This window comes from Ceratotherium simum, chromosome 20, assembly GCF_057802395.1.
Source record: "Ceratotherium simum simum isolate JZ-2026a chromosome 20, ASM5780239v1, whole genome shotgun sequence".
Taxonomy (NCBI): Eukaryota; Metazoa; Chordata; class Mammalia; order Perissodactyla; family Rhinocerotidae; genus Ceratotherium; species Ceratotherium simum.
The window spans coordinates 40,494,482-40,600,667 of NC_141919.1; the positions used below are offsets into that span (position 1 = coordinate 40,494,482).

At 40.1% G+C, this 106,186-nt stretch overlaps 4 protein-coding genes and 4 pseudogenes across 4 annotated transcripts; 1 reads left to right on the forward strand and 7 right to left on the reverse strand.

The window, feature by feature from the left end:
• Positions 1–14,115: 14,115 nt before the first annotated feature.
• LOC101401611 (interferon omega-2-like) lies at positions 14,116–14,865 on the reverse strand (annotated as a pseudogene).
• A 2,053-nt stretch (positions 14,866–16,918) lies between these two features.
• Positions 16,919–26,737, reverse strand: LOC147914417 (interferon omega-2-like; annotated as a pseudogene).
• A 1,041-nt stretch (positions 26,738–27,778) lies between these two features.
• LOC101397191 (interferon alpha-4-like) lies at positions 27,779–29,079 on the reverse strand. Its single transcript, XM_087444216.1, has 2 exons — positions 28,834–29,079; positions 27,779–28,187 (listed from the first exon to the last, which is right to left on the reverse strand). The coding sequence occupies exons 1-2, from the start codon at positions 28,980–28,982 to the stop codon at positions 27,779–27,781; spliced, it is 558 nt and encodes a 185-aa protein (XP_087300342.1). The 5' UTR covers positions 28,983–29,079.
• Positions 29,080–33,386: 4,307 nt separating this feature from the next.
• Positions 33,387–33,998, reverse strand: LOC101396657 (interferon alpha-2-like). The gene has a single exon (XM_014792380.2). The coding sequence runs from the start codon at positions 33,888–33,890 to the stop codon at positions 33,387–33,389; it is 504 nt and encodes a 167-aa protein (XP_014647866.1). The 5' UTR covers positions 33,891–33,998.
• A 10,641-nt stretch (positions 33,999–44,639) lies between these two features.
• Positions 44,640–45,191, forward strand: LOC101396391 (interferon omega-1-like). The gene has a single exon (XM_004436827.2). It carries the CDS (start codon positions 44,640–44,642, stop codon positions 45,189–45,191), a length of 552 nt encoding a protein of 183 aa, XP_004436884.2.
• A 14,670-nt stretch (positions 45,192–59,861) lies between these two features.
• LOC101401342 (interferon omega-2-like) lies at positions 59,862–60,423 on the reverse strand (annotated as a pseudogene).
• A 12,330-nt stretch (positions 60,424–72,753) lies between these two features.
• LOC101396128 (interferon alpha-4-like) lies at positions 72,754–75,777 on the reverse strand (annotated as a pseudogene).
• Positions 75,778–76,869: 1,092 nt separating this feature from the next.
• On the reverse strand, positions 76,870–77,463 carry LOC147914418 (interferon beta-like). Its single transcript, XM_087444217.1, has one exon. It carries the CDS (start codon positions 77,422–77,424, stop codon positions 76,870–76,872), a length of 555 nt encoding a protein of 184 aa, XP_087300343.1. The 5' UTR covers positions 77,425–77,463.
• Between the last annotated feature and the right edge of the window lie 28,723 nt (positions 77,464–106,186).

Consider the following 106,186-nt stretch of genomic DNA (forward strand, 5'->3'; position numbering starts at 1 on the left):
TATCTGTCTTCTTTAATTGTTATGTCTGTAACCAATTTACTCTTCAATGAAAACTATATAATTCCCACTTAAAAACATATCTTTGTCAACACTTGTTTTGTAATTTATGCTTGTTGTTTTTGATTTTCATTTCCTCAATAAATAATGATGTCGAAAACATTTTTCATGTGCTTATTAACCCTTTTGTGAAGAGTCTGTTGAAGTCTTTCTCCATTTTTCTATTTATATATCTGCCGTTTTAACTGATTTTTAGAAATTCTTAAAATATTGAGGATATGAGTCTTTCGACAATTTATTTTCCAGATTTCTTCTTGCACTCTGCCTTTTCACTCCATTAATGGTGTCTTTTGATAAACAGAAGCTCTTAATCTTAATATAGATCAATGTATCAATCTTTTCTACAATGGATGTGCTTTTGTGTGTCCTGTATGAGAATTCTTTGCTTACCTTAAGGTCAAAAAGATATATTTATATGTATTCTTCTAGAGTATTTATAGTCTTAGCTTTTACACTTAGGTCTGTGATTTATCTCAAATTAATTTTTATGTAAAGTTTGAGGTATGAGTCAAAGTTCTTTTTTGTTTCATATAGATAGCCAATTTTCCAAACTTCGTTTATTGAAAAGCCTATTTCTTCTTCCACTTATATTAACTGATACAACAATTGTGAATCAGTGGATAATATTTGGATGGCTCTGTTCTGCACTCTCTATTCTCCACCACTGTTCTCTTTGTCATTCTCACATCAGTCCCACCACACTAGAGCTTTAAAATAATTCTTGCTATTTGGAAATATAAGTTTTCTATTTTTATTCTTCTTTAAAATTGCCTTGGTTATTCTAAGTCCTTGGCGTTTCCATATGCAATTTAGTCTCAGCTTGTCAATTTCCACACAAAAATCTGCTGCAATTTTATTTGGATTGCATAAATTCTGTAAATCAATTTGATAAAGCAACATTTTAACACCATTCAGTAGTCCAATCTATGAACATGGTATATCCATCCATTTATATATGTGTTTTTAATTTGTGATGCATTTCTTGTTAATCTTAGAGAAGTTGTTGTGGGGGGTGGTGAATTGGATAGGGCATGGGGAGTCTGGCTATGTGCCAGTACCTTCTATCCTATTGCCTTCTTTGTGTGGGTAGCCACATTTTTGGTCTATTTCCTTATATTCAGTTCTCCCTGTTAAAATAGTGGTATGGTTTTTGTTTTCCTGACTAGAAAATGACTAAAACAACTAATTCGAGAAAGACAAATTAAAAATTAAAAAGATAATTTATACCCAGAGTTCGTGTAATGTTGTGGAAATATACATGTACAATATTTTGAATATAAATTAGGGTAGCCTTTGTACCGGACGTTTGGCAGTAAGTATGAGCGTTCAAAATGCATATGAAATTAGACCAAGCTGTTTTACTTCTAAGTACCTGATTTAGTGCCATATTCTCTCATGGGTATAAAGGTACACTTGCATGTTTATTGCAGTAATCTTTGTACTTAATATCAACAAGAAGATAACTATCAAATAGTAGTTAAATGAAATGGTACCTCCATTCATTGTATGAAATTAGGTCAGGCTGTGTGTAGTGATGTGGAAATATTTTCTGAACAAATATTAGGTTTAAAAAAAAGTGTTGAATGATGCTGCTGGTATAATGCCATGTATATAAAAACATACACACACACATACACACACATAAATTCTGATGGATTATCCACCAAACTCTTAACAATGGTTACCACTTGGAAGGGGGCTGGAATTGGGAAGTGATGCCCTGGTGGTCACGGGCTTTTATTTATTGCAGTTGATTGAATCTAGAAATAAACACACACACATATCAAAGTAAATATTTTCATGTCATTCTTGTGTAATTATAAAATTTAAGCAAATACTCTTTAGCTATTTAGGTTAAAACCAGCTAAAAATACAACAGTAGCTTGCAGATAAGGAAGGGCAACAAGCAAGGGAAAGAGTGATTGGGGAGTAGGGAGTGGTTAAAAAAATATCTAGATATATCAAACATATGAATTTAAAGAAACTTCTTATAATCCCAAATATAGGATTCTGCATTGAACCCCATTTCTGCCAGGACGTGTGTGTGATCTAGGGTAACTCAACCTCCTTGAGTCTTGATATTCTCAAATGTGAAATGTGTTAGAAGCACTCATAGAGCTGTTGTACTAAACACGTGCATGCATTTTAAAGCACTTAGTGCTGTCTACAGAATAAGAACTGAATAAATGGTAGCTCTTTTTCCTTTCTCTACTTAGATCCATATCAGGGTATTATTTGTTTCCTTCTCTAAGATGCTTTGAAAATGTCCCACCCTTTTCTCAGTATCTGACTGACGGTCCAAAGAGCGCCACCACAAAGGCAGAATACCTGCTGGCATCTTCAGGAAGACCAAAAGACTCGGCACCTGACGTATTTCCTCCTTCCCACCCGGCTTTCCTTGATCCCTTCCGTTACTCCCACACCACAGTCGTTTCCTTCCACGCCAGTGTAGAGATCCCCACAGCGCCCACTTCATTCACTCGCTTCACCCTCCCTGCCCATTCTTTTTGCTCCTTCCCATTCTCTTTTGCTTTCTGGCTGTAAGAGTTTTCCAAAGAGTGGAAATCTATGGATGGGAAGCAAAAGTTGGATCAAGGTTTTGCAGAGATTTCTATAAAAGACTCTCTCTTTTTTTTTAGTGAGGAGGATTCTCCCTGAGCTAACATCTGTGCCAATCTTCCTCTACTTTGTATGTGAGTCATTGCCACAGCTTGGCTGACGAATGGTGTAGGTCCATGCCCTGGATGCAAACCTGCAAACCTGGGCTGCTGAAGCGGAGCATGCTGCATTTAAGCACTATGCCACAGGGCTGACCCCTCCCTCTTTTTTATTGAATATTTTTGGAACATGAGGGAAGCTCATTGTTATAATGATGTCACAGTTGCTAGAGCTGAAGGCAGACGGAGAGCAGGATCCAGTTCACTGTGGGACACAATAAAACTCCCCCAGAGAGGAGAGCCCCCAGCTGTTCCCGTGTGATGAACAGAACCAAGTCTGTGGAGCACAGGCTTGTGACACAGGAAGAGTATCTGTCCCTTCCCAAGGATTTCCTCCAGAGCTGATAATAAGTCGTTTACTGGCAAGAATCAACTCTAGTATTTCATTATTTTTCTGTTATAAAGGGAATAAATGTTCAACTACAGGAAGGGCATGGGCAGTCCTTAGCTATGTGGAGAGAGAAAGGGTCAAAATGTGGTTCCTGCCGGCAGTGGGCTGTGCAGGCCAGAGCCTCCTGATTCATGTCTAGTAAAAGGACTGTGACACTTTGCCATCAATGTGGGGGAGTGGGGGGAAGAATGCAACAGTTGTTAGAAAACGGTCTCAGGCTTGATGGGGCATTAAATGTCTCTTCTAGTAGTAAATTCCCAGTTTCACCAATATATTTCTAATATCAGATCACCTTGTTTGACTTTATAATGAATAAAACAATTGTCATCCCTACTTTGAATAGTGATCTTTGCATTCCTTCACCTCTGACCAAGTAGTGAGAAAGTAGAGCTCAGACATCTATTAATGAATGTCAGAGTATATTCGTTTGAAGATGTCAATACTTGGTTGAATTTAAGAGAGAGTACCATACTGTACACAGTAATGTAATTAGATAGTTAAAGAGGGCGTGTGTGTGAATTGCAGGGTAAGGTGGGGAAGCGAGGCCTCACATGGGGGAGTCTCTTCCCTGTGTACCTACAAAATTCTTTCCTTTCCTTCTTTCCAAATTGGAGTTGGGCAGGGTATGCACTTTATTTTAAAATATCTTTTCTCTCGTTATTTCCTCTTTTAGTGCTCCTGGGTGAATTAGTTGTCTACCCAGGCATGGACATTACTGTTCTTTAGTTTCCCTGGATTTTTTCATGTTTCAAATATTATGAATCCTCCTTTTGTTAGTTTCTGCAGAGTTTTTAAGTAGATATTACTTTCTGTTTATTTTTAAGGAATTTGTGTAAGAAAGTTGTATTATCAGGAGTGATTCAATATTAGATAAAGTGTGGATCAGAATTTAATAAGGAAAGTAAGATGTTTTGCATAAATGGGTGTGGTAGAGGGCTTCAGGATAGTTTCAAGCAGCTGATTCAGGGTCCCTGTACTGGCTTATTAAGACACCGGAGGAGAACAGGTCCTCAGCCATTGTTCATCAGCCACCTTCCCATCTCAGGTATCTCTGGGCCAGGTCTCTCTATTGTTTCAGTGCCAACATGGAGAGCAATGCTGAGCCTCTGAAAGTCTCTGATCAGATACCACCCCATATGTCCTCAGGGAGTGGAATCCTATCAGCTAGAGCATACACATCCTGAAGATCTGAGATTCTGTGCCTTTCTTCCTCAGAGGAGTAATGCATGAAATATTTTTAAAGGACCATGTGCAGTAAACCATTCTTCGAGTTTTTCAGAGAAGGACCAGTAGAAAATATTTTGATCCATTTTAAAAATGACTAACTTAGAAAGAATACAGATCTCAAATCAGTGTAGAAACTCACATTATTCACCAATAATGAATGTCTGCTTCTTTCTTAGAAAGAGGAGAGTCAAATTGTCTTCCCATGTCGTTTGTTCTTGTCTTTCAGCATCAACAGAAAGGCAGGAAAAAAAGCTGGCGCCTAAAAAGGGTAATGTTCTGCTGCTGAACGCTGGGCTCTTCCTGGATTAACCTGAGTATCTCTCCTCAATGAGGGCTCAGGTCCACAACACTGAGATCCGTTCCTAGAACCAGTCCTTCTCAGAAAATGATGACCTCAGAGGGGAGCCTCTTAGGGAGCATATCAGGCCTGGGACACTTCTCCTAACCCCTGTGCTCCCCATCCGTTGGAATTGAACAGTGATGGAGTTGGGCCATGGGTCTTGCTTGCTAGGGGGTGGAGTGAGATGTAGTGGAAGGATTATTTCTTTCGGAGGCAAAATTTCTGGGTCCTGCTGTTGGACAGGTTCTAAGTTGTTACCTTCCCTAAGCTTCAGACTCCTCTTTTGTGAGTACTGGCCTGCAAATCTCATGGTTGTGATGATCGCTTAGAACAATGTGTGTGAAAGAGCTTTGAAATGACATAGCCCTGTGCATATGTGAACCTTACTATTATTGTCATTGAACTTTTGACCTTGAATCCTAAGTCCTGGGCATTCGGAATCTAACCTTGAAAGAGTTTATTCCCAATGGAACATTCTACTCAGCTTCCTACAAGATCTGACCTTCTCCTGAGGTGAGCCAGGCTCCTATTTTCTCTGTTCGGAGAGCTCCCAGCAAAGGCGCTCACGTGGCACCAGACCTACATTCTCTTCAGAAAAGGTGATTCATCTCTCCTGTTATTTCAGGCCCCCATCTTCCTAGGTTGTCTGTGGAATTCTGGGCCTCAGTGCAGCCTGGAGTTGACATGAGAGAAAGAATCATAGATAAAGTGTTGTGAAATCAAGGCTTGGAGTAGAGATAAAGAGAATATCATGAAGTCAGACAAACGGGAGAATGTGACTCCTGCCAGGCCTGCCTGTCCCCATTTGGCATTTTTTTTTGAGGAAGATTGGCCCTGCGCTAACATCTGTTCCAGTCTTCCTTTTTTTTTTTTTTTTCTCCCCAAAGCCCCAGTACATAGTTGGGTATCATAACTGTAGAGTCGTAGCTCTTCTGTGTGGGATGCCGCCACAGCATGACTTGATGAGCAGTGAGTAGGTCAACGCACAGGATCTGAACCAGCGAAAACCCAGGTCTCCGAAGTGGAACGTGCAAACTTGACCACTACACCACCAGTCTGGCCCACCCCCACTTCGACTTTTAAATGTGCTTTGTACCCCCTGTTTCTTGCAGGCACCTGCACAAGCCTCCTTTGGTGGGTAACTTTCTGGACCAGTTATAGCAGGATCCTTCCTCTGAGGGGTGGCTTAGAGTAGCCAAGGAAGCAGATATCGTGTTGTTCATGGAGGTAGGAAGATGCTTTGCAGTGTCACCTTTGAGATCCACTAAGTCATAGCTCACTCTGACCTCCGAGCTTCTGGCCTCCACCCTCTGACTGGACTATACCACCCGCTTACTTTCCTTCTTTTCACCATGTAACCATTGGATGCCTTTCTTTGACCAGAGCCCCGTTTGTGACTGGATCCCACATGGTCAGGACCATCCTTCACCCCCACCACTTACCTCTTCCCTTCTACACCAAGAGCACACTCAGATACAGGACCGTATTCCCAATCCAAATCCCACTTTGTCTTTGGACCACACCTCATTCTCTGACCCCACCTCATCCCCGCGTCCAACTCTCTCTCAGGATTTCACAACTCCTGTAAGATGACACACCCCAGGGATTCCAGTGGTTCAGTTCACTGTTTCCCAATTTTTACAAGGTTCCATGTGAGAGATCCAAAATAGTTTCAACTATGTGAAGACCTGGACAGTGGCCTCCTGCGTGACTGCAGGAGTGTCCCCATACACAGCCATGGATCCATCAGGCTGTCCGTGACCCTGTCCCACTCTCTGCCTCTGGGACTCTGTTCCCTTAGGTCAGCCAGAAAGTCCTCCTGCATCCCCTACTCTCTGAAAAACTCCTCTCAAAGAAATGTTTCCAGAAAATCAGAGGATATTAAATGGGTCTCAATTATCACATTCTCTGAAGTAGTTTGTCTCTATTTAAGCAGAGATGTATATTTCCAAAACATATTTGTTTTTTTCTGAAAGGACACTTGTGTCTTCTGCCTCAGCCACATTTGGGGAAGTGTCGGGTTAGCCGGGAACTCAGACTTAGAGTAACAGAGGGTCAGCCTCAGCTCATATCGAGAGAATTTCTGAAGGTGATCAGGGTCAGGGAGGGATGTTGACGGTGGCACTGCACACCCACCATCCTCTCAGGTTGCTTAATTTGTATTTTTGAATACATCTCAATTCTAAAATCTTGTTAATATAATACTAACACAGGAATACAACAACAAAAAATGCAAATGCTCAGTGGCTTTGAAAGTGAGAAAATCAAAGACCATGTCCCGGGACCTAGACTCAATTGTCCTTCCCTCTGCTCCCTCATTATCTAGAACATTATATGGTCAAGGGGTGGAATAGTTGGGGTTGCACAGGCATCATAGTACAAAAATGACCCACTCAGCCTCTAGGAACAGTAAGAGACAAGAGACTTGACATATCCCAAAAATAGAACTGGACTCCTAGGGCCCTAAGTTCAGATGGGTAAGGAGACGTCCCCATGACCTTGACTCTTTTGGTGGGGAATAGCTTCCACCTGCCCCCAGATCTCCCCTCTATTCTTGATGCAGGCTGGGGAGGTGGGCACTGCTCCCCAACAATTATTATCTTAACCCTAATGAAAATGTACAGCCAACCACCAACTCCCATTTCCTCTCCCCATGTGACAGGCTTGAGAACAGAAAAACAGAATTCCTGGCTCTGTGTGTGGTTAGAGGGCTGAGGGAATGAGAGGAGACCCAAGGGAAGGCAGAGCAGATATAAGGGCTTAGGAAACCTGAGCGTAGAAGAACATATTATCAGACTTGAGAAAGAAATCTCCACATATCTTCAAGTGGCCCTCGGGTCACACCTGGCCACTGGAAGAGAACTGGGTTCAAAGCTAGTCACATGAAAATTGGGTCACCTTGCCCCACCTCCCAACCTCCACAGACAACCCTTCTCTGAAAGGGTTCAGAGGTCAGAACGTTTTCCTGAAAACAGCGGCTTTTGAATGTTAGAAAAACTATCCACAGTGGATGTAGAACTAATTGAGCTTTAGAGGAGGTGGGTGTTTAGGGGATCTTGGGGTTAGTGTGGCAAGTCCAAGAAACAAGGTAAGTGCTGCTTAAGGATCTGCCATGTCTGTGGGGTTTATCTATCTAGAAAAAAGCTTTGGACACAACAATGAATTCTCTCCATTGCGTGGGTACCTGGGAAAGGGAAGCCCTTCCCATGGAGACTACGTGACGCCTGATGGTGTCACTGCAGGGCAAGGGACGACACAGCGATCAGGAAGGGAATGTTCACAGTGCAGCCATAGTGACTGCAGATAAATGAACAAGTTTAACTGCAAGTGAAGAAGGAAGAATGACCCAGCAAGCGGGAAGGAATGGGAATGTCACCTTCTCACCATCATGACACCTGCCCCATTCCCTCACTGAAGCGGGAGGGGGCATAGTTGCTGAGCTATGTAACTTTGAAAATGAGTGGCATTTGTAAGACTAAAGACCAAAGACACTGCTCATAAGCACTCGAGTTGATAACGTTTCCCTCCGGGATATGGCTTAACAATTCTAATTCTGCTGTACATGTATGCTAGAAGTGAAATATTAAGAATATTAAGTAAATTGAAGTCAAGTGATGTGATTCAGGTTTCTCACTGATGGAGTGAAAGGTTACAGGTAAGCAAGAGAGTGGAGCTAGAATGGTCCATGTGGAGATAGCAGCATGCACTCATGTGTGGTATAGATACACATCTTTGCATATGGAAATATTTATAGGTACGTATATATACACAGGTTGGTTTTAACACATCTGTTCCGTTGCTCTGTCACCTGAGAAGGGCTAAGAGCGATGAAGCTTGAGTAAGAACAAGCACATCTTGTGCTCAGATCTAGGCCACTGATATCATTTCCAATAAAGGAACCAGGGTTCCTTGGAGAAATGACTGATTCTAGGACTACAGCAGGGAATATACAATATGAACTGAGACCATTGTGTAGTGCCAGAATTGAAATTCTAAAACACACACACGCGCACGCACACACACACACACACAGTGATGGGATATGTCAGAGGGACACAGGAGCTCACTGAAAGAGCTCACAATTACCAATTCTGGAGAAATCTGAGCGACAGAATAAGATTGTACAGATTATATTTCAAAGTACAAAATAAATATGCATTAGTGCATAGTGCTATAAGTAAATTATTGAATAAATAATTAAATATGAGAGAAGAGACAAATCTCCTGTTCAGAAGAATTCCAAATAATTTATACAGCTATTGTGCCCTCGAGGAGGTGGAGCATCACTCCCTGCTCTTTAAGTCTGGGCGCATACACAGACTTCCTTCCAAAGAGGACAGTGTGGAAAGGGGGGACATACAGTAACTTCACAGGAGAGAAACCTCATAACACTGCCCCCACCAGGTGATGGAGCTCAACAATAGCAGTGATGTCATGTTGACAATATGTACCCTTGATAGGGAGTGAATAAACGGCACTTTGCAAATGGTCTTCTCAAAAACCTGTAACCCAGCATAATTATTAGAAAAACATCAGACAAGTCCCAACTGAGGGACAGTCGATAAAATACCTGACCAGCATTCCTCACAACTGTCAAGGTCATCAAAAACCCCGGAATTCTGAGAAACTGTCGCAGCACAGAGGAGACTAAGGAGTTATGACACTAAATGTAATGGGGTATTCTGGAAGAGATCATAGAACAGAAAAAGAACAGTAGGTAAAAGTAAGAGAACCTGAATAAAGTATAGACTCCGTGTAGTAATAACATGTAAGGATTGATTCATTATTATGGTAAATGTCCCTTACTAAATAAGGATGTTAATAATAGGGGAAAATGAGGGTGGGTTATATGAAAACTCTCTGTACTGTCTTCATAATTTTTCTATAAGTCTAAAACTACTCTAAAATAAAAACCTTATTAAATAATTTAAAATTTCTAATTAAGAAAATATACCATTTAAAAAATGAAAAGGCAACTTGCAATTTGGGAGAAAATATTTCCAATACATATATCTAGCAAAGGATTTCTAACCAGAATATATAAAGGCCCCCTACAAATCAAGTTAAAAAGACAACTTACGAATGGCTAACAAATGAATGAAAATGTACTGAACACCATTGGTCACTAGGGAAATGCCAATGGAAACCGCAATGAGATACCAATTTACACTAACCAGAATGCCTAAATTAAAAAGAGTGACAATATTAAGTGTTAGCAAGGATGTGGAGAAAGTAGCACTCGCATTCTCTTTTTTTTTTTTTTTTTTAAAGATTTTATTTATTTATTTTTTCCCCCCAAAGCCCCAGTAGATAGCTGTATGTCATAGCTGCACATCCTTCTAGTTGCTGTATGTGGGACGCGGCCTCAGCATGGCCGGAGAAGCAGCGCGTCGGTGGGAGCCCGGGATCCGAACCCGGGTCGCCAGCAGTGGAGCGCGCTCACTTAACCACCAAGCCACGGGGCCGGCCCAAGCACTCGCATTCTTGTGGGAATGTAAAAAGTTATAACCTCATTTACCTATGAGAATGAAAACATATGTCTACAAAGAGATCTTTTACAAGAATGTCCATGACAGCTACATTCATATAGATGAAAACTACAAACAGTCCAAAAGTTCATCAACATGAAATGCATAAATATATTGTGGATCATTCATTCAATGGAACTAGTACTGAGCAATAACAAATGAAGTACTGCTAATACACGCAAAAACGTGGATGAATCCCAAAGGCGTGTTAAGCAAAAGAAGCCAAGCACAAAAAGAGACATTCCAATTATATGAGGTAGAAGAAATAAAGCGAATCCTTAGTGACGGAAATCAGATCATTGTTTGCTCTGGGCATTGGGGGTTGAGGGATGATGATGAATTTTATATCTTGATTACAGTGTTGATTAATAGTTCAATCTATGTATTAAATACATAAAATTATATACTTCATAACCATTCATTAATTTGCATGTAAATTTTGTGTACATGATATAGGGTACAAGAAAGCAAGAATTATCTTTGCTTCCTCACCTCTATTTCCTGAGGGTAAGCACACAAACAGGCATATTGATGCTCGCTTTTTGATCTTAATATGAATGAATGAAGGATTTGTCCATCTAATCTTCATCTTCTCATAAAAATCTGGATTGGTTGGGTTTTCATTACAAATGTACAAAAGAAAATTTTTCTTGTAGTAAAATTTAATAGCTGACAAGAGAATCAAAATATTAAGATGAGTATGTTGTTCTATTTCACACAATAGAAAAGCAAACATGTTATTCTATAAAAATCTTTAAAATCGAAGGCAATATATTTCATACCAAAAGCAGTCTTTGAAGGCAATCAACATTTTTTTTAAAATTATTTTTTGTTTTTTATTTTTTTGTGAGGAAGATCAGCCCTGAGCTAACATCCGTGCCTATCCTCCTCTTTTTGCTTAGGAAGACTGGCCCTGAGCTAACATCCGTGCCCATCTTCCTCCATTTTATGTGGGACGCTACCACAGCGTGGCCTGACAAGCGGTGTGACGGTGCGGATCCGAAGCAGCCGCCAGCAGTGGAGCACGTGCACTTAACCACTACGCCACAGGGCCGGCCCCCCATTTTTTTTTTTTTTAAATGAAAGCCCTGGACTCACTCCTTATGTGCATTTTTAAAAAAAATCAACCACAGCCATAGTTTACATAAGGGTGTTGTACATTTCATGGGTTTTGACAAATGCATAGTGACATGTATCCACCATTTTATCATACAGAATAGTTTCCCTGCCCTGAGACTCCTCTGTGCTCTACCTGTTCTTCCCTTTGCCCCACCCCCCTACCCGACCAAACCCTTGGCAACCACTGATTTTTTACTGTCTTCATATTTTTGCCCTTTTCCAGAATGTCATATAGTTGGAATCATACAGTATGTAGCCTTTTCAGATTGGCATCTTTCTCTTAGTAATATTCATTTAAGGTTCCTTCATGTCTTTTTCATGGCTTGATAGGTCATTTCTTTTTAGCGCTGAATAATATTTCATTGTCTGGGTGTACCACAGTTTATTTATCCATTCACCTATTGAAGGACATCTTGGTTGTTTCCAGGTTTTGGCAATTATGAAAGAAGCTGCTATAAACATCCGTGTGCAGGGTTTTGTGTGGATGTAAGTTTTCAGCTCATTTGGGTACCAATGAGCACAACTGCTAGATTGTATGGTAAGAGTATGTTGAGTTTTGTCAGAAACTGCCAATGTGTCTTCCAAAGTGGCTGTACCATTTTGCATTCCCACCAACAATGAGTGAGAGTTCCTGTTGCTCCACATCCTCACCAGCATTTGCTGTTGTCAGTGTTCTGGATTTTAGCCACTCTACTAGATGTGTAGTGGTATGTCATTTTCATTTTAATTTGCATTTCCCTGATGATGAATGATGTTGAGCAACTGTTCATATGCTTCTTTGCCATCTCTACGTCATCTTTGGTGAGGTGTCTGTTGAGATCTTTTGCCCATTTTGAATTGGGTTTGTTTTCTTATTGTTGAGTTCTAAGAGTTGTCTGTATATTTTAGATAACAATCATTTATGAGATCTGTCTTTTGCAAATATTTTCTCCTAGTCTGTGGCTTTTGTTCTCATTCTCTTGACAGTGTCTTCCACAGAGCAACAGAAGTTTTTAATTTTAATGCAGTCCAACATCACTTTTTTCTTTCATGGATCATGTCTTTTGTGCATCTAAAAAGTCATTGCCAAATCCAAGGTCAACTAGATTTTTGCTATCTGTTTTTAAACAAGATTTATCGTGAAGACAACTGGCTCTTGATTTCCACTCTGGCAACCTCTTACATACATTCACTGTGTTGCTTCTCTTTAAAATAAAGACTATTTCCTTGAAATAGCCCTTCACAGCCAAGAGGAAGTACTGGCCTCAGGAATTTCTTTCACTTTTTTCTCTTGACTAACAGATCTCCAGGTGTCCAAGCTACTGACCAAGACCAGTGAGGAATTTCTCCAGGAGGGTCTCCTCTACAAACAAGCTTCCCAGAATAGTGTTTTTATATACAGTGCCCCTAATTCTCATTCTTGTGTTTCTTTTTCAACCTACTGCCATCTGGTTTCTGTCCCATTATTTCTACTAACCCAGATTCTGCTAAGGTCACAAGCAGCATCTGTTTTCAGGTCCACTGGGACAGTTCAGTCCACACCTGCCCTGCAAGCACCACTTGGTCTTTATTTATTTATTTTTTTTGTGAGAAAGATTGTCCCTGAGCTACCATCTGTGCCAACCTGACTCTATTTTTCGTATGTGGGACGCTGCCACAGCATGGCTTGAAGAGTGGTGTGTAGGTCCAATCCCAGGATCCAGGCCCGGGAACCCTGGGCCTCCGGAGCGGAGCCTGTAAACTAACCACTCTGCCACTGGTCTGGCCCACCACTTTTGTCTGTTAATCACACTTCTTCCCTTCAGTAGTCTCCCCACTATTTGTCCCCATATGTTCTTCTAACTGGACTGGCCTCTCCGCCTCAGTGCCCATTACAGACTATCCTCTGCCCTACCTTTAAATGTTGAGGGTCTGCAGAACGAGGTTTAGGTCCTCTCCTCATCACCCACTGTATAAGTGACCACATCCATCCCCATGCCCTCATGCCGAAATATGCAGTGAGGTATCCCCAATTAATACCTGTGCTGATGGCGTTGGTTGTTCATTCTAGACCCATATGTCCAGCAGCCAGCAAGACTTCTGCAATTACATATCTCCCAGGCACCCTAGAAAGGATATCTTTTTTCCCCCCAAAATTATTTGCATCTAATTCTGATGTGAGAACATTTTCCTTTACTTCTTTTTGTATTTTTAATATAATTGAGATTTCAAAAATCCTCATAATCTTTTTATATCTCTTTCCCTGTAAGACTGAAAGTTTCAACACAGAAAGTATTGTGTTAGATGTATTCACCTGTGTTTCTTTAAGGCAATTCCACAATCTCCCACTTTGAAACACAATTCATACGTATGACATGAACTGAATGAATGAATGAGTAGGTAAATATCACTGTCCATTCTTTGATTTGATTTAGAAAACCGGGGTGTGGATTTAGGCTTTAAGGATAAACAGACTCAAGAAGTTTTCTTTGATAAGAATTTAATAAATAAAACAAAATGCAAATTTAATAAAATGGAAAAGTCAACATGTTTTCTAATTTTTAATACAATGTAAAGGCAAATATCTTTTATGTGAAACTATAAATATAAATACGATAAGAAATAAGAATAAATAAATAAATATAAATTAATACACAATAAATAAAAACATCAGGGCAGTCATCTCTTAGGCACTGATGCCCCAGGACATGAATATTTTTAACATATTCTTGCTGAATACAACTGACAAAATATTAGCTGACTTAAATTTAATAAAGTTTGTGACTCTAGCAGAAATAAGAGCATTTTGAAATGACCAAAGGCATGTGCAAGGGTGACATGGCACATTAGTCAAGAAGAATCATTTCAAGGTGACCCCAGGTCTCTCTCCTTCATTCTTAACCTTTCTTGCCAGTTTGTCAACGAAGAGAAGGATCTCATGATTTCCACTCTGAACATCTCCCAGGCACAGTCACTGTATTTCTTCTCTTTCAGGTACAGATGGAGTCCCCGGAAGTACCTCTTCACGGCCAGTGTAAGGCCCACAGTTCCCAGGGCAGATTCTTCCTCTCCCGTCTCCTGCTCCAAACAGGTGTCCAGGTTTTCCAGCTGCCGATGGAGTCCAGTGCAGAGGTTGTCCAGGAGGGTCGTGTTCCAGGCAGCAGAGGAGCGCTCTGTGTGGAAGAGGGTGAAGATCTGCTGGAGTATCTCGTGGAGGACAGAGATGGCCTGGGCCTTCTGGAACTGGCTGCATCCACCATCTCCTGGGGAAACCTGAAGTCTTTTCTGTGCTTCAGACAGAGGAAAGGGGAGATTCTCCTCATTTGGCCCAGAATGACAAAGTTCTTCCTGCTAACCAGGACATGCTTCTGAGGCAGGTCACAGCCCAGAGATCCACGAGGGCCCTAGCTGAACACCACCAAGGCCTACAGCAGAGAGAGCAGGAGGGCCATGGGGAAAACGAGGGTGCTGTTGCCCTGGCTGAGCTGGGTGGCTATGAGCCTTGGACCCAAGGTTCTCTGATGACATTCTTTCTAAGCATGGCCATTAAATAGGGAACACAATAATTTTCATTTTTGAAACAGTTCTCTACACTTTTACTTCCTTTTTTGTTTTATTTATGTATTCTCCATATGGTCTAACAAGGTGTCATCAATCCGATCTCTTAATTTTGCAATGGAAGTTTAATTTTTCCAGGAAACTTCAGATGTGCCAATCTGAATGGATACTTATCAATCAAATGAGAAAAGACTTTGTGCTAAAGTCAGAAGTGATATAGGTATGTCAGTACTCACACACACATGCACACACTCTGTTTTTCACACATAAATATTGTCTTCTCTGTCTAGGACATATTTTTAGTTCTGATCTTAGGCTCCATTTTACCCTCTTTACATAGGAGGGCAGGTTCCCTCAGCCCTAGTGGGCTCTGTATTGTTTGAGGGATTTACCAGACCACCTTCGGCAACTAAACTCTTTAGAATCAAGGACTTGGGTTTATTTGCTGTTTGAGTCACAGCAGAGGCTGGTGATTATGAGTGAAATCAGCTTCTCTGATGTTTCTTTTCCTCATTCATGCAGGTACATGTGGTTATGCTTTTTGTGGCTCACGATTCTTCACTTAAAAATTTTGTACCTTCTTTTCACTTAGTGGCTCAGTGGGCAAGATTTGTCTTGCTTCTCCTGCATGACATTCTAATTCATGATGAGGTGAGAACAATAAAGGAAGTAAAAGAAAGGCAAAGAGGCTGCAATCTCAATCATTATGAAGACTTCAGATGTTTTGTTTCTCATTTCTACTTTCCTAGAAAGCAAAATCTGACAGTTGTTTTGTGGGCAAAAAGAAAACAAATGTAAGTTTGAATGTCATGAAAGTGAAACAACAGAAGTGATTTTCAGCTGACAAAATGACATATTCTAAGTTAGCAAAATTCAGCACAGCTAAATTGGGGACCAGGGTATGACAGAGGGGAAGAATTAAGGCCAATTTTGAAAAACACAAAGGTAGGACAATGGCTGCTTCAGCCAGACACTCAAAGACCAACTCCTGGGTCAATGGCCTGCCTTTAGGTTTGCAAGACCAGCCATCTGATTTTCTTTCATTTAATCCACATGTGATCAGCTCTGAGGAGAAAGGGAAGAAGTCACACCAACCAGCTCACAGAGACTTTCAACCAGAACCCTAGTTGCTAGAACACTCACCCTGTCTGTCAGGATAGTGGGTATCAGCCCTTGCCTGAGCGCTCTACCACTTGGTAAATCCTCTCAGGCAATGAAAAGATTGCCTTGAAAAACTACAAGAAAGGGAATTGGTATTAAATTAAATTAATTAGAATTAAAAGAAAGGAATTAGATGATTCCAAAAGATTCTGATCTTAATTTAGACAATAGTAAACATGATATTAAAAAATAACTGAATTTTTTTGCATGCTTATTATGGACCAACCGCTCTTCAAAGTTCTTTAAAATAGTAACTCAATCCTCTCAATAAAATATGATTGGATTACACTCACTGATACAGCTGGCTAGAAATATAAATGTGGAGTTGAACTCTTCCAAATGTACCAAAGATCCAAGGGCAAACCTTAGGGAGGGTCAATATAATGGCTTGTCTGGAAGAGTCCATTAAAGGAAGTGATGGATAGAAATGGATGTGGGCTTTATGAACCAATGAGAGGCCACGGCATGAAATCATAGAGACAAGACAGTAAGACGACAAAGGATCCTGAGTTCCATTTTGAATACCAAAGCATTCTTGTCTGTTGTTTTGTAGGCAACACGGGGTGTGGTATAAGTCCAGTGAACTGACTTTAAGTTTATGAAAACACAGACAAAATCTCTGTTAATAGTTAGAAGGGAGTAAATTTTTCTGCCAACTGAATAAAAATTCTAAGATTTTATGAGTGATTTCTTCAATGAAATGTAGTATAATAATTTTACTAATCCCTTAACTGCAGACCCTTGGAAGCCTGTTTATTTCTAAGTCTTGAGTTTTCTCATGACTTTAAGAATAAACAAAAAGCACCTGACGATTTCTTTGACTTGCCTCCTTCAGGACCTCACTGATTCCACGGAGCCCTCTTCACGCAGCCTGCTCTTCTCGCTCCCAAGGACAACTCCGTTTCTCATCTCCAGGCCAGACTGCACTTCTTGCTGTCTGCTGATAGAGTCCAGCGAAGAGTCTCTTCTCCTCTCTGTCCTTGCAACCAATGGTTGCGATGTGAGTGCTGAAGAGGCTCATGTATGACCAAGATGGACGATTATTACGGACCTCCCAGACAGAAGCAGGGAATGCTTTCAAAGGCTACTTACCAAGGAGAGTCTTGCTTGAGCTCCAGACTCAGCCACACTGCTTAGTGTCGTTGTCTTTATTTTTCTAGCCTCATCCTATTAAAAATTCATAAAATAAAACTGTAGGATTGAAGTAAACATATTATTAAAATCAGTATTAATTGATAAAGTGATATTTTTAAGAATGTTCTTTGCTTATTTTTTTGACCCTAACCTCAAGAAGGTTTCCAAACTCTAAGTGTACCTTCTCAGTGCAGTGTGCACCAGCTGGAAAGAAAAGAATGACGATTGATCCATCAATGTCCTCTTTCCAACTGCCTAAATTAAATAAATGAATTTTCACAAAGGTCTTTGTTACCTTTAGAAATTGTGATCTTCCAACATGCACATTACTAATACATGTCCTGCTGGGGAGGCTCTACCAGCTTGTGGCTACAAGCATTCAAATCCCTGCGTGTGTCCCTCCTATTCAAGCACTGTTTTATTTTGTCTGTTTTTAAAGGAGGCTGCACCATGACCCTAAGTTAGGAAATTCCTTGGATTGCATTGGCCCCAGGAACAATTTTCCCTCCACTGTGATGACTTGCTGAATCTGAGGGAGGGAAGAGAAGTTTGCAGCTGGCACCAGAGTAACCCTCATCCCTTCCAGTACTCTGCAGGCTGCTGTGCTGTCAGTGTCACCCATGCTGGGGACATTGTTATTGGTCATGTCTTCGTGAGAGAACTCTGTGCTCTAAGCATCCACCTCAAACTTCTGACCCTCTGAAGCAGATGTTCTAGAGAAACACTTGACTCAGTGCTACCAATTGTATCATTCCATCTCCTGAGGACCTGCCGCTGTTCCAGTGAAGGCTTTCATCTCTGCTCTCCTTCCAAGTTCTCAGGCTGTTGCTGACTGTCAGCTCCAAGTTTCCTGCCCTTTGGGTTTTTGAGTAAATGGGAGTCCTGAGTATGGTTTTGCCTCCTCCTAGTGCAATCAGAACGTGGAGGCCCCTAAATAGAGACACAGATGAGCTCCTGGAGTCTTTACCAGCTCATCTGGTGTAGACATGCGGGCAGGGCTCCCTCTAGTCTTTACTGTGTTCCCGTGGGAGGCTGGACAGTCTTGACCTGCAGCGCGCAGCTGGGGGCCGACAGAGAGCGGGGGAGGCAGGGCCCATTCACACTCACTCCCTGTGCTTACAGGACCCGGCGGTCCCCAGCTGGCACTGCACTGACCTGCTGTCACCGTTCCAAGGGAACCACAGCTGGGACCATGGATGCCTGTGCCCCTTCTCCAATCGCGCTGCCCAGGGACCTACCTGTGCTGGGCGGGCGGGTGATTATAGCCCCTCCATGACAGCTCCGCGAACCCCACCCCTACATCCCTCCTTCCCCTCGTTCTCCAGTATTTTGGAATATGTAACAAATTAATAACTTCTGGATATGATCCGAATATGACTACAGAGATTTTTCAAGGTAAGGTGGGAATATGGGGCCAAATCATACCATTTTTGCCCACAGAATATAAAAGACATGAAGGACACAAATGCATATTACTGAGTGAGAGAAGCCAATCTGAAAAGGCTGCCTGCTGTGTGATCCCGACTATATGACGTTCTGGAAATGGCAGATCTGTGGCGGCAGTAAAATATCAGTGCTTACCAGGGGGTGGGGGATGAATAGGTGGAACACAGAGGATTTTAGGGTAGAGATACTATAATGGTGGATATATCATTATGCATTCGTCCAAACTAATGTTGTAGAGGATACAATACCAAGGGTGACCCTAAATATAAACTGTGGCCTCTGGGTGATAATGATGTGTGAATGTTTGTTCATCATTTGTAACAAATGTTGCATCTTATGGGAGATGCTGATAATGGGGAGACTAGGCATATGGAGGAGCAGGGAGTGTGTGGGGAATCTCTACACCTTCTGCTTTCACTTTTGCTGTGAACCTAAAACTCCTCTAAAAAACAAAGGCTATTTTTTAAAAATATACAAAAGCTCAGGAAATGAGCTTCTTCCAGTATTAGGTTTGATTCTTTCCAAGAAAGAGCCTTTTTAAACTCTGGAGATAATGCTGAACAGGAGAGATTCTGCATACAGCAGAAGCCCCGTCTCAGGACTTGGTCTCTGTCTTTGTCCATCTTGCCCAGCAGCGGGCGCTCTTCCTTTATAAATATTTTAATATTCCACAGAGCAAAATGGATCCAGCTTTCTGTTTCCATTTTTGCAACAGCAACTGTTACATCATTGTAACAGGGACTTCCCCTCATTTCCAAACATATACACGAGGAGAAAAGGAGAAAAAAAAAAGGCCTCTCCTATCAGCGTTTCAGAAAAACCTAGAACTTTCACTCAACTTTTCTTCAATTTGTGGCTTTGTACTTTTAAGGGGAAAGTGACAGCCAGAAACCATAATGGAAAAGAGAGCAGCTATGTGAATGGGCAGAACAGCTTAATGAGGAGAGCACGCTGGAGGTTTCTGCATTGGAAGGAAGGAAACGATGGTGATACGAGAGTGAAAGAATGGGATCCAGGAAAGCAGAGAGGAAGGGGGAAGTGTGCCAGATACCAGGATCAGCAAATGAGTACTATATAAACGTATGTAATACTGTATTTCTTTATAGATATATAGTATATATAGTATATTTTATGGCATGTGTATTTTGTAGTGTATATGTACATATTTATATATGTATATATTATTATTGTGTATATAATTATGTACAATTAATGAGCCACTTTTTCCCAGTTCTGTTTTTTAGACCATCATCTTTTTGCAGTCAGTTACAGAGAGAGATGTAGGATAGCTCACTATACTCCTACAGATCTATATGAAAAAATAAGAAAATAGCCACCATCTGTTAAGACCTCACTCAATGGAAGATACTCTGTTAAGTGTTTTGAAATGTTCTAGTTTGTTTAATACTCACAATAACTCTAGGAATATTTCCACCTTACTTTATATTTGAGAAAACTGAAGGTTGGGGAAGTTGAGTAATTCCCCAGGATCACACATATGTCCTGGCAGAATCTAGGTTCAATGCGGAATCCCATATCACATGTCATAAATAACTACTTAAGTTTCATCCTGTGAAACCTCAAACTCTGTTTTCTTCTTCAGTGCTTTCTGGAGATCCTTCCTCCTGGTTTTCCCCTAACTGCACTGACTACTCTGTCTCTGTCCACTTTGCAGGCTCTCCTCTTTCTCAGCCTTAAAAGTTGAAAGTTTTTACAAGCTTTAGATCATCTCATTCTACACTCCAGTCATCAGTAACGACATCCATTACCATGCCCTGATTTCCAATTATGAAACAAACAATTACAAATTCATACCTCCAGGATGTACATTGTTGGAGATTCCACATTCACATATGCATCTACCAATGGGACAGCTGTCCTTAGATGTTTCTTGAGGACTCTATAGAGAACATCTGCCTTTTCCCCCTTCCTGACATCCCTCATTAAAGCTCCTGGTGACAGAATCCCTTGGCCTTTGTCTGCTTTATGTCCCTTTCTCTTCTAAATTGCAAGCTGCAAGACAATAGGTTTTGTGATTGCTTTATTCACCTCTGTATCCCCAGAATAACCACCTAATCTGGCATGGAAATATGCAGATTTAAAATATAACTGACTGGAAAAAATGAAGGAGTAATTTGAATTCATCCTCCATTCTTCAATATGGGTTGCAAATTAGGCTATTTCTTTTTTTAAGAATAAACAAATCCAAGATGTCTTCTGGGGAAAAATTTCATGAATTAAAGAATAGAATTTGACAAAAAAAGGTAAACAACTTTGGTTGTATTTCCACATATTATAAAGGTAAACATGATATTATATGAATAAAACTATTTTAAATACCATGAATTTGTGACATAGATAAAGTAGATGAATGAATAAATGAATGAATATACGAATGCACTGGAGCCCTCAGCATGTTAATCATAGTTATTTTAAATTCCTGGTCTGATAATTCCAAAATCTTTACCAAAACTGAGTCTAGTTCTGATGCATGCTCTGTCTCTTCAAACTGTTTTTCACCTTTTAGTATGCCTTGTAAGTTTTTTTTGAAACTTGGACATGATGTACTGGGAAAAAGGAACTTTTAGGCAAGGTGTTACATTTATCCAGCTCTGTTTACTGTTTGCTGTAGCTGTAAGTGTTTATTGTTTGGCTCTGTTTACTGTTTGCAGTAGCTGAAAGTCTCAGAGGCTAAAATTTCCTGTTGTGGCCTTGCTTTTTCCTCCCATGTTGTCTTTGGGTTTCCCTAGAGACTTCTTCAATGAAGTCTGACACTTGCAGTTCATTCATTGTAATCTCTGGTTATTGTACTGGAACCCTATTGATGTAAAGGTTGGTATCGGGGAGGGGCAGTGTTCTAGAATCCGGTGATTATGTCTCGGTCATTTAGTGAGCCTGTGCCCCTTGGCTGTGTCCTTCACAAGTGCTTCTCATCTTTTTTACCATCCTATGAGGTGAGACAGGAACATTAGAGGGGTTTGGAGTTAGGTATTTCCCTTCTCCCATGTGGAAGGCTAGAGGAGGCTGGAGTTGAGTATTTGCCTTCCTCCAGGTGGATTAGGCTCTGGTAAAATACTTTCCCTTGAGGGCAGGTCTTTGTTATGAGTATTTCAAAGTGATTTCTTTTTCCCTTCCTCTGCTGGAAGCATCAGGAGATTTTTCTCTGATTTGCACAGTGAGAACCTGGTGGGGCTCCTGAAGGTAAGAGTCACAAGCATGTGAGCCCCTCCAAAGACTGGACATCTTGGAGTTATTTTTTGTTTTTAATTTTTTGTTTATTGAAGTAACATTGGTTTATAACATTGTATAAATTTCAGGTGTACATCGTTATACTTCTATTTCTGCGTAGATTACATCATGTTCACCACCCAAATACTAATTACAGCCCATCACCACACACATGTGCCGAATTATCCTTTTGACCCTCCTCCCTCCCCCCTTCCCCTCTGGTAACCACCAATCCAATCTCTGTCTCTATGTGTTTGTTTGTTGTTGTTATTATTTACTACTTACTGACTGAGATCATATGGTATTTGACCTTCTCCCTCTGACTTATTTCACTTTGCATAATACCCTCAATGTCCATCCGTGTTGTCACAAATGGCTGGATTTCATCATTTCTTATGGCTGAGTAGTATTCCATTGTGTATATATATCACATCTTCTTTATCCATTCATCCCTTCATGGGCACTTAGGTTGCTTCCAAGTCTTGGCTGTTGTGAATAACGCTGCAATGAACACAGGGGTGCATGTATCTTTACGCATTGGTGTTTTCAAGTTGTTTGGATAAATACCAGCAGTGGAATAGCTGGATCATATGGTAGTTCTATCCTTAATTTTTTGAGGAATCTTCATACTGTCTTCCATAGTGGCTGCACCAGTTTGCACTCCCACCAGCAGTGTATGAGAGTTCCCTTCTCTCCACATCCTCTCCAACACTTGTTGTTTCCTGTCTTGTTAATTATAGCCATTCTGATGGGCGTGAGGTGATATTTCATTGTAGTTTTGATTTGCATTTCCCTGATAGTTAATGATGTTGAACATCTTTTCATGTGCCTGTTGGCCATCTGTATATCTTCTTTGGAGAAATGTCTGTTCAGGTGTCACACTCCCTGATTTCAAAATATACTACAAAGCTATAGTAACCAAAACAGCACGGTACTGGCACAAAAACAGACACACAGATCAATGGAATAGAATCAAAAGCCCAGAAATAAACCCACACATCTATGGACAGCTAATCTTCAACAAAGTAGCCAAGAACATACAATGGAGAAGAGAAAGTTTCTTCAACAAATGGTGTTGGGAAAATTGGACAGCCACGTGCAAAGAAATGAAAATAGACCCTTACCTTACACCATACACAAAAATTAACTCCAAATGGATTAAAGACTTGAATGTAAGACCTGAAACTATGAAACTTCTAGAAGAAAACATAGGCAGTATGCTCTTCGACATCGGTCTTAGCAACATATTTTCAAGCACCATGTCTGACCGGGCAAGAGAAACAATAGAAAAAATAAACAAATGGGACTACATCAAACTAAAAAGCTTCTGCACAGCAAAGGAAACCATCAACAAAACAAAAAGACAACCTATTAATTGGGAGAAGATATTTGCAAACCATACATCTGATAAGGGGTTAATCTCCAAAATATATAAAGAACTCATGCATCTCAACAACAAAAAAACTAACAACCCAATTAAAAAGTGGGCATCTTGGAGTTTTTAAATCTCTAGCTCATCCATATGGGCCCTTCCGTAATTCCTGAATGATAGTTGAAGTGTTCCTACCAATACTAGCTTCAGCTGTGGTTTCTGCTCCTGTGTGTCTGCTCCAGGTAAGCCACGATCTCTGCAGCCTCCTCTCTCTGCAGTTATAAGGGCAGCAGCTTGCACTGTGACCTCAATTCTCTGACAGATCTAAGAAGAGTTGTTGTTTTCCAGTTTGTTTTGCATTTTTGTTGTTGTTCATGTGAGATCAGGAATGACGACCTCCAAACTGGTTACATGTTGAATGGGAAACCAGAAGTTCCCCCAGTACATGAGTACATACATAACCCCATTATAGGTGTCTCTCAAGGAATATGCCCCAGAGATAATCATTTAAGAACAACATTTTAACACAAGTTTGAACAATTTAACTCGATACATTCTAAGACTAAAGCAGAAATAAGAGTCTTTAAAATGACTAAAAATGTGGGGGAGTGACATAGTGTATTAGTTGAAAAGAATTATTTCCAGGTTCCTTACCCTACTTCTTAATTTTTCTTGCAAGTTTGAATATGAAGAGAATGATCACGTGATTTCTAGTTTGACAGTCACACTATCGCTTCTCTTTCAGATCGAGATGGATTTCCTGGAAGTACCTCTTCTCCTCTAGTGTAAGGTTCTTCCTTCCCAGAGGAGTGTCTTCAGTTTTATCCATTTTCTGTGTCAAACAAGTGTCCAGGTCTTCCAGGACCTGATGGAGTCCGCTGCAGATTTTGTCCAGGAGGGTCGTGTTCCAGGCAGCAGAGGAGCGCTCTGTGTGGAAGAGGTTGAAGATCTGCTGGAGCATCTCGTGGAGGACAGGGATGGCCAAGGCTTTTGGAACTGGCTGCAGCCACCATCTCCAAGAGGAGATGTCCTTCAGTCAGGAGAACAGAGAGATCCTCCTCATTTGTCTCAGAAGCATCAGGTCATCCTGTGAACCAGGACATGCCTCTGAGGCAGGTCACAGCCCAAAGATGAGAAGGTGATGCAGCTAACCGGAGGAGGGCCATCAGAGGGTGGGCATTGCAGACCTTGGGGATGCTGGTGGCCTGGATGAGGTGTGTGTCTGTGTGAGTCTTGACCCCGAGTTTCTCTGAAGTCCTTTCTTTACATGTCTCTTCAATATAATACATAGTAATTTTCATTTTCTGAATGTTCCTATACACATTTATTCTTTTTTTTTTTTTTTTTTTTGCTTTCTTCTCTGTGTGTTCTAAATAGATTGGAATAGATTAGAAGACATAACCATTTAAATTATTCTTTTCATTTCTTTGATTTAAGTTTAGTTTGCCAAAAAAAACTTCAGATGTTTCAATGTAAATGGATTCAAAGCTTTCAAATGAGGAAAGTCTTTTTGTGAAAGTCAAAAGTGTGCAAATACTGTTCTTCTTGCTAAGAACAAAATTTCATGTCTGCTTCTAGGCTCTGTGTTGCTGTCTTTATTTTGCATGTCAGCCAAGCTGCCTCATCCTTCTGGAATCTGTCTTCTTGAAAATGGATTTATTAGACCTGATTGACAAGTAACCCTCTAGGAGAAAGCTCTATATCTTGTTCACAATTTTATCATTAGCCAGGGTTGATATGAATTACTCAAGACATATTATTAGTGAAAAATATTCCCAGATTTTGTGTACAAAAGAAGACTTTCCAGTATGGCCATGTGGCAGTGCTGCACCGGGGCCTCACGGCCAGAAATGCAACGGGCACTTTCCACTCGCAACATTTTCCTATGAATGACACTTCAGGTTGTTCCCAACGTCTCTGGCTGCATTCTTAACTTTTTTAAGTGCACCTCAGTGTTCCAATTCTAACTCCAAGACCTGCAACGTGTTTATCCTTCCCCAGCACCACCTCTCCTCACCAATTAGTACGTGTTTATCTGACCCTCTGGCTCAATGCGCACACAGCCACATATCTTCCAATTTAACTCTCAATAACTCTGTCTTTAATGGGCTGCCAGGAGTCAGCTCATCACACTTTCAACTTTTAGCAAAACTGTATTGGAGGGTGATTGCTTTTGTCCCCGAAATAATGAACTTCCCAAGACCCCAGAGTGTTTCTGTGACAACCCCTCTTCTTTTCCTCAGGTACTCAGGGGTCAAATATTTCCACAGCTTCCAGATATCACAAGCCAAACGTTATGCGCTACAAGTGTGTGGAGGGGGAACGGGTTTAGGTAAATTACCTTTGTTTTTTCATATTCACCTCAAATATCAAAGGAATTTTATTTTGCTAAACGTTGATTTTTACACTGAGCTCAATTTATTAAACTGTTGAACACCTGTTATGCTCTAAGTGTCTGAGGTGTCCACTAGGGAGTCACTGATGATTGACCTCCCGTTAGAAGCTTATATTGAAGTATTAATAACCCTCCCTGCGTTACTCAGTCAGTACATTTCAACAGAGCTTCTTGGCTCATCATTCTCCATCTACAGTGAAGCTGTAGGGCAGTGAGGGCAGTATAGGATGCTATAGAAAACTAGCCATCTTTGCTTTACTAGTTTCAGAGTCTTTAAAATTTTATGTTTTTGTTTTAATTCAGTATTTTTCTGGGCAAGGGCTGTCTTGCTGCTTCTGAATTACTTTTTATTTCACCCTGAGGTTAGTACCAAAATAGGGAAGTAAAAATGGAAACATAATGGGCCTGTACCATTATTTTCCATCATTTTTAATACATCATTTTTTTCTTTCTCCACTCAACTTTCTTAGAAAGCTGTCCCTGCATTTGGAAGCACCGAGGCAAAGGGAAAACAGATGTCAGTCTGAATATGACAAAAGAAATAAAGTGAATCCCCAGGTGAGAAAAATGACAATGGGAGTTCTTCTCTTCTCTTATCACCCTTCCACTCTTCCATCGTGCTTCTGCTCATTATTCACCAAACCAGCTCTCACTAAGGTCAATTCCATCTGTTTCCCCATTTGGTGGATGGTTTCAATCCACAGAGCAGTTTACTGATATTCAACATAGTACTTATCAAAGTAATGATAAATTATCATTATAAATAATTAAATATGTCATTATTTAAAATAAATATTAAACATTGTAATATGATTTGCCAATACATCAAATCCAAGAATCTATCCAGAGACAAACTTCAAAAAAGGGAAAACTCTGCAGAAAAAAAAAATCCACATTCTTTTCCAATTCCCACTCTATTTCTCTCCTGCGTTTCAGGAGGCAAACCTCTCAAAACTATTTTCTGTATATAGAGTCACTAACTTGTCTTCTTCACCCTTCCTCCTACTCCAGTGTGGACTCTGGTGATTAATTCGACCAAACCGGCTCTCAGCAAAGTCACCAATGCCGTCTATTCTCCTAAGGCGGCAGACAGTGTCGATCCACATTTTGCAATGATGCAATTCTTCAAAGCAGTTTTAATCTTTTAAATAGAATCTAATCCCCATTCTCTCCCATCCTATTAGCTTATTGTCATTCTACCTCTTTTTCGTTTGTGGCTCTTTGCCCCCTTTACCAGTGGAAGGTTCTAGGAATGAATTTCACATCCTTTTCTCATTCTAGCCTCTCTTCCCATGTGACCACTTCTTTTCCTAGGCCTTCAGTTTATAGAATTACTTGTAATTGCAGACTCAAATGTCCACTTTCCAAAGGATATCTGCACGTGGATGTCAAGCAGTCAAATGTAGAGAACACCTCCTTCTTTGTTTTGATTTCTTGACATGCCTGCTCCAGTTTCTGCTGAGAGAATTCCGTTTTTTTCCCTTCTTATTATACCATTTGGCATAACTGATATTAAGTATGAATACTGTTTTTTAGGTTGGTTTCTCAACAAAAATCACAGATTCAAGAAAGCAGGATAGGATTTGTGTTCACCTCTATATTCTGAGGACAACATATAACCAGGCTTAGAGGAGGTCTATTTCTACTTGTAACTTGAAAAACATTATAATGAGTAAGTGAATTGTTCCATGCATTCTTTATCAGGTTACAATCAGACTTGGTGTTTCTTTTTTAACTAATACACAAATAACAAGGAATTTTCTATAGAAATGATTTAATAAACATAGAAAATAATAAATTGACTAAATATAAAGAATATTTTTTCTCTTAACCACGATGTAACGGTGCACATAATGTTATATAAACAAAAATAATTGAAATATTGTAAATAAATAAATAGATAGATAGGCAGATAAATATTTAAATACATCAGCATGGTCATCTGTAAGTGACTAGTGACTGTAGAGTTGAACATGATGTTGCTTAATACTCCTGAAAACATTTGACAAATTAATTCAATTCAGGTCATGATTACAGCCGAAATGAGAGTCTTTGACACAGCAGAACACGTGCAAGTGTGATATTATCAGTCAGTGAGAATCATTTCCATGTTGAACCAGGTGTCCTTCCTCACTCCTTAATCTTTCTTACAAGTTTGTTGATGAAGAGAAAGATCTCATGATTTCTGCTCTGACAATCTCCCAGGCACAAGGGCTGTATTTCTTCTCTTGCAGATACAGAGTGATTCTCTGGAAGTATCTCCTCACAGCCAGCATGGACTCCTCATTCATCAGGGGAGTCTCTTCCACCCCCACCTCCTGGGTCAGACAGGCTTCCAGGTCAGTCAGCTGCTGATCAAGTCCAGTATAGAATTTGTCTAAGAGGGTCTCATCCCAGGCAGCAGATGAGCCCTCTCTGCTGAAGAGGTGGAAGATCTGCTGGATCATCTCATGGACCACAGAGACGGCTTGAGCCTTCTGGAACTGGCTGCCATCAAACACCTCCTCGGGGAATCCAAAGTCATTTCTGTCCTTCAGGCAGGAGAAGGGGGAGATTCTTTTTTTTTTTTTAATTTTTTGTTTATTGCAGTAACATTGGTTTATAACATTGTAAAAATTTCAGGTGTACATCATTGTACTTCTATTTCTGCATAGATTACATGTTCACCACCAAAATACTAATTACAACCCATCACCACACACATGTACCGAATTATCCCTTTCACCCTCCTCCCTCCCCCCTTCCCCTCTGCTAACCACCAATCCAATCTCTGTCCCTATGTGTTTGTTTATTGTTGTTATTATCTACTACTTAATGAAGGAAATCATACGGTATTTGAACTTCTCCCTCTGACTTATTTCACTTTGCATTATACCCTCAATGTCCATCCATGATGTCACAAATGGCTGGATTTCATCGTTTCTTATGGCTGAGTAGTATTCCATTGTGTATATATACCACATCTTCTTTATCCATTCGTCCCTTGATGGGCACTTAGGTTGCTTCCAAGTCTTGGCTATTGTGAATAACGCTGCAATGAACACATGGGTGCATGTACCCTTACAAATTGGTGTTTTCAAGTTCTTTGGATAAATACCCAGCAGTGGGATAGCTGGATCATATGGTAGTTCTATCCTTGATTTTTTGAGGAATCTCCATACTGTTTTCCATAGTGGCTGCACCAGTTTGCACTCCCACCAGCAGTGGGGAGATTCTTCTCATTTGTTCCAGGAGCATCAAGACCCTCGTGTTGCCCAGGCTGTGGGTCTGAGGCAGGTCACATCCCAGAGAGCAGATGGAGCGGCAGCTGAGCACCACTAGGGCCGTCAGGAAGGAAAAGGGTAGGGCCATTGGGGATCTTGCAGATGCTGCTGGGCTGGCTGAGGGGGGTGATCTGGACCCTTGTCTCTGGATTCTATCAAGACCTTCCTTTGTGCATGTATCTTAAATAGGTAACTAATTTCCTGTTTCTGAATGTTCTTGCTTACTTTCTACTTCTGCTTTTGCTTTTTATTTTGAACTCTCCAAATGGGTGAGAGCAGCGTTTCTGAACCATTTTTTTTTTTCATTATTGCCTCTGCTTCACCTGCCCCCAGAGCCTTTTTAGATATGTTTTCCTAATTGGACCTGATGAAATTTTGATAACACAGATATAGTGTATATCTATTCAGGTACCCTATTTATATATCTACTTTATACAATGAAAAAGAAAGTGCAAAGTTTACTCTTTTTATTCAATGCAGGAGTAAGAAGGACTAAATAATTTAAGCTGTAAGTTAAATTTAAAAGCTATTGACATTTAGTTTAATTTTATATCTACGTTTGTGGAGCTACTTTTAATGTAATATATTTATTTACATAAATAGTAATGTGTCCAATTACATATTCAACTAAAATTTACATAAATACTTTATAATAATACCAATGTATAGATACACTTAAAACTCTATCAAAACTGCTAAACACCATTGAAAATTTAAATTATTTTCATAACATGTAGTTTAGGTACTTAACTTTTAATTTCGTCTCAGATAATAATTTTTAACTTCTCTAGTTGCTAGACATCCATCTAGATATTGTCAACATTTTTTTAGTACTTGACATAATTATTCACGTGTTGAATAACTTTAGTAGAATTCAATAATAAAATATGAATTATTTGCATTTAATTCTCAAGGCCCACGTCACACTGAGGCTCAGACATAAGCAGCATCCACAGGACAGTCAATGGCAGCTCAGAAGTAAGAAGGCCGCCTCTCACAATGTGACTTTGAGAGCAAGCAGATGATGGAGGGAAAGTTCTCTGATGAGCCATCAAGTCATCATAGATTTGTAGCACTGATCTTGCATACAGTTTATCTTTCATGAACTAAAAGTCAGTGCCTCTTGTATGACACACACACACACACAAAACCTAAAGAGGAAGATGAATACTAAGGAATAAGATTTTGTTGGACAGGGCTGAGCTTTGGAGCACCACAAAGCATCGTAATATCTAAGATTTGTTCACACCCTTAGGAACTAATTTTTGCACCTTTGGGAGCAATATCATCCAGAACAACAATACAGGATTTAGACGACATTATCATTTCAAATCTTTCTTTGTATTTTTGCATTAAATTTCCTGTTTCCCAAAGGACTTTCAGAAGTTCCAATCCAAGTCTATTCTTTTCAAACAAAAGGAAACTCTTTTTGTAATGACTTTGGAAGTGGATAAATATTATTATCATGTAAAGAATTAACTTTCAGCTCTGATCCTGAACTCTTTTTATCTTGCATAAGAAGTTATGTTCTTTGGCCCTCTCCATTCCTGCTCTTGAAATGGTAGGGGTGAGACTGTCTTTGGCCAATCAGTTCCTTAGTAACTGGACTCTGTCTTATTCACTGTATTATCCTCGGCACCAGGCCCAGTGCAATCACTCAATAAAGAATTTTTACTAAAGAAGCTTCTCAGATTTTCTGTTCCTCCTGGAGGGTGTTCCTGAATGACCAAGCTATTTTGCTTCATCACGGCCACATTGGCTAGGATTATAGTCGACATGGCTGATTAGACACTCTACCCTTACTGATGGCAATAATGCCGCTGAGTTTATTGCTAGAACCACTAGGATTCTATTTCCTCTAAGGTGCATGTGGCTCTGGGGATTCAAGTTGCAAGAGCAGCATGATTTTCAGCCTTGGCCTAGTGCTCACACGTGTGACCTCGTCTCTAATTTGCCATCTGCTTTGTGAGAATAGGAAATAACCAGCCTGGTGTCATCCACAGAGCCACATATCTAACCTCACCCTCTCCCTGACTGACACAGCTCACAGCAGCCACACAATTGACCACGTTACGTTTTGGCGGCTCTTTACTGAAGTGGCAGTTGCCTATCTTCACCCTGAGAGCCTCTGGAGTCTCCTCGCAAAGAATGATGAATGGTCATCTGCCTCCTGTTATCTCCTCCCATTCCCATGGGATAGTGGACCCCATTTCAGTTTGATTTCCAAAATTTGGCGTGTAATAACTAGAGCGTTACTTCAGGTCAGAAACAAGACTTTGAATTCTGAGATCTTGCTCTGCTGTTTTTGCCTGCTAACCTGCTCATTCTTCTTTATTTACAAGGCATGGCTGTATTCTCTCTTCTGGATGCCAGGCATGTGGGCTTTAATGCGCCGCTATGGTCTGAATATTTGTGTCCCCACAAAATTTATTGAAAAATCCTGACCTCAAAGTGATGGTATTATGTGGTGGGGCCTTTGGGAGGTGACTGGGGGGGAGGGTGGAGCCCTCCTGAAGGGAATTAGTGTTGCAATAGAACAGGCCTGAGATAGATCCTTTGCTCTTCTGCCACATGAGGATAGAAGAAGTCAGCAGTGTGGGCCCCAGAAGCGGGCTCTCACCAGAACCGGACCATGCTGACACCCTGATCTTAGATTTCCAGTCTCTAGAACTGTGAGCTATAAATTTCGGCTCTTTACAAGCTACCCGGTCAATGCTGTTTTGTTAAAGCAGCCCGACTGGACTAAGACCCGACCTGACCTATTTTTCTCCTTAGACTACCCCCCAGGAGTCTGTAAAATACCTGTGGGTGGAGAAATCATCTTACCCAACCTTGTTTCCCAGGCATCTATTCTAGTCCTAACCATCTCAGGAGCTCAATCAATGTGCATGAGCAGAATAATCGTGGTAATAATAGGAGAAAGAAAAACACCAATATATGCTAGATAGCTATGATTTGAGAGGACAATAGATCTAATGACACTGTAAATTCTTCACGGTTCTACAAGAGAAGTTATAATTTAATGTTGTGTGGTGTATTTAAAAGAAACTGTTTGGTTGCAGGGGTATTTTCTTCAAGTGTGCATTTTCAATATTTTGAATATCAGGATGGAAATCCTGGGCCTGGTCATGAATGGAAGACTCACTCTCCACTTTTATTCCAGTATCCTCAATACCTGCAAGGGGCTACCTGGTCGTACTTTCCTTGTCTCCCTCAGGTAATAAGGAAACAACTTGTGTTGTCTCCACACTCGTGGCTATTTTCCAACTTTAGCCTATGCCTTTGGGCCTCAACTTGAATGAGTTTTTCAAAGGGTCAATGATACTGTGAACTCGAACGAGTGATATCTACGTCATCTCCCCGGGTTTCAATGGTGGAATCAGATTTTGGGTCAGTTTTTTTTCTTTACTTGAATTGTGTGCAGTGAAGACATTTATTATTTTTTCCCCTAAAAAAGCATCCGTATATATACTGCAAAAATGAAAAGTGGTCTCATTCACTATACTTGTCTTCTTTTCCATTAGTCACCCAGTTGGAGTCTATTTCCCAGCTTCTCTGCACTTAGAAGTCCCATGAGAAGAAATTCAGGCCAACTAATGTGAGCAGAAGTGATATTGCCCTGTATGGTCCTGGCCCTTGAAAACATCCCATGTGATCCACCTTCCTTTTTCTCTTTACAACCAAGTGGAATAGACTCAAGTACCACAGACAGATTGGGAGTCACACGTTGAACATGCCTAAGCCACAAAATAGAGGGTACCATGTCCCTGAATCACTGTTTGGAGAAGAGCCAACAAGAAGATTCAACTGGGCCAGCCCTGGTGGCCTAGTGGTTAAGTTTGGCATGCCCTGCTTTGGTGGCTTGGGTTGGGTTCCTGGGCGTGGACCTACACCACTCGCCTATTAGTGGCCGTGCTGTGGAGGTGGCTCACATATAAAAAGAGGAAGATTGGCTGGCAGCGGATGTTAGCTCAGGGTGAATCTGCCTCAGCAAAAAGAAAAAATGAAAAAGAAAAGAAGATTTATCTAATCAGAAGTGCCTGCATTGTGCTCTTACATGAAGGAAAGATAGATTTCTGTTATGATCAAATTACACTTTTCTGTTTATCTGTTACAGCAGCGAGCATTAACTTAACCGACAAATATCTTTAACCATATACTATCCTGAAGAATCTTTCCATAAGAAAATGAACTTCACCCTTTGGGAACAGCAAATACCCTCTAGACATTAAATAAATTTAAAAAATGGTCAGAAAATTATTTATTTAAGAAAATAGACCATATTCTTCTCTATAAAGAAATTTTTGGGAAATCATAATATACAATACATTTTTAAAATTTTATCATGATTTTTGTTCAGGTATTTTTCAGCTGGTGCAGAATTATGAGTCAAGATTGCTGTTTGAGGGCTTAGTAGACAATGATATAATTTACCAGGGAGGGTCATGTGTTTAAATTTCTTATTTATTTGTTGACTTTTCTTTGAAGATTGTCACATGAGGGAAAGGCACCTTTGCATTTCCACTCTGACAATCTCCCAGGCACAGGGGCTAAAATTCTTTTCCTTCAGATAGCAATGGATTCCTTGGAAGTACTTCCGGACAACAATTCCCAAATACGGACAAGCCAGATTTTCTTCTTCCACCCGCTCCAGGCTGTGATCAAGTCTAGAGAGTAGCTGGTCGAGGATGGTGGTGTTCCAAGCAGCACGGCTGTGCTCTGTGCTGAAGAGGTTGAAGACCTGCTGGAGCATCTCCTGGTGGAAACAGGTGACTTGTGTCCTCTCGATTTGGGTGATATTGTCTGTTTCCCCAGGAAATTTGAAGTCGTTTCTGTCATTCAGGCATGACTGAGAGGGGATATTTTCCAGCTGTTTCAACAACATGAGGATTTCCGTTTTTCGTAGGCTACCTGTCCAACGCAAGTCCCCGCCAAGAGAGCAGGCAGAGATGGAGCAGAGCATCACTCCTGCCACTAGCCAGTGGATCTGGGCCATGGAGAACTCCGGTGATTCACCAGTCTGCCAACAGGGGGCGCGCGGGCACCGCTGAGCAATGAGCGCAGTTTCCTTCGCGGGCTGCCCGGAACGCGGGATTCTCTAGGCGGCCGCCAGAGGGCGCGCAGGGGCCTTTACTATCGCGGGTTTCGGAGGGGAAGACTTGGGAGCTTTGCTTTCGGTCATTGGGGCCGCTCCAGGGAGATACAGTCGCGGCCTCCGGGACCCACTTTGCGTTGCTTTAATAGTGAAGGAGAAACCTCCCTTCCCGCGGCCCTGACTGCTGAGGAGGGAGCGTGGCCGCGGCCTCGCCGGGGACGTGTCTCTCGGGGCGAGCACAGAAGCCGGCGTTTTCTGCGCTTTCGCCTGAGTTTTGCGCTTTCCTTTCGCACAGAAACTTCAGCGGGGCTGTTTTTACAGCGAACCCGTTTCCCGAGGATCTGAGGCCGGAATCCGAGCGGGTTGAGTCGTGTTTACAGGTTCGGGAGAGTGTGAGGGCGAGACGCGGCGGCAGATGCAGAGACGGGGGGCCGGGGCCGTGGACCGCGGCGGGTGCCCCCCACGTGCTCGGTGACTCTCCTGGTGACTTGTCAGCGCGACAGCGGGAACGTGGTGGAGGACAGTATTGAGAAACTGAAAAGTGGGGATAGGGAAAGTGCATTCTATTAAACATTTTTGCGATTAAAATATTTTAGCATTAAATATAAGTATCAAACAAAATTTTAAAATATTTTTAGCTTTAAAACAGCATTTCATTAAACTTTAACTTCATTTAAACTATATTTCATTGATACCTAAAGAAGAATTTAATATAATAATTCTTTCCTAGGTTGAATGGAAGTAAACTCGATAATATTTTCAAGATTACTTCTTTACTTGTTTTCAGTTGAGAGGATTGCCAATTTCTCGGGGCACCCTGACAATCGTAAATAATTTTTTTTCACTTCACGTTGCTGAAAGGACTGTCACAGGTCCCCACCTTGACTGTATTGTTGGAGAAAAATTAGTGTTGTGTACAAGCCGCTGAGGACATTCAGCAGGTCAGGGCTTTGAATTTGCTTTGGTAAGGATTTTACAGACTGAGTGGAATTTGCCTACATTTCGTTGACACGGTGCCCCCTTCCTTCGTGAGACTCGCAGGGCCTTGCAGGGCAGGGTCATTTCTTGTCTTTATTTAAAATTTTGATATTTTGTTCATCACGGATATTTTGGCATTAATTTTCACTTTTTAATATTGGATTAAAATAGTATTTATCTTGATGAGTTCGATTTGGTGCCTCCTCAACTTCCGTGCTTGAGGGAAGTACTTGCTCACTTGACCTTGATGCTAACCCGGGAAGTGGCTTTTGATTTAGCGTTGTGATCTTCCCCGGCTGAAAATCGAGGGGTGTCCTATTTCTCCTCACCCTCTCCCCCATATTTTTTTTAACCATTTCCTTGGTATCTATAACTTTTTTTCTTTTTTGTCTGTGCCATAAAAAATATCATCAGAGAAGGTCTGAAATTGAGGAGGAGAAAAGGGCCTATTTATCTCATTTGTGCTGTTCACAGAGCAGCCATTTTTGGTCAGACAACTTTCCTCCAGGCGGGTTCTCTGCAAAGAGCTTCAAGTGTGGTGTCAAGTTTCTTTCCTCAATGTGCTGGATACTGATCTAATGGAGGAATTTGGGCTTTGCTCAGCCATTGTCCTGCAGACAGTCCCCTCCTCTAGAGTTTATTTGAGGGACCTCCATATACAGAGCCCTGAGAGTCTTAAGGGAGCTGCAGTCAAACCTTCTCTGACTTGGCTGAACGTGGACTGTGCAGATTATCGTATGTTGTATTAATACTGATCAGTAAGTGAAAAGCAATAGGATATATTGGAGTGTAAGAGGAAGCCATTTGGTGTAAAACTAATTCGGCCTGACCGTGTTTTTCCAAAAGAACCTGATATGGTCTGTGGAGGATGCACTGTACATCTGCTTTAAACATTTACTCTGCCCCAAAGACAAGAATGATGCCCCTAAAGACAGGGATGTAGCTTCCACCATATTGGCATTTCCTTTAGGATAAGCATCTCTCCCTAAACACTAAGGATTAATTACTGACCTGCTGTGTTCACCTGGTGACCACCGACCTGCTGTGCCAGCTAAGCATCTTGTGACAGTAGTAAAAGAGATATTCTTGTCATATGTGATGTATGCAAGCTGGTATATAACAACTCTGTATACCCCACTTCTTTGGTGCTGTTCCTTCCTTGGAGAAGGAAGGCCCTGGGGTATAGTCTTCAAACTTGGCTCATAATAAACTCACCACAATTTTGATTTATAGATTGATTATAGATTATTTGCTTCCACATTTCTTGGCATAGTTGCAGCGGGAATTCAGAGAAACCTGCTGGAGACCACTTGGAATCTACACTGAACTGGCATTTGGACCAATAGGGGCACATTGAGCACCCCCCAGATCCCTGTATTCTTCAGGTGACCCCAATGAGTTCTTCTGAATCCTGGACCTCTTTATTTTAAGTCGATGGTCCAGAGTTTATACGAGCTGTTTTGAGCCTTAAGACTAGGTATCTTAAGGGGGTACCAGTACATTTCCTAGGTTAGAGGAACTTAGGGGTAATTCCTAGGAAAAAGAAACCTAGGGGGAATTTCCTAGGCCAGGGGGAACTTTGGAGTGAATGGCGTAGGCTGACCTTTTTAATTTGGCTTTGTTTTGGAAAGAATTGTGTTTATAAAGTCTGAGCAAACTGCTTGATAGAAAAATGAGAGTCTGAACTTATTGCAATCTGAAGATAAGGGACACCAGCTCCCCCCAGCTGTAGGGCGTTTTCAGGTGACTGAGAATCTCATGGGAGTGTCTGACCCACTATGCTGTCCCTAGAAATTATTCAGACTTTATAATAAAATGAAAGTAAAAGAAAAACAGGAAATTGAGCTTCTGAAAGCTGACCATTTCCCAAATGGGTGGTCTCCCCTTGGAACTCCAGCTGGCTTCATGCTGAAACTTGCATGTGCTTAACAAAATGGGCATAACTATAAATAGCTGGCAAGATGACCCAAGATAAGATAAAATTACAGTGACCACTGTTGGACTCTGTTTTTTTTTTTCCTGAGTAAGATTTGCCCTGAGCCAACATCTCTGCCAATCTTCCTCTGTTTTGTGTGTGAGTCACCATCACAGTATGGCTACTGACAAGTGGTGTAGGTCCACGCCCAGGAACCAAACCCATGCTGCCAAAGTGGAGCGCACCAAACTTAATCGCTAGGCCACAGAGCTGGCCTGTGGGGCTCCTTTTTTAAGAGCCACGTAAGAGAGAAATTTTTAGGGAGTTGAGCTTGCCAACTTCCAGCACTATTGCTATAACTAAAGGTTCCGGAAGCTGTAAATATTTATTAAGAACAGCAAAAAAAAAAAAAAAACCAAAAAACAAAAAACAGAAAACAAACCTTGCCAAGCTTGTTTTGTGTTCTGAGGGCTTAGCTTAATAATCATCAGGTTGGAGACCTGAACAGATATTTCTCCAAAGAAGATATACAGATGGCCAACAGACACATTAAAAGATGTTCAAAATCATTAACTATCAGGGAAATGCAAATCAAAACTACAATGAGATATCACCTCACGCCCGTCAGAATGGCTATAATTAACAAGACGGGAAACAACATATGTTGGAGAGGATGTGGAGAGAAGGGAATTCTCATACACTGCTGGTGGGAGTGCAAACTGGTGCAGCCACTATGGAAAACAGTATGGAGATTCCTCAAAACATCAAGGATAGAACTACCATATGATCCAGCTATTCCACTGCTGGGTATTTATCCAAAGAACTTGAAAACACCATTGCATAAAGATACATGCACCCCTGTGTTCATTGCAGCGTTATTCACAATAGCCAAGACTTGGAAGCAACCTAAGTGCCCATCAAGGGACGAATGGATAAAGAAGATGTGGTATATATACACAATGGAATACTACTCAGCCATAAGAAACGATGAAATTCAGCCATTTGTGACAACATGGGTGGACATTGAGGGTATTATGCAAAGTGAAATAAGTCAGAGGGAGAAGGTCAAATACCGTATGATTTCCTTCATTAAGTAGTAGATAATAACAACAATAAACAAACACATAGAGACAGAGATTGGATTGGTGGTTACCAGAGGGGAAGGGGGGAGGGGGGAGGGTGAAAGGGATAATTTGGCACATATGTGTGGTGATGGGTTGTGATTGGTATTTTGGTGGTGAACATGATGTAATCTATGCAGAAATAGAAGTATAATGATGTACACCTGAAATTTATACAATGTTATAAACCAATGTTACTGCAATAAATAAAAAATTAAAAAAAAATAATTGTCAGGTTGGGGTTCCAAGATATAGTCAGACGGAAATGTGGGTTGCACTCCATTTATGGCTAAAGGTCCTACCAAAGTGCCTCCAGCCTCTGTGGAATTACAGTGGCTGTTAGAAGGAACATTCCCATTAGATAAGATTATTTGAGAAGTGTGCTTAAAAAGAAAGACTTAAAAATTCCAAAATAACCTTACTGAAAGTTTTGTTGCAAAAAGCTAATAGAAAATTAAGTTATAAAAGGTACCTAAAGGAAAATAGATTAGGCCCTGGCTTTACAGGCACCCCTGGTAATCTGCTCCCAGAGTCAATGAGACTCGGAGAGACTTTCTGGGAAACTGCTACTTTAAAGATTACTGGAATTGTTCAGTACCACCAGGTAGTTACTGTTTGTCCCAGCTGAAACCTGGCAAGATATTTGAAAGGATTTAGCAAATTACAATCAGAAATTTGGCCAAACTGGAAGGTAATATTCAAATCCTGATAGGAATTTTCTTTCCAGGCCTCCTTCCCTAAGTTAAAATAAAGCTAAACACCCAGAAGGAAAGAAGCGAATTATGGATGATGTTGTTGAACAGGTAGAAGAGCAACTGACCTTGACTTACAAATCCTTGCAAGACTGGAAATGCAGCTCTGGAGGCAGTTGAGATTCCACTCATTTCCCTGATCTCAAAAGGCTTATCACCTCACCTTTCAGAGAACTGTTATTTAGCCCATCACCAATTCCTAAGCTGGAGAAAGAAAAGGAAAAAAGGGAAGAAAAATGTCCTTAAGAGCACCCTTGCCCAAAATCTAGCATCTTGAGTGTCTTCTCCACAAATACTAGTAGAAAAAGCTTAAAAAAAATTTGGGTTCAGTTATTCTTTCATAACTAGTGAGCCTTATGCTACTGTATCTGATTCACGGCAGTAATTTTAAAACAATAGCTCTGGAGTCTCTGTGTTTGTATGTCTATGTATGTTATATATGTGTGATACTTTACCTCCAGTTGGTAGAATTTCTGAAGAGTTCTATTCCATTGGCTTAAAGTAAGCACTTATACAAATGTAATGGAAACTAACCCAAATATCTTTCAAGCTAACATGATATAATCTTTGGTAAATAAAAGCTTATTTAAATTTGTTTGATTAAAATAAACATGGTTTTGAAGTTATCAGCATGGAAACAAGTAAACTAAATAGATGTAAAGAAGACAAGGGTTTATAGATAAACTTTTAGAACTTGAAATCTTAGAGTTTTGCTAAATTGAATTAAATGATGGAAAATTCATTAAATATTTAGATCATTTCCAAATCAGATAAAGTACTGAAACATTAATTGCTAAACATGTCTATCTACTTTTGACTTCTTATTAAAAAAAAAGTTTGGATCTAAACATGTCTTGTGTTTTATTAAAGAGATTGTACTATGAAGTAGCATGTTTCAAAAAATTATAAAAAATATTTATAAATTTGCTGAGCTACAGAATGCTAATGGCAAAGACAGTTTATAATTGCTTACTTCTTAGTTTTCACTAAAAATTAAGGTCTGTAAGGGTTAAAAATTCTAATTCATATGTGTGATTAGAGCTACTAAAAATAAGGAAGACATCTTTGTATTCAAGGAAAGTAAGATGTACGTTTTCAGTAAAGGAGGTATAAAGAATGGAAATACTATTGTTTTGTTAAGAAAGAGAAATTTGTCCTAAAGTACTAGGAGGGAAGAAAGAAGGCATGGGACAAATTCTGAATGAAAAAAGAAAGTTGTAGAGATTTGTAAAAAAACCAAACAAACAAAAAAGCAAAACACTAAGAATTTTGTGCATGGTCAAGTTGGCTAAGATTAAAATAAATTTAATTAAGTGAATAAGTTTTAATATCAAAAGTAAGCTGGTACAAAAAATTAGAATTTGGTTTTCTCTCTCTTAAAGGGATAGTTTTCTTGAACTTTTAGTCTGATCCTGATAAGAGATTATAAAAGATTTTCTTTACTTTTGAGTGAGCCTCATTTTGGTTAAATGTCTTAAAAGCATTGTTTCATAGTGACCATTGTTTCACAGTGACACTTGATCTTGTTTGACCAAGCGTTTTAAAACCTTTTGATATTTTTGACAAGGTCCCCAAAATTCATATCCTAAATGAAATCTTTCTTTTTACTTTTTTCTTTGAGAATTTTCAGAGAGCTCCTGGGACTTCTCAAAATAATCTGTTCTCTTCCTATAAAGAGGGAGATACTAAACTAATTAGGCTTATTTGATATGCTGGATTGCATGGGAAGCATTGTCAAATAAATGATGCTAAGTCTTCTTAAGTTTTATTGTGTAGGTAAATATTATACGCTATCTTAACCCTGCTACATTGCTTCCAGCACCACAGGAGGAAAGGACAGTGAGTGCATTCTGTTATCTAATTTGGTTTACAGATAGGTCTTACTTAAATGATAAGCAAGGACATTGTCAAGCTGGATATGCTATCCAGCCTCGAGAATACCTGCTACTTTATATTAACTCTGCTAACCCAGTAAAAGATTTCCTTCTATAGGCTCAAAAAATCACCATGGAAGAGAAACAAAGGTGGCATCAAAAGGAAGAATTTTTGACACCACCACGCAGATGTGGTTCAGGCCCTGCTAACAAACCATAGTGCCTGTTGCAGCACAATTGCCACTGCTCCAGCCTATACACCAGTTAACCCATTGGGCACCTGAAAAGACGATTTTATGGGGGAAAAGAAAGTGTTCTCCCATAGTGGCTCATAAAGCCTATACTTGTTGTGCTCTATGCCCAAAATATAATGTAGGGAAACTATTTCATGGGTCACAAGGCCACTTTCCCCTTCCTAAGGGACCCTTTGAGATATGGCAATTGGACTTTGTTCAAATGCCACCATCTCAAGAATAAATTTATCTTGTAATGATCTGTATGTTCTCATTTTTGGTTAAGACTTTTTCTTGCAGAAGAGCAATGGCTTTAGGTTAATTATTATTGGAAAGAATAATTCCTGTTTGAGGAATTCCTATTGAGTTACACAGTGACCAGGGAACTCATTTCATCAAACAAATAATTAAAACTATTTGTGACATTTGGCCAATAATGCAACATTTTAACTAACGGCACAATCAAAACTCAATTGGCAAAGCTTTCAGAGCATTTAATCTCTCATGGCCAAAAGCTCTTCCGCTAGTGTTCCTCAATCTTAGAGCTACACCTTTGGTAAGCATCAGCTGTCCTCTTTCGAGATAACAACTGGACGACCTATGCAATTAGACAAAGAAATGTATGAACCAATTTTGCTTAAAGGAGATATCTTACATTATTGTTAAAGTCTCATTGAGACACTTAAAAGAAATGAGAGGTTGGTAGCTGATTCTTTTCACAGTGAGCTCCTGGGAGATGAAGACCTTAAGGATCATGGACTTCAACCTGGAGATTTTGTTTATTGGAAAAGGTAACAGACGACAGACTCTTTGCAGCCCTGTTGGAAAGGACCATACCAGGATGAGAAGAAGACGGCATCCATTGTAGACAGCTGTCCCAAGATTCCAGACCAGGCCTGTGTTCCCAACCTTATATCTCCTTATTTAAACCTTTGTAATGCTTAAACCACTTACCTGTTTTATAATTGTTCCATTTAAGGTTTAAGAATACTATCATACTTAAAGAAAGTCATTGATTTAGAACAGACTGGTCTCCAAGGGCAGGCATTTATTGGGTGGCTCCTAATGGAACTCGGTGGTCATGTGGAACAAATCTCTGGCCTTGGCTACTGCCTGGATGGCTAAAAGACTGCACCCTGAGCTTCCCTTGGATGCAGGGAAGGATTCACACTGAGCTAACAGCTGTTGCCAGCCTTCTTCTCTTTAAGCCCAGATGGGCTCATTTAGTGTTCCACTCATATGGCCATGGAGCAGCTATATTCGTTCCTTCTTTGGGGCTAGAAGATGTCACATCACATATAGAAGCTCTGACTAAATTTACTCTATAAGCCCTTAATGATATTCAAGCAGGAATAGCCTTAGTAAATACTGAAATGTCTTTAAATGAGAAAGGCTGTCCTTCAAATTACAATAGCTTTAGATATTCTGTCAGCATCCCAAGGTGGTATATATACAGTCATTCAAACTGAATGCTGTGTTTTTATACCTGATGAATCTTCTACTGTATCATCTCTGCTAAAGCACATGAAAAATAGGTGAATGTCTTAAACTCAATCTTTTATAATTGTAAACAACGCAAGCATGTGAGTCATGTAAAAACACATGTACAATGTTTGTGGAACAATCTAAAATTAATTGAAAAATATATAACCTATGAAAAGCTTTCTCTGTTAATATATACCTCTTTGCTTGTCTGACTATTTCTCCCCAATGTAGATAACTGGGCAAATCAATGAGATAAAAGCCTGGCACAGAGGGACATGATGGACCCAAGGCAGGCAACAACCATCCTGGTGCTGAGGGACAATTTGTTTGTTTGTTTGTTTGTTTTTTGGTGAAGAAGATTAGCCCTGAGCAAATATCTGTTGCCAGTCCTCCTCTTTTTACTGAGGATGATTGTCCCTGGGCTAACATCCGTGGCCATCTTCCTCTACTTTATATGTGGGACGCCTGCCACAACATGGCTTGATAAGCAGTGCGTTGGTCTGCGCCCAAGATCCGAACCTGCAAACCTGGGCTACCTAAGCAGAGTGTGCGAATTAACCACTATGCCACTGTGCCAGCCCCTGAGGGATAATATTTTGATCATCAATGCTTTATATTGAAAGATTATAGATCGAAAATGGAGAAATGATAAATAAATGGAAAGCAATAGGATATATTGGAGTATATGAGGAAGCCATTAGGTGTAAAACTAATTCAGCCTGACCTTGTTTGTCTAAAAGGGCCTGATGTGGCCTGTTGAGCATGCAATGTATGTCTGCTTTAAACATTTAAAATGCCCCAAAGATAAGAGTGATGCCCCTAAACACAGGGATGTAGCTTCCGCATATTGGCAATTCCTTTAGGATAAGCATCTCTCCCTGAAAACTAAGGATTAATTGCTGACCTGCTGTGCTCACCTGGTGACCACCGACCTGTTGTGCCAGCTGAGCATCTCGTGACAGTAGTAAAAGATATTCCTGTCGTATGTGATGTATGCTCTTTGTTCCAAGATGGTATATAACCACTCTGTACAACCCCACTTCACTGGCGCCCTTCCTTCTTTGGGGAAGGAAGGCCTCAGGGTATAGTCCTCAACTTGGCTCGTAACAACTTCACCCCAATTTTGTTTTGTAGATTGATTATGGATTATTTGCGTCATTTCTAAAGGCCGCTCTCTTTTACTACGTTCAGATTCTCAGCCTGTAATTTGCAAACTGTATTTAATCTTTACAATTTCCTGTGTGACCACTACTAAAGTTGTCTCAGGTTTTTAGAAGATGACATGAAAATCTGGTATTTAAATTCAGGATTCATGGATTTTGTCAGAAAATGGAACCTTTTCAGAAAGTGCTGACTCCCAGTCCCTCCTCTTCACCAGCTCTGAGGACTTGCTTCTGCCTTTAGTGTCTGTCTGCCCTGCTTCCCGGAGGGCACTCACCATCCCTGTCTTCATTTCCCTGAATCCACGTTGCCAAGCACATGTCTGTCACATGTGTGCAGTCGGCACCTTTTTGGTGACAGAATGAAGAGAACTGCATGAATTAACCCTTGTGTTCTGGTTTTATGCCACTATTGTCTGTAGACTATATCAGAGCACACGTGCCATAGCTCCTGAAAAGAAATGTGGAAGGATTCAAATCAAATGTATTAGCCCCTCAAAAGGGAAATGCAGAGGGGTGAGGCCAGTTGTATTTCAGTGCAATTTAAAAAGTGTAAAAATGGCATCCAAGATCAAAGCTCTAAGTCCTCTCCTTATTAGAATTAAAAAGGAGAGTTAGGGGCCATCCTTGTGGCCTAGTGGTTAAGTTCAGCGCACTCTGCTTTGGCAGTCTGGGTTGGGTTTCTGGGTGCAGAACTACAAAACTCATTGGCGGCCATGCTGTGGTGGTAACCCACATACAAAATAGAGGAAGATTGGCATAGATGTTGGGCCCAGGCAAACCTTTCTCAGCAGAAAAAAAAAAAAAAAATGAGAGCTATATTGAGACTCAGGCTTTTACTTCAACATTGGGTCTCATTTAGATGGATACATCCTATTGGATTGAGACTTCTGTCATTTTCTATGAATATGCTTAATTTCCAGTATAATAATACAAAAGAAGTGTTAAAGTCATGACCTTATCTGAGGCCCATAAAAGAAGAAGAGAGTGGGAACCGAATTGGGATAAGTACTGAAAATGGCAATTCTAGCCTGTTTAAGGATCTCATTTGCAAGAAGACACTCAGAGTAGCTGGATAAAGGCTCGCACAGCCAGACATCTGCATCACAAGGGCCGGCCACCCTCTTCGCCGATGACACCGAGGATGATGTTGTCCAGCTCTGTCTGCACCCGTAGCTGTGACCTGGCCCAGAACCATGGCCTGCCAAAGCAGGAGGCCTGCACTGTTCTGGACCAATGGGGAGAGTCTCCCTTCTTTTCCAGCCTGAAGGACAAGAAATGTTTTCAGGTTCCCCCAGAAGCAGCTGGATGGCAGCCAGTTCCAAAAGCTCAGGCCACCTCTTTGTCCCTGAGACGATCCAGCAGACCTTCAGCCTCCTCAGCACTAACAGCTGCAGGTCCTCACTGGACTGGATCAGCAGGTGGAAGATCTGGAGACCAGTTTGTGCGGGAGATGGGGGAGGAAAAGAGCCTCCTGGGCAGTGAGGGCTCCAGCCTGGCTGTGAAGAGATATTTCCCAAGAACCAGTCTCCATCTGAGGAAGAAAGAATACAGCTGCAGTGCCCAGACGTTGTCAGACTGGAAGTTAAGAAGCGAAAGTCAGTCAGTGCTCCCTCTGTGTCCTCAAGTCTCAGAAAACCCGGGTAGTTGGAAAGGAGACTTAGACCCAGTCTTCCACAGTTGAGTCTTACCTACTTGTAAATGGCCTCAAGCTTGTAAATATTTACTCAATTCAAAGACGTTTTTTCTGCTTCAGTTATAAAATGCGTTGTCACTTTTCCAGATTATTTTTTAATAACAAGAGGAAACTGTACTTTCGAATCAAGAGAAACTGTGTTTTTAATTTGTAATAATTAGAATTTATCTATTTCTCTATGATGATTGTTGTATTTAGAAAATTTATTCTTCATGTTATGTGGTTCGCTTTGTCTGCTATTTTCACTTGCTTTGGGAGTGTAAAATCTATATTTTAAATGTTGGGTCTTACTCATACTCTTAAAGAGATAAAAAGTGCCCTTACATGTTCAGTCTGCCTTCAAATCCAAAAGGACCATAAATATTTTTATTCATTTCATTGATTCATAAAATATTTTTAAGTATCTCTGCTCCAAGTAATTCACTTGTGTTTGTGAATAAAACAAAGATATTGCTTTCTTTAATGGAGTTTTCTGGCAGAGAGGACAGGCGGAGCCATTGACAGGGAAGTCATTAGTAGGAACCCTCTCTAGGGCTCTGGAGGAGATGCGCAAGACACTCTGACAGATTGTAGCAGCTGGAGCTATTCAGTTGTACTTATGCTTTCTTGGAGAAATCATGTCTAATGGTTGTTGACTCCATTTCAGCAAGTGCATGAACAAGAATCTAAAGTGAAATATGTTATACATTCATGGAATTTAAACTTCAACAAATAAGTTGTGAATATACTTTCTATTTTTTGGCACTGTGGGGGGTGCCAGATGCAATGAAAATGCGTGATGCTTCAAGTTTGGACATGGTAAGTGGAGGTGTTCTAGGGTAGCAGGTGGCAGTGTGGGTCTCATGTTTGGAGATGGGACTCTGGGTAAAGACATCCACATGGAAGTCATAATCAGAGAGATGACATTTGGAACTATTGGGGAGGTTGAGACTGCATGCACAGAGAGGATGAAGTGTGGTGCCTAGTACAGAATTTTGAGGAACACCAAAATTCCCTAGAAACAGAGGGAGTAGTTAACAAAGGAAAGAGAGGAAGAGGAGGAGCAGAAAAGCAGAAGATGGTGGTGACACAGAAGCCAGATGAAGGTCCAACTCTAAAAGGAGGACGTGGTCCAGAGTCAGATGCTTCTGAGGTGTCGGCCAAGGCTGACTGACAGTGACCTCTGAGCTCAGTAAGACGGAGTGTGTTGTCAACCTCGGCTGAGCTGTTTCAGGAGAACAGGGAGGCTGAAGTCACATGATAGTGAGTGCAGAAATGAGCTGCGGGTGAAGAAGTAGGGACCGAGAGTGCAGAGAATGTTCAAGAAGTTTTGAGTATGAACAGAATGACAGGAGCAAGGTAATACAGGTAACGGTTGTAGGGCTGAGGACTGAACGATCATATTTAGGATGAAGAAGATAAAAATTAAGCACCTTTAATGTTGATCCAAACTAGCCAGTAAAAAGGTAGATGTTGGTATGGGAGAGCGGAGGTAACTGACAAAGCATCAATATCTTTTCTGTACTTTGCATCAAGGAACTCTCTCCCCAAAGCTAAGCCTTCTGGAATTGTCCATCTGTTTGGTGTCACAGAGGTTTTGCACCCTGGAGCGTGCAACATGGTGAGGCTTGGGATTCGTAAAAGGGACTTTCTTTTATAAAATAATGATAAAAAGTCTCAATTGTCTGTGAGAACAGAAGTGGATATGGAGCTAGGCCAAGCTTCTGTCTCCTCACGCAGATCAGTTTTATGCAAGGGTGTTTCTCAGTGTTGAGGATGTTAAAAATCTACACCATGAAAAATTTACATAAACTTTGAACACTTTTTAGAAAATATTAAAATGGATTGTCTTCTGAATAATTAACAAATACAACAGTTTGGCATGGGAAAAACAGAATTTTCCTAGTCCTGTCAATAAGAACTTTTGCATAATTGGTGGCTAGTATTTAATATCAGTACCATGAATTAGTAAAATCAGACAACAAATTGAGAGAGGCTTTTTCTTTGATACCTATCACAATCACATATTAAGTCTTTATATGACTAAACATTTATAATAATTTTAAACGTGTACAGAAATATATTGTACTAAGAAGCAGATCTTCAGATCAACATATTACAAAGCGTAAACTCAAAACATGTTTACACATTGAATGAGTCTGGATTCACCAGTAGATCCTTTCCTCAGCCCCTGTCTGATAGATATTACACACCCACTTTTGCATTCAAGTAAATGTGAGTTTCCTAAGAAACCAGGCAGAATGGCTTACTGCCTTAAGAATATTTTTCCCTTAGCAGATTAAATTTAAAAGAAATAATATCCTCTTTCTGGCCTATTTAAGGATAATAGGAAAATAAATAAAAATAATTTAGGCCCTGGAATCAAGTAGGGCCTTGACTTTTCTTCATTAACAAGTTGACAGGAAAATTCAGGAATTAAGGAAAAATACTTTGACTCTCAAGATACGGACACTCACTGACTTTCACTGGTACATGAAGACCAGCAAATGACTGATTTCACTGCCCCCATCTGACTAGTTACTCACTAAAGGAATGGTTGATGCAAATATTTAGACCAGGCCATGGGTAGGAACAGTTGGTTAAATGGCCCCTGAGATTTTTTCAAAAACTAAAGAATACAAATTATTTTAGAAATGTATTTGGCATTATCCCCTGGGAGAACTGAACACCAGTGTATTCTTTCTTGTAGCCTCATCCTCCTTGCTGGTCCCTTCTCTTGTTAATACTCATTTGCCTTTTCCATGGGGCCGTCATTCCTCTTCTCTCTCTCAGCATCTATGCTCTTTACCAGTGAGCACAGATATCAGGTTTTCTCTTAAAGAAAGGGGTTAAGAATAATTATACATGACAATTTCATGTCTGTCATGTATGATTTGAACTTGAAATACTCAGGCACTATTTGAAGCAGTGTATCATAGGTACTGTATGAATGATGCCATGTGTCTTAGTTCAGGCTGCTGTAACTAAGTACTATGGACTGGGTGGCTTATAAACAACAGGAATTTATTTGTCACAGTTCTGGAGGCTGGAAGTCTAAGATCAGGATGCCAGCATGGTTGAGCTTGCTTCTAGGTTGCAGGCTGCCAACTTCTCTTTGTATCCTCACATGGTGGAGATCTGAGGGACTCTCATATAGGCCTTCATCCCACTCATGAAGCTCCACTCTCATAACTTCGTCTAATCCCAATTACCTTCCAAAGACCCCACCTCCTGATTTCATCCTATTGGGGGGTATAGGGTTTCATCACATGAATTTTGGGTGCATGCAAACATTCAGTCCATAATACCGTGATAAGAAGATCCCATGGTATTGTGGTTATGGCAAGGTTTGTTAGAGTATTTTCCATTCTCTACATTTATTTGAGGATAAATAACACATTCCTTGATGCTGCCTTCATTTTCTTATGGTACATTAATCCTGAATTGATTACTGATTAAATGTTACAATGTTACTCTGATCATGATCATCAAGGACCTAACGAGACAAATTCCACAGACTTCTTTCAGTCATTATCAAAAATGCTGCTGCTGCTGATGGCATCTTCAAATTACTTTGCCTTTTCTAAGGGACTCATTTAATCCTTCCAACATAGTTGAGACTGAGGTGTTAATATTCTCCTTTCCAAAGAGCCACCTGCTAAGAGTTTATATAAATAAAACGATCTAATAAGTAAATGGCAAATCTAGGTTTCAAAACCTACTATGTCAGATCCCAAACTCCACCTCCTTACCCACAACATTAGATGCCTGTGCAAACTGCATGTATTGAACCATCACTTCTTTTCTGGAAAACCCTACACTTTAACATATTGATGTTCCTTTATTGTCTCACTGATTACAAATTCTTTATTTCTTCATTAATTTGTCTTCCACTTCCACATTTGTAGATGCCTTGACCAAATAACAAAGTATTTGCAATAAGCAAAATGAAATTATCAATTGGCAATTATTTCTCAGAGCCTAAAATGAGATCAACATGATTAATAATTCTAATAATTATAAAATAACCACATTTAATATATATTCCAGATGGTTCGCATAGATTGCTCGTATTAATTCTCACCATACATTTATGAGACGCATGGGAGACAAGACCTGTGAAACTTATGGCCCCTGCACCGCAGAGTGAGTGAATTACAGACATTTTGGTGGCTCCTCTGTGGAAAACACTGAGCTTCTGGCTCTTGTGGATGAAAAGGAACAAGTACTTATGCTACCAACTTACACGAATATGGGAAATGATTGGAAAAATGTAAAACGATATACACTAACGGGTAAAATGTGAAGGATGAAGCAGAGCATCACCATTGTCGTCAGCACAGAGACCAGGGAGGCCAGAATCTCAGCGCTTCACCTGGACCACAGTGAAAGTGCGCGCAGCTGCCGCTCAACAGCGCGCGCAAAGCTCCCTTCGCTGCCCCCAACGGCCGGCAGGGGGCGCCGAACTCGCCGTAACCGACCAGCCGGCGCCGCCCGCACAGCGGGACACGCCTGGGGCTCCGGTGCCGCGGACTCGGGCGCCGCGTCCACGGGGAGACCCGGCGCTTCGCCGTCCGCTGAGCCCTGGCCCGGGAGGGGCGCCGCAGGGCTCAGGGACCGCGTGGGGCCCGCGAACCGGAGTCAACGCTTCCTCCTCGGGCCTGACGCCGAGGGGAGCTGCGCCGCGGCGTCGCCAGAGCCTTTCACCGTCTGCACCTGCCCCGCGTCCATCCGTCCTTTCCTTTCTCCTGGGAGATCCTAGCAGACCGTTCACAAAAGCGCCCGTTTATTCAGGGGACTGACGGCTCGAAATCAGAGCGTGCTGCGGTCTCTTTTCAGATTCGGGATGGTTTCTGGGGAGAAAGACACGAATTCAGGGAAAGGGAAGCGCTTCTACAATCTGGACACGGATCTAGGAAATATTGGGACCCTCCAGTGGAATGACTTGGGGACACAGCTGACTTTAAAGGAGCCCCGGGAGGAAGAGAAAATGTGTGCCTGTATATATATGATTTTATTCCATTTTAATAGTTAATTTCTCCTACAACGTTAAAGTGGTCGAAAAAATATTTTAAAATGTAAAAGTATTTAAAGCACATTAAGTTTAAATATTTTATTTATGCGCAAAGCAGTCTTATTATAAGGTCCTGGCTTTAATGGAAGCAAACTCATCAGTAATATTTTCAAAATTACTTCTCTGCTTATCTCATTTTCAGTTGAGAGAATTGCCATGTTTGGCAATATCTTGTGGCTCAGTCACTATCTTAAATAATTTCAACTTACAAAATCTTTTTTTTCTCTCATTTGTTTTAAGCAGGAGTCTTCTATTAAGCATTCAGCTTTGTATATAGTCATGGTTTTTCAGTGGAGGGTTTTAACTTTTTCAAAATGTCATCCCACATGGATAAGTTGCATTCAAATTGGTAATCTATTTGCATCAAAATGCTTTCCATTTCAGCGTAATGTAGGTTTGCACTTATACATAATTTACCACTTAATATCTTAGGTGCCAAATGCACTGATTGCATTTTATTTTGATGCCCACTAGATATCCTTAGGTATTATTAATGTAGTATTTGGTAGAGACATGAGGATATTTCGTTTGCTATTTGAATTAAAAAATGTGTGTATAGCCTTTGTATAAGACTAAAAAAGATGATCCTGTGTTAATTCACAAGGGTAGAATTTTTGCATAATAAAATTCTGAGCTGAGCAAGGCACAAATGCAGCATCATTGTCTTTGGGGGACATGGAATAGTGGCTTTTGCACCTTTGTATACACCTGTCACGCTAACAACCAGCAACTGTCATAAGTATGTTTAATATCTCTCTGATGCTTTATATAATTTATTCAGTTATGATAACAACTTATGAATGGTTATATTCTCATTATTTAGACACTATAACGTGAATGGTACACTGAATGGAATACAGTATTCTCATTATCCCTATTTTAAAGCTGAGAAACCACTATAGGAAAATGGAAACAGTTGCCCTAATCATGCATCAAGTTGAGGGAAAGACTAAGGAGATGCCCATAAACAAATTTACTGGTCACCTGAGAAGACAAGAGTAACCCACAACAGAAAATGCAGCAGACAGTAGTTTTCAAACAGTTTTAGGCACAACTATTTTAAGCTTATTATATTTATCACTTTTATTAACAACCCTGAAACCCACAATATCCCTAATGTTGCGCAGAATATGGGATGGGAATAAGAAATGAAGAAGTGCTCCTGTTCTGGGGAGTCAATTAATGACAAGCGTTTGTTTAAGTGACTCTCAATTATAAAGCCCTGGCCGAGTATATGTGTGTGTTGGGCAAGGGGGGGTGGTGGGGAGCAGGGATGGATAAAAGTAGAGGGCAGGACTTTGCCCTTGAAAAGTACAGGACCCTAGGAAATTATTGGAATAATAAAAGTTGAAATATATTAAATGAAATGTATAAACCCTTGGTAGGATTTTTTTTTTTTTGTCAAATTTAATAAATTAACCATGGGTTTTTGGTGCAGGAATCGGATATACCACAGTAGCAATATGTTCTGTGTAGTACTTCGACAGGCTGATTTTTAAATCTCTCTTAGATTATCATACACTTTGATGACAGGGAACATATGCTATTTCCAGTAATTAATCCCGTGCTCAAATATCTGCCAGACCTCAGTCCATGGTGGTGAATAAGTGCTGGGTGTAGATGAGATGCTTTGACATATTTCAAATAGTCAAATATCATGGGTTTGAATTATAACTACAAATTGACATTTCATTTATTGTGTTTGATTTGCAAAATATTTGAGTGGCGTCTATATAAGTATCTGACAGATGGGCAAGACAGAGGAATGTAGGCTGGGTTTAAAGGTAAAATTTACATGGACAAATAACCTGAAAATGTGTGTAGAGGGAAATGTTTTCACAATAATTAGGGGCCTTTCTGCTCTTTCCTAGGGAAACTTTCAGCATGTAACTTGTAGAATTAACAGGCAGGTTCTTCAGGGAAGCATCTTAAAGAAGTGGTAAAGTAGGAAATTTATCAGAAAACACCCGCAAACATGTTAACATTATTTTCAACAGGTCATGGGAAAAAGTGAAAAGTCATCCACCTTCTTTGTTGAGAATAATAAAATCTTGGTTCAATTATTCTAAAAGTATAAAATAAAAGAAATTCAGATTTAAAAAAAACTATGGATGCATAGGTAAAATATCAGTAAAATAAATCAGAAGGCATGTTAATAATTAGTGAATCATAATCAAATAGAGTGTGTCTAATAACTCAAGGATGCTTACACCACAGCTATTAATATAATTAAGTAGGTTTTAGGAGTCTTGTGCTCAAAGTGCAGAGCTTTCCCACATTCCTGGATGAAAACCCTCAATGGCGTAAAACCTCGATTACACTCAGACAGGATACATGATGACAGAGAAAGCCAGGTTGTGAATGATTTCAGGTATTTTAACCTGAGATCCTAGAAATATGGAGTTGCCACTAACTGACCGGGAAACAATAAGAAAGGAGGGTGATTTGTGTTTGTTTTTATTTGGTTTTTGTTTTTTTAAAGGAGATTTCAATTTTCAGTGACTTAAATTTGAGATGCTTATTAGATACCAGCTGTCAAATAGGCAGTTGGATATATGATTCCAGAATTTACCTTTGGAATACGTCAGCATTGAGGTTGTTTTTAAAACCCTGAAAACTAGATTAGGTCAGGACCTAGTTCATGAGTTTAAACTGAAGAGAATTCTGGGCACTGAACACAGGAAAACCACAAATTTAGATGTCACAAAGGAAACCCAGAATGGGCAGCAGAGAGGGGGGAGAAATACAGCGTAAGTGTGGGATCTGGGATCTATCTGAAGACCCTACAGACTGTGTGTGTGTGTCTACTACCTGTATAAAACAAAGAGTTTATATAAAAAATGAATAATGAACTTCTGTAAATAACTAAGAAAGGACAGTGCAAAAGCAATTGGTGCGCTGTCTGTAAATAGAAAATTCACAGAAGAAATATGAATTCCCAGTGAATATGGGGAACTATACCAGTGTGCGGCCCTGAAGCTCAAGTCCCAGCTCCAAATCTGTTCTCCTCAACTCTGCTTTGTGATGCTGGGGCTCCAGTCCCTTTGACTACATTTCTTCTTTGCCAGCAGATTTTTGTTGCGGTTGTTTCAAGTTCTTCCACACCAATTACAGGAGACGGACTAGAAGGCTGGAGGAAATTTTCTGTTTTGCTGACTGGACTGTGACTGATAACAAGTACCACCAATTAGGAAAAAGGCAACTAATGGTGCTACCAGATGCTCCTTGTCACCTATCAGATTGACAATAACTAAAAAGAATGATAAGATCCTATGTTGGTCAATGTGTGGGAACATACATGAACTCATATACTCCTAAATGGAGATTAATATAGCCACTTTTTTTTGTGGACAGATGGCAGTACAGATTTGCAATGTGTATGTATTTTGACCAATAAATTTTACTTCCTAGTTCCTTCTTTAAGGAAAGACTGTCCCTCAGGTATAAGACACTCTCACCAACACATTGTTTGGACTTGAAAACAACCGAGAAATTGCCAAATAGTCACTGTGGGCGAGGGTTAGGGAAAGAGAAAGGGAAACAGCTAGAAGCAGAGATAATGAATGGGATCTTTGCTGTGCGGCGCCCCACCTAATTTGGGACAGATCTCTTAGTAGCCCCTCTGTGTGTGCACATCTTGTCTGATTGCCTCAGCCCATGTGTGTTCCTGGAGAAAAGTACAGATACGGGAGCCAGATACGACTTGTTGTGTGACCCAGGGCCAGTCGCTCAGCACTTTAAGCCACCACCTCTCCTTGGATGAGTGGTCTTTGGCCATGGGAGCGTGAGAAAGGACACTGTCCCGAGCGTCACCTCCTCTGAGTTCTCTAGTCCTGGATTGTCCACCTGTTCGGTTACTGTCCTCCGGTAACTTCAAGTTGAGAGACTCAGGTGAAAAGATGAATGTGCAGCTTATTCTTTAATTTTGTGAGGAAAAGCAGACATTACTCTTCCCGGGCCTCGATTGCTGTGTGAGTGTGAACCACTCAGTAGGAGATGAAGGTTGCGTCTGTAGGCCCTGGATGTGGAAGCTAAGGAAGGGCCAAGAAACTGGAGTGGAGCCAGGATGACATTGACCCTGACCTCTTCTCTCCTCCAGGTGGAAATGGTACTACAGGTGGCCCCAGTGGCTCTTTTCTCTACTTAGTTTCATGGTGACTCTTCTCCTTTTTGGTGACTACATTTCATGGCTCTTCTTTTTTTTTCTATTGTGAAATTTTTGTTGTACATTATTGTTTTTCAGTCACCGTATAAATGCATCCCTCCACCCCTTGTGCCCACTCCCCACATGGCTCTTCTTTTTTAGCAGTCACTCCACTCAGCCCTTTAACTGTTGACCCAGACCCGTGGATGCAGAGGAATCCGGAGAATGATTTAGAACACTTGGCCATGTGGACTCTTGTCACAAATTGCAGGATCTACTTCTATTGCCTGAGTGTGTATGTCCCTGAAGGGATATCCCATGGCTCTACCAAGCACGCAAAGACCATAGAAGGTTCCTCAATGCAGAGATGCCAGCTCTGCACCAAGAACAATATGCTGCACGATGTATAAACAATGGCTGTAAGGAGGGCACTTACCCAAAAAGGGATTTTCCAGGCCTTAAAACATCCCTGCAGACATGGTCTTTGTGCCCTGCACAGTAGTCTCCTCTCTCCAGCAGGCCTGTCTCAGTGCTCTGCACGCAGGTGGTGCTAAACTCGTATGAATCCAAGTTGTCCGTGTTTCTGGACTTCATGTTTAGATGCTTGTCAAACTCTCAGTCTCATTAGGGACTCACAACTGCCCTTGTGTTGGTGACAGATGTGTTTAGGACCTAGGTTCTGGAAGCATCAGAAGAGAATTGAGGGAGGAGTGAGGCACTGGGTGAACAGCGCTTCAATAGGGGTGTCTTGTGGGCACTTGATCTGTCTTGACAGCAGACAGCAACCTTGGAGCAGAGGATCATCGTATCCACTCAGTTTCACACAATTTCACATAATATGGATATTGCCAAAAAATTGTCAAAATATTTAATTGTCCAAAAATTTTATATATGTAAACCTTGTGCTGTTCCCTCATTGTCAAGGAGAATGAGCTTTTTGACCAAAACAAAACTGTCTTCTTTAAACCCTTTAATCACTCACGTGGTGTCCCAGAGAATGTTCACCCATGGCTCTGTGTCAGGTTGAAATGATATAACCCAATTCATACAGAGTACCCAGGCTTATGGAGATACAGGGTTCACCAATCCTCTGGGCTTTACAGTTTTCATCTTCTGTCCCTAGTGATGGTTAATGTTATGTGTTAACTTGACTGGACCATGGAGTACCCAAATATTTGGTCAAACATTCTAGGTATGTCTGTGAGAGTATTTTCGAGGAGGTTAACATTTGAGTAGATAGGCTGAGTAAAGCAGATTGCATCCCCAATGTGAGAGGCCCTCATCCAGTCAATTGAAGGCCTGAATTGAACAAAAAGGCTGACCCTCTCTCAAGGAACAAAGTGACATAGTATAATTTAGCTAAATTCAGTGCAAGAAAACTGGAGTCTAAGGCTTATAGGAAAGAGGAAGGATGAAGGGCACAGTAGAAGCACAGAGAGAGCAGCAAGCTGATGGCTTCTGGCAGGGGCTTAAAGGAAAGCAATTCTTGCCCAGTGGCCAGCCTTCAGCTTTGCAAAGCAGGCCACGTGATTATTCCTTCTTTCTTTCTTTTTTTAATCCAGAGGTAATCAGTTTTGGGACAAGGAGGAGGAATCATACCGACCAACTCACAAGAGACTCACTTTAAATAAGAAGACCAACTTACTAATTCACTAATAGAATAATGGATATTAGTCCTTTACAATGGACACTTCACATGATGAGTGAATCCATTCAGAAACTTGGACCATCTCAGTATCATTAATACTCAAGATAATATAGCTGGAAAATTCTATGACGATATTAAAAATAAGGATGACATTATTGAGCACCCGCCCTGGACTAGGTGCTGTTCTAAGCATGTTAATACTTGGGATTCATTCCTCCGAACACTCCCTCCAGTGAATGTGCATTTATGAAACAGGTGTTTCTCAAGCACCTGCATGTGTCAGTCACTTGATTACATGTCAGCTAACAAAATGGGCAGATGTAGGTCCTTTCATTCTCCCCTTTCTGTGAAGAAGAAAACAGAGCCACAGGGAGATTAATAACTTTCCCAAGGTCATGGCAACATTGTGGAATCCAGGCCTCTGATTCCACAGCCTGAGCTCTTAACGACATTCTAGGAATATCACTGTCCATGAGAACCAGAGATGCTGCTGAGAATCTGAACATCCTTTCTCCAGGGCAGCCTTTGTGATGCTTAATTCTATGCGTCAACTTGGCATGGTCAACAACCAGCCATCTTGCAACTAGCCCTAAAATGGAGCTGGAGGCCGAGAAACCATAAATGTAGGAGCCCACCAGGATCTTTACAGTTTAGACCAGCAGACCTCCACCTTGGCCAGAAAACACATTTGTAACTTGAATGTAACACACTTGACATCTTTTTTTTGTGTGTGTGTGAGGAAGAGTAGCCCTGAGCTAAGATTCGATGCCAATCTTTCTCTTTTTGCTGAGGAAGATTGGCCCTGGGCTAACATTCGTGCCCATCTTCCACTATTTTATATGGGACACTGCCACAGCATGCCTTGACAAGTGGTGCTTCAGTGGGCGCTTGGGATCTAAACCTGCGAACCCTGGGCCGCTGAAGTAGAGTGCGCACACTTAACTGCTACGCCATTGGGCCGGCCCTGCTTGACATCTTTTTTTAATCTGTGCACTCAAGTGCCCTGTATACCAGAATGTACCGAGTTTCTTACATTCCAACTTCTCCAGCTGCTGCTGGCTCTTACAACTTCACAGTTCCTGATGCTCGCTTTTGTTTTATTGAGCAAATGAGCTCACGTGACTGATGCAGACTCCTCCTAGAGGAATAAAAACTTCGGAGCTCCTAAATACCCGTGCAGTGAGCTCCTGGATTCTTTATCAGTTTGTGTGGTGCAGATGTGGGCCGTGTTGATGCAGCGGCTCCCTCTGTTTACTGTTTCTCTGCCTGGCTGGTCATTCCAGGGGTCTTGCCCCGTGATAGCACAGGAAGTTGGCTGGGGGGGTGGGGGGCGTCAAGGTGTGCCTGTGTTCACACTCAGCTTCCTCCAGCTGACCCTGCACAGTGATTCCCTGCAGACGTTCACAGCCACCATAGTGGTGACTTGGGTCTCCCCTGGTCCTCTTCCCTAGCCACATGTGTCCTGGGCAACTAAGGTCCAGAAGCAGAGGGGACCTGTGTGGGGTGGGCGGCAGCTCAGCGCTGCAGTGGCTCAGCTCTCACTCACCCCCAGCTGTGCCGCTGCCCGCCCCCCCTCTCGGGTCTCCAGTACTTTCCAATAGACTTAAACTCCTAAATATATTATCACAAATATATTAATAACTCCTAGACACAAACACGATATGGCTACAGAGATTTTCAGGGCAAAGTGACGGTACAGGCCTGGCTAGGAGAATTTTTCACACTAAACATAACAATATAACAAAATGAACAAAAGTAAATAAAATTATACATATGTGTATATATATATGTACATAGATATAGATATATGACACATATATGTATGTATATTCTACAGCAACCCGTATAGAAAGGATTACAATATTTAAAAGGTGTTACACAATCAGAGAAGGAGACACAGAGGAAGTCCAGAATTGCCAGGCCTTTTCCCTGCTCCTAACCCGTTCCACGGAGAAGTAGTACAGGAAAGAAATATGAAGGACAAAAATCTATTAAAATTAAAATATTACTAAGACCCTCCCCACCCACTATTTATAGAGAAGTAAACTAAAGCGTTGGCTGTGTCACCTGAGGCAAAGATTCCAGAAACTCTCCCAAATGACACTCCCCCCTGCTACCTGAGCAATTCTCACCAACACAAAGTTCCTAGTTAACCACCTCCAGTACAATACTATGCAGGTTATACCAACACCTCCAAAATTCTACCAATGTTCATAGACTTGAATGAAAAGGCCTCTGGTATTCGGTTGGCAATGTTAGAATTCTCTGACAGTTCATAAAATACATCTGAGCTCTCTATTTGACTACCTGGAAGGGCTGCCAATATCATCATTCAATATGATAATGAGGATATTTTCCAGTTTACCATCAAACAGGATCAGATATTTGGGATGAATTTGTGAAACTGGAAATTTACCCTTTACTATGACATTTACCACAATCGACTATGAGATTTCCAGTTAATTAAAACGCCACTGCAGTTCCACACCCAGTTTGTCCAGCTCCAGCACACGTGTGCATAAGGGATGGTTAGTCAGGAGGTGGTTAGCAGCAGGCTGGAGACAGGAAACACATTTTAATCCCTTTCTCTCCACAGCTGCCCATTGCCCAAAGCGGCCTTGCCCTGCCTGAAGCTGTAGACTTGTTCTTTTTGTAACGATATACGCTAAGAAACTGTCTATTCCAGTCTTAGATCAATTCTTGCCAGAAAAGGCCCGTTGTTCCTTTTGGAGGTGAATCCCCAGGAAGCAGCAGGAGTTGTGCATGGAAGATAAGTCTGCCTCCCACATTTGATGGAGGCCCTGTCACTCATGGCCAGCGGGGGGCGAACGTCCCAAGGAGGGTTTCCTGAGCCCCCAGGGTCTACTGGGTTCAGCTGATTCCTTTTCCTTTCAGCACCTATTTCATCATTGAAACAGGGCATTCCCTCAGGGACCACAGGTATTCATCAGGACACACACTCGCAAAATCCTTCTTACAGAAGTTCTCAAAATCCTCAAACTCCCATTTAACTTTTGCTCTCTCCCTGCAGCTTTCCACTCTTGATAGAAACCTAGAAGCTTGAAAGCCCAACAGAACCAGAGCACCCTGTGGATGGGCAGTAGGTGGAGGGCGTGAAGAGGCTGGATAAGGGAGTGAGGGGATTCGGGAAAGCAGGGCCGGGAGAGGGCACGAGGAAGAGGACAGGTGCCAGGATCAGCCAACATATACCGCGTGTCTTTCCCGCTTCACTCTAGGAGGTGATTCCCTCTCTCAGATATTTACTTTCGCTGCTGTTTGCTGACTGAACATAAATCACCTCTGACATGAGGACTGACCGTGTCCATGTTTTCCAGGACTCCTCTCAATTCCATGGAATTCCAGCTTTTGACAGGCGTGTTCTGACAGGTGGTAGGACTGTTCCATAGGACCTACCTGAGATAGCTTTACATAGAAAAAATAAGGATTTACATTTTTCAGAATTAAAAAAAAACTCAAGAAGTTTTCTTTGATAAGAATTTAAATAATAAAACAAAATGCAAATTTAGTAAAATGGAAAGATAAACATGTTTTCTAAATTTTAGTGCAATCTAAAGTCAAATATATAAATATGATAAGATCCAAGAATAAATAAATAAGTGCAAACAATAAATGTATAAAGCAGGACAGTGATCTCATATGGAGTGATACCCCAGGACCTGAATATTTTTAACATATTCTTGCTTAATACAACTGACAAAATACTTACTAAATTAAATTCAATAAATTCTATGACTAAAGCAGAAATAACAGCCTTTGAAATGACCAAAGACATGTACAAGGGTAACATGGCACATTAGTCAAGGAGAATCATTTCAAGGTGACCCCAGGTCTCCATCCTTCATTCTTAACCTTTCTTGCAAGTTTGTTGATGAAGAGAAGGATCTCATGATTTCCACTCTGACAATTTCCCAGGCACAGTCACTGTATTTCTTCTCTTTCAGGGAGAGATGGAGTCCCCAGAAGTACCTCTTCACCACCAGTGTGGGGCCCTCAGTTCCCAGTGCAGATTCTTCCTCTCCTGTCTCCTACACCAAACAGGTGTCCAGGTCTTCCAGCTGCTGATGGAGTCCAGAGCAGAGGTTGTCCAGGAGGGTCGTGTTCCAGGCAGCAGAGGAGCGCTCTATGTGGAAGAGGGTGAAGATCTGCTGGAGCATCTCGTGGAGGACAGAGATGGCCTGGGCCTTCTGGAACTGGCTGCCATCCACCATCTCCTGGGAGAATCCAAAGTCTTTTCTGTGCTTCAGACAGAAGATGGAGGAGAGTCTCCTCATTTGGCCCAGAAGCACAAAGTTCTTCCTGCTAACCAGGACATGGTTCCAAGGCAGTTCACAGCCCAGAGATCCACCAGGGCCATAGCTGAACACCACCAGGGCCGTCAGTAGAGAAAGCAGGAGGGCCATGGGGAAAACGAGGGTGCTGCTGGCCTGGCTGAGCTGGGCATCTGTGAACCTTGGACCTGAGGTTCTCTGATGACATTCTTTCTAAGCATGGCCATTAAATAGGGAACACCAAAATTTTCATTTTCTAAACATTTCTCTATACTTTTACTTCCTTTATTGTTTTCATTTATGTATTGTCCTTATGGTCTACAAAGATGTCATCAATCCAAACTATTAATTTTGTAATAGAAGTTTAATTTTCCCAGTAAACTTCAAATGTGCCAATCCGAATGGATACTTATCAATCAAATGACAAAGGTCTTTGTTCTAAAGACTGAAGTGTATATAGGTATGTAAACACTCATACACACACTTTCTTTTTTATATATAAATATTGTTTTTCTATGTCTAGGAACACATTTTTAGCCCTCATCTTAGGCTCCATTTATACCCTCATTACTTTACAGAGATAAGTAAAGTAGAAGGGGAAGAATGAAGGCCAATATTGAATAACACTGAGGCAGGACGATGGCTTCTTTTGCCAGACACTCAAAGAAGAGTCCCTCCTGGGTCAATGGCCTGCTTTCAGCTTTGCAAGACCAGTCATCTGATTTTCTTTCATTTAATTCACATGTGATAAGCTCTGAGGAAAGAAGTAAAAAGTCACACCAACCAGCTCACAGAGACTGGCAACAAGAACCCCAGTTGCTAGAACACTAACCCTCTCTGGCAGGATAGTGGATAGCAGGCCTTGCCTGAGCACACTACCTAATTGATAAATCCACTCAGGCAATGAAGAGATTGCTTTGAGAAATGTAGAATTAAGAGAAAAGGAATTAGGATATTCCAAAAGATTCTGATCTTAATCTGGATAATAATAATTGTGATATTAAAAAATAACTGAATTTTATTGCATACTTATTGTGGACTAGCCACTATTCTAAGTTCTTTAAAATTTTAACTCAATCCTCTCAATAACCCTATTTGGATTACACTCACTGAGACAACTGGAGAGAAATATAAATCTGGAGGGAGGAAGTATTCCAAAGGTACCAAAGATCCAAGGGCACGCCTTAGGGAGAGTTGATATAATGACTTGTCTGGAAGAGCCCATTAGAGGCAGTGAAAGATAGAAATGGATATGGGATTTATGAAGCAAGGAGAGGCCGTGGCATGAAATCATTGAGTGAGGATGTTACCACACAAAATTGGATTCACTTGCCCGATGTGCATAAACAAGCCAATTGATTACAGCACCATCCTTTGGGAAAAGAGATCAGCCTTGTTCTGTGAGATCAAATTGCAGGGACAACAGAGGGCATGTGCCCTCAGATCTGTCTGCTCGATTCATGATTTTGGGGAAAATTTAAGAGGTTAGGGAGAACAGGCTGGCATGCAGAAATGCTGATGGGACAAGTTTTGATTGGTGGGCTTCAAACATTTATGGTATGGCTTTAAACATTTATGACAGGGTTCTAAACATTTATCATGAGGTTCTAAACTTCTGTGATAGGGTCCTAAACATTTATGATGATGTGGGGAAGGAATGCTAACACTGGATCTTCCTGAATGAGGGACCACTTGCTTCTGATAAGAGTCCAACTCTCAAGTTCTGGTCGTGTCCCAGTCCTTGGGTTCAGTGGAAAGGAGGATCTTTGGTTCTATGGTCATTTCAGGTCAAGATATCTTCTTTTGCACATGCTCTGGCTATGTGACTTTGCATATTTTCTGAAAGGCGATTCTTAATCACTCTGTTGATTGGGTGAGAGATGGGGTCAGTTGACCTGGTCCTGGAGGTCCTGTGGTTACAAATACCCCCTTTTTGTTGTTCACTCCTTAATCTTGAAGGATATAAGGTGATGACATCTCTAGCTTCTTCCTGCTATAAGGGGAGTATATTTTTCCATCTCATTAAATCAGTCTCTTAGTAGGGCTGTGATACAGGTGGGCTCCCAAAGTTAGGCCTCTATTGTGTAAGCAAATAACCAGGTATTTCATAAAAAGCATTACTAGAGATACAAAAAGAAAAACAAGGTTAATGGTTGGACCAAATTATAGACCAGTCTCTGAGCCCAGGGGGCAGCCAGTCCAAGAATTTCTAGATGTCAGAGGTTTTTTTTTGCAGTTTTGAAGCACCTTTTGCAGTTTGAAATGTCTCTGATGATGTCACCAGGTGTTCAGGTATCTTTCTGAGTGGCTTACACAGCAACAGACATGAGTCTCTCTTATGTTTATATCAAATCGTCCAGCTTCAGTTTGCAGGGCTTCAGGAAAAAGGGAAGTTTCAGTTCTCAATGATTCCAAATGAAAATGATGGATAAATTGAAAACATTAGTTTGGATATTTGTGGCCAGATATTTCAGGAGACTGGAAGAATTCAGGATCTGGTCCAGTTTATGGATAGAAAACAAAACCTCAGAGACAATTAACAGAACTAGAATCTAAGTGTACTATAATTTTTATTGAAACATAATTTTTCTCTCTAAAATCACCCTCATTTTTACCAAATATAGCCAAATTAAGATTCATTGTTTTGCAACATTAATTTCAATAAAATTGGCCCAATCATTTACATAAATACAGCAAGAATAGCAATTGATTATATAGGCTTTTTCAACTCTGCTTTGCTAGAACTTTCTACAAGTTATCTCAGATTAAACTTTAAAGACCTCTTCAGGCCAGGAAAGCCAGACCAATGACTTGTTGTCAGACCCTGGTGCAATACCTATAGATTTGGGTGGATTTCTCTCTTCTCTTAAGGTTCCCCAAAATATCTTGATGTTCCTTATATGTACCAGGGAAGTGACATTCTTTACTCAGCTGGTAAGGTTGCTGAGAATTCTGTAAGCAAGGTACTAGGCCAATATTTCCAGGGGGCTTTATTCTATAAAGTCTACTTTTGTTCCTCAAAAGCTGTCGTATCTAAGTCTGCATGTTTCTCTCAAATTTGACATTCCAGTCAAAGCTTTGGTAATATAACCAATGTTTCCAATTGTGTCCTGTTATAAGGAGAACAGATTCTTATTGAACTTATGCAAGTAACTGTATTGCCATGAAAACAATACTCACTCACCAAGAGTTTCCAAATTTTGGAGGGATCAGGTGGGGATAAAAAAGATAAAGTGTTCAGTTCTGTTTACAAAGGTATAATTTACCAAATTGCTAGAAGTCATAGTTAGCTTAAGAAAAAGAGAAAAAGGTTTCCTTAAATCTGGAAAAAACAAAACATCAAAAAATCAGCAATATCTCAAATGAAAACTCATAAAAATTATAATCATCCTCATCAGTTCATTCAGTCCTATGTAATTGATTCTTGATCTTAATCTTCTGTTAGCAGTTTCATGAAGTCATCAGTTTCTCCATTAGAGTTCTGTAATTTCTTACCCAGTTTAGTTTTATGATCTGAAAGTTTATCAGAAACTTGTATTCTAGAGTAAGTGTCAGAGTCCTTTCCATGAATCTCTCTGAAGATGAATCATATTCACAAAAGCATCAGAGAAAAAGAGCAACCATCTGCAAATGATAATAGATTCAAAAGGGCAATTGACAAAGAAACTTGGCTATTTCTGTGACATACAACACTTCAAGATAATAACTAGAATTATGGCTGAAAACCAGGACAGATCAGAATTTTAGGAATGTTATATAATTTTTTAAAACACTTATATCAATAACTTTTACCCACATAGTATCATAGGTCCCTATGAAACAATGCTTAGTTATCTAGTTTACCATCGTGACAATTAAAGATTTTCAGGCCAATGCAGAAAATTAAGTAGCTGTAAGAAAAACCTGAGTACCTGTGATTAAAGACCTGATAAAGAGAACACAGGAAATTTATTTTGATAAAACATAAAATCCCTACATTTCTAGTAGTCTACTCAAAGAAAAAAAACCTTTTCATAATCTGTTTATCAAGAGCAGACTAAAAGTTAAAGAAAATTATCTTTTTAAGAGAGAAAGCCAAATTCTAATTTTGCACCAGCTTACTTTTGATATTTAATCTTATTTACTTAATTAAATTCATTTCAGTCTTAACAAACTTGACCATGCACAACTCTTTCCTCGGGGTTCCTCCTCTGCAAACCTTCTATATCTTTCTTTTTTCTACGTTCAGAATTTGTCCCATGTCTTCTTTCTTCCCTCCTAGTACTTTAGGACAAATGTATCTTTCTTAACAAAACAAACAAAAGTGTTTCCATTCTTTATACCTTCTGTACTGAAAATATATATCTTACTTTTCTTGAATACAAAGATATTTTCCTTATTGAAAACTAAGAAGTAAGCAATCATAAACTGTCTTTTACATTAGCATTCTGTGGCTTGGCAAGTTTATAAACACTTTCCATAATTTCTAGAAACATGTTACTTCATCGTACAATCTTTTAATAAGATACAAGACATGTTTACTAATAGACCCAAACATATTTTAGTTTCTCTGTAATAAGAAGCCAAAGTAGGTAAACCTATACTTAATAATTAACATCTAATATTTTATCTTATTTGGAAATGATCTAGATAGTTGATGAATTTTTATCATTTAATTTAACCTAGAAAAACTTGAAAGTTTCAAGTTACCCAAGAGATTTTGGAAGCTATTTTAAGTACTCAAGTCATAAACTATAATTATTGCTGAAAGTTTATCTATAAATTAGTATCTCACTTACATCCAGACCATTTGTTTGTAGCAATAATTTTTAGATTACTCACAAATCTTTATGTGACACTAAAGCAGTTAGTCATCATCTTAAGTTGTTTTAAGTGCATACGTTGTTACACATAATCATTGTTGAAAACTTTTATATTTTTTACATTTATTTAGTTTACCCATTTCCAATAATTATTTAGATTGCCTATAAAGACTTTGACACATCAGACAAAATCTGTTATCATTCTAAGCTATTATTTTGCTGACAAATCTGTAACAGGGATAACATGAGCTTATTTGACTAGTAAACCCAGGCTGCATGTCTGCATCATATCCAATGCTGGTAACTCTGAGGACATGCCTATTTTAATCAAACCAACAATGTTAAATAAGTTTTAATTTATCAAAGATTAATTTATATCATGTTAACTTGAAAGACATTTGGGTTAGTTGCTGTTACACTTAGAAATAATTTATATAATCACTTACTTTAAGCCAGTTGAATAGAGCTCTTTAGAAATTATACCGTCTAGAAGTAAGATATCATACACACACATTCATACATCTCTATATATACACACACATACACAGAGACTCCACAGCTATTGTTTTAAAATTACTGCCATGAATACAAGGCTCCATCGTTGTGAATCCTAATTTTGTTTTAAGCCTTTTTACTAATATTTGTGGAGAAGATTCTCAAAATGCTCTGGCCGTTTTTCTTTCCTTTTTCCTCTTTTTTTCTTCAGTCCTAAGATTCAGTGATGGGCTAGATAGTCCCCGGAGGGTTTGCAAGCTCTTAGAGATAAGGGAAATGGGTGGAATCTGAATTGCCTCTAGAGCTGCATTTCCAGTCTTGCAAGGATCTTTTTTTAAGGACAGTTGCTCTTGATTTCTTAGAAATTGGGTTGTAACTCAAATGACATTATAGGTTGATCTACCTGTCCAGCTACATCACAAAGGCACAGGGAAACTATTCAAGTTTTCTCCAAGATGGAGTTTCTGGGGCATATTTTTCTTGTCAGTTTCTAATGTGCCAATATCTATGAGAATTTTGAGAGGAACAGGGGAGGCTTTGGGATTGTAAAAGGACAAGTGAACTTTGAACTGCCTTCTGGAGCCATGCCTCTGGCTCTGCAGGGATTTGCAAGACAAAGGTGATTGTTCCCACTTCCCCAAAGAACTGGAAAGAAGTTGACCCATACTTTCAGCTACATTTTTTCAATTTAAAAGTTTTTCCAATTTAAGGACCCATGCTCTGACCATTGGTGAGTAGGATCTTGTTTGATTTTGTTTTGATTTTTGGCGAGGAAAATTGGCCCTGAGCTAACATCTGTTGCCAGTCTTCCTCTTTTTGCTTGAGGAATATTGCCAATCTTCCTCCATTTTGTATGTGGGATGCCTCCAAAGAATGGCATGATAAGTGCTATGTATTTCTGTGCCCGGGATTGGAAACTGCAAAACTTGGGTCACTGAAATAGAGCACGCAGACTTAACCACTATGCCACCAGGCAGCCCTGGCAAGTAGGATCTTAATAGCAGCTCAAACCAATAAACATTTATGGCTTAACTGTGGATGCAGGAGGTGTCCCCAAAAGAGAATGCAAAAGAAGCAGCCCTTACAAGATCCAGAAAGTTCACTCCCCAAAATAATCCAAGAAAGCAAAGGCTTGCACTGCACAAGCAGTAGTGCTCCAACAAGCAATGAAAGTTGAGAAGACAAAGGCCCCTGATGGACTGGGACCCCCTCATGGCAAACTTCCCTGAGAGCTGATACAGCCCAACAAAGACAGTACATCTCAGAACCTCAGTCTATTTGACTGGCTGCCAAGATGCACACTGGTACTTGCATCCTCCAGATGGTGGAGGCCAAAGAGGTCACAAAGCCACTTCTTAAGACACAGAACAAGACAAAAGAAAAAAAAACCTCATCTTATATGCACATTAACAGCTTTAACTATGCTTTGGGTTTCTTGGAGCCAGACTAATACCTAGGAGAGAGGTGCCGTGGGGTTGGGGATTTGTGTGTGCTTTACAGAGTACCATACTGCACAGACATTTTCTTAAGGTTGGTGGGGGACCTGTCATCATCTTCCCCATTCTGTGACCAACTTATCCTATCACAAGAGTCATCTTGAGGTTGCGAGTGCCCTAATGGCTCTTAACTGCTCAACCTGTGCGCACAAATTTTGTGGCCATTTTTGGTTTCCAAGATGTCCCTTAGCTAGTTTCCACCTTATATGCATACTCCATATGTGGGCCATATAGCAAAGTTTACTGCAGGCCCACCCAGACAACAGGCTATGGAGATGCCTGTGTCTTGCCCTATAGTTTTTTCCTTTTTATGACAAATGACACAGAGACAGAGACAAGGAAAAATAGTGACCATCTCTGGGAGGAGAAGGATCAATATACCAATCAGTACTCAGTAGCTCACACTACATACGCATAGCTAAAAGTCACCCAATTCGGGAGAATGCAGCCTAAGGGGCTACAGGTGGGGATCAAATTAGCATTTCCCATTGTTTCAGAATTTAGGCACTGCTGGTCAAAGTATATTTATGCTGCAGCTAGAACCAGATCACAAAAATTTTGGGTGTCCCTGAAACCAAGACCCTCACAATGAAGGCCAAGCCGAGGCTTCCTTCTAATGGCCAATGTAATTCCCCTGAGGCTGATGGCAGTTTTGTAGGACCCTTAGCCACAAGGAGTGCATCCCACATTTCTGCCTGACTATCTCTGACCAAAATGCAGTGCAACCGCATTTTCGTCCAACCATAGTTTTGGGACGCCCCCCCCCCCCAAACCTGACTATTATCAAGCCAAGCTTGCAGGACACAAAACAAATTTGGTAAGATTCTGCAGTTCTTTGTAAACATTTATAGCTTCTGGAACCTTTAGGTCAAAAGGTGGAGCTCTTGACTCTTGACTCTAAAGATTTCTTTCTTTCTCGGTTCAAAAGCTCAAAAGAACCCCAAAGTAGCCACTGTAATTTTAAATTATCCTGGGTTATCTTGACAGCTGATTATGTTATCCCCATTTTAGGGGGCTTTTCCCAAGGTGGCCACAACAAACAAGGTAATTTCTAGAGTTTGTTATGGTTACTGAGAAACTCAGTCCCCAAAAGAGCCAACTCAATTCAGACAAAATTAACACACAATACAATTCTACACATAACACAGACCAGAATACTAGCTAGTTTTCCAGAAGTAGCTCAGAACCAGTGCCAGGAGTTACCCAAAACCAGATTGCCAGAAGCAACTGTGAACCAGAGCCAAGCCTTCCCTAGATCTAGAAGCAACTTTTATCCTGCCTCTAATTACCTTGTGTGGTTCAGTCCTCAGGTTCAGGTCTCAGCCTGCCAAAATTCCTCAGAATACAAACAAACCTATATTTCCAAGAAATCAAACCAGAGAGGTGAGGTAAGGGACAGTCGCTTTCTTAAAGTTACTCACCCAAAGCTGAGAGACATCTTGATCCAGAAGCTGTTTCTTCTCCCAATGGAGAAAAAGAGTGCCTTGGGGCCTGGAGCTCTGCAGCACAGAAACAGGAATCCAATCAGTCAAGCCTCTAGACAAAATTGTCTAGGCAACCACTTAGGTTTGGTGAAAAGACCCTACCGCCCACTAGGGGTTCCAGAGCCTTGGGCGGGCAGTCACAGGACCTTGTCACTTCATGGTCACCAATTTGTTACCACACAAAATTGGGGTTCACTTGCCTGATGCACATAAACGAGACAATTAGTTACAGCATCAGCCTATGGGAAAAGAGATCAGCTTTATTCTGCAAGATTGACCTTCCGGGAGAACAGGCGGTGTGTGCCCTCAGATCTGTCTCCCTGATTCAGGATTTGGGGTGAAATTTAAGAGATTAGGGAGAACAGGCTGGCATTTATGACATGGTTCTAAACATTTATGATGAAGTGGGGAAGGAATTTTAACACCAGATCTTCCTGAATGAGGGACACCTTGCTTCTTATAAGAGTCCTGCTTTCAAGTCCTTGGGTTCCATGGGAAAGAGTATCTTTGGTTCTGCGGTCATTTCAGGTCAAGATTTCTTCTTTTGCCCATGCCCTGGTTACATGACTGCATATTTTCCAGAAGGCAATTCTTAGTCACTCTGTTGATAAGAGATGCGGTCAGTTGAACTGGTCCTGGAGGGCCCTAGGTTACAAGGAGAGTGAGATGACAAAAGATCTTGAGTTCCACTTCAAATGCCAAAGGATTGTTGTCTATTGTATTGTAGGACAAAGAGGTATGGTATGAGGCTGTTAAATTGACTTTAAATTCTAAAGAAAAACAGACAAAATCTCTATTCATTAGTTAGAAGGGAGTAGATATTTTCACCAATCGAAAAAAAAGTCTAAGATTTTATGAGTGATTTCTTCAAGGAAATATAGTAAAATGACTTTGTTAATCCATTAACTGAAGTTTTATCTCAAGTTTTCTTTAGTTTAAGCATAACAACTCAACACGCCTGATTGGGATACCCATTCCTTGCACAACCTGTGATTTCTCTACAGGAGGTAAACTGGAACAAGTACAGAGCTCACCTCACTTGTTTCCATTTTTCAGGGATTACTGTCATGTCCTATGTTATCCTTTGTCTGAAAAGTATTGTTCCATGTATTTTCTTCTTTTTGTTGTTAAGACGAGAGGTAAAACCAGTCTATGTAATTACATTATAATCAGTAGTGGAAGTACTGAAAATTGTTTCTGAGGTATCCCCAAAATCTATTTCTCCAGCTGTAAAATTTAGGCCACTTATAGTGATTGCTGATGTATTTAGATTTACTTCTATCATATTACATGTTCATATTTATATTTTCTGATTTATTAAGCTTTCCCCTCTTTTATGTGCTTTACATCTCTTTTTTTTGCCTAGTTATATAACAATACATAGTCTTCAATAGGCTTTTCAAAAAGACCAAAGAAAAATCAATATCTTTACTCACTTATGGAAAAATCCAACAATACTTTAATTATGATCACAGTATTCTAGTTCTACACTGTTTTATTTCCTAAAAATTAGAAAATTATTTCCTAAAAATTATTATCGGTGTTTATGCAGTCAATGATTGTTTAGATGTAACCACGTATTTACAACAGCATTCTTCTTTAAGACTTCCTTAAATTTGGGCCTTCAGCTGTTTGTTCTTTCATATAAAGTAAACTACTAACATCTATTATAACAAGGATCTTTTAATAATAAATTCTCTCGGTTTTTTTTCCAGTTAAAATGTCTTTATTTCAAAACCATTAAGAATAAACAAAAAGTACCTGACAGATTCCAGTCATATGGGCTCTGACTTTCCTCCTTCAGGACCTCACTGATTCCCCAGGAGACTTCTTCAGGCCAGCCTGCTCTTCTCACTCCCAAGGACAACTCCGTCTCTTACCTCTAGCCCAGACTACACTTCCTGTTGTCTACTGATAGGGTCCAGTGAAGAATGTCTTCTCCTCTCTGTCTTTGCAACCAATGGTTGCGATGTGAGTGCTGAAGAGGCTTATTTATGACCAAGATGGACGAGTATCATGCACTTCCCAGAAAGAAGCAGAGAATGGTTACCAAGGAAAATAAGCAACTAAATATGTCCTGTCCTCCACTTCAGAAGGCAAACTTATCAAAGCTATTTTCTATATATCATCATTAACTTCTCTTACTCACCCATCCTCCTACTCCAGTATAGTTTCTGGGGATTAATTCTACCAAATCAACTCTCCCAGAGGTCACCAATGGTTTACTAGTTTCAGAGTCTTTATAATTTTGTATATTCGTTTTAATTTAGCATTGTTCTGGGCAAGGGTTGTCTAGCCGCTTCTGAGATACTTTCTATTTCATCTTGAGGTTAGTACCAAAATAGGGAAGTAAAAATGGAAACATAATGGGCCTCTACCACTATTTTCCATCATTTTCAATACATCATTTTTTCTTTCTCCACTCAACTTTCTTAGAAAGCTGTCCTTGCATTTGGATGCACTGAGACAAAAGGAAAACAATGTCGGTCTGAATAGGATGAAAGAAATAAAGTGAATCCCCAGGTGAAAAAATGACAATGGGAGTTCTTCTCTTCTCTTGTCACCCTTCCACTCCTCCAGTGTGGTTTCTGCTCATTAATTCTACCAAACCAGCTCTCACAAAGGTCAGTTCTGTTTCCCCATTTGCTGGATGGTTTCAATCAATAGAGCAGCTTAGTGACATTCAACATGGTACTAATCAAAATAATGATAAATTATCATTGTAAGTAATTAAATATGTCATGATTTAAAGTAAATAAAACAGACATATCAATATGCTTTGCCAATATAACAAATCCATGAAATCTATCCAGAGGCAAATATATTTCCAAAAGGGAAAATCATGCAGAGAAAAAATAATCCACACTCTATTCCAGGTCAGATCTTATTTCTCGCCTCCACTTCAGAAGGCAAACTTTTCAAACCTATTTTCTATATATTGTCATTAACTTTTGGTATTCACCCGTCCTCGCATGCCAACATGATTTCTGGTGATTAATTCTACCTAATCAACTCTGCCTGAGATCAATGCCATCTATTTCCCAAGTGTGCTGGGCAGTTTCCATCCACATTTTCATGGGTACGTTGAATCTTCTAAGCAGTTTCAGTCTTTAAACATGGTCTTCTCACCTTTCTCTCTCATCCTGTTAGCACATGGCTATTCCGCCTGTTTCCTTTGAGGTTCTTCCCTCACTTTTAACGTTGAAGGTCCTAGAAATCAATTTTAAGTCCTTTTCTCATTCTATACTCCTTGCCATGTGACCACATCCCTCCCCACACTTTACAGTTCATGGAATTGCTTGTAAATTGCAAATGGAACTATCCACTGGACACTTGCACTTAGATGCCTACCAGGCAAATAAAGAGAATATCTACTGCTTTTGTTCTTATATCCTGACATGACTCAATTCAGCTTCTGCTGAGAGAATTCCATTTTTTCCCTTTTTCTCATTCTAGCATTAAATCTAACTGATATTAATTTCTACTATTAATTAATATTAATTTTAAAAATAATTAATATTTAATTATCAATCAACTGATTATTGGTTTTAGGTTACTTTCCCTACAAAAAATCAAACATACGAGAAAGCAGGAATTGTATTTATTATGTCCACCTCAGCATCCTGAGGGCAACATACAACCTGGCTTAGAGGAAGTCCATTTTTACTTCTAACTTGGACATAACAATGATGAGTAAACGAAATGTGCCATCCATTCTTTAATCAGGTTGTGCACTTAGGTGTGAGTTTCTTTTTTAAAGAATAAACAAATACAAGATATTTTCTATAGTAAAGATTTAATGACCAAAGAAAATAATAAATTGCCTAATATAAAGAATATATTTTGCTATGTTAAACCACAATGTAAACTTGCACATAATACTATATGAACAAAAATAATTTAAATATTATAAATAATAAATAAGTATTTAAATAAACAAATAGATCAGCGTGGTCATCTGTATGAGACTAGTGTCCGCAGGGTTAAGCACAATATTCATTAATACTCTTGAAGACATTTGACAATTTGAATCAATTCAGGTCATGATTACAGCAGAACTGAGAATCGTTGACATGGCAGAACACGTGGAAGTGTGATATTATTAGTCAGTGAGAATCATTTCCATGTTGAACCAGGTGTCATTCCTCACTCATTAATCTTTCTTGCAAGTTTGTTGATGAAGAGAAGGATCTGGTGATTTCTGCTCTGACAATCTCCCAGGCACAAGGGCTGTATTTCTTCTCTTGCAGATACAGAGTGATTCTCTGGAAGTATCTCCTCACAGCCAGCATGGAGTCCGCATTCATCAGGGGAGTCTCTTCCACCCCCACCTCCTGGGTCAGACAGGCTTCCAGGTCAGTCAGCTGCTGATCAAGTCCAATGTAGAATTTGTCCAGGAGGGTCTCATCCCAGGCAGCAGATGAGCCCTCTGTGCTGAAGAGGTGGAAGATCTGCTGGATCATCTCGTGGACCACAGAGATGGCTTGAGCCTTCTGGAACTGGTTGCCATCAAATACCTCTTGGGGGAATCCAAAGTCATTTCTGTCCTTCAGGCAGGAGAAGGCGGGGATTCTCCTCATTTGTTCCAGGAGCATCAAGACCCTCGTGTTGCCCAGGCTGTGGGTCTGAGGCAAGTCACATCCCAGAGAGCAGATGGAGTGGCAGCTGAGCACCACCAGGGCCGTCAGGAAGGAAAAGGGTAGGGCCGTTGGGGATCTTGCAGATGCTGCTGGCCTGGCTGAGGTGGGTGATCTGTGACCCTTGTCTCTGGGTTCTCTGTAGACCTTCCTTTGTGCCTGTGTCTTAAATAGGGCACACATGAGTGTCTATTTTCTGAATGTTTCCCTTACTTTCTACTGTTTTTCTTTCCTTTATGCATTTTTCTTCATGGGTTTAGAGCAGTGTTTCTCAACCATTTTTTTTTTCTTCATCGCGTCCTGCCTGCAGAGTCTTTTTATGTTTTTTCCTAACTGAACCCCTCAAGAAAACTTAGTAACACAGAAACACTGCATATCTGTTTATGTATTCTCTCTACATCTCTACTTTATGCATAGAAAAAGAGAGTGCATACTTTACTCTTTCTATTCAGTACAAAATTAAGAATAAACTAAAATTTTAAGATAAAAGTCAAATTTGAAAGCTATTGACATTTAATTTATCTTCATAAATGAGTTTGCAGAGGGACTTTTAATGCGATATATTAATTTATCTAAATAGTAATGTATCAAATTACATATTCATATTAAAATTTTACATGAATACATCATTATAATACCAATAATGATATATATAAAAATCTTTCAGAACTGCTAAAAACAATTGAAAATTCAAATTATTTTCTTAACATGTATTTTTACATACATAATTTTTACTTTCGCTTCATGTCAGAAAATGAATTTTAACTTCACTAGCTGCTAGATACTCTGACAATATCTTTTCTTTTCTGCTATCAACATAATTGTTAATGGTTGTTTCACTTTATAGATTAAATAGTAAAATATAAACTATTTGCATTTAATTCTCAACCCCACCTCACGCTCAGAAGCACTGAGGCTCAAACATAAGCAACATCCACAGAAAGCCAATGGCAGCTCATAAATAAGTGAAGGCCACCTCTCACAGTATGACTTTGAGATCAAGCAAATGACGGATGGAAAGTCCTCCCATGAGCCACCCATTCATCATAGGTTTTACAGCACTGATCTTGCACACATTTTGTGTATCTTCCATGAACTCAATGTCAATGCTTGTTATATGATACACAAGAAAACCCAACGAAAAAAATGAACTGAAGCATAAGATTTCTTTGGATAGTGTTGAGCTTTGGAGCGCCACAAATTACGGTAATATCTAAGATTTGTTCACACCCCTAGAACTAATTTTTGCACTGTTGGTAGCGATATCATCCCCAATGAGAACAGGCAATTTAGAAACATCATCAATTTCTTTGTGTTTTTGCATTAAATTTCAAATCTCAAATTTCCCAAAGAACTTTCAGAGGTTCCAATTCAAGTCTATTCTTTTCAAACAAAAGGAAAACATCTTTGTCCTTAATTCAAAACTGCATAAATAGAGATTATTGTCACATGAAGAATTCGCTTTCAGCTCTGATCCTGAACCTTGCTTTACTCCTTTTTTTTTGCATAGGATTAAGTTCCCTCAGGCCTTCTAGCTTCCTACTCTTTAAATGGTAGGTGCTATAGTCTGAATGTTCGTGTCCCCCCCATATTCATGACTTGAAATCCTAATGTGTGATGTGATGGTAATAGGAGGTTGGGCCTTTGGCTGGTGTTTAGGTCATGACAGCCCAGCCCTCATGAATGGAATTACTGCCCTAAGAAAAAAGGCTCCAGAGAGATCCCTGCTCCTTCCAGCTTGTGAGGGAGCAGGGAAGAGTCTGCAAGCCAGAACTGGGCCCTCACACGAACACGCTGGAGCCGTGATCTTGGACTTCCAGACTCCACTAGTGTGATCAGTAAGTTTCCGTTTTTTTAAGCTACCCAGTCTGTGGTGTTTTGTTACAGCAGCCCAAACTGGACTAAGAAAGTAGGTATGAGACCATCTTTGGCAAATCAGCTCTTTAGTAACTGGACTTTGTCTTATTCACTGTGTTATCCTCAGCACCAGGCCCAGTATAATCACTCAAGATATAATTTTTGCTAGAGCAGTTTCTTAGATTTCCTCTTCCTACTGGAAGGTGTTCATGAATGTCCAAGCTATTTTGCCTAATCACGGCCACAGTGACTAGGATTATAGTAGACATGGCTAATATTTCCACTCTACTCTTACTGGTGTCAATAATGCCTACCGAGTTCATTGCTAAAACAACTAGGATTCTATTTCCTTTAAGGTGCGTGTGGCCCTGGGAATTCAATCTGCAAGAGCAGCACGATTTTCAGCCTCTGCCTAGCGCTGTATTAAACTCACAAGTATGACCTCATCTCTAATTTGCCCTCTGCTTTTTCATAATAGAAAACAACTAGCCTGGTGTCATACATAGAGCCACACATCTAAACTCACACACTCCCTGAGTCACACAGCTCACAGCAACCAGACAATTTACCACATTACTTTTGAGGTGGGCAGTCATCTATGTCCCCCAAATTATCAGTCCTGCAGCTATCCTGCCCTTGTCCAGTATGGACAAAATCCCCAGAACGCATGTGAACTGTAAATAGTTGTGACATAATTTTCCATCCCTCGGAAACCTAGACTTCAAATGATCTGATAATCTTTAGATGACACTGGTAAAAAGTCAGCCTGTCTATATGAGGATAGAGATTATCAAATGGATCGATTTTTTTACATAGCCAAGTAAATTTTATTATTCATTATTTTTCATGATTCAATTAAACTGTTTATATCACTCAACAAGTAAATGATCTAAATTATAAAATGAGCATAGGGATTTGCATAGTAGACAAGTTTTCTTCTCCCTCTGGTGTCTGTGCCCCGGAAGGAGACAGAAATGCCACCTCCCCCAAGACACCCATACATCTTGGTTGTCCCATGAAGAGTACTATAAAGGGACTGCTACTTAACAGTGTCACAGAAGTGCCTGGGACTTCTCACTCTTAGGCTTGGGGGGCACATAAACATTTTAAAATCCTGTGGGGTCTGGGGGTAAGAGGGGGAGGCAGAGCATCCTGCAGATAATAGGGATGAGCTTAGGCAAACACAAGAGCTGAAATATTCCTCTGGTTACCCTGGCAGCCAGTCAAATTCTAACTTTAGGGCCAGAGAGTGTGGGGCACAGAGTAGAAGCAGCAGGTGCCTGTCGTTCTAGTTCCAGAGCCTCCTGCCTGTCTCTTCCATTTTACTGTGGCTCAGGCCGCATTTATTCTCCTATAAGGTTCAGGTCCCCTCATCATCTCTTACCTTGTATTTTGCACGTGGCTTCCTTGGATTTTAAATGCCTTGAAGGCAGGGGCCAGAAACTATACTAGTTTGCAGGCACATTTTACAAAGAACATCTGATAGATACTCTGCAATTTTAACATGGGTGGTTATATGTCAAGTTGAAATTAAAACGGGCCATGTTGACTGTTGTTTCATAATTTATTTTCCAAGGTAAAGGTTTAAATAAATAAATAAATAACTTAATTCATAAGTTAGTAAAAAATTCTCGAGTCTTTAACTGTCCTTTCAAACGCAGTGCATTAGCTGTCAGTCACTGAAAGCGCCTCTGCTGGTTGAAGAACGCCTGAAATCACCGTCAGCATTGTCCGTTCTCAGAGGCACAGGCTGGGAGATCTTCAGTTTTGGAGGTAATCTAGGAGTCCGGTAAGGAAGGAAAAGTTCCTGAGGATTTCCGCTTGGACTGTTGTCCAGGCACAGCGGCTGTACTTCTTGGCCTTCAGGTACTGCACGATCCGTGCGTAATATTTCCTCACGTGCGGAACGGGCGTGTTTTCCCAGGTGAAGTTTTCCTTCTCCGTTATTTCATCCACGTTTGTCTCCAGACGGTCCATCTGCAGGTGGACTTCCGCATGGAGCCTCTCGACGACGGTCTCATTCCAGCCAGTGCTAGCGAAATTTCTTCTGAAAATACCTAAGGTCTGCCGGAGCATCTCATAGATGACCAACACGGCGTCCTCCTTCTGCAACTGCTGTGGTTGCTCAATCTCCTCGGGGACCTCGAAGTTCATTCTGTCCTCGCGGCAATAGGTCCCATTCAACTGCCGCAGGAGATTCTGACATGCCGAATTGCTGCTTCTTAGTTGGGACCGAAGCAAGTTGTAGTTCCTGGAAAGAGCCACGGTGCAGAAACACAGCAGGAGAGCCATCTGGAGGATACACCTGTCGGTCATGATGAAAACAGGTACAGCGTTGCCTTCTACCACCTCGATGCTGGAGTAGAGGCTGCAAGAGCTTGAGGACGAGTGTCCTTCCTCCATGAGTGTGGGCTATTTATACCGGATGGTCCTCCACTCTTTCTACTTCAGAGGAATTTCCCACTTTCAATTCTCCCTTTCTGTTTTCCTATGTCATTGAAATCATTAGTAGTCTTTAAAACTCTTTTTCTTTAAGCTCCTATTTTATTTTATATAAGCTAGGGAAAAAGATATACAGACTCTGAGGATTTCTAATGTTTTGTCAGGTTTCCATGAATTGTTCAATACCAAAGGAAAAAAATAAGCCAAATCATTTAGGACTCTACTATTACAGGGTTCTTTCATTTGGCATAGTATTTTTTATTTTTCTGTTTTAGTATTATGAGATTTTTCGGGGGTGGGGGGAGTCTTTGTATGAGAATTTTCTTTTTCATAAGAATTAGATTTAATTCCCGATTACGCTATCACAAAACAGTAAATATATACAATTTATGATGTTAAAAAAGACAAGTACTTTTTTGTATCTAAAATAGAATAATGTTCAACTAAATTAATCTGAATTTTTTTGCATTGCCTTTAACCATATCAAGCAAGAATGACATAGCTTTATCAGTCTTATTTGTTGCTTTATCTGGCAATCTCAACTATCTAGAAGATAATTGAAAACTAGGGATTAAGCAATATCTGTAAGCAGACAAAATGAGAGTTACACAGGCCATGCACAAAAGCTCGTGGATGCCTTTATAGGAGGCCTTGTGACCATTATTGAGGGCCAATGTATTCTTATTTTGTACATATTTCTAACAAATCGAAATGTCTCATTTTCCATTCCTGTGCAAATAGATACCACATATTACAAGGAGATCTAGAAGGAAAATGTGAGTAAAAGAGATCAAGCAATCAGGGGATGTTACTGTTAAGACAAATGGTCCTATCTCAATAGTTCTGAGGCCATTTTTTTTTAGAGTGTAGTAACCGATTTTCATAAGAGAGGAATCAGTAAGAAGTAAAATTATGATTTTTATATCCTGTTTATATAGGCGAGGAGACAAGTCATACATTTTTAAAGATTTCAATACAAAAATAAGTTATAATAATTATATTTCAAATAGTTATTTTTAGTTTTCAGAAAACACGTTAATCTTTCAACATGAATTTAGTGAATCCCCACTGTGCAAAGAACTATAGCATGAGCTGCTGCAGATTGTAATCCCTGCTCTCATGGATCATACAGTTATGTTGGAGAGAAGAGCATTAATCAAAGAAATACACAAAAGTAAAATGCAACGGTGACAAGTGGTACAGAGGAGAGGTTCGTGGTTCTGTGGGTTCCATATGTAGCATAGGGAACATAATGTAGCAGGAGAGGTCAGAGAAGACTGCCCTCAGGTAGTGACACTGGAGCTGGAATCAGAAGGAAGGTGAGATGGGACTGCATGTGCAAAGACCCTGTGGTGGGAGGATGCGTGGTAAGGGCAGAGGACAGGACCGAAGGCCATTGCAACCTTGAAGTCAGAGAGTGGTCAGAGAGTGGTCTGAGATGGGGCCAGAGGGCAAGTGGCAGCCAGATAGCGCAGGGATTCTGAGGCCATGTTAAGAAGGTTTGCTTTATCCTAAGAGCCGTAGATGTCATGAAAGGCTTTTAGACTGGAGTGGAATAACTTGAATAGGTTTTGGAAAAAAAATACTCTCTCTACAGTAAGCAATAAGTAATGGAGGGAGGGCAGATGGCCGCAGGCAGAACAGTTAGGGGACTTACCAATATGTTAGACCAGGAGGATAGTGGTGGAGAAGAATAAACTTATTTATGTCAAGTCTCTCATTTCCTGACAACACCAGATTCAAATGCTTGAGGAAATTCTGCATCATTTTACAGATAGCTGCAACAGTTCTCTTGGTTCTATGGGTTACGATAATTTCAATATATGCTTCATGTTGAGGGACATTACTTCTATTGTACCAAATCGAAGCAGAGGCTGGGAGAGTCTGGGTAAATGTGGATTCATGAACCTGGAGCAACCCTGAGCTCCAGGTTTCCCCTCGTCAATAGATTTCCTGTCTTCTGATCTTTACAATATGCTCAACCTATCTCCCAAATGTCCCTCCATTCCTAGTCCTTCTTATTCACTGGCTGTGTGTAATCAGCTCTCCCCAGACGGGCCTATCTATTAGTGACATCTGAGGTGTTCCTAACAAACTACTCATGCTTGAACTGCGCTGATACAATGCCCCCTAAATGGGGTGGAGAGGAAGCAATTTATCTTTCCCTCTAGACTGGGGGAGTGGAAAAAAGAGCACCGTCGTTAACTGAAATGAGTGAAGAGTACTGCGAGTTGAAAAGACGCAGCAAACAATCCACGAATACGGGGACGAGATTCTGGGAAGGCGGCTGTGGTGGCAGTGTAGTTTTGAATTTCCCTGAGTCCCTACACCAAAACAGACACTGCAAGTAGAAGAAACAAAAACCCCATCTAACGTAAAAACTGGGTGACAGAACCACAAAATGCAAACAGATGGGGACAAACCACCCATTGCCACAAGACCTGCCTGGTAGTATCGTCCGTGTTGGAGAAAGCAGAGGAAAGCAACGGACCTGAGAACCCCAGAACAGCCGAGAGGTGTTTACTGGACAGCCATCCAGGCTAGTTTGACAACAGCAGCTAAAACTGGAAGGGATTTTGCCCAAAGCAATAGCTGGTGAGTGTGAGGGGCCTCAGTAAGTTCTGAAAGGCAATGAAAGAGTGTAGGATATGAGCAATTTTCAAAACAACCAGGCACAGCTTCCTTTTGGGAAAGGGGAGGAACTGCTAGAAGGAGACTCAAATTTGAGCAGGATAGAAACAACAGAGACAAGAAAAGAAGGCCAGACCCGTGTGGGGTGGACAACTCAGAATGCAAGCTACCACAGTTTTGAACAATTCACCAAAGCAACAGAAGAGGGAGCTCCGTGAAGTTAAAAGAACCACTGACCACTTCTAGAAGTCAGGAGAATAAGCTCCTATAAAATCAAACATCAGCATAGTATTAGGGTTAAGTCTTATACAAAGTTATTATTAGAAAAAGGCAAGTAAGGAGCAGAATAATATCTCTACAGATAATGAAAATATACCAGGAATGCATTCAACACAATACAGACTAAAATTTTAACATAGTGTTACAAAGGAATTTAAAAATATTAAGAAATGATATAAAACAACATAAATCAGAATTAGACCAATTCAGAAATGAAGTAATACATGTAAGAAATAATAATGAAAGAAAAAACTCCACATTTTGGGGAATAAGTTATAGTCCCAAGAAATGAGAAATTCTGGGGAAATCTGGCAGTGGAGAAAAGCTTCAATCTGGGAAAAAATATTAGTAACTAGAATCCAACAGCACAAAAAAATAGTATATATTGACCAAGACAGGTTATTTTCAGGAAACTGAGGACGGTTAAACATTATATTGTCCACATCACATTATGTGGAGCAGATTATTTGATAAAATGACCCAAATTGTGAAGCAAATTTGCGTATTTTAAAAATAATTTTGGAGTAAGGAAGACATTTCTCAACAAGGTATAAAATCCTAAAACTATAACAGAAAACGTTGATAAATCTGACTATAAACAAGTTATACGTTTCTGTGTGGCCAAAACACAAAGTCAAAGAGGAAGAGCTGTATCAACACCAGTCACCACACACAAGAAAGGAATTATTTCCTTCATGTAGAAACAGCCCCTAAAATTAATAGAAAACTTTAAAATAGCCAGACACCAGGAAAAGAAATTTAAGGGCCAGTAAAGATATGAAAATCTGCTCAATGTTACTAAGAAATGAAACTCAAACTAACAACAAGGTAACCACTTTTCGCTAAAAGATTTGCAAAGGGCGTGGAGAAATGGTATTCTAATATACACTCCATGGAAGTATAAATTTCTGCAAGCTTGTTAGAGAGTGGGGAAGACTGTTTTTTCAAAAATGGCTGGAACAATATCCCCCATCCCATGTGATAATCTGCAGTGTGGCTCTGACTGTCTACCAATCAACAGCTGGGGTCTGCATCCCTCCTCTTGAATCGGGGCAGAATTCTGCGGTAGAAGCAATGTTGTGTAATTTCTGAGGCTGAGTCGAGAAAGATAATGCAGCTCCTACCCTGTTAGCTCAAAATCTTGTCCTTGAAGCTGTCTGTCACCAGGTAGTGGTCCAATTGCCCTGCACCTGCCATGCTGTGGGAGAGCCCAAACTAGCTCACAGGGAAAGACCGTGCAGAAATTGGCAATATGTTTCAAAATTTAAGATTTCAAACAATGGAATTGTCCCTTTAATTTGCAATACCACTGCTAGGAATTTACCTATGGGTATTCCTGCTGAAGTATGTGTATATGTGTGTATATTTGTGTGTATATACATCATAAATTTATGTTATATGAACATTTATGAGTGTTCATTGTAGCACTGTCATAGTAAAAAAGACAAATTAAATATCCATCAGTAGGGAATCAGTTAAGTAATAGTATAGTATAGACAAAATGAAATACTATATAGCCATTAAAAAGGAAGATCAGCTGATATGGACCTATATCCCAGACATATTTAATGAAAAGAGCAAGACACATAACAATGGATATGGTATTATCATTTGTTTCATTAGTTAATGGAAAAATATACACATGTATGTTGATAAATGCATATAATTATTTTCTCTGGGCACATTTGCTCATCTATTATTAGTAGTTACCCTAGGAAAGAATGCTGACAGGAGTGAGGACGCAGTAAGGAGGAAAATTCTTTCCCTTTTCCCTTTGTACCTTTAGAACTGTTTGTGCCTGAGTTTTTTCCCCATGATAAAAAGACATCTGGGAGATAGGATTATTAGGCATTTTCATAATTTAGTGTACTTTATTTGTTTGAAAGAATTTAATGTGTTACTAAATTTTTAACCTTTCTTTTGCTTTATTCACATTTATGATTTTTTGTATAATGAATATATATTATTAGAAAATAAAAAGCACCCAGTTATATTCAAAAGGAGGACATAAAATTGTACATACAAGGCAGCTATGTAAAAGTATGTAGAGAAAAAAATAATAACAGGAAATATACCAACGTTTTAATAGTGATTATGTTTGACTTGCAAAACTAAAGGTGTTTTTTTTCTTTTGTCTTTGTGTGGTTTTCCAATTTTCCACCAGTGAATGTATTCTTTCTATAGATTAATCTAAACTAAAAAAAGAACGAATAAGGGCCAGTCTTTCTGGTTATTCTGCTTCTTCCGTGGGTTTTATTCCCTCTGGCCTCTCGACCTTTGCACGCCAGCTCTGAACAGACCCTCACCCATCTCATGGGTTCTGCACAAGGAGTTTCAGACAAAGCAAAGGCATCTCTCAGCTGTTCCACTTTCAGATGCCCAGTAAAGTCAGTCATTGAGTAATTCCTCAGGGTGTTTCTCTTTGAAAAGGATCCTTGGATTAGCCTGAATGATCCACGGCTCACAGCACAAAGGCCAATGCAAGGAGTCACAGAGGTCAGTCAGAATAGAGATGGTCCACTGCACTCAGTGGATGGAGGTCATCCCAGGAGTCTGGTCAAGGGGGCCTGGCCCTCCGGGGTGACTTGCACACTCGTGTAGAGCTGACCTCCCCAGGTGTGACAGAGGGACTCCTCATCCTCCCCACATCCAGTGATCTCTGACCCTCCATGCTGAGAGAGTTCATAATCTAATGGAATAAAAATAATAGCAGTGGCAGTAGTAACAGTAGTGTTAGTTACCATATATTGAGCACTTACTATGTGCCAATCTCTGAATAATCTTCACAGTACACATTTAAGATGGGTTATTATCATCTTCATCTTATAGAGGACGAGACTGAGGTTCAGAGAGGCTAAGTAATGTGCCCAAGATACACACAGCTAATAAAATGGGTGGATGGCATTCAAACCTTTGCTTTTTCCTGTATATCACAGTTAGAACACGAAGTAGACCAAGCCAGTGCCTTCAGATAGGTACGTGGTGCCATCCATGGTGGCGATGGTGACTCTCAAGGGAAAAAGAAGTTATAGCTGATCGGAGGATAAGGAGGCACTCAACGCACTTAGTGCGGGCAGTGTGCCTAATGAAGTGGTGTGAGTTGCACAGGCAGAGGGGACTGTGGTGAAGGTGACATGGTGGAGGGCATTCTAGATCAGCGCTGCCCAATACAAATATAATGCAGGCCACATAAGCAATTTAAAATTTTCTAGTAGCCACATTACAAGAGTAAAAAGAAACAAGTGAAGTTAATTTTAATAGTATATTTTAAGATAACAGATCCAAATATTATCATTTCAACATGTAATCAATATAAAAGTATTGACATAATTCTTTTTCATACCGTCTTCAAAATGTGATGCATATTTCTACATTCGTACTGCAGTTCTTTGGACTAGTCAAGTGCTCAACGGGCCGCATGCGGTTAACGGCTACCATAATGGCCAGCACAGCTCCAGACGGAGGGACCAGCAAGAGCAGAGCCAGAAGCATGGCCACGTTTGCCAGGAGCAGATAGAAGGAACTTCAAATTGTGGACAGGCTGAGTGTTAGGAGTCAAGGGGACTGAGAGTGGAAAAATCAGCTTGAGGTGTCCTCTGGAGGCTCTTGAAGGCCACAGGGTAGCGTTTGCAGTTAATTCAGGGGGTCCGTGGGCAGAGCGCGGCCTGCAGTTTTGCCCTGGGCAGAACAGGCGGGGATGTTGGAGGGGAAGTGGAGCAGGCAGAGGGGAGAGACGTCCTGCCCAGACGCTCCCCTGGCTGCAGAGGTGAAAATAGAGGCCCCGGCTAGGAAATTGGAAGAAAGGGGATGGATGCAGAGTAATAAAAAGGGGATTCTTCTTTCTGGTTTCTTCCCTTTGTCCTCTTCCCAGTTCTTGCTCTTGTCTTCATGAGGTGCTTCCTAACACGTCTCTTCCAGTCACCTTAAGATGTTTCTCCTCTACCCCTTCTCCTGAGGGTCTGCTGATAATCACTGCAGAAGCCCACGTATGAATGGGTTAAAAATCTCTTCCTTTGTAAGACATCGTCCCTTATTTTGTTTCATTTCCCCTAATTTATTAGAGTTTTATCACAAAACCAGGAAAATTCACATAACCCTGTCTCTCCCAAGGAAATCTGTTTTCTTCCCCCGGCCTGATATACACCTGCATTGCAAGGATTAATGCCCGGGGCCCTTTCCTGGCACCTTTTCCTTTGCTATTTGAAGCCCTTTTTCACTTCACCCCTCTGTGGAGACTGTTTTTGCTCGCGTCCTCTGCGACCAACTTTCTGTGGTACAGAGAGCTACTTCTGGTTCCTGTACCAGTTTCTTCTGGTTAATGAGGCTTTTCAGAGACGGAGAGACATTCAGAAAGTAAAACTAGGATGACGTTTGTAGCCAATTGAAATCACCGTTTGAACTTGGAGCTGCTTTGCCATAAACCTCCCAGAGTAGAAGAGGTTCCTCCTCTTCTTGTTCAGTACAGTTCTCTGTGCCAGACAATTATGTATCTAGAATCAAAATTACACTTGTTCTCTCCTCCTCATCTCTTCAATTATTTCTTCAAGGAGAAGGGCCCTACAAAAATGATAAATTAGACAAGATGAAGATTATCGAGATGTTCATGAGCAGCGGCAAAACAGAAATTAAGCCAAAAAAAGTCTTTCAGAGAGAGCTTGGAAGGGGCAGCAAAGTCTATATGAAGAGAATGTTTTGATACTCTCTTAATTTGATAAAAGGAAGAATTCCCTATTCCTCCTTTTGAAAAAATGTTTATATAATAAACATAGAAAACCATGCACAAATCTTAAGTATACAGCTTAACAAATTATTATAAAATAAAAACTTATGCCTGCTTTTGTAACCACAAACAAAGTGAAGATATAAACACTACCAACAGAACAAACCTGCCAGTCATTATTCCCTCCCTCCCCCCATCACTACTCTCCTCCCCCAGCATCACGACTGCCTTTTAACACCCTATATTCTGCCTGTTTTTGAACTTTGTATAAATGCCTTCTTTCCCTCAGTAATATGTCCTTGAGATTCATCTATGTTGTACGCAGCTTGCAAAAATGTGTCATATCCATTTAGAAATGCCACACTGTTTTATCTTTTTCACACCTGATGAACATTTGGGATTTTTTTCCTCCTGATTTTTTGTCATTATCATTAATTCTGCTATGAAAACCCATGTGTGTATCTTCTGGTGCACATTTGTACATATTCCTGTGTGGTATATGCCTAGGAGGAAGTAACTGGGTCATAGAATATGTGTATGTCCAGATTTAGTAGATAACATGAAACATATGTCCGAAATGTTTGTACCAATTTCCACTCTCACTGTCAGTGTATGGGATTTACCATTGCATGACACTCTTGTCAACACTTGGTATTGCGGTCCTTTTTTTTTTTTTTGATGTTTTAATAGTTTATAACGTGAAATTTTGGGTTGTATATTTTTGTTTGTCCATCACCATATATATGTCTCCCTTCATCCCTTCTGCCCATCCCCTACCCCCATTGCCCCTGCTAAACCACAATACAGTTTTTTCTGTCCATGTGTTGGTTTATATTCCTCATATGAGTGAGATCATCCAGTGTTTGTGTTTCTCTTTCTGGCTTACTTCAGTTAACATAATACCCTCCAGGCCCATCCATGTTGTTGCGAATGGGACTATTTTGTCTTTTTTTATGGCTGAGTAGTATTCCATTGTATATATATACCACATCTTCTTGATCCAATTATCAGTGGAGGGACACTTATGTTGATTCTGTTTCTTGGCTATAGTGAATAATGCTGCAATGAACATAGGGGTGCATAAGCCTCTTTGGATTGTTGATTTCAGTTTCCTTGGATAGATTCCCTGTAGTGTGATAGCTGGATCATAGGGCATCTCTATTTTTAATTCTTTGAGGATCTCCATATTGTTGTCCATAGAGGCTGCACTAGTTTGCATTCCCACCAGCTGTGTATGAGGGTTCCTGTTTTTCCACATCCTCTCCAATGTTTGTTGTTTTTTGTCTTGGTGATCATAGCCATTCTAACAGGCGTGAGGTGATATCTTAGTGTTGTTTTGATTTGCATTTCCCTGATAATTAGTGATGTTGAACATCTTTTCATGTGCCTATTGGCCATCTGTATATCTTCTTTGGAGAAGTGTCTGTTCATTTCCTCTGCCCATTTTTTGATCGGGTTGTTTGTTTTTTTGTTGTTCAGTTGTGTGTGTTCTTTACATATTATGGAGATCAACCCCTTGTCAGATATATGTTTTGCAAATATTCTCTCCCACCTGGTGGGTTGTCTGTTTGTCTTGATTCTGGTTTCGTTTGTCTTATAGAAGCTCTTTAATCTGATAAAGTCCCACTTGCTTATTTTTTCTTTAGTTTCCCTAGTCTGGGTAGGCATGTCATCCAAAAAGATTCCTTTATGACCAATGTTAAATAGTGTGTTGCCTATATTTTCTTCTATGAGTTTTATAGTTTCAGGTCTCACCTTCAGGTCTTTGATCCATTTTGAGTTAATTTTTGTGAATAGTGATAGCAGATGGTCCACTTTCATTCTTTTGCATATGGCTGTTCAGTTTTCCCAACACCATTTATTGAAGAGACTTTCCTTTCTCCATTGTATGTTCTTAGCTCCTTTGTCAAAAATTAGCTGTCTGTATATGTGTGGTTTTATTTCTGGGCTTTCAATTCTGTTCCATTGATCTGTGTGTTTGTTTTTGTACCAGTACCATGCTGTGTTGATTACTATTGCTTTGTAGTATGTTTTGAAGTCAGGGATTGTGATGCCTCCAGCTTTGTTCTTTTTTCTTAGGATTGCTTTAGCTATTTGGGGTCTTTTGTTGCCCCATATGAATTTTAGTATTCTTTTTTCTATTTCCGTGAAGAACGTCATTGGGATTGCATTGAATCTGTAGATTGCTTTAGGTAATATGGACATTTTACCTATGTTTATTTTTCCAATCCATGTCCATGGGATGTCTTTCTGTTTCTTTATGTCATCATCAATTTCTTTCAATAATGTCTTGTAGTTTTCATTGTGTAGGTCTTTCACCTCCTTGGTAAGATTTCTTCCTAGATATTTTATTCTTTTTGATGCAATTGTAAATGGTATTATCTTTTTGAGCTCTCGTTCTGTTAGTTCGTTATTAGCATACAGGAATGCAACTGATTTTTGTAGATTGATTTTGTACCCTGCGACTTTGCTGTAGTTGTTGATTATTTCTAATAGTTTTCCAACAGATTCTTTAGGGTTTTCTATTTATAAAATCATGTCATCTGCAAATAGTGAGAGTTTCACTTCTGCATTGCCTATTTGGATTCCTTTTATTCCTTTTTCTTGCCTAATTGCTCTGGCCAAAACCTCCAGTACTATGTTGAATAGGAGTGGTGAGAGTGGGCAGCCCTGCCCCGTTCCTGTTTTCAGAGGAATGGCTTTCAGTCTTTCCCCGTTGAGTATGATGTTGGCTGTGGGTTTGTCATATATGGCCTTTATTATGTTGAAGTACTTTCCCTCTATACCCATTTTGTTGAGAGTTTTTATCATAAATCGATGTTGTATCTTGTCACATGCCTTCTCTGCGTCTATTGAGATGACCGTGTGGTTTTTATTCTTTGTTTTGTTGATGTAGTGTATCACGTTGATTGATTTGCGGATGTTGAACCATCTCTGCATCCTGGGTATAAATCCCACTTGATCATGGTGTATGACCCTTTTGATGTATTGCTGTATTTGTTTGCCAATATTTTGTTGAGGATTTTTGCATCGACGTTCATCAGCAATATTGGCCTGTAATTTTCCTTCTTTGTATTGTCTTTGTCTGGCTTTGGTATCAGGGTGATGTTGGCCTCATAGAATGATTTAGGAAGTGTTCCATCTTCCTCTATTTTTTGGAATAGTTTGAGAAGGATGGGTGTTAAATCTTCTTTGAATGTTTGGTAAAATTCACTGGAGAAGCCATCTGGTCCTGGACTTTTATTTTTTGGGAGGTTTTTGATTACTGTTTCAATCTCTTTACTTGTGATTGGTCTATTCAGAGTCTCCATTTCTTCTTGGTTCAGTTTTGGGAGGTTGTATGAGTCTAAGAATTTATCCATTTCTTCTAGATTTTCCAATTTTTTGGCATATAATTTCTCATAGTATTCTCTTATAGTCCTTTGTATTTCCGTGGTATCTGTTGTAATTTCTCTTCTTTCATTTCTAATTTTATTTACTTGAGCCTCTTCTCTTTTTTTCTTGGTAAGTCTGGCTAAGGGTTTGTCAATTTTGTTTATCTTCTCAAAGAACGAAGTCTTTGTTTCATTAATCCTTTCTACTGTTTTTTGGTCTCAATTTCATTTATTTCTGCTCTGATTTTTATTATTTCTCTCCTTATGCTGACTTTGCGCTTTGTTTGTTCTTCTTTTTCTAGTTCTGTTAGGTGTAATTTAAGGTTGCTTATTTGGGCTTTTTCTTGTTTGTTAAGGTGGGCTTGTATCGCTATGAGTTTCCCTCTCAGGACCACTTTTGCTGCATCCCATATGGTTTGGTATGGCATATTTTCATTTTCGTTTGTTTCCAGATAGTTTTTGATTTCTCCCTTAATTTCATCAATGATCCATTGGTTGTTTAGTACCATGTTGTTTAATATCCACATTTTTGTCACTTTCCTAGTTTTTTTTTTTTATCATGGTTGATTTCCAGTTTCATAGCATTATGATCTGAAAAGATGCTTGTTATGAATTCAGTCTTCTTAAATTTATTGAGGCTTGCTTTGTTTCCCAACATATGGTCTATCCTTGAGAATGTTCCATGCGTGCTTGAGAAGAATGTGTAGTCAGCTGTTTTTGGATGGAGTGCTCTGTATATGTCTACTAGGTCCATCTCATCCAGTTTTTCATTTAAGTCCACTATTTCTTTATTGACTTTTTGTCTGGATTATCTATCCATTGATGTAAGTGGGGTATTAAGATCCCCTACTATTATTGTGTTGTTGTTAATGTCTCCTTTTAGGTTTGTTAATAGTTGCTTTATGTACATTGGTGCTCTTATGTTGGGTGCATATATATTTATAAGTGATATGTCTTCTTGGTGGAGTGTCCCTTTTATCATTATATATTTCCTTTCTTTGTCTCTCTTAACCTGTTTTATCTTGAAGTCTACTTTGTCCGATATGAGTGTGGCAACACCTGCTTTCTTTTGTTTGCCATTAGCTTGGAGTATTGTCTTCCATCCTTTCACTCTGAGCCTATGCTTGTCTTTAGAACTGAGATTTGTTTCCTGGAGGCAGCATATTGTTGGGTCTTGCTTTTTAATCCATCCTGCCACTCTGTATCTTTTGATTGGAGAGTTCAATCCATTTACATTTAGGGTAATTATTGATATATGTGGGCTTAATATTGCTGTTTTGTCACTTATTTTCCAATTCTTTTGCATTTCCTTTGTTTCTTGTCCCATTTGTTTTGGACTGCAATTCAGTTTGGTTGTTCTGTCTTATGACTCTTCTAGCTTTATCTTTGCTTATCACATGTGATTTTGTTTTGATTATTTGTTTAGTGGTTACCTTGAGGTTTGTATAAAACATCTTGTGTATGAGATAGTCCGTTATCTGATGGCCTCTTATTTCCTTCTACTAAGTCAATCCAATCACTTTCCTCTTCCCCTTCTAAGTTGTTCTTGTTATACCTTATTCTATCTTGTGTTGTGGGTGTGTGTTTACGGTGATGGGGTTATATTTATTTTTGGTGAATTCCTTCCTTTGATCTTTGATTTTGGTATTTATGTGGTTGCTAACCTATGCTGGTAAAGATCTACTATTTTTCTGATTTTGTCTACCTATTTTTCTCCTGGCTCCAAGCTTTGTATTCCCTTTCTTTTCTTTTATTCAGGCCTGAGGGCCTTCTTGAGTATTTCTTGTAGTGGGGGTCTCATGGTCATGAACTCCCTTAGCTTTTGTTTATCTGGGAAAGTTACTATTTCTCCATCATATTTGAAGAATATTTTTGCTGGATAGAATGTTCTTGGCTGAAAGTTTTTGTCTTTCAGTATTTTGAATATATCATTCCAGTCTCTCCTAGCCTGTAAAGTTTCTGTTGAGAATTCTGCTGAGAGCCTGATGGGAGTTCCTTTGTACATTATTTTTTGTTCTTATCTAGCTGCCCTTAATATTGTTTCTTTGTCATTGACTTTGGCCAGCCTTACCACTAGATGTAGTGGAGTGGGCCTTTGCCTGTTGACATATTTAGGTGATCTGTTGGCTTCGCTTATTGGTATTTCCTGCTCCTTCCCCAGATTTGGGAAGTTCTCAGCTATTATTTCCTTGAATAGACTCTCTGTTCTCTTTCCCTCTCTTTTCCCTCAAGAATACATATAATTCTTATGTTACATTTCCTAATAGAGTCAGATATTTCTCGGAGACTTTCTTCATTTCTTTTTAGTCTTAGTTCTCTCTCCTCTTCCATCTGGAGCATATCGGTATTCCTATGCTCTATAATGCTAATTTTTTCCTCCATATTGTCAGCTCTGTTCTTTAAAGATTCCAGATTCTCCTTTATCTCCTCCATTGTGTTCTTCATCTCCATCAGTATTGATTGGTTTTTCTTTGTGATTTCAATCTCTTTTGTGAAGAAACTCCTAATCTCATTGAATTGTTTGTCTGTGTTGTCTCGTATTTCGTTGAGTTTTTTTTATGATAGCTATTTTGAAATCTCTGTCATTTAGGTTACGGATTTCTGTGTCTTCAGGGTTGGTTTCTGGGTGCTTGTCATTTTCCTTCCGGTCTGGTGATTTCATGTACATTTACATTGTGGTTCCTGTATTGGCTTTGTTTTTCCTGGAAATATCTGGTTGCAATTTCCACCCGCCGCCACTGTGTAATCTGAGCCCCCTGCACTCTGCCCTGGCTGGTTGCTTCTATCCACCAGCTGCTTGGTCTGGTCTGATCGGCTGAGCTGCTGTGTCCGGCTTGCAGGGGGTGGGGCTCTCTCTTTTGCCTGCTGGGTCCCTGGCATGGGGGGCTTCTTGCTTGCCCCTCGTTATCCACTCTCCTGGGGTGCTTAGATGTTGATGGTACCCTTGTAGCAGTTCTGAGTCCTCTGTGTGGGAGTTTCCCACTGGCTGAGAGAGCCTGAAGAGCTATGGTTTCCCCGCAGAGGGCCGCCTCTCCCCCCTCTTTGGGAGCCACGTGGACCAGGATCGCTGATCTGATGGGGAGAGAGGAGTCCTCCTTACCTCTCTTCACTTCCTTTGGGGGCCCAGCACGTTCCACTCACAGATGTGCGGCACTCTGGATCTTTCTGATCTTGCTTTTCACTGTCTAGGAGTCCGTTGTTGGTCTGTGACTGTTCCTTTTGTTGTATCTTATCGGGGGAAGAGTTTACGGGAAAGCTCACTCCACCATGATGCTGACGTCACTCCAGCACTCCTGGTCTTTTTAATTGTAGCCATTCTAGTGGTGTATAGTGATATTTCATTCTAGTTTTAACTTGTATTCCCTTATTATTAATAAGGTTCAGCACATTTTCATATGTTTATTGGCCATTTGGATATTTTCCTTGTGTGGGCCCTGTTCAAATCTCTTGCTGACTGCCTCAGATATTTTTTTCATTATCTATAGATGATGTAATTGTGTATATGCAAAATACAAAAAGCTATAGATAAATTGTTAGATTTTAAAAATAGGGCCAGCTCCGTGGCTTGGCGGTTAAGCAGGTGTGCTCCGCTACTGGCAGCCCGGATTCGGATCCCGGGCACTCACCGACGCACCACTTCTCCGGCCATGCTGAGTGTGCGTCCCACATACAGCAACTAGAAGGATATGCAACTATGACATACAGCTATCTGCTGGGGCTTTGTGGGACCAAAAAAAGGAGGATGATTGGCAATAGATGTTAGCTTAGAACCGGTCTTCCTCAGCAAAAAGAGGAGGATTAGCATGGATGTTGGCTCAGGGCTGATCTTCCTCACACACACAAAAAAAATAAAAAATAAATAAATAAATAGATTTGTCAAGGTCACTGAACAGAAGGTCAATATTAGAAATCAATTGCCTCTTTTTATACTAGTAACAAAAAATTGGAAAATGACATTTAAAAAATGATACCATTGACAATAACATAAAAAGTCTACTACTGAGAAATTGTCACAGCCAAGAAGAGCCTAAGAAAACATGACAGTTAAATGTACTGTGGCCTTCTTAATGTGATCCCAGAACAGTAAAAGAACACCAGGTAAAGACTAAGGAAACATGAATAAAGTATGGACTTTATTTTTTTTTAAAGTAGCCTTGGCAGGTCAAGGTCAACTTCATTTTTTCCTTGGCCTCTAACTACAAGCCTATAATTAAATTTTTGATTCAAATAAGGTGGCCAGAAACCAGTGAAAAATATTACATACTTTTTTCCCTTAAATCGAGACTGATTGTTTTCACCTTGATCACCAATGAGGATCAAGCAGCTTCTCCCACTTGTTCTTTTTGTCAGTGAGCAAGGGACATTTAGGCATGTGGTGGGCTGGCTGCATCATTAACAAGGGCACTCAGACTCTGCAATAGGAGGCTGCCTAGGCCAGCCTTCCCCTGAGACACACACATTCATGTATCGAATAAATATTTAGCAAATATTTATTAATCAATTCATAAAGAAAAATGGTGAATATTGTCATTTTATTGGGCTGTTTTAAAAATCATTTAATAAAGTTTTACTGTCGCTGTGACTGTATGTCTCACACATCCTTTCTGAGGTTTATTCAAAACATATTTTATACATTATTATTGTTATTACGATTATGAATGAAATGATTTTTTCATTACATTTTCTAATTTTGAAGGGGGTAACTTTCATTCCACACACATATATATGAAAGTTACTAATTTTGATTTTGTGTCTGGGGAACTTTGTAAACACTATGTCTAAAAGTTTTTGTTGATTTTTCAGATTTTTAGGTAAACAAATACATCGAATGCAAGTAAAAAAATTAAAGGACTGAAAATACCAAGTGTAATGACAATATGGAGCAAGAAGGACTCTCATCCACTCCTGTTGGGTGTGTAAATTTGTCCAACCACCATGGAAAACATTAAGGCTTTATGTAGCAAAGCTGAAAACATGCATAGCCTATGACTCAGTAACTACATTCTTAGGAATTACCCTGGAAAAAAATCATATAGCTATGCCTCAGGATATATGTACAAGAATATTCATTGCAGCACTAGTTATATTATTCCCAAACTAGAAACATCCCAATATCCCTTAAAAGTTGTATGGATAAATATATTGTAGTCCATGCATATAATAGGATCATAAATAAGAACAAAAATGAAGAACTACAACTATATGCACAAACAGGGGTAAATCTCACAAACATAATGGGGAATAAAACAAATTGAGCTCAAATGAATATGTATTCCATTTATATAAAGTTTAAAAATAGTAAAAAATAGACTGTATGATTTAGGGTAAAATTATAAAGGAAAGTGAGGAAGTGATTAGCATAAAATTCAGGATAGCAGTTACCTCTGGTGGGGAGGGATGGAGTTGTGTCCAAGAAGGGGCACATTGGATGGTAACGGTGGTGAGGCTTCCAGAATGTTGCAAAATTTGGTTTTTTATTGGTTGGTGGTTACATGACTATTTGCCTTAGTTATTCATTAAAATTTATACTTATCTTTTGTGCATTTTTGTGTATGATTGTTATATTTCACAATAAAAGAAGGTTACTAAATAAGAATCAAAGCTGTACATGTATACTTACTCTTATCTAAATCTTTTAGCTGATAACCCTGAACAGTATCAACCACAAGAGTATAACGTTTTCCCATACTTCTTGGTTTTCTAAATTATAATTAAAATAAGGTGAATTGGAAAATAGAAGATGAACAGAAATTCAAACTCGCTGTGGGCAGTAAGTATCCTTTCAACCTTGTGTAATGATGATATATATGAGTGGTTCTCAAAGTGTGGTCTGAGGGTCCCTGGGCTTTGGAGACACTTTCAGAGGACTTCAAGGTCCTCCATGTTCTAACTACATGTCTGTGTGAGACGGGCTTTCCTTCAAAAACTTGAAACAAAACAACATATCACAACAGACTGAATGCAGAGTAGATATGACAACCCAGTTGTCTTCTGTTAAGCCAGACATTCAAGAGATTTGTAAAACTTTAAAACATTTTCATTTGGGCTGGCCCTGTGACCTAGCGGTTTTAAGTGCGCGCGCTCTGCTGCTGGCGGCCCGGGTTAGAGTCCCGGGCGTGCACGGACGCACTGCTTCTCCGGCCATGCTGGGGCCACGTCCCACATACAGCAACTGGAGGGATGTGCAGCTATGACATACAACTATCTGCTGGGGCTTTGGGGGAAAAAATAAATAAATAAAATTAAAAAAAAATAAAAAACAAACAAACATTTTCATTAAATTTTTTTTGTTTTGGAAAATGTAGTTATTTTTCATAAAAATAGGTTTTTGGGGGCTGGCCCAGTGGCATAGCATTTATGTTTCTGCACTCCACTTCAGTGGCCCGGGGCTTGCGGGCTTGGATCCTGGGTGCGGACCTACACACCACTCGTCAAGTCATGCTGTGGCGGCATCCCATATACAAGGTGGAGGAAGCTGGGCACCGATGTTAGCTCAGGGCCAATCTTCCTCAGCAAAAAAGAGGAGGATTGGCAATAGATGTTAGCTCAGAGCTAATCTTCGTCTCATACACACAAACATAGGTTTTTGTGTTAAGATATTTTTTTTAAATTTTTATTACTTTTAGAAAAATAAATATTTAAAACATTCTCAGCTTTAATTTCCAACGTGTAAATATCAATAAATATAACTTCCATAAAGACAATCTCTTTGGGGTCTTAATAATTTTTAAGAATAGCCGTCGGTCCTGAGACTAAAGCATTTGAAAACTGCTGATGTTGCAAATATTTGCAAGTACCTATTTGGGTGGCTAATTGAGGACAAGTATTATGGGTTTATAATAACATTAATCTCTTTCTTTATTGGTTGTTCTATTCAAATCTCAGAAGAACAAATGTGATATTTTTCCTGAACTTTGGTAGTGACTGTGGAGAGAGATTATACTGGAGTAAGCCCATTGGACAAGGATGAGGATGGGAGGTAATGAAGACACAGGAAAGGAGAAGGAACTTGGTTCAAAAACAATACTCTCCACAATAATAAAATGAGTGGTAATCTCACCAAAATCCCAATTTCACTGGAGAAGTTTTGCTCGGCAACTTAGAGAATTCCTATGAAACTTTGGAACCCAATGGAAAAGCCTATATTCAGTGGGAGGGAACAGTCTGTCTTCCCCAGTCTCCCACCTGCTGTCTCACCCTCATCCTCACTCAGTGCCCGAGGCTGATTCTGCCCAGGCTGGGGTTTTCCCATAACCACAGGCCAGCAGCTGGTGATGCAGCGAATCTACCTTCAGGCCTCCGACCTGGTGTGAAGAGGCGGAATATGCGGCTGAGGCCTATGTGCCCTGGTTTCAGACTCTTCTCTCTTCTTTTTCCCCTTCCCACATCCTGGATGTCTTGTCACAGGCCTTTGACGAGACTCATTCCTCAGTTTCCTCCTGGTCACCTCAGGATCCAGCTGGGAGGAGGCCATTGTGCTGAGCGTCCTGCCTCCCTCTTGCTAACTGCACCCCTCCTCCCATATGGACACACAACCAGAGGGTCGTACACTCTGCGCCCCCTGCCACACTTGGAATGTTCCCATCAACATGTTGGTGGCTCAGGGACACACAGGGTCTGCCCACCCAATGTCTCCCCCCATTTGCTGCCAGGCCTCCCCCTGCTGCTGGAGACTCCAGATAGGCCGTCTCAGACACAGATGCCAGGCCCCACCAAGCCTGGATTTACTTTCCCTTCAGATCCCAGGCTGTTCTCTGAGCTGCACTTATTTAATTCTCACAACCACTCTCAGGGTGGATTGAGCCAGGCCAAGGGTTGAGAAGAGAATTAAACCGGCAACACGTGTACAGCAGCTGCTGAATAAGTATCAGCTCCCGCCCCTCTGCTAACACGTGGGCGTGTCTTATAGTCTGAGTTCCCTGTGAGTTTCCTTCCTCTGAAGCAGTTTCTGGATCATCTCCAAAGTGAAACAACCAAAAGCAAAACTTCCTACATAGTTAAAACGTACAACTACATTTTGTTTTACTGCATCATCAGGGATTGTGTAATGAGCCGGGGGATGCGGAAATAACAGTGAGCTTGAGGCAGCAAGTGAAAAGGAAACTAAATGCGAGTTGTCAGATTGGATCTGAAGGCTGGGATTCCCCTCTGGCCTGGTGGCTTGGCTGACGCAACTACATCGAATCTTCGAGTCTTCACACAGCAGAGGATTCCTCTGGCTGGCTGCCAAGATGCCCGTGTTACTCTGGTGGAAACTTTTATCTCCTGAACGTGAGGCGGAAACAGGAAACCGGTGTGGGAAGGTGTGTCCTCGTAGACAGCTGGGGTGTGTGCCGAGGAGAAATGGCTCTGTCTAGAACTCCAGCATACTTGCTGTGACTCACTTGGCCCCGTCACCCCAGGGAATGGCTATTTCTCCTCTCCCTTGTGCTGTGGTTGAGCTGGCACAGAAGAGACTCCGGGACAGCTCTCTTGGAAGCCCCTCATCTTCCTGCCCACAGACCTAGAACATCAGGGAATAGTCTTCTAACCAGATTCAAATAGAAGAGCTGACATGGAAGGAGCACTTACTCAGAGCCAGGTACCATTCTCAGCATATTATATAAATTGAAGCAATTAATCCTTGCCACAGTTTTATGCAGTGATACTAAGATTATCTTAATTTTACAGATAAGGAAACTGGACACGGTGAGGTCTCTTTCCCTTTCCCGTGTTAAGAAATTTAACAACTGTATTCTGGGCTCCAAGTTTTAGCAGGAACATTCAAGGCCTGGTGTAACTTTCCCATCTCTCATTGCTAGACCTGCTGTAAGGAGGGAAACTGGCTCTTGTTCCTAGCTCTTATTTCTTATTCATTTCTTATTTTTAGAAAATGTCCAATTTTGCTAACTTTTTGATTTAGCTCTTACTTCCAAATGGCCTGCACATCTCTGCACCTGCTCCCATTGTCCAATTCTTTAATGTCTTTCCATATCCCTCTATCAGTCCTAAAGTACCAATGATTGATGATGTCTCTCCATTTTACCATCCACCCCCCACCCCCATGCCTATGGCTCTTTGCACATACAGCACTTTCATTAGAACATTTTCCATTCTGTTCTGTAATTGATGGTTAATTTTTTCTGTCTCTTCCAGAAGATTAGACTTTTTGAGTCTGAACTTTGTATCCTCAGTCATTATCACAGTGTCTAGCCCATGGTCAGAACTTAAGTACTGTTTATTGAATAAATACTATGCTAGGAATATGTGCTTGGATGAGCTTCTGACTGTCAAATTGCAAGGGGTTGTCTCAGCACTATTTGCTGAGAGTTCGTTTCATAAATTCTCTTGACAAGAATTCAAGCATCTGCCACATCCATGAGCACATTGCTAGCAATGTGAACAAAGGAAGAAAAAAAAATTCAAAATCGAATACAATTTTGATAAGTTTTATAATACAAGTTTTGATAAGACTTAAATATTGTTTTAGACAAGTTTAGCCCTGATGCACGACAGTCTGCTTGCTCCTTCTGAGTCTCTTTTCTGCATAGTGTTGCATCCAAAAGAAATAGCAATCCATCATCAAAAGTCTTTAAAGACCAGTATAGTTCTTCACTGACATGTCTTGAAGAGACAGCAAAGTGGGAAATTATATCATAGAACTATTCAGTAAAACATATTTAGCTCCTATTTTAACAGGGCATGGAAAGAGATGGAAAGCTATTCAACTCATTTTACAAGGCTGTTATAAACCTGGATAACAAAATCAGAAGAGAAAACCGTGGGACGTTTTTATTTATAAACATGAAGATAAAAATACCATGTTAACTCCAACCCAAAAGTGAATTAAAAATAGACAACTAAGGGCTGGACTGGTGGCGTAGTGGTTAAGTTCACACACTCCGCCTCCACGGCCTGGGGTTCGCAGTTTCGGATCCTGAGCTAGACCTACGCTTGGCTTATCAAGCCATGCTGTGTCAGATGTCCCACATATAAAGTAGAGGAAGATGGGCACAGATGTTAGCCCAGGGCCAATCTTCCTCAGCAAAAAGAGGAGGATTGGCAACAGGGTTGCCAATTAGCTCAGGGTTAATCTTCCTCACCAAAACAAAAAATAAATAACTAGGGGCCAGCCTGGTGGCGTAGCAGTTAAGTTCACATGCTCTGCTTTGGTGGCCCGGGGTTCACAGGTTCAGAACCCGGGTGTGGACTGACACATCGCTTGTCAAGCTATGCTGTGGCAGAGTTCCATATAAAATAGAGGAAGATGGGCACAGATGTTAGCCTAGGGCGCATCTTCCTCTGCAAAAAGAGGAGGATTGGCAATGGATGTTCCCTCAAGGCTAATCTTCCTCACAAAAACAAAAATAAAAATAAATGACTGGAATTTATCCAGGATATTAATGATAATTCAAGATGAGAAAATCTGTTCATGTAATTTACTACATAATAAGGAGAAAAAACAAAAACTAATCTCTATATGTTCCCCAAAACTCTGGCTTAATTAAAAAGCCATGTCTTAGCCTACTGAGGCTTGAAGAAAGAGCTTAAATCTGATCAATGTCAGTCATTATAGCTATTAGGAGTGTGTTCTAACAGACAACTCAGGTAATGGAGGCTAAAAGAATGAAGGCAGGTGCGTATCCCAGTTTGGAAGTCTGTAGGGTGATGGTTGCAGGGTTAGATCAGCTGGTCAAAGCTGCGAGTGTGCTGGACTTGCATCTCTGTGACTCTCTTGGTCTCTTACTGACGGGCACAGGACAGCTCCACCAGCCCCAAGCATGACATCCCTACAAGGGCATCCCCAGCAGGGAGAGAGGAATAAGAGCTGACATTCTTCCTAGAAGTTCCCTGCAGACTTCCCCCAAATCTCATTGTTTAGGTTGCGTCACGTGACCATATCTAGCTTGCATTTGTCTCTCCCTCTCTACTTTTGATTATAGACTTAGACCTAAAGCAGCAAGGAGAACCTGTAAGAATACGACACAGGGATTATGCTATTTTTCAAATGGCTAGATAATTGCCCCAACACCCACTTTTCCCACTGGTTTGAAACGCCACTTTTATTCTATGCAAAGGTCCACTGAATTAAATTGTGTTACCCTGTGTTACCCTTGACCTCTGTTCTGCTTTTTTGATTGATTTGTCTATTCTTATCATAATACCACTTGGTTTCAATTTCTATAACCTTAGAGGATCATTTGATATTTGAAAAGTCAAGTTCATCTGGTTTTCTCTTCCTTTCTTAGATTTTCTTGTAAATTATTTCATCTTGACACATTTTACAGTCAGCTTGTAGGTGTCATCTAAAAATCTTGTTGAGTATGGATTAGGAATGCACTGAATTTCCACAGTGACACACAATGCAGCAGTTAAAACGAATGCAGTAGATTTTTACGTACTAATAGAGAAAAGTCTCTAAGATCTGTTACTAGATAAAAAAACCAAATTACAGACTGATATATATGGAGTAATAATATTCACGTAACATACACTCAATATTTCTGTATGGATAGATTTGCTAAATACATGGGAAGATGTCTAGAAAGATATACATTAGATTATTAGCAATGTGGGATTGAGGTGGATCCTCCAAGAGGTCAAGGGTGGGCTTTTTACTTGAATGAATTGTTTGAAAATTTGACAGTGATAATATATTCATGTGTACTTTGTAAATATAAATAAACTTAAGAAATTCTCTTTAGTTCTTTAAAGTCACACTTATCATGGCAGCTGCGTGTCCCCACATCGCACTTATCTGTCTCTGCAAATGCCGGCCTGCCTTGCTTTTCTTGCCTCCCTCTGGACAGTTGATGGAGACATTTTTCTTCTATGAGTAGCTTCAGTTGTACATCTTCATCCTTAACCCCGATGAACCCAACACTGATGGCCAAGTGACACAGGCAGGTCATCCCCATTATGGGGGTAAGGGAGGGGCAGAGAATATTTATAGTTGAATGATTTTCACCCTGTTATGTAGATCTTAAAAATGAAATATTTAACAGTATAAGACAATGCGTAATGAGTTCTATATAAAAGAAGCTACAATAAGGTAAAGCAAGGAGAAAGTGATGAGAGCTACCAATCTGAGAAGTTTTCACGAGGCCCTTGGTCAGATATTGTTCTTGTATTTATCTGAGATGGAACAACTTCCTTAGTACCTGTCTTCATTTTTCCCACTACTGAAGAGGACTCAGTCTACCACTAACTCATTACTGACATTACCCTCTTCATCATCACCAAGGACCGATTGACGAATTTAATAGACTTCTCTCAGTTTTAATAAGAATAATTATAATCAATTTTAGGGGCCAAGTATTGTTCTGTATTGCATACCTTATCTGATTTAATCAAATCAATGCTCCTGCAAGGAGGGTATTATTATTCCCATTTTATAGAGAAGGAAACAGGCTGCTCAAAGAGGTTAAGTATATTTCCCAAGGTCATACAGTTGATCAGCGGGAAGCCAGAATTTAAACATTGGTTCAGACTCTGAACAAATTTCATGCCCTGACCCACAATGATGTGACTCTTGGGTTCTATGCAAGACTTGAAAAAAGTTTTTTTTTAATTTTAATTGTGACAAAATGTACATGCATAAAATTTCCCATCTTAGCCATTTTTTAGGTGTATAATTCAATAGTGTTTAGTATATTCACATTGTTGTACAACCAATCTCCAAAACTGTTTTCGTCTTGCAAAACTGAAACTCTATGCCCATTAAACAACAACTCCTCATTCTCCTCTCCCCCAAGCCCATCGCAACCACCATTCCACTTTCTGTATCTGTGAATTTGACTACTCTAGGTACCTCATATAAGTGAAATCAAACAGTATTTGTCTTTTTGTAACTGGCTTATTTCATTTAGCATAATGTCCTCAAGGTTTTCCATGCTGTAGCATGTGTCAGATTTCCTTCCTTTTTAAAGCTAAATGATATTCCATTGTATGGATATACCTCATTTTATTTAGCCATTCATCAGTCAATGGACGCTTGACCCTGAGTTCACTTTTTTGGCTGTAACCCAGAAGTGGAATTACTGGATCATCTGGTAATTCTGTTTTTAATTTTTTGAGGAACCTGCATACTTTTTTCCATTGTGGCTGCAGTATTTTGCATTTTCACCACCAGAGCACAAGTGTTCCAATTTCTCCACGTCCTTGCCAAACCTTTCTTTTTTTTTAATAGCAGCCACTGTAAGGAATGTGAGGTGATATCTCACTGTGGTTTTGATTTGCATTTCCCTAATGATGAGTGATGTTGAGTATCTTTTCATGTCCTTATTAGCCATTTGTATACCTTCATTGGAGAAATGTCTGTTCAAGTCCTCTGCCGATTTTTTGATTAGTTTGTGTTTTTTTGTTCTTCTTCTTCTTATCTATGAAAGACTTTTAACCCCCTTTTGTGACCCCAAAATCTTGTCCTTTGGCTTTTGAGACATTGTAGGTTCCCAGTCAGCTTCTCTGTATTTTTTTTTTTTTCCGTGAGGAAGCTTGGCCATGAGCTAACATCTGTTGTCAATCTTCCTCTTTTAGCTGAGGAAGATTGGCCCTGAGCTGACATCTGTGCCCATCTTCCTCTATTTTGTATACAGGATACCTCCACAGCATGGCTTGATGAGTGGTGCCTAGGTCCATGCCCAGGATCCAAACCTGCGAACCCGGGCTGCGAGCGAGCACCTGAACTTAACCAGCACAACACGGGCAGGCCCCTGGTTTCTCTGTGTTTTTGACCACTTCTTTCTCCCCAGCTCCTGAAATGTAGAGGCATTAACCAAAGATCGAGAGGCATCTGAATTTCTTCGTATAATTACTACAACAAACTCAGAAGTGAATAATAATTTATTGAGTAACTACTATGTGCACAGTTAATAACAACAACAGCAGTAACAAATATCTCACATCTGATTGATTCCTTTGTGCCAGGCATTTTGTATCCATTACTCATTACCTCATAAGGCTGTGAGGTTAAGTATTATTATTAACCCCATAATACAGCTGTGAAGAATGGACCCACAGAAAGTCCAGGCACCTTGCCCAAGGACCTGCAGTAGACCATGGAAGAGGCTGAGAAGGGTTGCTGTTTGCAAGAAACCTATGTCCAAAGGAGAAGACAAGATTAGCATGCTGCAGAAAATTAAAAATAATGGGGTATTCATAAAAACACTAATTACTATGTGAAGACAACTACTAAATACATAGATTTAAATTTTCATGTCTATTAACAATCTTCAAGACCTCCGAGCACTGCGCTGCAAACAGGATGAGATGTTATGAAAGGGGAAGTCATGATAATTACTCAAAAGGACCAATTACTCAGCAATCATTTAAATGTTCCTCTGCTTAAAGGTCTGGACTAGGTGACTTGGGTTGAAAAGGATCTGGTATTTGCTTGCCCTTAGGAACTTAAAATCTTTTGGGAAGACATGAACATGGGAAATCATTAGAGTAATAAAAGTTCATGTAGATCAAATAACCATTTTAAGGTGTACAGTTCTGTGGTATTTAGTACTTGCACAGAGTTGTGCAACCATCACCACTATCTAGTTCCAGAACTTTTCTATTACCCCAAATGGAAACTCTCATACACACATTAAGCAGTTATCACTCTGCATTCCCTCACTTCGCCTCTCTCAGCCCCTGGCAACCACAGTCTGCCTCCTGGCTCTATGAATTTGCCTATTTTGGATGTTTCATGTAAATGGAATCATACAATTAGTGACCTTTTGTGTCTGGCTTCTATCACTTTGCATATTGTTTTCCAAGGTCCATTCCCATTGCAGTGTGCCCCAGTACTTCATTCCTTTTATGGCTGAATAATATTCCATTATATGGATATACCACCATTTTTATCCATTAGATCCATTAATGGGGCGTAATGGATTATTTCCACTCTTTAGGCTATTGTGAGTAGTGCTGCTGAGAACATTTAAATACAAGTATTTGTTTTTGAATATTTGTTTTCAATTTTTTTGTAGTATATAACCTAGAAGTGAACATTTTCATACCACAAAAATTTATATACCACAAAAAATTACCATATGATCCATACCATTCCTGGATCATATAGGTAATTTTATGCTTAACTTTCTAAAGAACCACCAGACTGTTTTCCCACAGAAGCTGAAAACATTTACATTCTCACCAACAATGTAAGGAGGGTTCCAATTTCTCTAAATCATCCTCACCAGCACTTGGAGTTATTTCTCCATTTATTTGGATTTACAAACCATCTTAGTGTGTGTGAAGTTGTATCTCCTTGTAGTTTTTGATTTTGCATTTCCCTAATGATTAATGATGTTGAGCATCTTTTTCATGGCTTTGTTGGTCATTTCTGCATCTTCAGGGGCTCATTTCCTGATCTTCAGGGGCCCATCTTGAATGTCTATTCCAAGTCTTTTGTGCATTTTTTTAAGTAACTTGTTTGCCTTTTTTATTGTTGAGTTATAAGAGTTCTTTATATATCTGCATACTAGAACTTTATTAGATATATATGATTTGCAAGTATTTTCTCCCATTTTGTAGATTGCTCTATTCTCTTTCTTGATAGTGTCCTTTGATGCACAAAATCTTTTAAGTTTGTTGACAGTCCAATTTATCTACTTTTTTTTCTTTTGTTTAGCTTATGCTTTATAGTGTATTATCTAAGAATCCATTGGCAAAACCAAGGACATGTGAGATTTATCCCTATGTTTTCTTCTAAGAGTTTTGTAGACTTAGCTTTTACATTTCCACCTTTGCTCCCATTTTGGATTTTTTCTCTATATGGTGTGAGGTTGGGATCCAGCTTCATTTCTTTGCAATGTGAATATCCAATTGTTCCAGCACCATTTGTTGGAGAGACCATTCTTTCCCCATTGAGCGGTCTTGGTACCCTTGTCAAAAATCAATTGACCATAGATGTATCGGTTTATTTTAGGATTCTCAATTCTATTCCATTGGTCTATTTGTCTACCTTTATGCCAGTATCACACTGTTTGGATAACTATGTAGTTTTGTAGTATGTTTTGAAATTAGGAATGTGAACCTTCCAACTTTGCTCTTTATTTTTTTAAGATTGTTTTGGATATTGGAGTACCTTGCAATTCCATATGAATTTTAAGGATTTGCTTTTCCATTTCTGTAAAACAGGCCGTGAGGATTTAGTTAGAAGGATTGCACTGAATCTATAGATTGCTTGGGCAGTGCTGCCATCTAAACAATCTTAAATCTTCAAATTCCATAAATATAGGATGTAAGCTTTCATTTATTTAGGTCTTTGTTATAGACCCCTTGAATTGTGTCACCCCCAAAATTTATATGTTGAGGTTCTAATCCCTAAAAGTGACTGTACTTGGAGATAGGGCCTTTGAGTAATTAAGGTTAAATAGGATGGGGCCTGAGATCCCCCAGTAGATCTGGTGTCCTTAGAAGAGAGAGGGAGAGACATCAGGAGGTCTCTCTCTCTCTGTGTTCACAGCCCGGGGAACCTATGTTGAAGACACAGCAAGAAGGTGGCTCTCTACCTGCCAGGAAAGAAAAGCCTCACCAGAAACCAACCTTTAATCCCACCTTGCCCTTTGAAGTTCTAGCTCACAGAACTGTGAGAGAAATAATGTCTGTTGTTTAAACCTCCCAGTCTTTGATAATATCTCGATTATGGCTGCTTGAGCTGGCTAATACAGTATTCTTTAATTTATTATAGCAATGTTTTGTAGTTTTCAGTTATATCTCGTACCTCCTTAGTTAAACTTATTCCTAAGAATTTGATTCTTTTTGATGTTACTGTCAAAGGAATATTTTTTCTTAATTTCCTTTTTTGGATTGTTCATTGCTAGTTTATAGAAACACAAACTAATTTTTGCATGTTGATCTTGTATCTTGCAACTTTGCTGAATTCGTTTATTAGCTCTAATAGTTTTGTGTGTGTGGAATCTTTAGAATTTTATAGAATAAGATCATGTCATTTGTGAATAGAGAGTTTTATTTCTTCCTTGCCAATTTGGATGTCACGTATCCTTCACTTTTATGGGGTGGTCACCATCAGTCCCCTGTATTAGCAGTTACTGACCCCTGTCCTTGCAGTCTTTGATATCTCCTCGCAGTCTGGTGATTGGTTGTTTGCTTCCTGGTATCTTCTCCCATCTAATCAGGATTTGATGCAAAATTCTGCCATACACTAATCAGAATCCATTTTCATATTGAATACTAATGATTCTGAGTCTGAGAGGCGCTAGTGTGTCCATTCTCTTTATTTTTCAGAGATATACCACTTCCTAACCTCCCTTTTCTTCTCCTTAGGCCAGCTGTCAAGAAGACTATGAACAACTTGAGTACAGGGTAAAATCTTATTCAACTTTGTACTCTAGCACCTAGCATCACACCTAGTATACAGTACAATTTAGGAGCTCAAACAATATTTGTTAAGTGAATAAAAATATTGATGATAAAAAAATATTACAACTAATTGGTACTAGGGGATATTTGACAGTCAAAATAAAATAATGTACATGGAACTATCTTGGAAAATAAAAAGGGCATTTCAATGTGAATTATGATTAAAAATAATTTTGACTATAGGGATACTTTCTTCAATTCTTGGTTGGAAATATTTAGAATACAAGAATAAGAAAATGAGAAATCAGGACTAGTCAGAAGTGTCGAAAACTTACTC

Coding starts and splice junctions, on each gene's coding strand:
- LOC101397191 (XM_087444216.1), bottom strand. CDS start 28,982: ATGGCCCTACCCTTTTCCTTCCTGACGGCCCTAGTGGTGCTCAGCTGC. Junction 28,188..28,833: donor ATGAGAAGAATCTCCCCACT/GCTGGTGGGAGT, acceptor AAAAAAAAAAAG/AATCTCCCCCTTCTCCTGCC.
- LOC101396657 (XM_014792380.2), bottom strand. CDS start 33,890: ATGGCCCAGATCCACTGGCTAGTGGCAGGAGTGATGCTCTGCTCCATC.
- LOC101396391 (XM_004436827.2), top strand. CDS start 44,640: ATGACACCGAGGATGATGTTGTCCAGCTCTGTCTGCACCCGTAGCTGT.
- LOC147914418 (XM_087444217.1), bottom strand. CDS start 77,424: ATGACCGACAGGTGTATCCTCCAGATGGCTCTCCTGCTGTGTTTCTGC.